This window comes from Salvelinus alpinus, chromosome 18 (assembly GCF_045679555.1).
Source record: "Salvelinus alpinus chromosome 18, SLU_Salpinus.1, whole genome shotgun sequence".
Lineage (NCBI taxonomy): Eukaryota > Metazoa > Chordata > Actinopteri > Salmoniformes > Salmonidae > Salvelinus > Salvelinus alpinus.
This window is the reverse complement of record NC_092103.1, coordinates 16,107,784-16,244,427: the sequence shown is the minus strand read 5'-3', so window position 1 is coordinate 16,244,427 and position 136,644 is coordinate 16,107,784. Positions and strand designations below refer to the sequence as shown.

Genomic DNA, 136,644 nt, shown 5'->3' with positions numbered 1-136,644 from the left:
CTCTGCAATAGTCTATGTGCCGGGGGGCTAGGGTCAGTCTGTTTTATCTGGTGTAGGTCTCCTGTCTTATCTGGTGTCCTGTGTGAATTTAAGTATGCTCCCTCTAATTCTCTCTCTCTCCCTCACCTCCCGGAGGACCTGAGCCCTAGGATCATGCTTCAGGACTACCTGGCCTGATGACTCCTGACTGTCCCCAGTCCACCTGGTCATGCTGCTGCTCTAGTTTCAACTGTTCTGCCTGTGGCTAAATTCACCGGACGTGCTACCTTGTATCGGACCGGCTGGTTTTGACTCTCTCTCTCTACCGCACCTGCTGTCTCGACCTCTGAATGCTCGGCTATGAAAAGCCAACTGGCATTTACTCCTGAGGTAGTGACCTGTTGCACCCTCTACAACCACTGATTATTATTTGACCCTGCTGGTCATCTATGACTTGAATATCTTGAAGAACAATCTGACCTTAAATGGCCATGTACTCTTAAAAATCTCCACAGGCACAGCCAGAAGAGGACTGGCCACCCCTCCGAGCCTGGTTCCTCTCTAGGTTTCTTCCTAGGTTCCTGCCTTTCTAGGGAGTTTTTCCTAGCCACCGTGCTTCTACATCTGCATTGCTTGCTGTTTTGTGTTTTAGGCTGGGTTCCTGTATAGCACTTTCCCAATATGAACCCATAATTGGTAGATAATCAATTATCTCCATACTTTATCACCATTCGGCAGTCCCTACTTTCATCTCAGGCTAAAATAACAATATATTTTCAAGGACACATCCCACAACCCCCTCTCCAGAATGGCATTGCCCAGCTTGCAAACTGCCACATTTCCCCACCGCCCAAAATATACAACAGATTTAAAATGTACAACGTTTTACAATCATTCTTCTGAAGAAATGAGAAGTGTGTGGACAGGGTGGACAGGGTGATGTTTGAGGGCCAGCGTGCAGACTGTGGGTTGATGAACGTCTGTACCCGCAAGGTGATGGCGGCCACCCCAGGGGATCACTGGAACATCTGACCCAGTGTGAGATTAGGAGGCTGCTGGCCAGGGAGAGAGAGAGGCCATCCAGACCCTGGGGGTGAGCCTGGGGGGCTGCGCTGTGCTCTGGTGAGGGACAACATGGTCACCCAAGGGGAGAGGTCCACGGAGCTACGCACCAAACAGAGGCCCAGCCGGGGTGTGGCCGTGCGCCGGACACGCTAGCTCCTTCTGGTTCTCCTCAGCAACAGAGGCATCAGCAGTGGAGTCCTCAACCAGAAAGCCTATCAGATGGCTGCATGCCTCTGCAATGTAGGACAATAACTTGCATGAATGCACTGCTTACCTGAACCCTTGCGTTTCTCCAGTGTCATCGACAGTAAAGGATCTATAACAGAGTAAAACTGAGTTGAAACTGTCCAAAACTGGCTACACTGTCTCCTAAGGTTACTGACATATTTGTTCTTCTTTAACTGCAGTGACCTGGTATGCAAGACCAGTACACACTATAGTCTGTATCATTTTCATCACGTCAGCCACAGAGAGTGAACTAGTATGCAGTGAGTGACCTAGTATGTAAATACACAGTAGTCTGTATGGTCAGGTCCCACATTGTTATTACATTATTATGTCAGCCACAGAGAGACCAGTATAAACACGCAATGTAACACTAACTGACAGTTTAAGGGTTAAGAGTCAGACACTCAGTTTAATTAAAACCTCTACAGGATGTAGAGTCTCCCCCCCGCGGGACGTCCCTCCCCAGTTGAGCTAACGTAGGCTAATGTGATTAGCATGAGGTTGTAAGTAACAAGAACATTTCCCAGGACATAAACATATCTGATATGGGCAGAAAGCTTACATTCTTGTTAATCTAACTGCACTGTCCAATTTACAGTAGCTTTTACAGTGAAATAATACCATGCTATTGTTTGAGGAAAGTGCACCGTTATGAACTTGAAAATGAATTAATAAACCATTTAGGCACATTTGGGCAGTCTTGATACATTTTAAACAGAAATACAATGGTTCATTGGATCAGTCTAAAACTTTGCACATACACTGCTGGCCAAAGTCTAAATTGCACCTAGATTCCTAAGTCATGTATTGGCCTTTTTCTTGCATTTTAAAGATGAAAAAAATTACAAAAACGTATGTTTTGTTCCAATGTGTTATATTCTCCTATATTAATTTCACATTTCCACAAACTTCAAAGTGTTTCCTTTCAAGTGGTATCAACAATATGCATATCCTTGCTTCAGGTCCTGAGCTACAGGCAGTTAGAGTTGGGCGTCATTTTAGACGAAAATTTAAAATAGGGTTCGATCCTTAATTAACAAGTAGTAGGCTAATTATTATTGATGTTTGGAACACTAAACACCAATAACAGTGTAAATACGTACCCTGTCAAGCGTCTTGGAGAAATGGTTGCATGTTGTGTTCATAACCTGCATAATAGCATAACCTGAGTCTAAGGTAGATACACCTTCAGAACAGAGTGTATTAGAGCCATGAACAATTAAGGTAGTATGACTCATGCATGCTGTGCTTAAGGTAGTAGAAATAAAAAAGAGCATATGCTCAAAGTATGAAATCAACCCATAGTGTTTGACAAGGTGTTTGTCTACAGTGGAGTGAACTTAAAGGCCCATTGCAGTCAAAAGTATGTTTTTCCTGTGTTTTATATCATATTGTACAACAGCTGATGAAACTAACACTGAAAAAGTGTGAAAAAATTTAATCAGTGTTATTCCTGATTGTTGCTTGTTGAAAATACAATCTACACAGGACCTTCTAATCTGCAGGTTTGCATGGGCAGGAGTTCCGGCTTTCGATCGTGACATCACCATGCGGTAAATTGATTAAGAGTTTCAGACCTCTGTCAATAATAGCTAGTTTTCTGTTTCCCCTCCCCACTCAGACCACTCCCAACAAACATTCCTAGCTAAATTCTTGCTTGAGAAATAGTTTTAGTTGAAAAGCATTTTTTCCCTTTTTCTATTACAGTAAGTTACTTACAGTATAAATGGCTGCATTGGGCCTTTAATAGAATGTAGCTAGCGCAGGCTGACACTGTACTGGTACTATAAATTAACATAATTGCTTGAACTAGACTAATAACGTCATACACTTCTATTGGAAACTTAAATGATGGAAAACCTGTTTGCTAGAGGGCAATCCAGACTTAAAACTTCATATTTGTCCAGGAACAGTGATGGCTGGTTTCTCTACAATCTCATTGTGCAGGAGTTGGCTGTAGCTGCATTCTCCAGGAAGTTACCCAGCCCTGTTATCTTGCCATTGTCCTAGCCCTGTCAATAACCATTTGCAGTAATTGGTGTTTTGATCGTTTTTTTTCAACCATTTTGTTTTTCCAGCCAGCTAAAGAGAAAATAGGGCACATCTGTTTTGACTCACAATTTGCACAATGTAGGCCTAAACACACACACACACACACACACACACACACACACACACACACACACACACACACACACACACACACACACACACACACACACACACACACACACACACACACACACACACACACACACACACACACACACACAACCCCAGATACACACCCACACACACACCGCCCTAACTTCTGACGTCAGAGGGGGAGTTTAGAAGGGGGCACAAAAATCACCCCTGCCTTTTTGGGATGGAACAAGAGACAGAGGCCGCCTCCTCACCAGCCCCTTCCTTTCCCACAGTAAACAGGAAGACTGAGCCAAGTCAGACCGGAGACCAGAAAGAGGAGCCAAACACTCAGGAGAAGGAGGACGTCTAAACAGCTGCAAATCCAGCATAAACAAAAGAGAAGTTTGATAAAAGGAATGAACATATGGAGTAAGAATCACTGAGAGGTGGAGAAACTCCAGTTAACGTCTCAATACAACGTTGAGGTGGAGAAATCCGCTAAGAAAAGTTTTAAATACAGAGAGGGGGAGCTTTCAAAGCAAACTACAAAGGAAAAGCCTAGGCAGTCTACTATGGCTGGGAAAGTATCCAAGAGCTCAGCACAGCGACTCAGCCGAGACCTGACCTGTTCTATCTGCCTGGACCTCTTCAAGCAGCCTGTCTTCCTGCCCTGCGACCATACCTTCTGCCAGGCATGCATCGCTGGCTACTGGGCGGGCCCCAGAGGCCAGGTCCAGGGGGGATCTGGATCCTGTCCACAGTGCAGGAAGGTGTTCCCTGGCCAGAGCTACCGGCCCAACCGCATCGTGGCCAACATAGTGGAGAGCTACTGCCAGGGCCTGGAGGAGAGCGGGGGGCTGCTGGGGGACGTGGGGGTACCAGAGAGGAACTCTGCCCCTGCTCCTGCCCCACGCTGTGGCCGGCACCGAGAGGAGCTGAAGCTCTACTGTGAGGAGGACCAGGAGCTGGTGTGTCTGGTGTGTGGACTCTCTCAGGAGCACAGGAACCACACCATGGTGTGTGTCCAGGAGGCACAGCAGAGATACAGGGTAAATCCAAATTCTAATTGATTTCTGTTGCCTTTTTACACTGCTAAATTTCACAAAGAATGCTTGTAAAAGGCTTAGCATAGGGCAAAATATGTACAATAAGCCAAAGGAATTGAGGACAGGAAAAATCAATTTTTGGGCCATGGATGGAGTATTATGCATGGGAGGAATTGAAGCAAAACCTTTTTTGGGATCAAATATAGCACAGAAAAAACTTGAAGTGACTTGGCATCAACAACTAAAATGTCAATGATTTGTCATACCACTTCAGGTGTCACTTTATTTTTGTACGACAAACTGCTCATTATCCTCCGCTGTTCGTCTGCTTTCAAGTTGCATCCGGCTCTTTTCCCGTAACATTGTTTTTTGCCAGCCTCACTCCCAGGGCAGATTACTGTATTTACCGTGGATGAGCTCTGGTGAACTGTAGAGAATAGAAGGCTGATGACGACTTACAGTAATGCTGCTGCTTTGTTCTGGCTATGCAGGCTTCTCTCAACAGCTCCATGGACTCTCTGAAAGGGGAGCTGAACACGGCCCTGCAGTGTGAGAGAGAGACTGAGGAAGAGGTCAAGAAGCTCAAGGTAAGAAAAACTATAGTATCTCATACCTAGACCTGATAACAATCTATATATTGCGCTTAAACCTTGATCTTCTCAAACTAGGAGCACACGGCGGACCTGAAGCAGCGCATCGAGGCCCAGTTCAGCGACCTGCACCAGTTCCTTTACCAGGAGGAGAAGCTGCTGCAGGTGAAGCTGAAGACAGTGGAGCGCATGGAGCTGATCAGACTGGACGAACACAAGGCCCTGCTCTGTGTGGAGGTCTGCCGTCTGCAGAAGGCCCTGAACGAGATCGAGGACAATCTGAGGGTGCAGGATCCCTTTACACTGCTGCGGGTGAGACAGGACAGGGCTACTGTTTACCTACTGGAGTTATTCTTGAACGAATGACTACACTGAACGATTTCTAGGTTAGATTTTGTTTATTTGCATGTGCTGTTTGAACAAAAATATGGATGTGAGGACAAACCTAGCTTGCACACTTCTAGGCATTTATATCTGCTATAATAATGTAGTAAGTATCTATTCTAGACATTCTACAGAAGGACCCCAGAGTGAGGGAGGAACACTTTAGGCAGAATGTGGGCCCATGACCTCACTCCTGGTCAATGGTGAGGATAAGGAGATTATAGGAACAGGCTCAGACCCAGGGACTTTCCCCCAACTACGGGGAGAACCCAGAGGGTGGGATAGCATTAGCTCAGACACTGATGTCATATGGAACACTGCTTTTCCTCTTGTTAACCACTGCCAAAGCTAATTATCCCTCTCTCCCCTCTGTGTTTCCTGTCTCGTCCCAGAATATCAAGACCCTGCTCCAGAGGTGAGAGCATGGCGGGACGTGGGCCGTTTTAGCTTTCACCATGTTATTCCATAATGGGGTTTTCCTGTTTCTGATATGTATTGTCTAAAGCTTGTGTTGTCTTTGGCAGGCCGTCTCCGAAGTTTGAGAAGCCTACCCTCACGGCTCCTAGTCTGTGTGAGGGGCGGTTCGCAGGGCCCCTGCAGTACCGAGTGTGGAAATCACTGAAAGGAAGCATCTACCCAGGTACTGTAATTTAAATAACTCATCTTGAATAGAGTGAATGTCAATTACAGCAGGAGTTCAGGAGCTTTCAGCTACTATTCTTGCTCTGCAACGTCGGTGATTTGCAGTGTTGTAGTACGGTCTCCAGATGTGGTCTCGGTCTTGTCTCTGTGTTGTAGTACGGTCTCCAGATGTGGTCTCGGTCTTGTCTCTGTGTTGTCTCTGTGTCGGATACATTTGTACTAGGTCTTGACTCTGTTTCGGACAGCGAGGACTAACAAATTTCTTCTTGAGACCAGTGGAGTAAAAAAATCTCAATTATCAGCTTCCATTCAGTCAGCGCATAAAACCTATTTTCCAGGCCAAATATATACACTCCTTTTTTGAAACAATATCTTAACAGCCTTTATATCTATTATAGACAGGTTAGTACAGTGGCGAACCTATAGGCCTTCAGTGTGTGACAGGTTAGTACAGTGGCGAACCTATAGGCCTTCAGTGTGTGACAGGTTAGTACAGTGGTGAACCTATAGGCCTTCAGTGTCTGACAGGTTAGTACAGTGGTGAACCTATAGGCCTTCAGTGTGTGACAGGTTAGTACAGTGGTGAACCTATAGGCCTTCAGTGTGTGACAGGTTAGTACAGTGGTGAACCTATAGGCCTTCAGTGTGTGACAGGTTAGTACAGTGGTGAACCTATAGGTCTTCAGTGTGTGACAGGTTAGTACAGTGGTGAACCTATAGGCCTTCAGTGTGTGACAGGTTAGTACAGTGGTGAACCTATAGGCCTTCAGTGTGTGACAGGTTAGTACAGTGGTGAACCTATAGGCCTTCAGTGTGTGACAGGTTAGTACAGTGGTGAACCTATAGGCCTTCAGTGTGTGACAGGTTAGTACAGTGGTGAACCTATAGGCCTTCAGTGTGTGACAGGTTAGTACAGTGGTGAACCTATAGGCCTTCAGTGTGTGACAGGTTAGTACAGTGGTGAACCTATAGGCCTTCAGTGTGTGACAGGTTAGTACAGTGGTGAACCTATAGGCCTTCAGTATGTGACAGGTTAGTACAGTGGTGAACCTATAGGTCTTCAGTGTGTGACAGGTTAGTACAGTGGTGAACCTATAGGCCTTCAGTGTGTGACAGGTTAGTACAGTGGTGAACCTATAGGCCTTCAGTGTGTGACAGGTTAGTACAGTGGTGAACCTATAGGCCTTCAGTATGTGACAGGTTAGTACAGTGGTGAACCTATAGGCCTTCAGTGTGTGACAGGTTAGTACAGTGGTGAACCTATAGGCCTTCAGTGTGTGACAGGTTAGTACAGTGGTGAACCTATAGGTCTTCAGTGTGTGACAGGTTAGTACAGTGGTGAACCTATAGGCCTTCAGTGTGTGACAGGTTAGTACAGTGGTGAACCTATAGGCCTTCAGTGTGTGACAGGTAAGTACAGTGGTGAACCTATAGGCCTTCAGTGTGTGACAGGTTCATGATTCTAAAAGGACAGCAACCATAATACCAGCGTACTCATGTAGGAGAGAGCACTTTTGGTAAAACACAAATGGCCAGTGGTGTAGTGGAGGGTATATGCCATTTTTTCCCTAGTGGGCATTGCTTATACTCACTTTTTAATCCCTACTGATGCATATCAAAGTAGTGTAGTTATCAATTATGTAGTATAATAGAGAAATCATGCACAAAGTAGCCTACACAATCGCAAATGTCATGACGTTGGCCTGGGGGTAGGTTTATGACAGTCATAAATACCCCCCCCCCCCCTTTCCTCTCCCTACTCTACTGATGTGACATTAGAAAGCCCCTTTGGTTAACATAGAGATTCTGGGAACATCAGAAGTTGGGGGGAAATGAACTATATTCTGGTAATCCGATCAAGTGAACATATGCGGTGGTACTTAAGGTATATTATGTCAGTTCGGTTGTCATCTGGCACATTCTCATCAATGATAGAATGACATAAACTCTACTGTGGAAAGTCTGCACATCAGAGGTATCGGATTCACATGGAATTGTTGTTTAATTCAAATGTTTGAATATGCAATTATTTGTGAAGAGATTAAATGTAATTTTAGCTTCCAAATGAGAGATTTGGGTTTTCATAAGTTTAGGGCTCTGCTCAACCAGTGGCCCGTCCCTGTGAAGAGACATGGGTTATAAACTTTTCAGACACACCCTTCTCCCTCCACTATATAAGCCATTGACGAAAATGTAACTTCCTGTTTCGAGGATGTGAGGACGACGGTCCAATGTCAGAATGGTTCAGATAACATGTCAACTACAGAACTAAGCCAACCTCAGCATGAGCTTTGGTTGCGAATGGTATGAACTTTGAACTCTTATTCACTTTAGAAGTGATACCTCCTAGACGTTGAGTTGGCAACAGCAGCTGCAAACGTAAATTAGGACAGACAGTGTATCCCGTCTACCACCCAACGACGTTACTACAACGTATTCAATTTACCAGCAGCAGCAGAGACATTCTTCAAAGGACAAAGGACCCTGTTTGGCAACATGGCCTTCCATCTACCACCAACCTACTGAAGCGCAGCTCAGAGTAAATATTTATTGCATTTTACTTTTCCAAATGGGCGGTAATTTAGAATGCATAAGATATTGTATTTACGATAGCACAGCTTCGCCCTTTGTTCCTCAGTCTTCCCGCTCTTTCACTCAAACCCAGCCCTTTTTCTTTTGTGTAACAAGCTGTCATATCTGTTCCGCCCGCTAGGGACGTTTTCCTTTATGACGTAATTTGTAATCAAGGTATGATTTATTCTGTGTATATGTAATTCTGTGTGATTTAGTTAGGTATTTAGTAAATAAATAATTAAACCCAATTTTGTATTGCTGATTCAACTTGTTAGCCATTATTCGTGAAGATAACCAAGAATTTACAACTTTCAGATGAGACTGAAATAAGGTGACGATTAATATTGACTGCTATTGATGTAAAATATTACTAGGTCTTTAAGAGTTTATTCGGAAGATAACAGCTCTATAAATATTATTTTGTGGTGCCCCTCCTCTCTAGTTAATTACATTTACATGATTAGCTCAATCAGGTAATATTAATTACGGAGAAAGTATTTTATAGAATAGCATGTCATCACACTTAATCCGGCATAGCCAAAGACACGACACAAAGCACATGAAATATATTCACATGCTCGCCGCACACATAGCCCAGTTTCAGAGGAATATCATCTGCAGGCAGCAAGAGTGTTGCAGCTGTCATCTGGTTTTGGAATGGAGCAGCTCACAGAAGAATGACATCGGTACCCTGTAGGGTAGGAAAGACATTTCAACTCATGATATCTACCAGTAAATGCTTAACTAAAGCAACAATGGGTATGCAAACCAGGTATTGAAAATGTTTAGTCCGAAGTGTTGGTTAGTAGGCTATTTGTGATACGCAATTGTCATCATGCACTATTTGCATCAGGGGTGTAGACATGGATAAGTCTGAGTGGACAGAGGCCCACCCACTGGGGAGGCCTGCCCTGACAGATTGATGTGGTCAGAGCCGGGCGGGCCTGCAAATTACGCAAGGGCACCGCCTCCCCCTCGTGTCAAAGCAGGTGTCAATGTTTACAACTTGGATGAGAGGATGAAGCGAAACTATCCTTCTGGTTATGAAAAGAGAAAGAAAAAAAACATAATGAGAGTGAATTGTGGGAACAGCAATGAGGTAAACTTGTGTTCTCTCCTCTCCAAGTTTGATCTCAGCAAATAACAGTAACGTTAAGTTGATCTGCTAGCTCGCAGTGCATCTCTCTCTAGTCTGTCTGTCTTGCTAACCTAGCTGGGCAGTGCATCTCTCTCTAGTCTGTCTGTCTTGCTAACCTAGCTGGGCAGTGCATCTCTCTCTAGTCTGTCTGTCTTGCTAACCTAGCTGGGCAGTGCATCTTTCTCTAGTCTGTCTGTCTTGCTAACCTAGCTGGGCAGTGCATCTCTCTCTAGTCTGTCTGTCTTGCTATCCTAGCTGGGCAGTGCATTTCTTTGTCTGTTTGTGTCTTGCTTGCTTGCCAGCCACTTCCAGGGCTGTGTTCTGTGACTTTGTGCCTGACAAAAGTGAGACTGAAATAAAACTATTTATTACGTTTGATAAACACCAACGGTGTTAATAAACTGTTGCTCGGAAAAGACAACTAACACAGACCCAGTACTGGCAGCTTCAGCAAGTACTAACACAGACCCAGTACTGGCAGCTTCAGCAAGTACTAACACAGACCCAGTACAGCAAGTACTAACACAGAACCAGTACAGCTGGCTTCAGCAAGTACTAACACAGACCCAATTCAGCCATCTTCAGCAAGTACTAACACAGACCCAGTACAGCCGTCTTCAGCAAGTACTAACACAGACCCAGGTGAAGTACAGGCAGCCTCAGCCAGTACTAGTACAACCAGAGGTGTACAGACAGCATCAGATACATTGCCAAACAAGGTGAACAAGCTCCTCCAATCCGCCTCAATGCAGTTGGATATCGCAGTGAATTTAATCTCAAATGCAAAGGCCTCCATCACTACATACCGGGAAACTGGATTCTCTGAGGCGCAGAAAACATCCAAAAGCATTTGTGAAGAAATTAATGTGGAGGCTGTTCTGAAAGAGAAGAAACTGAGAAACAGCAAAGGGCATTTCAGCTATGAGGCTCGTGATGAACCAGTGACTGATGCAATGAAAAACCTTGAAGTCAACTACTTCAACATTGTGGTCGACTCTGCTGTGACATCCATGGATGAGAGATTTGAAACACTCAACCAGGTGAAAACCAAATATGGAATGCTGCTGAACTTCAGCACTGCCTCTCAGATGCTCACTGCATGGAAGTTGAAAACACTCTAACTTTCAGAGATGACTGTGACATCAGTGGAATGAATCTGGCACACGAGAATCAGAATTTACCTCATCTGCCATCAGATAAGATGACTGCCTTTGAGCTGCTTTCCTTTCTCTGTGAGAAAAAAACCCCTGGAGAAACTCTATATCCTCACCTTTGGATGGCCCTACGAATTGCAGTCACTCTACCAGTAACAGTAGCATCGGCAGAGAGGAGCTTTTCAAAATGAAAGCTCATCAAAAGCTACCTGAGGTCTTCCATGTCACAGGAACGTTTGAGAATCTGGCCCTCATGAGCATAAATCATGACGTGGGGAAACACATGTCCTATGATGACATCATTGATGATTTTGCCTCAAGAAAGTGCAGAAGAGGAATATTTTGACGGTAAGACTTTAATTCAAACATTCAAATGTTACACACTTAGGAACATTTAAGATTGTATGGCAGAAGTGCATTTGTGTAAATGACTGCTTAACTATGTGACATACTTTCTCAATTTCTTCCAGACAGTCCAGATAGACTGGTGCCCATGCGGATGCTGAAAATGCCCAGGCTGTAGAGGGAGCCAAAGTTAATCACACAGCTGTATAGGTTTTATTTGACTATTTTGAGACATATAGCTGCAGCCATAGCCTATAGGCTTATGTTTACATTGTATAGACAAAGCTAATTGTATAATATTGTGAGGACTGGACTAATTACCAGGCAGAAGAGCCAAAGCTCAGTGTTATATTTTATTATTTTCTACATTTTATTACAATTTCTTATTTATGTTAATGTTAATATTCACTTATCTTAAGATTCTATAGAAAATATTATATTCAATAAATATAGTTTGTTTATACCTCATTCTGTCCTGTATCAGTCTACTTATTCTTAGACTGACTGATGGAGCAAACTTATTTAAAGGAGGGAGGATTGTAGTGGGAACGCTGGTGGGTTAGGTGAGACTGTGGCAATGGCAAATGGTTTACATGGCTCACGGGTCAGGTAGGAGGGCCCCTTGGCAGAATTTTGCTTAGGGCCCCAGGGAAGTCAGGACCAGCTCTGGATGTGGTTTAAGCATTTTTGTGGACTTAGACCATCACATTTTTTTATTTTTTCTGTGATTTTGAGTGTAAAAATCTGACAGATCTATTGGAAAACTCATTAAAAAAACGAAGGAAAACATGATTTTTCAAACAGGGTGCCTTTCCTTCTCTGGGCGGGTCATTTAGGAACTTTTTGGCAAAATTAGAGTAAACCCACTTCTCAGGCACAACTACACCACTGCATAGGGCCGATGGAAAGACAGCAGTCACACACAGAATGATATTAAAGGATAAGCAGTCCATAAACTCGGACACAGTAAGCCAGTAAGTCCCAATTATAAAAATACAAAAACACAACCATTAAGCATTTCCCAATCGATACTATTACTTCCCATTGCATGTTTAACACACCAAGTAACCGGTAACTTAAAGTTTGAATTGGAACTGACAGTGTTTTAACTACTTTGCAGATATGAAACAAAGAGACAATCACAATCATTGCCAAAAGGCACCTAAAGACTCTCAGACCATGAGAAACAAGATTCTTTGGTCTGATGAAACCAAGATTGAACTCTTTGGCCTGAAGGCCAAGCATCACGTCTGGAGGAAACCTGGCACCATCCCCACGGTGAAGCATGGTGGTGGCAGCATCATGCTGTGGGGATGTTTTTCAGTGGCAGGGACTGGAAGACTAGTCAGGATCACAGGAAAGATGAATGGAGCAAAGTACAGAGAGATCCTTGATGAAAACCTGCTCCAGAGCGCTTAGGACCTCAGACTGGGGCGAAGGTTCATCTTCCAACAGGACAATGACCCTAAACACACAGCTAAGACAACGCAGGAGTGGCTTCTGGACAAGTCTCTGAATGTCCTTGAGAGGCCCAGCCAGAGCCCGGACTTGAACCCAATCAAACATCTCTGGAGAGACCTGAAAATAGCTATGCAGCGACACTCCCCATCCAACCTGATATAGAGCATGAGAGGATCTGCAGATCCTGGGAGAAACTCCCCAAATACAGGTGTGCTGAGCTTGTAGTGTCATACCCAAGAAGACTTGAGGCTGTAATCGCTTTCAAAGGTGCTTCAACAAAGTACTGAGTAAAGCGTCTGAATGTAAAATGGGATATTTCATTTTTTTTATACAAAACCTGTTTTGTGTGTAGATTGATGAAGGAAAAAATATATTTAATAAATTTTAGAATAAGGCTGTAACTTAACAAAATGTGGAAAAAGTCAAGGGGTCTGAATACTTTCCGTATGCACTGTACACAGCTAGAGATGCTGGTGTCATTTTGTTAGCTAGCAAGAACTTGAGCAACTGTTATAAAATGAACATATCCCTTGCATTCACAAATTCATTCTGACTATCTACTCTGAATCCAGAGCACTCTCGTCTGTGTAACAGAGTGCAAAACAACTGATGAATTTACAAACGCGCAACACCTGCTGAATAAACATAGGCAAAACAAGTAATATAGTAGTTAAGAATGCTCTAGATAACATGTAAACAGCCTAACCAGCTCTGCTACGGTGAGTAAAATGGTCAGAGTGAGATACATTTATGTCTGGAAGTAGTTAGCTAGAAAGCTAGCCAACAAGCATGAATTGGCAGGCAAGCTGCAGAAGGAAGAGGAGGCTACAAATTCTCCATTGTTTATGAGTGCAACTTTGACAGCCAACTTGCTGAAAAAGTATGAGAGGGTTTACAGTATCTAGTGTACTTTCCTTACATTTTAGCTAATTTTGCTCTGGCTAGCAATAGTTGTTGATGTTGTTGTTGTTGATGCGCATAACTGAGGGAGAGAGAGCCTACCTTGTCATGGTTGTTTGATCAACAGTTCCCAAATCCAGAAATCCATTCGGGTGTATTTTGTGGCTTTTGGCGAATGTGCTCTAATGATCTAAAGTCGGGCTGTTGCAACTGCCTGTAAATACACAGTCCAGTTCAACGTGAATGATGGCGGCCGGTGTGGCAAATGGCTTGTTTGTATGAAGGTCTACCTTAGCTCTGATTGGCTATGTCGCATTGGTCTGTGTAGACTCCGGTCCTGGACAAAACAGATGTTTTTATATACTGCAGTGTCTATGATTTTATTTTATTTTAGTACCTTGATTTAACTAGGTAAGCCAGTTAAGAAGAAATTCTTATTTACAATGACGACCTACTCCAGCCAAACCCGGACGACGCTGGGCCAAATTGTGTGCTGTCCCTATGGGACTCCCAATCACAGCCAGATGTGATGCAGCCTGGATTGTCTTAGACCACTGCGCCACTCAGGAGCCCAAATTACCCAAACGCACGGATACTTTCCCGCTCTGTATTTCCCAAACATTCTAAGAATTTATGAAAACATGAACATGACCATATCTAAGTGGTCGCTTGTCAGAATGTTTATTTGTAATTCTTTTTTTTAATAAGATTTCATGTTTCTAAAATGCTGTCAGTTCCACTTTAAGTACAACAATGTTTCACACACATAAATTATTTTCAAAGAGGTGGCTAACAACAGTTCCACTCACCAGATGATGATCATTTAAAACTTAACTTCTTGTTAAAAGTTATTTTTGAAAAGGGAGAAGCTAACGAATGATCAACAACATCTTCTTTGATAACACCTGCTGCAACCGCTGCAAACTAGCCGACAACAAAACCTAGTTAGCTAGACTGTGGGGAAACTACTGCTCGCTATTACGCAGTGACCTGTTGGACTTTAATGAGTGGGACCGTTGTAAAAACGGTCCCACTCATTAAGTCAAAATGTGATTGGTTTATTCCACTGTCACTCCAACATTTTTCCCTAATACAGTTAAATGGCAGATGCCTTTATCTAGCTTCTGATGGCCTAGCCAATGGCTGAATTAGCTAGCTAGATTTATCTCCCCAGAGACCAGCAAAAACATCTGGAATTCTCTTCAGTGTTAACTCTTTCCTTTACAAAAACTGAAGAGATTAAATCAGAAATATCTTTGAAAAACATAATATAATAATAATAATTATTATAATAATTATTTTATAAATCCTTAAACCTTCTCTGAAGGCGTAGAAGGCCCATTGTTCCCACTGTGTTTGGGTTAGTAATCATTGGTTGAGTGGCTCTATTTCCCCTCAGCATGCATTATTTACTATTCTGAATGTCTTAAGAATCCATATGTTGTCCTGTAATATGAAGACAGAAATACTGAACATTTTGAACTGTTATTATTGTGGTGATATGAAAAAATCATGGTCTTTAATTGGACTCGCATTTTGCTAGTCTCGGTCTTGACTCCGTCTCGGACCCCTTCTCCCCCTCCCGGTCTCGGTCTCACCCTCCCCCCTCTGGTCTTGGTCTTGACTCGGACTCGATTTGCTCCGATCTTGTTCTTGAATCGGTCTCGCTTTAGCTGGTCTCCAACACAACACTGGTGATTTTCACAGAATGCACTACTTTACTACACAGAATTGACAATTTAATTGTTGTTTTCTTATTTTAGATAGAAGGTTAAACTGTTTCATTCAGAAGGACACTGCTGTACCACTTTTGTCTGTATTATGGAATGTTATACTTGGTTTCCTTGCTCTCAGTTCCAGCTGCCATCACCTTAAACTCGAGCACGGCCAACCCGTGGCTCAGCCTGACCTCATCCCTCACCTGTGTCCGCTACCAGACCTTCAACCACTCTGTCCAGGACAACCCTCACCGCTTCAACGCTGCCCTGTCCCTACTGGGCAGTCAGGGCTTCACCCACGGCCGTCACTACTGGGAGATAGAGGTGTACAGCAGCACTGTGTGGACCGTGGGGGTAGCCAGAGAGTCTGTATCCAGGAAGGGGGTCATCAAAGCCCTGCCATCCAACGGCTTCTGGACCCTGTCCTTGTCCTATGGAATACAGTACATGGCCTGTACATCGCCCCCTACTGTCCTGTCACTTGAGGAGCCTATGGCTAGGATAGGGGTGTATCTGGATTATAAGAGGGGTCTGGTGTCTTTCTACAATGCAGAGAGCATGACTCATCTCTATACCTTCCGTGAAACCTTCACAGAGACGTTGTACCCCTACTTCAATCTGGGATTCCTGGATAAAGTGCATGAGAATGAGCCCCTCAAAGTTTTCCTTCCCAAAATCTGACAGCCGCGGCACGCATCTACACATCGCAAAGCCTGAGGCGAGCCTTATACTGGTGCTAAACCTCCCTCAGAGTATAACTGTCAGATAATATGCAACATTTTAATAAATGACACAAAATACTACCATATTGTTTTGAGATGTTAACGAGTAAGTAGGCCAACTGTACAAATTCAGAAATGTCTCAATATCTTACTGAAGTCATCTTGATGGGGGTCAGTGAGCTTCAGCATCAAGGTTTGTTTAATGTTTTTATCATCATTATTATTAATGCACAATAACCTTTTGCAATATTACAGCGTAAATTGTATGGGCCTGGTGTTAACTGAATGATGAATACAAAATTGCCTTATTGTCTACAATGTACGGCAGTTCAGTATTTTGAGACAAAGGTGCGCCAATTATTTGGATAAGACATTTTCAATGCATGATTATACTTTTCATATAAATGTTGGATATCATCAGTACACTGCAAGATATCGTTCAAAATAAACACTCATTTGTTTTGTGTCTCTGTGTTAAAATATAACCCTTTTTTGATATGAACAGTCTTAGCAAAAAACAGCAACAAGCATGAACACACTTCTGTTTGTGAATATCAGAGCACAGGAAAGAAAAAACTAATTAAGAGGTCATTTGAATAGCGTTTTCTGTGTGATTGTGTCCTTTTCTTACTGAGCTGAGTAATGGTCCAAATTATTGGAGTACAATTTAAGATGCGGACCATTTCCTAAAAATCCCTGATAGTGCAAGTCAGAGAAGTGCTTATCCACAATGGAGCTGTCACTGTCTCATCAACAATTGTTTTTGTCCGTGTGAGTCATTTTGAAAATGAACATAGTACATAGAGCTACTATAGATAAAGTGAAAAGCAATGATAAAGTCTCTACCAGCATTCAGGAGCAGAAATGGAGATGGATTGGCCACACGGTCTGCAGAACATCATACAACATTCATTGAATGAAAGTCTGCAAAGCAGAAGTGGTTAAAACACAACAACTGAATAACAGTTTTGTTTCTTTAGGATAGCACCATACTAGCATAGCACCACTAGCACCATACTAGCATAGCACCACTAGCACCATACCAGATACCTCAGAAGTACATGTGGATACAGTACAGTACAGTACCATAACATTAAGTGCTACCCACGTTTTGCCCAGGATTAGCAGATCAGACTTAGAAGTTACATGTCTGTACAATCTCCACAAGAGTACATTTCATACGCTTTTTCTTCCCTCCCATTCCCCTTGCCTTTATCTCATTTAAAAAAAACTGTATTATTCAAAAGTTATTTTTGGAAGGAAACTGCACTCAACGTAATGGCATAGGCCTAAGCTATTATCAGTGGAGCGAGAGAGAGCGAGCGAGAGAGCGAGACAGAGAGAGAGAGACAGAGAGAGAGAGAGAGAGAGAGAGACAGAGAGACAGAGAGACAGAGAGACAGAGAGACAGAGAGACAGAGAGAGACAGAGAGAGAGAGAGAGAGATAGAGAGAGAGACAGAGAGAGACAGAGAGAGAGAGAGCAGTTCAAAGAAGCACATTGAAATGTTGTATACAATTTAGGGGGGGATGTTGTATACCATTAGTAGCACTTTAAGGAAAGGTTTGTCATTCCACCATGCAGGCTGATGCAAAAACATAAATCAGTAATTGTTTCATGGATTTAATGGATTAATAAAGATCGAGAGAGAGAGAGAGAGAGAGAGAGAGAGAGAGAGAGAGAGAGAGAGAGAGAGAGAGAGAGAGAGAGAGAGAGAGAGAGAGAGAGAGAGAGAGAGAGAGAGACAGAGACAGAGACAGAGACAGAGACAGAGACAGAGACAGAGACAGAGACAGAGACAGAGACAGAGACAGAGACAGAGACAGAGACAGAGACAGAGACAGAGAGAGAGAGAGAGAGAGAGAGAGAGAGAGAGAGAGAGAGAGAGAGAGAGAACACTGGGTTAAAAACTGAACAGTGAAACAAACATTAGGAACACTTATTGAGGACAGCATGGGACTTCTGAATATGTTGGTCCTTCTGTGAAGTATATATTTGGGCCAAATCATCGAAACAAATGGAAAAGAACAGACCACCACCTTACACTATATTTATTAACTTAGCCCTTGAAAAGAATGACAACAGTGTCACGTTCCTGACCTATTTATGTTAGTTTGTTGTATGTGTTAGTTGGTCAGGACGTGAGTTTGGGTGGGCATTCTATGTTGTCTGTTTCTATGTTGGTTTAAGGGTTGCCTGGTATGGCTCTCAATTAGAGGCAGGTGTTTGGCGTTCCTCTAATTGAGAGTCATATTTAGGTAGGTTGTTTCACAGTGTTCGTTGTGGGTGGTTGTCTCCTGTGTCAGTGTCTGTATGTTACGCCACACGGGACTGTTCCGGTTTTTGTTAGTTCGTTCGTTTTATGTAGTCTGTTTTCCTGGTTCATGCGTTCTTCACGTTGTATGTAAGTTCGTGTCCAGGTCTGTCTACATTCGTTTATTTGTTTTGTAATTATTCAAGTGTTTGTCGTGTTTTTCCGTTTTGTCTATTAAATCAATATGTATTCACAACCCGCTGCATTTTGGTCAAATCCCTGCTACTCCTCTTCGGATGAGGAGAAGGAGGAAGCCCGTTACAAACAGATGTTTGTTTTTCTTGTCCGGCTAACATTAGGGGGGGGGGGGGGGGATCATCCCTGTTCTGCATTGGAGTACCATACAAATTACAACTGTGTGCTCAAAACACATTTGCCTGGTTCTCTCTGTCTTTCCTTATCATTCATGTGCACCCGTAATGATATACAGTAGTTTCAGTGGCAAGAATTAAAGTCAAGAGTAAATTGTCATATTTAGGATTCAAGCTTTTATCAAAGCCACGTTGGAAGGCTAGCTTCCCAAGAAGATCAGGCTCAGCTGAGCTTCAAGTTAGGAGGTGGCCGGGGAACTAGGGATTAGTCCCTATAACATGTTACATTTAAGTCATTTAGCAGACACCCTTATCCAGAGCGACTTACAGTATTGAGTGGATCCATTTTTTTACCCATACTGGTCCCCTGTGGGAGTGGAACCCACAACCTTGGTGTTTAACATTGCCATGCTCTACCAACTGAGACAGATATGTACCCTGACCATTGTGTATCCTGTATAGTAATACCACCACACCACTGTTCCTTACAGGCCTGTGGGATCTTTTTAGTTGAGAAAATGAAAATCTTTGGGGGGAATTAAATGAAAGTCTCCCCCACATATCCACCCTCTCATTCACCCTCCCTAATCTAAATGATACAAACTTGAAAACACTGTCTATTGCTGCATGGCTTCACTCCTTACAGTTGTGATTGGAGGGTAAGGGGGGTGGCTTTGGGCGGTGGGTGGAGTGTGGGGGGACAGCTATCCAAGCCCCTTCTGCTCTTAGGGAACTGGGAATATCAAAGCATTGGGGTGCACATTCTCCTCTTAAGTCTGGGGAAGAGGGGTTCATGAGCAAAGGGTCTTTGAACCTTGCGCTGGTGTCCCGTACCTGGAAGCCCTTCTTATTGCTGGTGACATCAGAACTACATAACAATGGCATCCCCAGCAGAGTAGGATGTCCTCAGGGGGATGAAAGTGAGCGAGTCAGAGAGAGAGAGGAGAGAGAGAGTCAGAGAGAGAGGAGAGAGAGAGAGAGAGAGAGAGAGAGAGAAGAGAGAGTCAGAGAGAGAAGAGAGAGAGGAGAGAGAGAGGAGAAAGAGAGAGTCAGAGAGAGAGAGAGGAGAGAGGGAGAGGAGAAAGAGAGAGTCCAGAGAGAGAGAGAGGAGAAAGAGAGAGTCCGAGAGAGAAAGAGAGAGAAGAGAGAGAGAGTCAGAGAGAGAGAGGAGAGAGAGTCAGAGAGAGAGAGGAGAGAGAGAAATAATCTTACACTTCTAAATTTTAAAAGTATGCAAACACCCCTGGCATTTTGTGAAACGCTACATACAGTAATAATGTGTACAGTAGCTGTTACAGTCTAGTAGGTGTACTGAAACCTTTGGTCGTCCTTACCCCAGATCCACAGTAACAGCTAAGCCTTGGGGCCTTGATATCAGCACCATCAAATAGCTCCACGTAGTCGTAGCTGCAGTCTGCCTTTTCCTCAATCTCAAAGGTTTGGAAGATGAGCTCTACTCTGTAGCCCTTCTCAGCAGAGACCACCCATTGGCAGTAAGACACCCCTGGGTAGTTGTTATCCCCAAACTGGGCGTGGGAGTTTGGTCTTGACCTCAGCTTTAATGCTTCCTCCACACTCTGAGAACGCACAGCCACAAAATGAGAGACCGAGGCTCAGAGAAGGAACTCATTCAGATATGGAATGTGCAATTTAGCAACACATAATTCTCTGAGAGCCAGTTATTTCCCCCCAAAAAAATTCCACTACATTCCCTGTGGTATTGTGTAACTTTATACGCGTGAGTTGAAAGAGACCACTAATCACAGACCCAGATGGCAACATGGCCATTGTAACCCTCAATTTATGCAGGATTAATTCCTTGAGATGAATCCTCTCATTATTCAGGGGTCCTGACAAAACCACATATGTTGTTCACGCATTACTAACATAATGTACTGTACTTTAGTGATAATATAATTACAAACAAAACAAAAACCAGAAATATTGCCATCAGCATACAAGAAGAAATTTGCATCAGTGGACACAAAGCTGTCATTAACGATGAAGGAGGTTAACAATGGTCCCCGGATCAAATCCTTGTGGCCCATCCTTTTCAACCTCCTGTAATTGGAGTTGTCTTTGGGATAACGCAAGCCTTTTTGATTGATTTGAGAGACAAAATGAGCCCAACTGGATCAAAGGCCTTGCTAAGATCAATGAATACCTCTTAACTGGTCGGCTGAGATTGATGGATTATTTATTCTAATTATCAATATTTTAAATAGGCTATGGCAGTGGATTGACCAGACCTAAATGAAAAAGGTTGAATAATTGATTAAAAAACCATGATAGAAGTTCGCACATCTCCCTGTGCACAAATAAGAATGATCCATTTCAGTCCTTTCCTTTCTGGTGTCACAAAATCCAAATGCCAGTGTACGTGTCACCTGCACTGTCTCAAAGCCTCTCTTCTGGACTAAGTTGTCAGAGAAGAAGCTCAGGAACATCTTGTTGCCGCTGGAGATGACTGGCGAGGGTTTCTTGGTGCCACGGAAGCATCCTAGACTGGGGGCCCAGCCCATTGTAGATCTCCAGGTGGTCGTAGGCACACTCCGAATGAGCCTCCATGTCGATCTCTTTGAAAACCTGAAAATTGTATGAAGATTCAGCGAGGTAGGTGGTAAGAATCTACATGAACCTTATTCTGATAATGTCTACGTACTGTTACAATGTAAATTACAAGCATGACATAACAGGTGCTATTAAAACAATGCCAATCTTGTCATGACACTAGCAGTAAACATAGAAGTTTGATGATGTGGCCTGGGGTGGTAGAGAGGGCCCAGGTACAGGCCTTCTTGCTGGGGTACTTTTCAGGCCAGTTGGGGCTGGTGGAGATGCCTGACACACTGCTTACCACATGATCACAGCCGGCTGGAAAAGAAACATCGCCGAACAGCTCAGTAATCCAAGAGATCCAAGACAGATCATATCCCCAGCTCTTTGATTTCATGAGCCATGTAAAATAGGATGTCAAGGGCTTTATGTAATTCCTGGATGGATGGATACAGCCTTTCTGGGTGATACGGCCTTTCAATATCAAGCCTGATATTGGGCGCTGTGAGCAGCGCTGTGTGAATACCCTGGGCAGCTACCAATGTGCCTCTGACCCTAGTTCTCCTAAAACACCATCAATGTAGTATGAATCACACAACTTCACCATCCCACTCACAGGACAGTCTCAAGGTTTTTAATTGAATAATGAGCTTCTCAGGAAATAAGTATCCCAATATTGAGACCATTGTATTTAAAAAGCTGTCATCAATCATTGTCTTCTAACTAAATGTTGATATTCTTTACTACTCTGAGAGAGCTCACTAGGTTGCAAACTGCTACAGTAAGTGAGGCTAATGAGAACGTCAGGTCCCACCTACAGTACCAGTCAAAAATTTGGACACACTTATTCATTCAAGGTTTTTTTTTCTTTCTACGTTGTAGAATAATAGTGAAGACATCAAAACTATGAAATAACACATGGAATCAGGTAGTAAGCAAAATAGTGTTAAACACATTTTTGATTTTTGATTCTTCAAAGTAGCCACCCTTTGCCTTGATAACATCTTTGCACACTCTAGACGTTCTCTCAACCAACTTCACCTGGAATGCTTTTCCAACAGTCTTGAAGGAGTTCTCACATATGCTGAGCACTTGTTGGCTGCTTTTCCTTCACTCTGCGGTCCAACTCATCCCAAACCATCTCAATTGGGTTGAGGTCGGGTGATTGTGGAGGCCAGGTCATCTGATGCAGCACTCCATCACTCTCCTTGTTGGTCAAATAGCCCTTACACAACCTAGTGGTGTGTTGGGTCATTGTCCCGTTGAAAAACAAATGATAGTTCCACTAAGCGCAAACCAGATAGGATGGCGTATCTCTGAAGAATGCTGTGGTAGCCATGCTGGTTAAGTGTGCATTGAATCCTAAATAAATCACAGACAGTGTCACCAGCAAAGCACCCCCACACCATCACACCTCCTCCTCCTCCATACTTCACAGTGGGAACCAGACATGTGGAGATCATCCGTTCACCTACTCTGCGTCTCACAAAGACAAGGTGGTTGGAACCAAAAATCTCAAATTTGGACACGTCAAACCAAAGGACAGATCTCCACCGGTTTAATGTCCATAGCTCGTGTTTCTTGGCCCAAGCAAGTCTTCTTATTATTGGTGTCCTTTAGTAGTGACTGACCTTCATGTCTTAAAAGTAATGATGGACTGTCATTTCTCTTTACTTATTTGAGCTGTTCTTGGCCATAATATGGACTTGGTCTTTTACCAAATAGGGCAATCTTCTGTATACCACCTCTACCTTGACACAACACAACTGATTGGCTCAACCACATTAAGAAGGAAAGAAATTCCACAAATGAACTTTTAACAAGGCACACCTGTTAATGGAAATGCATTCCAGGTGACTACATCATGAAGCCGGTTGAGAGAATGCCAAGAGTGTGCAAAGCTGTCATCAAGGCAAATGGTGGCTACTTTGAAGAATCTCAAATATAAAATGTATTTTGATTTGTTTAACACTTTTTTGGTTAAATGATTACAATTGTGTTATTTCATAGTTTTGATGTCTTCACTATTATTCTACAATGTAGAACATTTTAAAAATAAAGAAAAACCCTTGAATGAGTAGGTGTTCTAAAACTTTTGACTGGAACTGTATGTTGTTCAGTTATTCAATATGCACTAGGGTGTAGACTACAGCTCTACAAAATGAAATAAGCATCCATTATCATTAAGTAGAGTAATTTTGAATACCATATTTCGAGTGGCATTAGGAAAGAAAAATAACTTTAGCGCTAGCAGGGGAAAATGTATACTACACAAAGTGCAATCATGTCCTTTTGATGCAAAATTAAGTTAAAAAAATAAAAAACGAATGTATCCTCAGATGCCAATCAAAGCTTGATGGAATACTTTTCATAATTTACTTTGAATAAGGTCTTGTTGCTCTGGAATATGTGAAAAGGCTCTTTGCATGTATCCTAGCTTTTTCAAAATCCATTTAGTGCCTCGTTGATAATACAACTGTGATGAAGTGGTATGACTCATAAAAACACACTCTTTCCTCGAATAAAGGATGATTGTTGAGGTGGCAGACACTGAGTTTATAAATAAGTATGTGTCCAATTGATGTCCAAGTGATAAAGAATATCAACATTTAGTTAGAAGACAGGGACTGATTAGTGTTTTTTTTTAACTACAATGATGTCACTATTGGGATACTTATCTCCTGAGAAGCTCATTATTTCATTATGACAATTGCTCAGATGGTTATTTGGTGATGTTAGACTGTGGCTTGAGTTGTTTAACACCTTGAGACCGTCCAGTGATGGTGAAGTTGTGGGATTCATACTACATTGGCGGTGTTTTTAGGAGATGGATAAGTAAGCACCCCTTGCACTCACCCTCACAGCTGTGCCTGTCTGAGGCGAGCTCAAAGACAGGGCCAGAGGCACATCGGTAGCTGCCCAGGGTATTCACACAGCGCTGCTCAGCTCTACCACCCACGGAAGCTGTGATGATATGCCATTAAGAAGAAAGGAACCAGAGGAAGCCATCACTTCTGCTGCACATTGTATTAATACTTTCACTTCCTTCACATAGTATTTACAGTCGACAGAAATAAAGAGTTCATAATATACTCCATCTCTTTCACCCAGAAAGGCCGTAGTGAAATCCCATGAAGGAAAAAGAGAAAATGGAGTAAAACATTTCTAAGAAACCCTCAGACTTCCCTCCCATTGAAGCAGCGTACACTAACCACAACATCATAATGCAAATGGCCAAAGTAAAACTATTCAAACTTTTATTGTGTACACACAGGTGGACATCCTGCCTTCCATCTAAAGCCCACAAATACTAAGTATATCAAATGAACTGATATGCGGAGGAAGACGTAACGTAACTCTTTTATTCCATAAGTCAGCCATGTTAGAAGATGGTTCCACAGATGTTAATGTGAATTAATATATTATGACAAATTAATAGTAAATGTTATAGTAAATGTTGTAAAGGATTTTTGTGCAAAATTACCCAATCCTGTGGCATCTCATCATCATCACTAACACTAGTCACAGATGGACATTATTCTTGATCTCCGATCTTTGAAGTAGTTTGCAGCAAATCCAGCCTTGTTCACTGACCCATCAGACACAAACTTCATCCAGAGCTGGTCGTGATGTCATCTGGTTTGTCTTAGCCACAGATTCGGCGCAGCAGTGGAATGCTCTCTGACTTCCCGTTTCTCACCTCCAGGTAGTCATAGGCACAGCGGTCATGCCTCTCAATCTGTGGTAGAGACAGGCAAGGCACATTGGAGCATGTTGACACAGGATGCTCAACTGTCCTACAAATTCGCATCTACTCTGCTATGTCGGTTATAAATATGATTATTTCAAACTGACATAGAAGTCTCCATCACAAATCAAATTGTATTGTATTTGTCACATGCGCCGAATACAACAGGTGTACACCTTATCGTGAAATGCTTACTTACAAGCCCTTAACCAACAATGCAGTTCAATAAATAGAGTTAAGAAAAGATTTACTAATATAAACTAAAGTTTAAAAAATCCTAAATTATAATAATAAAAAAGCAACACAAGAAAATTACATAATAACGAGACTATATACAGGGGGTACCGGTACCAATGCGGAGTCAATGTGCGTGGGTACAGTTTAGTCGACGTAATTTGTAAAGTTAATATGCATAGATAATAAACCGTGAGTAGCAGTGAGTAGCACCAGGGAAAAGTACACTGTGCATTCAGCAACATGGACAGAACTCTTGTTAACGGGTATGCACAAAAACACAAGAGAGAGAGATCAACATTACATTTAAACTATTCAATCAGTGTGAGGAGTGAAGTCTCTGATGGGCATTGACTAGAGCAGTGAAGTCAGGTATAGTTTCTGACGTCGCTATTCGCAGGATTGCTGAGAGGCGAGTAAGAGATCATCTGTGCCTTGACTTGGTATATTTCATCACTGAACATGTCTGTTCACATACACAGGTTGACCCAAACATGTACAAACATCTTTTGAGCATGACTCCTAATCTTTGGAAATTTTGTTCATCGAGAGATGCATAGAACCTCGTCAGTGACATTGTTTTGAATAGTTCTCCAATCACTGCATCAGACTGTACATCAATAAGCACAAGTTGCAGGTCAGTGGGAGCGTTATATACATTGAAGGTGAAAGGAGAGGAAACCAACAGCATGTCATTTTCCAACACTTTGAAATCCTCAAAACGACGAGGAAACTCACCATTCAAAGCACGCAGCAGCGATGTATACTTCTCCCGCTGGTCATCTGATAGGGAACAGACTAGTAGTGTGGGAAGGTGGGTGAGATTGTTGGCTTCTACTTGGCAAGTCAGGAGGAGTAATTTTCCCTTGAACGCTTTGACAAGGCTGTACATCTGATGTGCAAAAAGGCCCTTCCCTTGTAGTTTGGAATTCAGTTCATTCATGAGGGCCATGATGTCCATGGTGAAGGCAAAATCAGCCAACCATTCTTTGTCTTGCAGTTGAGGGAAATCCATATATTTTCCTTTCATTTGCAAAAACTCAGCACTCTCTGACTTCATGTCCCACACCCTTTCAAGCACCTTTCCCAAACACAGCCATCTCACGTTTGTGTGGTAGGGGAGATCTGCATGACCTGACTGTCTCCAACAGTGAGACAAACTGCCTGTGGTTTAAAGATTTTGCTCTTATGAAGTTGACCACTTGAGACTGTATCCACAACATGACTCATTTTCAGAACACATTTACAGAGCACCTCCTGATGAATAATGCAATGCAGGAAAAAAAACTATTCTGATCTGGATTCAGCTCAGCTACATGATCTTGTATCCTTTTCAAAAGGCCAATGTTTTTTCCTGTCAAGTTTGGGCACTCTTCATTGACTGCACTGAAGCAAGCTCCTCTGTAATTTCAAAGTCTGGGGTCATGCCTCGTAAGAATATCAACAACTGCACCGTGTCATGTGCATCACTGCTCTCATCCAGGGCCAAGGAGAAAAAGGTGAAATCCTTTACCTTGTATTTCAACTGTTGTTCTATATTCTCTGCAATGTCCTCAACACGCCGTGTCACTGTTTGTCTTGACATGGAAACATTTTCAAACAGCTCTTTCTTGTCGGGGCAAAGTATTGCTGCAGAGTCAATTAAACATTCTTAAATGAATTCGCCCTCAGCGAATGGCTTGCTATGTTTAGCAATTTTGTGGGACAGTACATAGCTAGCTCTCGCAATTTCGTCGTTTGCTGAATGCAGTTTTGTGAAAAGTTCTTGCTGCTTTTGCAACTGAGAAAGCAATTATTTCGATGCACTTGCCCTCTGCTCAGAAGACATATTCCTATATTTCTCTGCATGCTTCATCTGGAAGTGTCGGGACAAGTTGTAGTCTTTCAAGACAGCGATGCTCTCTTTGCACACTAAGCACACAGCTTTCCCTGATACCTCAATAAATAAATATTTTGATGTCCACTATTGAACACCAAATATTCATTGTCTACTTTCCTTTTCTTTGAAATCTTTGAAAAACTAATTTTGGCACAATTTCTAGCTAGCTACTATTTGTAACTGTGACGTGTGTGTCAGCCTGTCAGTCTGTCCTCGCGCAGTTATTTATACGTTCCTTGAAAAAAAATGTCCCACAAGCTGTGGGAGTTAAATCATTACACATAGACGAGTATTCATTGGGCTTTTAATTTGAATAACAAATATGTTTTTCAAAACTTTACTATCACAAATTCTTTACGTGATCTGAGCTTGATTCCGCGGGCCGCATACGGCATTTGCCCAGGCCTGGTCTAGTATATACACTACCATTCAAAAGTTTGAGGTCACCTCGAAATGTCCTTGTTTTGAAAGAAAAGCAAAAAAAATTGTCCATTAAAATAACATCAAATTGACCAGAAATGCAGTGTAGACATTGTTAATGTTGTAAATGACTATTGTAGCTGGAAACGGCTGCTTTTTTATGGAAAATCTACATAGGCGTACAGAGGCCAATTATCAGCAACCATCACTCCTGTGTTCCAATGGCACGTTGTGTTAGCTAATCTAAGTTTATCATTTTAAAAGGCTAATTTATCATTAGAAAACCCTTTTGCAATGATGTTAGCACAGCTGAAAACTGTTGTTCTGATTAAAGAAGCAATAAAACTAGCCTTCTTTAGACTAGTTGAGTATCTGGAGCATCAGCATCTCGATTACAGGCTAAAATTGGCCAGAAACAAAGAACTCATCAGTCTATTCTTGTTCTGAGAAATGAAGGCTATTCCATGCGAGAAATTGCCAAGAAACTGAAGATCTGGTGCAATGCTGTGTACTACTCCCTTCACAGAACAGAGCAAACTGGCTCTAACCAGAATAGAAAGAGAAGTGGGAGGTCCCGGTGCACAACTGAGCAAGAGGACAAGTACATTAGAGTGTCTAGTTTGAGAAACAGATGCCTCACAAGTCCTCAACCGGCAGTTTCATTAAATAGTACCTGCAAAACACCAGTCTAAACGTCAACAGCGAAGAGGCGACTCTGGGAGGCTGGCCTTCTAGGCAGAGTTCCTCTGTCCAGTGTCTGTGTTCTTTTGTCCATCTTAATCTTTTATTTTTATTGGCCAGTCTGAGATATGGCTTTTTCTTTGCAACTCTGGCTAGAAGGCCAGCATCCCGGAGTCGCATCTTCACTGTTGATATTATGTAGAAGTTAGATAAAGATCCCAACGTGTGTCCCCTACATGAAGTTGAAACAGCGGACCTTGGAGGTGAGGCAGTTGTTTTGTAGCATCAGCAGCATAACTAGTGTCGTGGTAATTTCCTGTATTACTCAATGATGAGAGAGCCAACCACACACAAGTCAGAGTTATATTATAAAGTCCATCTTTAATAATATATGAGCTTCACCATAGCCCTTTTTGACTCTCAGATCAATTCAGTGTCTATAAATGAATTCTCTGAGAGTCTCTACAAAACAATTCTTAGTATCATTTATAGCCAAAATACACCCCTCTCAACTTACAAATAACCTTTTACTTGAAAGAGGAGTATCCCATAGCTAGATAGCATTAGCTATAAATTATCGTTCAGTTTGGTCTCCTAAGACGAGGTTTCAATCTCATGCTTGGTACCAAAACATTACCTCATCCAATGGCATATATCAATTGTCAATTCTAGATACCCCCATCTAAAATACACCCCCTCCTGGATAAGCTCAGAAAAGACAGTGCGCCTCTTAGGTCATATACTAGGTCAAGATAAGGGCAACCTCAGAGGGGACATAAAATGGTTCCAGACACTGCCATACTCCTTCCCCCAATGAGAAAAGTAGGGAGTGACTGGCGTACAAACATTGTATGAGATAACTAACTGGTTCCCCATTCCCCATCTCAGGTAAACATTAAATTAGGCACAGATGTTTTCTGAATGACTTATTGGCAGATGTAGACAGCAGGCCTCTCTGAAGAGTTCCCTGTGGATGGGTTCCACTCTAAATCTTCGTCCATGTAAAGACCTTTCAGAGGGGTTTTTCTCCAGAACCCATCTCCGTCCTCCACATGGTCGTACAAGTGAGTCCTGTAGAGGTCCATGGAGGTAAGGTTCAAAATGATCTGTGAGAGACAGGCAGACAGACAGGCACACAGACAGGCGCACAGACAGACAGGCCAACAGGCAGACAGACAGACCGGCACACAGACAGACCGACAGACCGACAGACCGACAGACCGACAGACAGACAGACAGACAGACCGGCACACAGACAGACAGACAGACAGACAGACAGACAGACAGACAGACAGACAGACAGACAGACAGACAGACAGACAGACAGACAGACAGACAGACAGACAGACAGACAGACAGACAGACAGACAGACAGACAGTGAGAGAGAGAGAAAAGAAAGGAAGGAGTCAAGTTTGTTAAGGGCAGCACACTACATTTGAGTCATTTAGCAGACACTCAAATCAAATCAAAGTTTATTTGTCACGTGCGTCGAATATAACAGGTGTAGACCTTACAGTGAAATGCTTACTTACAGGCTCTAACCAATAGTGCAAAAAAGGTATTAAGTGAACAATAGGTAAGTAAAGAAATAAAACAACAGTAAAAAGACAGGCTATATACAGTAGCGAGGCTATAAAAGTAGCAAGGCTACATACAGACACCGGTTAGTCAGGCTGATTGAGGTAGTATGAACATGTAGATATGGTTAAAGTGACTATGCATATATGATGAACAGAGAGTAGCAGTAGCGTAAAAGAGGGATTGGCGGGTGGTGGGTGGCGGGACGCAATGCAGATAGCCCATTAGCCAATGTGCGGGAGCACTGGTTGGTCGGCCCAATTGAGGTAGTATGTACATGAATGTATAGTTAAAGTGACAATGCATATATAATAAACAGAGAGTAGCAGCAGTGTAAAAAGAGGGGTTGGGGGAGGGCACACAATGCAAATAGTCCGGGTAGCCATTTGATTACCTGTTCAGGAGTCTTATGGCTTGAGGGTAAAAACTGTTGAGAAGCCTTTTTGTCCTAGACTTGGCACTCCGATACCGCTTGCCATGCGGTAGTAGAGAGAACAGTCTATAACTGGGGTGGCTGGGGTCTGTGACAATTTTTAGGGCCTTCCTCAGACACCGCCTGGTGTAGAGGTCCTGGATGGCAGGCAGCTTAGACCCAGTGATGTACTGGGCCGTACGCACTACCCTCTATAGTGCCTTGCGTTCAGAGGCCGAGCAATTGCCGTACCAGGTAGTGATGCAACCAGTCAGGATGCTCTTATCCAGAGCGACTTACAGGAGCAATTAGGGTTAAGTGCCTTGCTAAAGGGCACATTGACAGATTTCTCACCAATTCGGCTAGTCGGGAATCAAACAAGCGACCTTTCGGTTACTGGCCCAATGCTCTTAACCGCTAGGATACCTGCTGCTCCCAAGAAATACACACAAAACTGGTGATTTAAACCTACAACCCATTGGCTGCAAGGCAGGGATTCAACTCCAGAGCCACAGACTCCTGAGGCTATTAAGAGGCTATTTCTGAACAATTCTAAACAGGGAAGACTGAAGCCAATGCACTTCAATTAAATTCAACTAGAACTATCATCTCCTTTGGTTATAGGATACGGTATGTTTGTTGTCATGTGAACTGACTGAACTCACTGAGAAACTCACTGCATAGATGTGAACTGAGTTTGACGGCTAGCCCTTGGCTGTTTTCAACCTACTTTCTCTTCAGGTGTGACAGAGATCCTCCAGTTACAGTGGACGTAGGCTGCATATCCATTGGGATAACCAGGAGAGGAGAAGTTTCCACTACTGTCCTGTAGGCGGTCCCCACACCCTGCCCACAAAACACAACACAGCACACAGTGAAAAAGAAACACACTCTAAACATACCACAGAAATGGATACAGTAAGCTACCATAGAGAGACGTTGCTGGGATACAAAATACAAGTTTTCATTTCAGCTGTCTCAACTAAGATTTCCCTTAGCCTTATAAAGGAGGCACAATACCAAGCACTTGATCGTTGCTGATTGATTGGTTGTTGAATTGTAACAACTGTGGCCCGTTCCTGGGGCTTGAGTTCTCCAGATTACAACAATAAACTGAATTCCAATTTTTGGAAACTAAAGAATCAATCAATCTCCTTTGAATGGGCGGGGGTGGTAGTAGTCAGATCTTGTGCAGGGTTTATTCTCATGTTCTCTCTGACATTTCAAGTGGTGAAAAGCCTACATGAGTCAGGGGGTCTGTGAAGTTGGATATGTCTTGTACACTTGTAGAGTTTGCGAGCTTGTGCGATGTCCCCTTTGCTCAGCCTTGTCCTCTGCCCAATGGGTGGCCTGACTCCATTGACATCATAACAGGCAGAATGGTGTCTAAGAAGATGCCTCTGAAGTTGAAATCCACATAAAGGGAAACAGCGCCACTCTTCGACCCCAGTGCATTTATCCTGGTGTTTGTTTTGTTGCTGAAAGGTAGAGTAGCATCCAGCATCGTGGTAAAAAAAGCAAATGATAGTAGTCTGCTGTTCTATCACACATGCAAAAATGAGGGGGAAAAAGTGTATGTGAAGTGTATGTTGTGTATGAAGTGTATGTTGTTCGAAGTAACTTCTTTGTTGTTGTAACATGGCAAATGGACGTGGCAGTTTCACCAGTACGGATCCAGCTTTAAGAGAGACCTCTCCCTATTCTCTCTTTGCAAAACAAAATGTTTCATTTGTATTCAGCTGACTTTTAAGCCTTTTTTGTACTGTCAAAACTCAACCATTCATCCTAGAGATCACCATCATCAACAACAGTTCCAGCACTGGAAAAGCAGTCATGACTTGGCACTGCTGAGGAGCAGGACATAATAAGAAATGTTCACATGGGGTTCCGGTTTGACACTTTTCTCCTTTATCGACCTCCCTTTCTGTCCCCCCAGCAGCCAGTTGTCACCCAGTTCCCATGGTGATGCACCCTTGAATGGCAGCCATGTGAAAATGGAGCAGTCTGAACGAGGGCTTTATGCTGTGCCAACGGGCTCAGTGGAGCCCAGACCTGAAAGCATAGATTGTCCCAAACAAAGACCCAACTGACAGCCCTATATTTACCCTGGCCTGCCACCATGACCCTGGCCTGCAAAGTGTTGGTGGAGGTAAACAATCTTAACACCAACAGGGTAACAACATGCACGAGACAGAAATGAAAAGGCATCGGTCTTCTGTGAAGTCATTCTAATCACAATCAGGACCCAATCCTCATGGCATCCCAGGGTTCTTTGAAGTCAGATCTAGGTGCAAAGTGTTTGTTTTGTTGGATGATAACCAGTTCCTGACAATGACATTGTTATTCTAATATGTATACTATGTAGAAGATTTAATGTTATCATGCACACGCAACCTGACTAGAACATGTCAGGTGAAAAACAAAGTACTTGAGTGAATAATACTCAACTGAAGGTTAGACTAAATCAAATGTACACTGAATAAAAATATAAGCGCAACATGCAACAATTTCAACGATTTTACTGAGTTACAGTTCATATAAGGATATCAGTCCATTGAAATAAATTCAATAGGTCCTAATCTATGGATTTCACATGACAGGGCAGGGGCGCAGGCAGCCATGGGTGGCCTGGGAGGGCACCCACTAGGAAGCCAGGCCCACCCACTAGGGAGCCAGGCCCAGCCAATCAGACTTGAGTTTTTTCCCACAAAAGGGCTTTATTACAGACAGAAATGCAAATCAGTTTTATCAGCTGTCCAGGTGGCTGGTCTCAGACGATCCGTAGGTGAAGAAGCCGGATGTGGAGGTCCTGGGGTGTCGTGGTTACACGTGGTCTGCAGTTGTGAGGCTGGTTGGACGTACTTACAAATTCTCTAAAATGACGTTGGAGGCAGCTTATGGTAGAGCAATGAACATTCAAGTCAATTACACGCTCCTTCAAAACTTGAGACATCTGTGGCATTGTGTTGTGTGACAAAACTGCACATTTTAGAGTGGCCTTTTATTGTCCACAGCAGAAGGTGCACCTGTGTAATGATCATGCTGTTTAATCAGCTTCTTGATATACCACACCTGTCAGGTCGATGGATTATCTTGGCAAAGGAGGAATGCACACCAACAGGGATGTAAACAAATTTGTGCACAGAATTTAAGAGAAATATGTCAGAATGTGTGCGTACTGGTAGCGAAGTCAGGTGCAGGAGAGCAGAGATTTGTGAACAGGCGCACACTTTATTTAGGCAAAAGTGCAAAATGCGCAAAACAGTCACAAGAAGTATGTTTAACAATAACAGACTTACCTGGATGGATGTTGTCTCTGATAATACTGACATAATACTAATGTTCATCACGGTCGGGACACGTATGCTGGTGCCAGAAGCCGATCACATGGCCCAGCTCATGCAAAACGATCCCAAACTTGTCACAGTTCTTTCTTATTGAGATGGCCTGGGGACCCCCTCCCCTCCAGCCCACATAGGAGCAACACCTGTAGAGGGAGACACGATCTTTCAGGGGGATATGCACTTAGGAGACAGTGGGGTTTTTCCCACTTGTAGGATTGTGGTTGATTCACATTTATTTCAGTCAATTCAGCACACAGAATAACTTATTACATTATTGATATCAAATGAATTGAAAAACTACCCATTGTCACTAAATTCTACTCATTTTTTGTTGTTGTTGTTTATAAGTTTACTTTAATTTGTCCCCTGAATTGACAGAATGATAATGGAATTGACCGTTTACTGCACACACTTCAATAACCCAGCATGGTCAAACTCTGTAACTGGAGAAATACAACACAGCTCTAGCTCTGTGGTCAGTCACACATGAAAGCCCAGATTTAGAAAATGAAGAAAGACTTTGCTCTGAGGCAATGTTCCCGGTTTCATTTTTTGCCATGAATTCTGACAATAACACAGACACATCCAGGCAAACACACACTTACAGTACACTGTTCACAATCAAATCCCTTTATACAATAACTACCTCACAGCTTTGTTCCCAGTCTTTTCTTACTATATTTTTTAAAGAAGAATTAAAGAATTTCAAACTCCTTTCATATTTGTATTTATTTGTGAAATGACAGAAGAGAAACAGAGACAGAAGGATAAGAAATGCATAGGGTGGATGCAGGGATCGATCCGGCTTCCGTATGTGGTTCCGAGGACAAGAGCGTTACTGCTCGACCAGACAGACTCCGAGCCCATTTGTTCCCAGTCTTTATCAAAATCTTATACAAAGAATATGAGAGAATAAAGATCACTTGGTCCTGCAATGTGCAGCATGAACCCTGTCTGAATAGCAGATATTGTGAAAAATTTTAAGAGCAATGGAGAGGCATGTAGAGCTGCTGCTCATGGAGAGAATCATTAGGTTTGAAACCACAGGAGCCAAAGACAAAATGCTAAAATGACAGTGAAGCGTTCCTGCCTGAAGTGCAGTACCATCTTTTTTTGTGTCAAGGACAACTTAAGAGGGTCACAGCTCTGAAGCAACTGGCAATGTTCTGCTGTAATGAAAATCAGTAGGGAGCCCTGGGCCTGACTGTCTGGAGAAGTGTCATTCTTACTGCTCTCACAAACCATTCACTGGAAAAGACACATGCAAACAGATATGTGGCCCATGCAGGTTTGAGGTCATTCAATACATTTTAATGTAACCTTGCATCTCAAATTCACGCATGAATTTGCAAAGGAGATGGCAGTCATGTGAAAACACCCTAAATGGACCCCAGTCTTGGATCCTCCAGGTCCAGCGCAGCTCCCACACTGGACCTGCATCTGTATTGTTGAAGGTCTGGATGGTCCTATGACATCCAGAATGCGGTCCACCTTAAACATACGCAGGTCCTCCTCATCCAAGGTAATGTTTCCCAGGAAGGTAGCTGGAACAGTAACACACAGGCAGAAGTGATGCTGCAGCTGAAACATGGTTTGTTTTTGATGTGATTATTTTAATTGTTGCTTTAAAAACACTATATCCACAGTTTGCTAAACAGTTTGCAAAACTAAAGAGATACTTACACAAGCAATCACGAAGACAGATAGAGAAAATGAAAGGGAGAGACCTACTGTCTTCACTAAAGCCTGACTTTATTTATTTGTACTGAAATATAGCTACTGTATTTAGTAGTTGGGAGAAACTGAAGCAATATGGGGATCTGGTATATTGAAACCATAAATGTATCTACAGCCACTCAGTATGGCATGCACCACTCAGTATGGCATGCACCACTCAGTATGGCATGCACCACTCAGTATGGCATGCACCACTCAGTATGGCATGCACCACTCAGTATGGCATGCACCACTCAGTATGGCATGCACCACTCAGTATGGCAGCACTTGAGGTCAGCTGACAGCACGTAAATATGCTGCAGTGCTTTTGTAGTATGTTTTGCTCAGGTCCCTCATTTTTTACACGTGCTGTGTTTTGCTGGAGAGTCACATGTGTGAAGCGACCCTGCCTGCTGGCTATGATACGTGAGCTGATGTGTGATTGGTGCTTCCCTCTCCCCAACGGGAGACCCTCACATGGCTCTGGCAGTCTGACCTACTGTTTGAGCAGCCAACACACCTCATGCATACTGTACGCACTGCAAAAGAACACTAACATACACACTAGATCTCATGTGTGTGCGCACATATATATGATGTTATGCTGATGAATGAGGACCCAAAAGCGACGTAATAGTAACAGAGTCTTTATTCCAGTATCAAACAAACAATGATTCTCCTGGATATATCAAAGGTAAATCCAAAACAGGAAACTGAAATCCTCTCGTCAGTAGAGAGGAACGACAGGAGACGCGACCACAGACTGCAGGTCGCTTCAGGAAGGCACAGGCCGTAGCTGACATAGACACCTGCTCACACGCAGCATCTGAAGAAGGCAAAAACACGACAGGGCGGAACAAGGACACAGGAACAGCAAACATCAAACAAGAATCCGACCAGGACAGAAGCGGAAAACAGAGGGAGAAATAGGGACTCTAATCAGAGGGCAAAATAGGGGACAGGTGTGAAAGAGTAAATGAGGTCGTTAGGAGAATGAGAAACAGCTGGGAGCAGGAACGGAACGATAGAGAGAGAGAGCGGGAGAGGGAGAGAGGGAGGAGGAGAGAGAGAGAGAGAAAGAGGGAAAGAACCTAATAAGACCAGCAGAGGGAAGCACAGGGACAAGACATGAAGATCAAAGACAAAACATGACAGTACCCCCCCACTCACCGAGCGCCTCCTGGCGCACTCGAGGAGGAACCCTGGCGGCAACGAAGGAAATCATCAATCAACGAACGGTCCAGCACGTCCCGAGATGGAACCCAACTCCTCTCCTCAGGACCGTAACCCTCCCAATCCACTAAGTACTGGTGACCACGTCCCCGAGAACGCATGTCCATGATCTTTCGTACCTTGTAAATAGGAGCGCCCTCGACAAGGACGGGGGGGGGGGGAGGGAAGACGAACGGGGGCGCGAAGAAAAGGCTTGACACAAGAGACATGGAAGACAGGGTGGACGCGACGAAGATGTCGCGGAAGAAGCAGTCGCACAGCGACAGGATTGACGACCTGAGAGACACGGAACGGACCAATGAACCGCGGAGTCAACTTGCGAGAAGCTGTCGTAAGGGGAAGGTTACGAGTGGAAAGCCACACTCTCTGACCGCGACAATACCTAGGACTCCTAATCCTACGTTTATTGGCGGCTCTCACAGTCTGCGCCCTGTAACGGCAAAGTGCAGACCTGACCCTCCTCCAGGTGCGCTCACAACGTTGGACAAAAGCCTGAGCGGAGGGAACGCTGGACTCGGCGAGCTGGGACGAGAACAGAGGAGGCTGGTACCCAAGACTACTCTGAAACGGAGATAGCCCGGTAGCAGACGAAGGAAGCGAGTTGTGAGCGTACTCAGCCCAGGGGAGCTGTTCTGCCCAAGACGCAGGGTTTCGAAACGAAAGGCTGCGTAATATGCGACCAATCGACTGATTGGCCCTTTCTGCTTGACCGTTAGACTGGGGATGAAACCCGGAAGAGAGACTGACGGAAGCACCAATCAAACGACAGAACTCCCTCCAAAACTGTGACGTGAATTGCGGACCTCTGTCTGAAACGGCGTCTAACGGGAGGCCATGAATTCTGAACACATTCTCAATGATGATTTGTGCCGTCTCCTTAGCGGAAGGAAGCTTAGCGAGGGGAATGAAATGTGCCGCCTTAGAGAACCTATCGATAACCGTAAGAATCACAGTCTTCCCCGCAGACGAAGGCAGACCGGTAATAAAGTCTAAGGCGATGTGAGACCATGGTCGAGAAGGAATGGGAAGCGGTCTGAGACGACCGGCAGGAGGAGAGTTACCTGACTTAGTCTGCGCGCAGTCCGAACAAGCAGCCACGAAACGGCGCGTGTCCCGCTCCTGAGTAGGCCACCAAAACCGCTGGCGAATAGAAGCAAGCGTACCCCGAACGCCGGGATGGCCAGCTAACTTGGCAGAGTGAGCCCACTGAAGAACAGCCAGACGAGTAGAGACAGGAACGAACAGAAGGTTACTAGGACAAGCGCGCGGCGACGCAGTGTGAGTGAGTGCTTGCTTTACCTGTCTCTCAATTCCCCAGACAGTCAACCCGACAACACGCCCTTCAGGGAGAATCCCCTCGGGGTCGGTAGAAGCCACAGAAGAACTAAAGAGACGGGATAAGGCATCAGGCTTGGTGTTCTTATTTCCCGGACGATAGGAAATCACGAACTCGAAACGAGCGAAAAACAACGCCCAACGAGCCTGACGTGCATTAAGTCGTTTGGCAGAACGGATGTACTCAAGGTTCTTATGGTCAGTCCAAACGACAAAAGGAACGGTCGCCCCCTCCAACCACTGTCGCCATTCGCCTATGGCTAAGCGGATGGCGAGCAGTTCGCGGTTACCCACATCATAGTTGCGTTCCGATGGCGACAGGCGATGAGAAAAGTAAGCGCAAGGATGGACCTTATCGTCAGACTGGAAGCGCTGAGACAGAATGGCTCCCACGCCCACCTCTGAAGCGTCAACCTCGACAATGAATTGTTTAGTGACGTCAGGAGTAACAAGGATAGGGGCGGATGTAAAACGCTTCTTGAGGAGATCAAAAGCTCCCTGGGCGGAACCGGACCACTTAAAGCAAGTCTTGACAGAAGTCAGAGCTGTGAGAGGGGCAGCCACTTGACCGAAATTACGAATGAAACGCCGATAGAAATTAGCGAAACCGAGAAAGCGCTGCAACTCGACACGTGACTTAGGAACGGGCCAATCGCTGACAGCCTGGACCTTAGCGGGATCCATCTGAATGCCTTCAGCGGAAATAACAGAACCGAGAAATGTGACAGAGGAGACATGAAAGGCGCACTTCTCAGCCTTCACGTAGAGACAATTCTCTAAAAGGCGCTGGAGTACACGTCGAACGTGCTGAACATGAATCTCGAGTGACGGTGAAAAAATCAGGATATCGTCAAGGTAAACGAAAACAAAAATGTTCAGCATGTCTCTCAGTACATCATTAACTAATGCCTGAAAGACAGCTGGAGCATTAGCGAGACCGAACGGCAGAACCCGGTATTCAAAATGCCCTAACGGAGTGTTAAACGCCGTTTTCCACTCGTCCCCCTCTCTGATGCGTACGAGATGGTAAGCGTTACGAAGGTCCAACTTAGTAAAGAACCTGGCTCCCTGCAAAATCTCGAAGGCTGACGACATAAGGGGAAGCGGATAACGATTCTTAACCGTTATGTCATTCAACCCTCGATAATCCACGCAGGGGCGCAGAGTACCGTCCTTCTTCTTAACAAAGAAAAATCCCGCTCCGGCGGGAGAGGAAGAAGGCACCACGGTACCGGCGTCGAGAGAAACAGACAGATAATCCTCGAGAGCCTTACGTTCGGGAGCCGACAGAGAGTAAAGTCTACCCCGAGGGGGAGTGGTCCCCGGAAGGAGATCAATACAACAATCATACGACCGGTGAGGAGGAAGGGAGCTGGCTCTGGACCGACTGAAGACCGTGCGCAGATCATGATATTCCTCCGGCACTCCTGTCAAATCACCAGGTTCCTCCTGAGTAGAGGGGACAGAAGACACAGGAGGGATAGCAGACATTAAACACTTCACATGACAAGAAACGTTCCAGGATAGGATAGAATTACTAGACCAATTAATAGAAGGATTATGACATACTAGCCAGGGATGACCCAAAACAACAGGTGTAAAAGGTGAACGAAAAATCAAAAAGGAAATGGTCTCACTGTGGTTACCAGATACTGTGAGGGTTAAAGGTAGTGTCTCACATCTGATACTGGGGAGAAGACTACCATCTAAGGCGAACATGGGCGTGGGCTTCCCTAACTGTCTGAGAGGAATGTCATGTTTCCGAGCCCATGCTTCGTCCATAAAACAACCCTCAGCCCCAGAGTCTATCAAGGCACTGCAGGAAGCAGCCGAACCGGTCCAGCGTAGATGGACCGACAAGGTAGTACAGGATCTTGATGGAGAGACCTGAGTAGTAGCGCTCACCAGTAGCCCTCCGCTTACTGATGAGCTCTGGCTTTTACTGGACATGACATGACAAAATGTCCAGCAGAACCGCAATAGAGGCAAAGGCGGTTGGTGATTCTCCGTTCCCTCTCCTTAGTCGAGATGCGAATACCTCCCAGCTGCATGGGCTCAGTCTCTGAGCCGGTGGGAGGAGATGGTTGAGATGCGGAGAGGGGAAACACCGTTAACGCGAGCTCTCTTCCACGAGCTCGGTGACGAAGATCTACCCGTCGTTCTATGCGGATGGCGAGTGCAATCAAAGAGTCCACGCTGGAAGGAACCTCCCGGGAGAGAATCTCATCCTTAACCTCAGCGTGAAGTCCCTCCAGAAAACGAGCGAGCAACGCCGGCTCGTTCCGGTCACTGGAGGCAGCAAGAGTGCGAAACTCTATAGAGTAATCCGTTATGGATCGATCACCTTGACATAGGGAAGCCAGGGCCCTGGAAGCCTCCTTCCCAAAAACTGAACGATCAAAAACCCGTATCATCTCCTCTTTAAAGTTCTGATAATCGTTAGAACACTCAGCCCTTGCCTCCCAGATAGCTGTGCCCCACTCCCGAGCCCGACCAGTAAGGAGTGATATGACGTAAGCGATCCGAGCTCTCTCTCTTGAGTACGTGTTGGGCTGGAGAGAGAACACAATATCACACTGGGTGAGAAAAGAGCGACACTCAGTGGGCTGCCCAGAGTAACATGGTGGGTTATTAACCCTAGGTTCCGGAGACTCGGAAGACCAGGAAGTAGCTGGTGGCACGAGATGAAGACTCTGAAACTGTCCAGAGAGATCGGAGACCTGAGCGGCCAGGGTCTCAACGGCATGACGAGCAGCAAACAATTCCTGCTCGTGTCTGCCGAGCATTGCTCCCTGGAACTCGACGGCAGTGTTGAGAGAATCCATAGTCGCTGGGTCCATCTTGGTCGGATTCTTCTGTTATGCTGATGAATGAGGACCCAAAAGCGACGTAATAGTAACAGAGTCTTTATTCCAGTATCAAACAAACAATGATTCTCCTGGATATATCAAAGGTAAATCCAAAACAGGAAACTGAAATCCTCTCGTCAGTAGAGAGGAACGACAGGAGACGCGACCACAGACTGCAGGTCGCTTCAGGAAGGCACAGGCCGTAGCTGACATAGACACCTGCTCACACGCAGCATCTGAAGAAGGCAAAAACACGACAGGGCGGAACAAGGACACAGGAACAGCAAACATCAAACAAGAATCCGACCAGGACAGAAGCGGAAAACAGAGGGAGAAATAGGGACTCTAATCAGAGGGCAAAATAGGGGACAGGTGTGAAAGAGTAAATGAGGTCGTTAGGAGAATGAGAAACAGCTGGGAGCAGGAACGGAACGATAGAGAGAGAGAGCGGGAGAGGGAGAGAGGGAGGAGGAGAGAGAGAGAGAGAAAGAGGGAAAGAACCTAATAAGACCAGCAGAGGGAAGCACAGGGACAAGACATGAAGATCAAAGACAAAACATGACATATGAGGTCTCCAATCCAACACAATTACATAAAATGGTTGAAAAAGATGTGCTTTCTATTCTGGGCTCATTTTCCCCGATGAAATAATCATATCAATACTTTTACCCCAAATAAAGTTATACATTTTTTTTGTGTGCTTTCAAATGAAGGAGGATCATGTATACAACCGACCCCACACAAACTCTACGGCCATGTTCCAATACCCACACCACAACATAAATGGGCATGATTATGTTCAGCAGATGTAGAGTTGAGCTGAAGACATACTCTTTAATATCCAGACAGGCTACTACTTGTCAGTTAGCATCACTTGTCAAAGCATAACAATCAGAAGGGTTAATTAGTACAGTGGGTTAGGAGAAATTGCTCCGGTAACAGGTTAATTCCAACCTGCCATGTCACGCTGAGCTTGAGTAGCAACAAAGTGTCATATAGACTGGCAAATATCAGACGTGATACTCAAAATTCATTAAAAGATAGTCAAAGCAATATGGTAAAGTAGATGCCTTCTGGGAATTTGCTGACACCTGTCCATAGGGAATGAGGCTAGTGGGATTGTTTGAAACATTCAATATTTAATGAGCCTTTTGTAAATGGTCTCTTGGTGTGGGAGTAAAATATATGGTGAGATTGCCAGGCAATATAGAACTGAGAGGACAGGGTTGCAGAACAGTATACAGAAAGCAGTGGTACAATCTCCAGTCTACAGGGGCCAGTGGCTGTGAGTGTTTGCTCCATTTGTGTTTTACAGTGCCTAGTGAAAGTCTGCACACCCCTTGCACAGTCTTCACATTTGAGGCCTTAAAATCAAATCTTAATTAGGGATTAGGTTGGATTTACTTTCGTACAGATCTGGGTGATTTTTCAACTACGGGCACATTTGGCATTTCTTTTTTTTTTAAATATAGTTTCTTGAAAAAAAACTTTTATCAATAGAAATACTTTTCTCATTTTGTCAGGAACCATAAACTGGTATTGATTACGACCATTTTATTCGACAGTACATGGATTTTACTCCAGAATGTCCTCCCATGTCCATTCCTCCTTTTTTCCACGCTGCTTGGTCCGTTGGTGGTGGGTAGTTCTGTAACGGCTGTTGTCGTTTTAATAAATACGAATACTAGAACAAAAAAACAACAAACGAACAGTTCTGCAAGGTGCAATACACAAAACAGAAAACAACTACCCACAAACACAGGTGGGAACAGGCTACCTAAGTATGGTTCTCAATCAGAGACAACGATTGACAGCTGCCTCTGATTGGGAACCATACCAGGCTAAACACATAGAAATACAACACACAGAACCAAACATAGAATGCCCACCCCAACTCACGCCCTGACCAACCAAAATAGAGACATAAAAAGGATCTCTACATGGTTTATTAACTGATAAGCAAAACAACATCAGATTCAAAACTTAGAATTTTTCAATTTAAATTACTATACAAAATTCTTTCAACAAATATAATGTTATATATACAGTATGGGGGATACAACCATCCCAGCTCTGCAGATTTTGCTGTGATGAAATCCAATCATTAGATAATATATTTTGGTACTGTCCAGCTTTGCCAAGAGTGTGCAAAGCTGTCATCAAGGCAAAGGATGGCTACTTTGAAGAATCTAAAATCTATTTTGATATGTTTAACACTTTTTGGTTACTACGTCATTCCATATGTGTTATTTCATAGTTTTGATGTTTTCACTATTATTCTACAATGTAGAAAATAGTAAAAATAAAGAAAAACCCTTGAATGAGAAGGTGTGTCCAAACTTTTGACTGGTACTGTATATATTAGCCAAAGTTCAAGTAATCTTCAGCTGTCCCTCAGGGAATCAATTGACATTGTAATTACACGCTTAGGAGCCATTCATAAACATTTACTGCCACAGAAAAATAAAACATTTTGGGGAAAATTATATAAAATCCTATTGAAAAATATCATGCAATTTACAGATGAACGGGGCAAAGTACAGAGAGATCCTTGATGAAAACCTGCTCCAGAGCACTCATATTGTTTCATTTGTTTTAATTTTATTACGATCCCCATTAGCCATGACGCCATGATGACAGCTAGTCTTCCTTGGGGCTGACACATAATGAACAATACATTACAAACAAAAACACTTTACAATTTACATTTACAATTAAAAACAATGAACAAGTAGACATTACAGACAGTTAAAATACCTGAAAGGTAACTTTTAACATTCAATTAGCATATTCAGGGATCGGTATCTGTCAAGTGATATGGTCGATCAGATTTTTTCTTGAATGTGATTTTACTTTTTGCTTGGGAAATCTGAGTTGGTAAGGAGTCCCATTCAGTGATGACTTGAGGAGATTTGTCCTTGGTATGGTTTGGTGATTATATCTATTACTGGTATACACTAATTGGACTGAGAAATTATGGGGTTTCTTGAACTGGATTACATTTCTGAGAAAAATCTAAAGACCGGAGAGTAATTTACTTTTAACACAAAGCCATGGCCATGGCAATGAATAGTTAGTCTGGCAGCTCTGTTTTGAGCTAGCTGGAGATTTTGTAAGATTTTGTCTTGCTGCAGGTGACTACAGTATATGAATGGACAGTACTCTAGGTGTGACAGGACCAAAGATTTAATCACCTTACAAATGTTAGATATTTGTATATTTTTCGGGGGTTCACATCTATACATTTTCCCATCTTAATAACAATGTGGTCAATATGATCAGATCAGGATAGCAATGCTTCCAATGTGTCACCCCATCTATTGACAAGTTTAATTGCGAGTCACCAGCAAGCATATTTATAGGGCCAAACACAATTTTTTATTTTACTTAACTAGGCAAGTCCATTAAGAACAAATACTTATTTACAATGATGGCCTATCCTGGCCAAACCCTAACCGCACGACACTGTGCCAATTTTGCGGCACCCTATGGGACTCCCAATCACAGCCGGTTGTGATACAGCCCAGGATAGAACCAGGGCCTGTAGTGATGCCTCTAGTGCTGAGATGCAGTGCCTTAGACCGCTGCGCCACTCAGGAGCCCCAAATGTGGTGTTCTTAATTCATTGCTCAGTTCTTAATTCATTGCTCAGTATGTGAGGTAGCTCATTATATGCCGATGCAGCACTATACATTGCAGAGTAATCAGTATACATAATCACACTTGCTTTTTCAATTATTGAAGGTAAATCATTCATTTAGTAGAGGAGTGGGCCTAGGAAGCTGCATTGGGGAACACCACATATACTGTCTGAGAAACATCCATTAAATAAAACTTTTTGCCTTCTCCTGGATAGGCACAGTAGCTTTCCATCCAGGATAGAGCAGTGGATGTGAATCCATAACACTTGAGTTTACCTACAAATAGTTCATGATCAATTACAACAGAAGCAGCACTAAAGTCTAAACACTGGCCCCACTAAGATTCTGTCATCCATGCTCTTTAGCCAATTGTCTGTAATTTGTACTAACCGTAAGTCACTCTTGATAAGAGTGTCTGCTAAATGACTAAACTGTAAATGTAAAATGTAATTTGCTCTAAGGCCATTCATGTAGAATTACCTTCTCTGTATGCATGCTGAAAACCCTTATCAGAACTTTACATGAGAAATAATCCTTTGCACAAATACAATTTTCTCCATTATTTTACTCAATACAGGCAGTAATCTTATATAGGACTGCTATTAGGAACAGTGAAGGTCAATTTCTGGTCTTCAGGTAGAGGAATGACATTTGACTCTATCCAAATTCTGGCCACACCTCACACGTCAAGCACTTGACAAATTGGGGTGGATATGTGGTTGGCTGTGACTCTAAGCGATTTGCCGACAAGATTATCTGTACTTGGTGACGTGTCATCAGAAAGAGACAACATCATCTTTTCAACATCAAATTGTTCTGCTTGGTGAAATTCAAACATGCATTGCCTCTCCATCATGATACAATATTGTATAAGGGTATATGACAGTGAGCCATCAGTTGAACTCAACTTTTTCCAAATTGGGGCCGGTACAACATCTGTGGACATTGAAATCACGACTTCTGTGGACATTGAAATCACGACCTCTGTGGGCGTTGAAATCAAGGCCAGGTCAGTGGGACCAAATTTCAACGTCTTTTCAACATACATGAATGTCTGCGCCGGACGATGCTCGCTGGGTAAAAGCAGTTGTACCTAAGTCTTGGTTGACAGATGGAATTCCAACGTGGGAGTTTCTGCAAAAGGACTACTACAAAATGAAACATTTTGACCTACATGATGTCAGAGAGGGCCAGTCTACCTTCCGATAGAGTGATTAGTGCAAAGTCTGCCACAAATAAAACTTGGTGATTAACAGCATTCATACATGGAAAAACATAGTAAAAAAAATGCATGAAAGGGTATTTTGTTTTAAAGTGTCTATCCTATATCTGAGAGATGGAAAAAATATCAGGAAATTATTATACTGTATATATATTTTTCCACTAAACTATTTCCATATATACTTCCATAAAATGTTTTAACTGGTACCTGGCTACCTTCAGACAAGTCTTGTGAGACTGTTGGGCATCCTAGAGTAAAATATGTACAGTTGAAGTCGGAGGTTTACATACACTTAGGTTGGAGTCAATAAAACTTGTTTTTCATCCAAATTTCTTGTTAACAAACTATAGTTTTGGCAAGTCGGTTAGGACATCTACTTCGTGCATGACATAAGTACTTTGTCCAACAATTGTTTACAGACAGATTATTTCACTTATAACTCACTGTATCACAATTCCAGTGGGTCAGACACTAAGTTGACTGTGCCTTTAAACAGCTTGGAAAATTCCAGAAATGGCTTTAGAAGCTTCTGATAGGCTAATTAACATCATTTGAGTCAATTGGACCTGTGGATGTATTTCAAGGCCTACCTTCAAAACTCAGTACCTCTTTGCTTGACATCATGGGAAAATCCAAAGAAATCAGCCAAGACCTCAGAAAATAAATTGTAGACCTCCACAAGTCTGGTTCATCCTTGGGAGTAATTTCCAAACACCTGAAGGTACCACGTTCATCTGTACAAACAATAGTACGCAAGTATAAACACCATGGGACTACGCAGCCGTCATACCGCTCAGGAAGGAGACGCATTCTGTCAACTTGAGATGAACGTATTTTGGTGAAAAAAGTGCAAATCAATCCCAGAATAACAGCAAAGGACCTTGTGAAGATGCTGGAGGAAACAGGTACAAAAGTATCTACATCCACAGTAAAACGAGTCCTATATCGACATAACCTGAAAGACTGCTCAGCAAGGAAGAAGCCACTGCTCCAAAACCGCCATAAAAAAGCCAGACTTCGGTTTGCAACTGCACATGGGGACAAAGATCGTACTTTGTGGAGAAATGTCCTCTGGTCTGATGAAACAATAATAGAACTGTTTGGCCATAATGACCATCGTTAAGTTTGGAGGAATAAGGGGGAGGCTTGCAAGCCGAAGAACACCATCCCAACCGTGAAGCATGGGGGTTGCGGAGGTGCTTTGCTGCAGGAGGGACTGGTGCACTTCACAAAATAGATGGCATCATGAGGAGGGAAAAGTATGTGGATATATTGAAGCAACATCTCAAGACATCAGTAAGGTTGCAAATGGGTCTTCCAAATGGACCAAATGGACAATGAAGTTGCAGCAAAATGGCTTAAGGACAACAAAGTCAAGGTATTGGAGTGGCCATCGCAAAGCCCTGACCTCAATCCTATGGAACATTTGTGGGCAGAACTGAAAAAGCGCATGCGAGCAACGAGGGCTACAAACCTGACTCAGTTACACCAGCTCTGTCAGGAGGAATGGGTCAAAATTCACCCAACTTATTGTGGGAAGCTTGTGGAAGGCTACCCGAAACGTTTGACCCAAGTTAAACAATTTAAAGGTAATGCTACCAAATACTAATTGGGTGTATGTAAACTTCTGACCCACTGGGAATGTGATGAAAGAAATAAAAGCTGAAATAAATTATTCTTTCTACTGTTATTCTGACATTTCACATTCTTAAAATAAAGTAGTGATCTTAACTGACCTAAGACAGGGAATTTTTACTAGGATTAAATGTCAGGAATTGTGAAAAACTGAGTTTAACTGTATTTGGCTAAGGTGTATGTAAACTTCCCGACTTCAACTGTATGTGTTCATGAGATACATGTACGTGCTCGTGAGAGTCTCCCCATTCTAAAGACGGGTCATGTTAGTGTGTAGCCCAAACTGTTCAGACTCATGGTCTGACAAACATCACTGTAGCTTGGCCACCTTCCATTGGATTGAGACGCAGCCCATGCAAAAAATGTATCTCTACTTTAAGCAGATGGATTTTGATAGGGATTGTTTTTATTATGGTAATAATATTTCCGCAAATTTGAATTCTGCGGGTGCGGGGACATCAACTCAAGGGGGTTTAATGGATAGTGTGAAATTTTGGCAACTAAGCCCTTTTTTCTACTTACTCAGAGTTAGATGCCAGCTGCAAGACTTCAAGTCATTGCGCATGTTGGCAATGACTCCACGAACCTCCTTAAATTTCTTTCAAACTGCAAGGAGCGACATCAAAAATGTATCCATTAGTTCATCTGGCTCTGGGTAAGTAGAAAAAGGGGCTTAATTGCCACAATGTCGAAACAGCCCTATTAAAAGGAAGTTTGATTTAGATTTTTTTAATCAATTATAGTACAGTTGCCTGAAATATTGCCAATCACCTTGTTTGCCTTGCTTTGGACCAGGCCTGATTTCTAAGCTGAATAAATTCAGATTGCTTTGGTGTGTATCAAGGATTTTATCTTGACTATGAGTCCTTTAAAAATAGCAAGTTTATCTGCCAGGGGTATAAAAATAAATAAGAAATGTTCCAGAGCTAACTCAGGGTCAGGCGTACAGGAAACACTGGATAAATAAACAACATTTTTAAATATCAGACGAGGATACGATTTTTGTAGATGAGTATCTCTAATACACACTATGGAGAGATGATTGTTAAGATCATAGGTAAAGACTCCACGTGACATGTTTTTATGTTGGTTCTTTGTAAGAATTACATCAATTAGAGAAGAGTTTTCACATTAAGACGATTAGGTTTGGAAACTGTCTTGAGTTAAATGCAGCTTTGATTTAACTTTATTAAACGAGTACCATTCGCCAGCATAGCTGTTGTCTGGGCAGCCGAATGAGTAGAGCAGAGACTGTCTGTAAAGTAGAGAGTTCTGCACATTCTGACCTTTAGCTGTCGGGAAGAAGGGTTCAGAAAAGTCGGGTCTGCAGCCACTCCTGAGTTAAAATCAACACAGATACTCTTTAAATGATCAAAGGCTGGGGATAGCCAGTCAAGATTTTAATTCCCCAAACTGTCTATGAGGACAGAAAAGGGGTTATCAACTCAGATAAAGCACTAACTGCACCCAAATGGGAACCATTCAATGACTGACGTCTCATCATGTGTCTTCCTGTGAACCAGAAATACTCTCATCTGTTGTAATGTCATTTCACAGGCCCAGAGGACCAACTCACACAACCATATTTACATATAATGGCTTTGGGGGCTGTTTGATGTGTGTGTGTGTGTGTGTGTGTGTGTGTGTGTGTGTGTGTGTGTGTGTGTGTGTGTGTGTGTGTGTGTGTGTGTGTGTGTGTGTGTGTGTGTGTGTGTGTGTGTGTGTGTGTGTGTGTGTGTGTGTGTGTGTGTGAGAGAGAATGAGTGTTTGCGTGTGTTTGTGTGATCCTATTGATATTGATGGTATAAGGTTTTGATTGTATCTTATCGTCCTAAAGTCAATCAACAGGAGGTGTTACTCCAAAAGGGAAACCTCTAGCCAAGGGAGAGATCATGATATAAATGCAAACTGAGTGTGATGGAATCTGATGGTGTGCACTTGTCCATGTTGCATCTCCAGGGTAATCAGGACATGCTGGGAATGAATCTGATATCCAGCATGGACATCTCATCAGCATCCAAATTCCTCTGTGTAACCAGTGCAAAATGAATAGATTTGGCGCCCTCTAGCAGCATTTTCTGTACACCGTCAAATTAAAACTTCCTCCTTTCCCATATTTTCACTAGATGGCCATGGCATGCTGCACAGTCTTATGAATAAGGAATTAGCTATTTGGTCTTGAATGAGAGTTAGCGTTCGGCCTATGGTTAGGGGTGAGGTTAAAGTTATGGTAAAGATGTTGTGATGAATACATCCCAAAAGTGTTTTTTTACATGAAGTGGGTAATGTTGTTAATCATTTTAATGCAGAATGGCACATGACAAAAGATTTTATAATTATTTTTGTTCCTGATGCTTTTGTTTCTCTCAGATGTATTTCAGACATCAAATCAGACTTCCTTCCTTTTGATTTATTTTTGGAACATGTTTTGCCATGTATGAATGTGGTATTCAATGTGTTTCTACAGGCTACTAGCAGTAAAGCCAAATTCAATTTCATAAAAAAAAATGTCATATATTTTTTATACATACAGGGGTCCTACAATTCAAAATCAAATAGCTAAATTATCCATGGTATGACATCTTAAAACAATTCTATGCGTTAGCTTCGTAGAACCCCGCCCATAACTGTTATGACAAAAAAAACATGACAATTTGCATGACAATCGTTGCCCAAAATTCCATAATCGTCATAGCCCTAATTACAGTCACTCCACCCAGGCACCAATCACCCTGTTGGGTGCAACATTCCTGTCATCCAGGACGATTCCATGGGCTCCATGTGGGATAATCTTGGGAGTGCCCTTGGAGCAGTGGCCTTTCTTCCCACCAGATGACTCAGGGTTTTCATTGAATACTCTGTTAGGAGGCGGGAAGTTAAAGCGTGTATTAACCACAACTGTTGTTATTGTTTGTGAACAGGACCTGCAGGCAACTGCAGCCTGGAACCCCCTGCGGAAGTTCTCATTGAAGAAGCCATAGATGATGGGGTTAATCCCACTGTTAAAGAAGGCCAGCCAGTGGGCCACTGGGAATAGGTAGCTGCTGAGGAAGTCAATCTGCTTCGTGTCCAGATCCCTGTAGTCAGTCAGCAGCATTAACGTCCACAGAGGCAGCCATGACACCATGAAGAGCACAGCCACCATGGTCAGCATCTTGATCACTTTAACCCGGCGTTGGGAGCGGGCCCTTCGCACTTTTGCCAGCCTCACCTGCCTCAGGTTGATAGAGAGCTTGGCAGCGATGCAGCCATACATGATACTGATGATACCCAGGGGGGCCAGGTACACGTGCACGAAGATGACCATGGTGTAGACCCGACGCATCTCAGGTCGGGGCCAGTTCTCGAAGCAGACAAAGACAGGGTAGGTCTGGTTGTTCTGGAGCATGTAGGTGTCCTCCAGCTGGATGACAGTCAGGTTGGCGGCCGAGGGGCAGATGACAGCAAACGCCAGCACCCATATGAAAAGGATGGTGAGGAGAGCAGTCACAGGCCTTATCCGATGTCTAAAGGGGTACACAATACCTGTGAACCTGAGAAAGGGGGGAGAGGTAGAGAAAGAAAGAGAGACATCACCCTTCCGATGGCACCAACGGCATTGTGAATATTACTCATTGATTATTTGTGCAAAATTATTATCACAAAATGCAATATAGTCCCTGTATTAGTAAAGCAATTAAACATTTCTCTGTCAGCCATTACTTGATTCCCTCTTCTTTTCCAGTCCTTTGCCATTCTTTACCATCATTGAGATGGTAATAGACCATTATTTTGGTCATCCATTCTTTACCATCACTAAGGCTACCCAATAACAAAACGCTGAATATGATGAAAGAGGAACCTTTACAAATGTGTGGCTTGACATTTAAAGCAATGACATTCACAAGAGCACAACCAGATGTGGGACAAGGCTAGTGTGGTGGTCTATCAGACTAGCCCACTGGGGGTGTATTACCTGTCAACAGCTATGGCCACCAGAGTGAAGACTGATGCTGACACTGACATCCCCTGGACCAGGTTGCTCATGGTGCATGTAATCTGGCCAAATGGCCATCCTGAAAAGACAAACTCCATTACACACAAGCAGTAGCCTGGTTGCCAGTCTGTTTCTGCTCTCCCTCGCCAACTCATTAAAGAAGTGTCATGCCAAACATGTTTGGCTTAAGACAGCAACGGAGTCAGCACGAGCAGATCTGGGACCAGGCTACATATACATAGCTGGCAGGGATTAAGAAGGACACTATTGACCTTTCACTGTGTATTTTTAGGTTTTCTTAATGTTTTGTATACTCAGTGTAAATATATGTGAAGGGAGCAAAGGGGTGAAAAGGTGGGAAAACGCATACATGTAATAGATATTCACTTTTTAAATCATATCAACACCAAGTTGATTGAAATTCAGCGTTTTCACTCCACTCCACAGGGAAACCTTTGATAAATACAAAGAAAGTCCCACTTGAATCAAATTACAAGCACTATTACAATATTATGCTAAGTTCCCAAGAGGTTAAGAAAATGTTAAATCAAAGCAGACTGGGAATTTAGCTGGCTGGATTTAATGATGCAGACAAAAGGACTGCAGAACAGTTCTGAACACTCATTCCCAAAGCAACAAATGTATGCACCAGTAGTATTATAATTTGTCATGACAAGCGTCCCAATAATGAGTCCAGGCTATAACAAGCAAAACTCCCCACCTGATATCAGGCTGTCAATCAAAGTCGTTGGAACACAGAACACTCCAATGAGCAGGTCACTGATGGCCAAGTTGAGGATGAAGAGGTTGGTGACAGAGCGCATGTTGCGATTCCGGAGGACCACCAGGGAGACCAGCACGTTCCCCCCGACACAGAGCAGGAGAACCACCACATAGCATAGGATGTAGCTGATGGCCATGCCGGTGGAATGCAGGTAATAAGGCATATAGGTGCGGTTGGCGCTGTCCATAGCGGCGCTGTGCATAGTGCCGCCGTGCATGTTGCTGTTCACAGCAGTTTCATTCAGTGACGCAATCTCCATTTTCACAAGTCCCCTTCCAAGTGGAATCACATTAGAAAAATTAGGTATAGTGTACATTTTGCCATTAAAAACTTTGCAGATACGGACAGATTTTTTTTAAAGAAAAGGAAAAAATAGAAAAGGAAAACGATCAGACCTGTGTTCAAATACTATTGAAGGTATTGGAAAGACATTTGGGAGTAAGTATTTAGATATTTTTTATTTGTAAAGACATAGTTGAATATTGGAATGTATTTGGAAATACTCAAATACACTGACTCAAATACACTCCCATGCATTTAACCCAGGTATTTGAAAATAGTATTTAAAATAAGTATTTGGTAGTAGGCTATTTCTAGGAAATTATTTGAAAATCCTCAAAATCCTAACAAATAATCAAACACAGATGTATTTGAACACAGTTCGAAAACGATAAAGCCATACACAACAACCCCCCCCCCCCCCCCCCCCCCAAATGTCATCATAGCCATACTCATTCAGGAAAGGTTGACATTTGGACAAATCCCCTCCATCATGATTTATTGTTATTATATTTTACTATAACTTTATCAAATGGCACTTATGTTCTTGCTGAAACAATTGCTTTACTGTAAGAATTTACAGTATAAGCTCAGCGAGAATGGTGAGTGAAACTCACATGACTGAGAAGACCAAAGTTCCCATTTCATAGAAATCTGCAGGATGACTATTGTCAGAGAGGGACTTACCTTTGGAAGAGCTCCACAACAGTTATTTTGTCCGGTCTTGTCTGTGCAGCAGGTACGCTCTACTGTGCCTCGTAATGACTCTAGTCTGTCTCTAGACCCGCATCAGCATCCCTCATACTTTACAATGATTAGGCTACTGTACCACATGATAGTGCAACCAATAAATGCAGCCTATACTACAGGATGAAAAAAATGATATTTATGTAAATTCGTGCTTTCCATTTGGATTTATAGTAAGCCTACAGAACAATTTAAATGAAATTCGAGGATCAGACTATAGTTCCTTGAAATAGCCTAATCTATTTTCCCCACCACTATAAGACTGTTGCCTATTCATTATCCTGAATAATGACACAACAACAAGTGAATTAGACAATTCCAGATCTGTCTAGAAACATGTAAATGTAAGCTACTGTATGTATGATCATCTACAAGGAGAGTTATAAGGAAAGTCCCAAGACACTTGAAATCAACAAGTAACATAGTAGTTAGCAGATGTGACTGTACAGTATAGATACCAGCAGTGGTGTAAAGTACTTAAGTAAAAAAACAACTTTTAAGTATTACTTAAGTCGTTTTTTGGGGTATCTGTACTTTACTATTTCTATTTTTGACAACTTTTACTTTTACTGTCTACCAGTGGACATCTAAGAGGGTGGCAAAGTCCTGTTCTATTTCAATTACTTGTTAGGTCACTTATGGGTAGTGTCTCCTTTTATGGGCAGAGTCAAGGAAGGTCCAATCACAAAACGTCTGTCATAGACAGTCAGGAGCAATGGACAATAGTGGACCACTCCACTTCCTATATAGGCCCGTAGTTCACTCATATCTTCACTTCTTTTATCTCTCTTACGGATTTCATCAACTTGGACATCTGCTTTCCTGTTAAACTGTTCACAGGTGGACCGTCAAGGACACCGAACATAAGAAAGCAACTTCTCTTTGAGCTCACAATGAAAAAAACTTTTCAGTCTGTAGTTCATGGCTAGCTCTTGCCCACTTACCTACCTATTTTGTGGTGCTTATTCCCACCTAGGTGGAAAAACAACATTTTTACGAAGAACGCACATTCTCTTCCGCTAACAACATGCTTGCTATAGCTAGGCTACCAAAGTGAACACGAGCTAGCTAACAACATGTTTGCTATAGCTAGGCTACCAAAGTGAACACTAGCTAGCTAACATGTTTGCTATAGCTAGGCTACCAAAGTGAACACTAGCTAGCTAACAACATGTTTGCTATAGCTAGGCTACCAAAGTGAACACTAGCTAGCTAACGACATGTTTGTTATAGCTAGGCTACCAAAGTTAAAACTAGCTAGCTAACAACATGTTTGCTATAGCTAAGCTACCAAAGTGAACACTAGCTAGCTAACAACATGTATGCTAGAGCTAGGATACCAAAGTTAAAACTAGCTAGCTAACAACATGTTTGCTATAGCTAGGCTACCAAAGTGAACACTAGCTGGCTAACAACATGTTTGCTATAGCTAGGCTACCAAAGTGAACACTAGCTAGCTAACAACAGTCTACTAGCTACACGGTTACAGAGTCGAAAAGTCAATGCTCGAGCTATGGCAAATTCTAGCCTCAAACGTCGGGTACGATAGGCTGCCGCTCCACGCTCATCGTCCTCCCAGCTTTCGGGTGAACAGACAACTCAACAACCCATTCTTGCCCATACTGAGCACAACTGGGCTGAGGTTATGGACATTCTCCCCTGTATATGCGGTTTGACAACCTAGCATTAGGGGAAGATGACTTGGTCATAGACGAGAATGAAGATGATATACTGCGTCTCTTCCATAGAGAAGAGGAGGAACTCAAAATTGACTGGCCTGCTCTGTTGGGAGGCCAGGACGCTGAGAGGGACAGGTTCGAGGGAAAGTGGCTTCTGTCCCGTACCACCCCGGGAAAACAACATATCCCAGCCATACCAGCCTGCTTGTTGTGGGCCAAATGCAACCGGGACAAGCCCATATCTGGCAAAGCCCTAGCCAGGGACACCACTGCCATGGTATTGCACGATATGGAGGATCTGGGGTTCTTCCAGCCTCCAGTCGTAGAATGCTCTCTGGACAGCCACCTCAACCCAGAACGCCGTGCCTCTGCTCTCTCTGTCCTGACTCTCCCTGAGAAGTTGGAACGGTTTTCTGCCTCCATCGACCACAAGGTGGCATATCAGGTTGAGCTACTGGAAGAGATGGGCAACCTCCTTGACAAGAGCGAGCCAAACTCACTACTCTGGGAAGAGATCTGTGTAGTCTCAAACCTCAACCTCTGCGCCTCCAGGAGAGCTATCCAAGGCTGTGGGTGCATTGTGAGTGGTGGGTGAGAGAGCTCTGTGGCTGAACCTGTCCAGCCTCACAGAGAAGGAGAAGGCAGACTTCCTAGATGCTCCCATCGAGCCAAAGGAACTGGCCCCACTGTCTCTACTATGCGGCAGAGTGTGGAACTGCGCAGAGCAAAAGGAGAGGCTTTCCACCCGGATCCTGTCCCTGCACAACTTCCACAATCACAATTGTGGTGGACATTATAAAATAAGGATTTGCTGGAGTCCAAGTCAAACTAAGATTCTTTATTTTCTGAGCTCAGAGAGAATAACAGTTACACAGTGCAGTGTAGACACACTGAATTCCGAAGCATTGGGTGATAAGCACATATCTTTATAGTTTCCTGTTCTTGGGCGGGACTTTCAGTTCTCCTTTTATCCATACAAGGACACAGGAGCAAGCTGGTTTGCAACACAGGATGATACTCCCAAGAACAGGAGATTATAATAGGACAGTTTTACAAGGTTAGTCACATACTCAGTTATATGGACACATACAATACAAATTTCCCCATTACACGAGCCAGTGTGCCTACTCGGCAGGAAGAGGTCAGTACCAGCGGCCCAGCATACTGCTAATCCACAAGTAGGCGCTCAAAACAGAAACTGGGGCAGACGGTCCTACACCACAGCCACCCCAACGATATTAATATATGAGTCAAATGAACAGTGGCCACCTCGCCCCACAGGCAGTCCATGGGTCCTGGGTCCTGACCACGGTTACGAGAGGCTACAGGCTTCAGTTCGTCAGAAAACTCTCCTCATTAAACGGAGTGGTGGTTTCGGTGGCGAATGGCGACTTAGCTCGAATACTAGAGAAGGAGAACTCCTTTCTGTTGAGCAAAAGGGCTTCTACTCTCCTTACTTCCTGATTTTCACTAACATGCAACAATGCGCCAATAGGGGTAAACGCGTTGGCACACCAATGGACCAACAGCTTTAAGTGTTCCCCCCTCTCAGTTTAATTCTCGCCACCCTCTTCAGGGTGAGAGAACAACAGGACCTATTGTACAAGGGGAAAGCCAGAGGGCCTGAGGGCTCACTTCACCAGAGGTATGGCTACAACATGGGCATTGTTCAAAGGCATCTCTGTTCAAGAGATCTGAAATGTGGCATGTTGGCGTATTCCCCATACCTTTATGAGGTTCTACCGACTGGACATCACTGTGCCCTCAATAGCGCATACGGTGCTTGGTGTTGCTTCTGTTGACCTTGTATTTTTCACAACAGCATATTTGCACTTCTCATCATATAGTAACCTACTTGCATATATTCCTTATGTATATACAGTTGAAGTTGAAAGTTTACATACACTTAGGTTGGAGTCATTAAAACTCCTTTTTCAACCACTCCACAAATTTCTTGGAAACAAACTATAGTTTTGGCAAGTCAGTTAGGACATCTACTTTGTGCATGACACAAGTAATTTTCCCAAAAATTGTTTACAGACAGATTATTTCACTTATAATTCACTGTATCACAGTTCCAGTGGCTCAGAAGTGTACATACACTAAGTTGACTGTGCCTTTAAACAGCTTGGAAAATTCCAGAAAATTATGTCATGGCTGTAGAAGCTTCAGACAGGCTAATTAACATCATTTGGAGGTGGAGGTGTACCTGTGGATGTATTTCAAGGCCTACCTTCAAACTCAGTGCCTCTTTGCTTGACATCATGGGAAAATCTAAAAAAAATCAGCCAAGACCTCAGAAAAAATATTGTAGACCTCCACAAGTCTGGTTCATCCTTGGGAGTAATTTCCAAACACCTGAAGGTACCACGTTCATCTGTACAAACAATAGTACGCAAGTATAAACACCATGTGACCACGCAGCCGTCATACCGCTCAGGAAGGAGACGCGTTCTGTCTCCTAGAGATGAACGTACTTTGGTGCAAAAAGTGCAATCTCAATCCCAGAACAACAGCAAAGGACCTTGTGAAGATGCTGGAGGAAACAGGTACAAACGTATCTATATCCACAGTAAAATTAGTCTTATATCAACATAACCTGAAATGCTGCTCAGCAAGGAAGAAGCCACTGCTCCAAAACCGACATATAAAAGCCAGACTACGGTTTGCAACTGCACATGGGGACAAAGATCGTACTTTGTGGAGAAATGTCCTCTGGTCTGATGAAACAAAAATAGAACTGCTTGGCCATATTGCCCATCGTTATGTTTGGAGGAAAAAGGGGGATGCTTGCAAGCCGAAGAACACCATCCCAACCGTGAAGCATGGGGGTGGCAGCATCATGTTGTGGGGGTGTTTGCTGCAGCAGGGACTGGTGCACTTCACAAAATAGATGGCATCATGAGGCAGGACAATTATGTGGATATATTGAAGCAACATCTCAAGACATCAGTCAGGAAGTTAAAGCTTGGTCGCAAATGGGTCTTCCAAATGGACAATGACCCCAAGCATACTTACAAAGTTGTGGCAAAATGGCTTAAGGACAACAAAGTCAAGGTATTGGAGTGGCCATCACAAAGCCCTGACCTCAATCCTATAGAATATTTGTGGGCAGAACTGAAAAAGCGTGTGCGAGCAAGGAGGCCTACAAACCTGACTCAGTTACACCAGCTCTGTCAGGAGGAATGGGCCAAAATTCACCCAACTTATTGTGGGAAGCTTGTGGAAGGCTACCCAAAACTGTTGACCCAAGTTAAACAATTTAAATACAATGCTACCAAATACTAATTGAGTGTATGTAAACTTCTGACCCACTGGGAATGTGATGAAAGAAATAAAAGCTGAAATAAATCATTCTCTCTACTATTATTCTGACATTTCACATTCTTCAAATTAAGTGGTGATCCTAACTGACCTTAAACAGGGAATTTTTACTAGGATTAAATGTCAGGAATTGTGAAAACTGAGTTTAAATGTATTTGGCTAAGGTGTATGTAAACTTCCGACTTCAACTGTATGTTGGATTATATGGTTTTATTTTATGTTGTGTATTTTTATATGTTTGTTTGCTGCACTCAAATTTTTTGGGGGGACAATAAAGATATACAGAACTGGAAAAAAAAGACAATGGTCAGTATGACTCATGATGTGACTTGGAATGCTGGTATTCATCAACCTCTGAAGACATAGAGGAGATTTATTGGTCATCATGTTAAAACTGCTAAGCAAACTGCTAAGCATTCTGGTCCCAGATCTGTTTGTGCTCTTGCCAACTACTGTACATTGCTGTCTATGGAAGCTCGTTCCCACCATGCAATACATGTAATCTGACCACGAGTTATGAGATAGTAAGTCATAATTATGAAATAGTAAGTCATTATTATGAAATATGTAAGTCATAATCATGAGATACTAAGTCCTAATTATGAGATAGTAAGTCATTATTATGAGATATGTTTAGGCGATTTGTATCACATGAATTCAATGTGCACTTTGCATCAGGCCCTCCTCAACTTTTAAGGATAAACCTCATCGTGATCTCCAAAAGTATTGGGACAGTGACACAATTTGTTCTTATTTTTGTTCTTTATTTTCCAGCATTTGGGATTTGAAATTATATAATGACTATGAGGTTAAAGTGCAGATTGTCAGCTTTTCATCCATATCGGGTGAACCGTTTAGAGATTACTGCACTTTATGTACATAGTCTTCCCATTTTAGGGGACCAAAAGAATTGGGACAATTTCACTTATATATATGTATAAAAGTAGTAAAAGGTGAAGTATTTGGTCCCATATTTATCGCACACAATGACTACATCAAGTTTGTGACTCTAAAATGTTGTTGGATGCATTCGCTCTTTATTTTGGATGTGTTTCAGATTATTTTGTGCCCAATAGAAGTTAGTGCTGTTTTATTCAATAGAAATGAATGGTAAATAATGTATTGTATCATTTTGCAGTCACTTTAATTGTAAATAAGAATAGAATATGTTTCTAAACACTTCTGTATTCATGTGGATGCTATCATGATTACGTATATTCCTAAATGAATCATGCATTAAAAAAATGATAACCTCCTTTGTTATTGTAATGGTAAGAGGTTAGCATGTCTTGGGGGTATGATATAAAATGCTAACCTCCTTTGTTATTGTAATGGTGAGAGGTTAGCATGTCTTGGGGGTATGATATAAAATGCTAACCTCCTTTGTTATTGTAATGGTGAGAGGTTAGCATGTCTTGGGGGTATGATATAAAATGCTAACCTCCTTTGTTATTGTAAGGGTAAGAGGTTAGCATGTCTTGGGGGTATGATGTGCTTCTGTAACTTTCTCACTGATCATTATTCACGACTCATCAGGATTATCCGTAATCATGGTAGCATCCATATTAATGTAGAAGGGTTTAGAAACATATTCTATAAATATACAACATAATTAGCACCCTTAGGTTAGTCAATGCATATGATTAAAATAACATTTATGTGGAAAATAAGATTCTGTTCTTATTAATGATTTGTGTCTTTGACTGTGTAACAAGTTAAACCTGTAATCACTACAACCTATTGGAAAACAATGACTTTTACCAATTTAGCCAGACTTTGATTGATTGTGACAGGTTTAAATTAAACTGCTGCTACTGACTAGTTCTAGTGTATGATAGATGTGTTGTTTCAAAACATGTGAAGCAACAAATATGAAAGACTTATCCACTAAAACATTTGCATAATTTAACATATTGTACACCAGACAGGATTTGTTACAAGTTTTTGCTGTTATAAACTTTACATAAAGTTTTTTGAAAAGTGTGCTAATGTGTGCTAAAATGAAAACGAACAAGACTGCAAAAGACTCAAGGGGAATCATGATCAATGTAGTCCTATCACACCTTCCACTAAGTGGCGCTATTGCTGATGTAGGGAACATTCCCCCAATTTTTTTTTAAAGAAAGACAAAAGAACGAGAGAAAGGAAAAAGTATTGAGGGACAAAAGTGTATCCCCTCTGCCAGTGAGTGTGTGTATGTGTGTGTGTGTGTGTGTGTTTGAGAGAGGGAGTGTGTTTGTCCTGGAACAGCTCTTCCTGATTCAGGCCAAGCAGCTCCACTTCCCGTCTCCCAGCACAGGACTGCTGCTGTGGAGATGGGACGCTGATCCAGACTGGGAATATTTCATGCCTGGAATCTTACATTTTAGAGCATTGTGAGGTACTGGGGAACACAGGAACTACTTGAAACAATCTGAAAGGAGATAATTTGGACTTGTTCTGACTTTTTTTTTTTATGTGTTCATTTTGTCGTTGCAGCCTTCTCCTGAAGCTGGAATAATGTCTCTGTGCAGTTGCAGGCAGGCCATGCTTGCAGCAGAGATCTGCACACTGATGGCCATTCTGGTGGCAGGCACTGCAGGACAAAGCCTTGACAGGAGGGAGGCAGGGTCCTCCTGCTATGGGGGGTTTGACCTTTACTTCGTTTTGGACAAGTGAGTGTGCTCCTCTGTCTTCTTGCAAGCTCCCAGTCTCACCTTACTGTAGAAGCATCCATAGCGGCTCTGTAAGATTCTGCTTCCATTTAGTCCCAGCAAGTCACCTACCACGTTGGCCGTTTCTCTGCATTCTTATCATTATTACCCAGATAAATACACTGAGCAATTACAATTTTCTTTACAAACTTCTTTAAACAAAATGTAGTCTAATATTAATGTATTGATAGCCAGATTAGCCATACTGTATCGCTCCAGGGCTAATTGGAAATGTGTTAGTGTGTTAGGGGGGGACTAAATCTGAGGAAGTAAATTAAGTTCCTCAGCTTCCCCACCTGCTCTATCACGAGGCTCCATTCATTTCTGCAGGAAAATGGAAAGTCGAAATGGAAAAAACTGCCAACTAAACATATCTATAAACTTGTCGTGCTCTTACAGACCTTAGAATAAGTTAGTTCTGTCTTATTCAATAGTCATCCTCTTGTGAGCAGTCACACTATTCAGGATATATCAAAGTTGCTTCGCAAACAAGATGATTTTAGAACAAAATAGCCTCACGAAACCATTAGTTCATTTATTTTTTACAAGTTATTTGGATGCATATGGTACTTACCATAAAGAGAACAATAAAATAAAATAAAGTTAAAGTCAGCTCTTGAAACTGCAAAAGCAAACACATCAGTTAGGAAGTGGCAAAACAATGCATTGGTACGTTAGATTTGTTTTACTACTTTACCTTTCATCTCTCAGAGCAATTCAAATCATTCAGATGAATTGTTCTATAGATCACACACAGTATTTCACACACTTTAATCATAATACAGTATGCATGTGTGTGACTGTTCATAGAGCATGCAGGACAATGAATGGTAGGCTCCTTCACTTCCCTTTCATAGTGTAATGTGGAGTGAGTGGGGAGAGCTCCTGTCTTTCTCTAGACCCCAACCCCCTCTCCATGTCTGTCTGGTCTGCAGAACCCTTTCACCATTAGGCCCAGATGTTCCAAAGCTCCAGAGTTTCTGGCAGCTGTGTCAGGACTGGGACTCATATCACAGTACAGAGGATGGAAAAGTGGGAGGGAAGCAACGAGAAGAAGAGAAAGAGAGTTGGGAGAGAGATGGGTGGAGAGAGAGAAAAAGAGATCTTTTGATTCATCCTTTCCAATCAATGTATTCAGACTTTCAAGAATCAACATCTTTCAAGTATTTAATTAAACGGATCCAGAAAATATGTGAGACATTCTATAAGTATTCATAACTGCGGTATTGCTATTGTGTCAGTCGGAATCGGCCAATCACTCAAAACCTCTGGCACATCTGTGGGCTTATAGAAAAAGGCACGTTGCGATCCATCCATCCATGCATTGCTCTTTGTGCCATACTTTTCAAGTCTAAAGTGTTCACATCTCAAAGTTGCAGTGACATTATCCTATTTGACTGGTGTTTTGGAAAATGCTGTGCTCACTTTGTGCTGCACCAGTGAATAATCATCTGAATAATATTTTTCCTTAATGCTGTCCAAACTATTCCCCATTTCAAAAGGTTCCTGCTTTTATGACTGCACTAAAAAACATATTTCTATAAATACATATTACATTAGTGCACACTTTTTCTCATTCTCTTACTCTCTCTTTCTCTCCCACACACACACACACACACACACACACACACACACACACACACACACACACACACACACACAGATCCTCTTTCTGCTGGTTCTGCAGGGCAAAGATCATCTCTTCACTCAGACTGCCTTTGATGTTATTCTGAAAAGATGCCTGATAGAAGTAAATCATAATGAAATTTGTATAACATGCATTCAAAGTAAAACCCCAAAGAGGATAAAGGATTATTGCACCACGTCTCTTGTCGAAATGAAAAAAGCAAAGGAAGTACACAGTATTCTCAGAGGTGTCAGTAAAAGTGGGGGAAAAAACAATATTGATTTGCTCTATGGTTTTATCCGTAACATTGTCATTACAGAGTTTCTCTGATGGTTTATTTCTCTCTCTATCACCCCGGATATGGTATATAATTCTATATAGTTCTCTTTTTTATTTTAATGCATCTGTTTCTGCTCTCTGGCCAACTCCTTATGACATTAAGATGTTCTATCAACAAATATGGCTGAATAAGCAGTAAGCAGGCCCAGGTAGACTTGAAGCTAAAATTATCCATGGCAAGTGTATCAACATGCTTACATGCTTAGATGCTTGTGACTACTGCATGAGTTGAAATGGCATTCATCTCAGAACGCAGAATATTGTATGAACTGGCTTCTGGCCTGCTTAAAGGCCCAGAGCAGTCAAAAACTAAATTGTCCTGTGTTTTATATATATTTCCAACCTATGAGGTTGGAATAACACTGTGAAAATTATGATAATGTCCTTTTAGTGTAAGAGCTGTTTGAAAATACGGCCTTTACTCAAGTAAGAGTTTACTGGGTGACTTTCACTTTTACTTGAGTAATTTTCTATTAAGGTATCTTTACTTTTACTCAAGTATGGGAGTTGCGTACTTTTTCCACCACTGGCCCCATTTATTGTAAAGTTTTACCCAGCAAACATACATTTTATGTGATTGAACTATGTGATATTTGCCTATTCTGTTTTCATACATAATCTGAGTGAAATCCATGTGAGTATTCAAAATTATCTAAATTCTCAAGTTCTTTAGCATGTCACTTTAATAATTCAATGTTAAATGTAGGTCTATTGTGGTGGAAATTCTAACCAAGTGAGAGATGCTTCAAACAATCCTACTTTAATATTGTTTAATTGTTGCAGTAATGGAGCTGGTCAACAATCACTCGAAGTTGATTGCTGAGAACCCAACGAGTAGAACTGAGCCACAGCATTTTATAGTTAAGACACATCCTCCTGAATACATGACAAACAACAGATGTGTGGAATTAGTCAATTGTATAGAAATCAGCGTTTGGCCCCTAAGGCAAGGTTCTTCTTATCCGCTATCCATACCAAAGCCATCTTCTCCCTGATACCTCAGTACACAAACACCAATTCAATCTAGGTTCTATCACCAAGCCATCATAAATCAATTGCCAGCGCCAAGCCCCAGAGGCCCAACTCAGTCCACACAGACACAGATGACAGAGTACTCATCAAAGCTATTCGATGCATAAACAGTATTAAAACAATCTTGTAATTTTCCACCATTATATCCAAATAAAAAATAGTCCTTCAACTTGTAGAAATTGCAATTTAAGCTATCATTTTGGGGGCTGGTATCTTGCGGAATAATTTAGAACTCTTTGTGTTTTACAACTGTTTTTATCACAGGCCTATAAATATAGCTTCTAAATAAATGTATATTTGAATTATTTTTTTTTGAATATTTGAAAAAATATAAATATTTGAAGAAGCACGTGCAGTGGCTGATAGGGAAAACAGATCTGGCAAGAAGAATAGGCTACAGATAGTCTTGACCATTTGGAACCCCTTGGATATTTCGCTCAGAACAGGTTATAGCCAAGATTTTATCAATATTTTGTTTTGTCTCATTTATTGATATGGATACAGCCTCTGTGTGATGGGATTGTGCAGTGCAAATGGTACAAGCCAACATACAGAGTGGAATTTACTAATACAACAGTCAAAATGCCTAATATAAGTCCTACAGTCTGTGCTCCCAAATACTGGAAAAAGTGTGATTCATTAGGTTACATGATCACCACAGTAGCCACACGCAGCTATAAAAATAAACAATGCAATTGTATGGCCATTAAGTAACACAACAGCATGACATATTTAGAGATCGGAATAGGCCAAGCCTAAGTCATAAATACTTTCTATTTTGCAGCGCAAGCGGTTATTCTAGACAAGGCTCTTCTGTGTCGTTTATCATTCTCACAGAAGTCATTTGCTGAAGGCCCAAGCCTATACTCCGCTATCTACTGGTATCATGTCATTATTGAATGCAGTTCTAAAACGACCTCTAGACTTTTATTTTGGAAATAAAACCAGAAGATGCAAAGCAACTCTAACGTCTGGGCTAGAGTTGCTTGATTGATGAGCTAACTTCGACTAGATACATTCGGTTCATGATGCCACATTACTGACAAAAGTTTGTACATATAAAAATAGATCTGTAACCGAGTTAACTTCTCTAGGATAGGGGGCAGCATTTTCACGTTTGGATGAAAAGCATACCCAAATTCAACTGCCATCATCCCCAGAAGATAAGATATGCATATTGTTAGTAGATTTGGATAGAAAACACTCTGAAGTTTCTAAAACTGTTTGAATCATGTCTGTGAGTATAACATAACTTATTTAGCAGGCGAAACCCCGAGGACAAACCATTCAGATTTCTTTTTTTTGAGGTCACTCACCGCTTCCACTGGATGTCAACAGTCTTTAGAAATTAGTTGAGTGTTTTTCCTTTGTGTAATGAAGACGTACGGCCATTTTGAATCAGGGTCACTTGTTGTGTACTGTTAGATAGAGGCGCGTGACCAGAAAGCATGCTACAGATTGTTTTAATCCTGTATTGAACACAGATCATCCCGTCTTCAATTTTATTGATTATTTACGTTAAAAAATACCTAAAGTTGTATTACAAAAGTATTTTGAAATGTTTTGGCAAAGTTTACAGGTGAGATGTTTTGTAATCATGTTTCACGAGTTGGAACCGGTGTTTTTCTGGATCAAACGCGCCAAATAAATGGACATTTTGGATATATATTGACGGAATTAATCGAACAAAAAAGGACCAGTTGTGATGTTTATGGGACATATTGGAGTACCAACAACAGAAGCTCGTCAAAGGTAAGGCATGAATTATATTTTTATTTCTGCATTTTGTGTCACGCCTGCAGGGTTGAAATATGCTTATCTCTCTTTGCTTACAATGGTGCTAACTCAGATAATAGCACCGTTTGCTTTCGCCGAAAAGCCTATTTGAATTCTGACATGTTGGCTGGATTCACAACCAGTGTAGCTTTAATTTGGTATCTTTCATGTGTGATTTAATGAAAGTTTGATTTTTATAGTAATTTATTTGAATATGGCGCTCTGCATTTTCTCTGGCTTTTGGCCAAGTGAGACAGTAGCGTCCCGCCTAAACTCAGATTTTTGGATATAAATATGAACTTTACCGAACAAAACATACATGTATTGTGTAACATGAAGTCCTATGAGTGTCATCTGATGAAGATCATCAAAGGTTAGTGATTAATTTTATCTCTATTTCTGCTTTTTGTTACTCCTCTCTTTGGATGGAAAAATGGCTGTGTTTTTCTGTGGCTATGTACTGACCTAACATAATCGTTTGGTGTGCTTTCGCCATAAATCCTTTTTGAAATCAGACATGTTGGCTGGATTCACAACAAGTGTAGCTTTAATTTGGTGTCTTTCATGTGTGATTTCATGAAAGTTGGATTTTTATAGTAATTTATTTTAATTTAGCGCTCTGCATTTTTACTGGCTTTTGGCCAAGTGGGACGTTAGCGTCCCACATATCCCAGAGAAGTTAAAGGAGACGTCAAGTAAGAATTGAACGTGTAAATATTCAATCATAGTTGTAAAATAGGGTTTGTACATTTACAGATCTAATTTCAAGTTTATGTTTCATGTTTCACGCATGGCTTTTCTTACGTTCCTAACAATTTAGGTATGTATTTTCTTACAATCCTAATGATACTTATGTTCAACCTTTTGGCAACTATCTCACTCCATAACCATGTCTCTTTGCAGCAGACCAGGCGCCAGAATGAATCAGTTGGACGGGCCTTTGATTTCCATATTTCCGTTTATGTGTGCAGGTGCTTGCACTTTCCAATTTGTTTTATATGGCTGTAATAGTAAAGCCCTTAGGCAGCTCGTGAGTCTCAAAATTGGCAGAAACTTACAATTGCATCCAACCATTTCTACCGATCTGCATGACAGTTTCATTTCAATAATAACATTTTCGTTTCTCTAAATCATTGTCTCGTGGTTAACAATCTAAAGTGAAATTATACAAATCTAAAAGTTAAAATTGAACTATGGCAAGAGCACTAACCTCTGCATATGGACACATTGATACACTGTGATCATTTGGCAGATAAAGAAATGAGAGCATAGAACTCAGAGAGAGCCTATAGTCAATGCAGCAGTAGGCCAATAACTTCCATCGCCAACTAAGTAAAATACATAGGCCTAAAGCCGACAAATAAAAACAGTAGAAAATATCTTGATGAAAATGTTGGTTCTTTCAATCATATTCATCTCTCTCTCTGCCTCCCTTTCTATCTGTCTCGAGTTGAGCTATTGCTAGTGTATCAAATCATCACCGGGTCCGGCCTGAAGCAGTGGCTAGCAAACTTGCAACATTGTATCAACCAGCCTATCCCGGGCCCTCAGTTTCCTTCACCAGTGAGCTCAAGACAGAAAGCAGTTTTTTATTAAATTTACACGGGATATGTACAGTGCATTCGGAAAGTATTCAGGCCCTTTGACTTTTTCCACATTTTGTTAGGTAACAGCCTTATTATAAAATTGATTGAATTGTTTTTTCTCCTCATCAATCTACAGTCGTGGCCAAAAGTTTGTGAAAATTAATATTTGTGTAATTCTCAAAAGTCTGCTGCCTCAATGTCTTTAGATATTTTTGTCAGATGTTACTATGGAATACTGAAGTATAATTACAAGCATTTCATAAGTGTCAAAGGCTTTTATTGACAAGTACATGAAGTTGATGCAAAGAGTCAATATTTGCAGTGTTGACCCTTCTTTTTCGAGACCTCTGCAATCTGCCCTGGCATGCTGTCAATTAACTTCTCGGCCACATCCTGACTGATGGCAGCCCATTCTTGCATAATCAATGCTTGGAGTTTGTCAGAATTTGTGGGGTTTTGCTTGTCCACCAGCCTCTTGAGGATTGACCACAAGTTCTCAATGGGATTAAGGTCTGGGGAGTTTCCTGGCCATTGACCCAAAATATCGATGTTTTGTTCCCCGACCCACTTAGTTGTCACTTTTGCCTTATGGCAAGGTGCTCCATCATGCTGGAAAAGGCATTGTTCGTCACCAAACTGTTCCTGGATGGTTGGGAGAAGTTGCTCTCGGAGGATGTGTTGGTACCATTCTTTATTCATGGCTGTGTTCTTAGGCAAAATTGTGAGTGAGCCCACTCCCTTGGCTGAGAAGCAACCCCACACATGAATGGTCTCAGGATGCTTTATTGTTGGCATGACACAGGAGTGATGTTAGCGCTCACCTTGTCTTCTCCAGACAAGCTTTTTTCCGGATGCCCCAAACAATCGGAAAGGGGATTCATCAGAGAAAATGACTTTACCTTAGTCCTCAGCAGTCCAATCCCTGTACCTTTTGCAGAATATTAGTCTGCACCTGATATTTTTCCTGGAGAGAAGTGGCTTCTTTGCTGCCCTTCTTGACACCAGGCCATCCTCCAAAAGTCTTCGCCTCACTGTGCGTGCAGATGCACTCACACCTGCCTGCTGCCATTCCTGAGCAAGCTCTGTACTGGTGGTGCCCCGATCCCGCAGCTGAATCAACTTTAGGAGACGGTCCTGGTGCTTGCTGGACTTTTTTGGGCGCCCTGAAGCCTTCTTCACAACAATTGAACTGCTCTCCTTGAAGTTCTTGATGATCTGATAAATGGTTGATTTAGGTACAATCTTACTGGCAGCAATATCCTTGCCTGTGAAGCCCTTTTTGTGCAAAGCAATGATGACGGCACGTGTTTCCTTGCAGGTAACCATGGTTGACATAGGAAGAATAATGATTACAAGCACCACCCTCCTTTTGAAGCTTCCAGTCTGTTATTCAAACTCAATCAGCATGACAGAGTGATTTCCAGCCTTGCCCTCATCAACACTCACACCTGTGTTAACGAGAGAATCACTGACATGATGTCAGCTGGTCCTTTTGTCGCAGGGCTGAAATGCAGTGGAAATGTTTTTGGGGGATTCAGTTCATTTGCATGGCAAAGAGGGACTTTGCAATTCATTGCAATTCATCTGATCACTCTTCATAACATTCTGGAGTATATGCAAATTGCCATCATACAAACTGAGGCAGCAGACCTTGTGAAAATGTATATTTGTGTGATTCTTTTGGCCACGACTGTACACACAATACCCCATAATGACAAAGCAAAAGCAGGTTTTTAGAACATTTTGCAAATGTATACAAAAAATAAACTGAAATCACACATTTACATAAGTATGGCACACCTGTATTTAGGGAGTTTCTCCCATTATTTTCTGCAGATCCTCTCAAGCTCTGTCAGGTTGGATGGGGAGTGTTGCTGCACAGTTATTTTCAGGTCTCTCCAGAGATGTTAGATCGGGTGCAAGTCTGGGCTCTGGCTGGGTCACCGAAAGGACATTGAGACTTGTCCCAAAGCCACTCCTGCGTTGTCTTGGCTGTGTGCTTAGGGTCATTGTCCGAAGGTGAACCTTTGCTCCAGTATGAGGTCCTGAGTGCTTTGGAGCAGCTTTTCATCTAGGATCACTCTGTACTTTGCTCCCTTCATCTTTCAATTGATCCTGATTAGTCTCCCAGTCCCTGCCGCTGAGAAACATCCCCACATTATGATGCTGCCCCACCATGTTTCACCATAGAGAGGGTGCCAGGTTTCCTCCAGACCTGAAGTTTGGCATTCAGGCCAAAGAGTTCAATCTTGGTTTCTTCAGACTAGAGAATCTAGTTTATCATGGTCTGAGAGTCTTTAGGTGCCTTTTGGCAAACTCCAAGTGGGCTGGCATGTGACTTTTACTGATGAGTGGCTTCCGTCTGGCCACTCTACCATAAAGGCCTGACTGGTGGAGTGCTGCAGAGATGGTTGTCCTTCTGGAAGGTTCTCCCATCTCCACAGAGGAACTCTAGAGCTCTGTCAGAGTGACCATCAGGTTCTTGGTCACCTCCCTGATCAAGGCCATTCTCCCCAAATTGCACAGAAGCTTACAATAAGTGTATTTACTGTTGCTGTAATTAAGCATGATCCCGGAGAATGATCCAATACCACTATGTCATGGATTTTTTTAACCTAGTTAATTGTAGAGCATTTTTTTTAAATAAAAATGAAATAAATTCTTGAATAGTAATCTCCAGGTGTCCTATAAATTATTTGTAGAGATTACATTTTTCAGCCTCCTTGGAGGTTCCTTGGATTTGCCTTTTTATTGCTACGTCTGCCGATTTTATCGACTGTATGATTTTGGTGCCATGTCATCGACTGTACCGTCGTGCACCAGATTGCTATAACATATGATGTGGTTAGCTGATACCTAAAATACCTATCCAGGCTTTGTAAAATCTGGCATGCATCAAAAACGTCTGAGCAGGGGAACACAACCTTTATCAAATTAGGTAATGCCCTGTAGGTGGGGCACCAGTGAGCTGATTGGAAGACACACGGGAGCAGTGATTGGTTTGTGGACAGGTCAATCATGGTAGCTTTACAGCTCCACAATAACAGACATCTTCCAACCTTTCTTTCAGGTCAGGGAGTGTACAGCACCACTGGAATGAGATATATTACTTTGTTGATCATCTGGCTCATAAATTCATAAGGTATAGTATAGTGTTACCTAGATACACCACTACATGTCCCAGAGAGCTCAATTAATATACACTGGTCAAGTCCAGTAAGGATGTAAACAGACATGTTATTGAACAAAGTATTTGGACAACACAGCAACACACAAAGAGATTATGTCAGTCAACTGTGGAAATAACCCTCCATCCCCATCCCTCTCTCTCGCTAGTCCTCAGCTGCGGATGTCCTTCATTGTGTTTTCTACAGAGGGACGGATCCTGATGAAACTAACAGAAGACAGGCAAGACATAATCCCTCAAACCGTTGTGTTTATGCTTTAACTACTCACAATTAACATAGGCAGGATTTACACAATACACCACCTTTAGTGACCTGCTCATTTTCTTCATTGGACAATCTTTTTGTGGAAGGTACTGTGTGCCAATCTTTCTATTGTGGGGTACAGCCCACATGATACACTGACAGTACAAATGGCCTCTATTTATTGTGTGTGTGTGTGAGCAGGGAGCAGATTCGGGCAGGCCTGGAGGAGCTCCGTATGGTGCACCCTGGGGGAGACACTTTCATGCACAAAGGGTTCCAAAGGGTGAGTAGTGGATTGGAAGCCAGTAGCTGAAGGTAACTAGGCAACAGCTTGACTTCCTACTGCAAAAATTAGAACAAGATATTTTTCTGTTCCAATAACCATTCTTGTCTCTCTATATGGGTAAAAGCAGAAGACAAAATGCTGTCTCAATGAAGTATTCTTCTAAAAATCCTTCTATCTGCTCCTCCAGGCCAGTGAACAAATCTACTATGCTGGAGACAGTGAGTAAATTATTCTTGTTATTTGCACTTGGAATTTTTTTTGGGGTAGAACTCTCATTATGCTCCCAGTCATAAGCAGACACAGATGAAAAGCTACCAGTACAATTCAAACGTATTGATCCTTGTTGAACCCTTTACCAAGAAACTATGGTATCAGAAGTGTTAGAATTGAAGAGGTGTCAGATTGAATTATCCTATTATTTTCTTCCCCTTCAGTGACAGTACAGTCTGTCCTTTGAGAAGTCTTCTGTTCTGCTCTGTTGTCTTGTTCTAACTGTTGTCTTGTCCTGGTCCATCAGGTTTCCGTACAGCCAGCGTCATCATTGCCTTGACAGATGGCGAACTGAGGGAGAATCAGTTCGATCTGGCAGAGAGAGAGGTGAGAGAAATGTTTGTTTTAGACCTGTAGTAATGGATGATCTGTTGGCAATATCTTATCTCTACACTCAGAGTGGGCAGAGTGAAAATAGTCAGCCACATTCCACAGGATATTCCAGTCCTGGAAGAGCAGAATTTCATACTCTACTCCCTGTCATCATATGTAATTATTATTGTTAGAGTTGCCGTTTCCGTTTATCTCTACAGCTGGTTACATCAGTAATTTCAGCTGGTCATTTCAGCCTTTTAATTACTGGATGTTTCAATCTTGTTTATACATTGGCCGGTGGCCAGTGGTGCAGAACTTCTTAGACTTGATTAAATGTCACCAAGACCCAAGAAGTCATCATTGGCTGTGGAAGAACACTCAAAGCACTACATGTAACCATCAACAATCGATAGAGTGGACTGCTACAAAAACGCCTGCACCATTATAGACAGCAAACGCCTGTGTCTCCAAACGTCAGTCACGACTTAAGACTAAGTACCTGCACAAACCTGCAGTAAGCAAGCCTTGGACAAATACGCCTTGTCCGAGCCAGAAACGGCCCATACGGCCAAGAGCCTATCTTTCTGTAGCGTAAGGCAGCTCAATGTACATGTATACAGCCCCTGGACAGGACGTTAGTCTGCCACAGGGCCTTACCCCAAATCGATCTCCTTAATGTTGAGTGCCAATCTAACCACCAGGCCACTGAGTTGGTTGCACAAACTGAGAAGGCTAGACAGAAACCCATCTGTCTTGCAAGCCTTCCATAGATGCTTCATAAAATCCATCCTCATCCTTTACGGATACACCTTTATACATTATATTATATATATAATATATATTATACATGCATTGTATTGGTTTTCAAAGTATCTGACACCACAAATTAAGTTCTCTCTACGTTGGTCAATATAGAGTTATAAAAGAGCTTTCATGTCTATTTGCGTGTCACTAGGCCGGCCGATCGCGTCAACTGGGTGCCTCTGTCTACTGCGTGGGAGTAAAAGACTTCAATGAGACCCAGGTGAGCCACATGTTTCTGTTGTGAGCAGGGGATTTAGCAGTTGGCTAGTCTCACATTATTGTTGTTACACTGTTATTAAATAAAGCGTCTTCTCCCTCCCCAGCTTTGGACAATAGCCGACAGTAAGGACCATGTCTTCCCTGTAAATGATGGCTTTGAGGCACTGCAAGGAGTCATTGATTCAGTAAGTAGGGCAACGATGTTAGGGGCTGGTAGAATGATGTAAACATCTGTTCACTATTGTAAGGTATAGTTTCAACATGGTTGAAAGTATACCAAGGCATACATACTTTCAACAAATCTAACTCTAACAGATTTACAGTTTGTGCTGTTCACCGCTGTCTCCATTATCCACATTCGTCTCTCTCTCTCTCTCTCTCTCCTAAGATCCTGAAGAGATCATGCATTGAGATATTGGCAGCAGAGCCCTCTAGTATCTGTGCAGGAGGTGAGTGGTGTATTGGAGTGGGTTTCATAATGGGCTCCAGCTGCATGACACTATCACTTGTTTATTGATAAGCTGACGACACGGATCAATCCACTATGTGTTTCTACTGTGTCTAATGACACAGCAAGGGGGAAACGGATTGACTTAAATATGTGTTTGACTCTGTGTAAATGAAAAGTGCCAGCTGAAGATAAATAGGCACGGTTAAAACGTTACATCCTCTCTGGATCAGCCTAGCCTGCATTTGGCCTGAATATTGTCCGATTTCAGTTAATCACAGATCATTATGGATAATTGGGGAGCTTTTGGCCTCAGAAAATAAGGACTTGAAAATATTATTATCAACTGTAATTCCTCTTTACCAATGTTATCAAGGTGATCAAATGCCATTGATGATTCTCCCTGTTTTCTCCCATTCATCCTGTCTTAGAGTCCTTCCAGGTGGTAGTGAAAGGAAATGGTTTCTCACATGCCCGTGAGGTGGGGAAGGTCCTTTGTAGCTTCCGCATCAATGACACTCTCACTTTGAGTAAGTGGAAGTTACGGTACCTACAATTTCCGACCATTAACCCTAATGAATCCCATCAGCAACACCCCTGTTTTTAATGAGCAGGAAACAATCTCTTTAACTTTCACACAGGATTCTAGGTGCAGGGTAATGAGGCTTAGAAAGACATCTATTTCAGCAATGCCACAGTGAGTTAGTTGGCTGTTATTGACTGTGTCCTCAGGCTGTGTGAGAAAAGGGCAAAGAGAAAGGATTTCAACCATCCTGAATGAAAGAGCTTAAAGGAATGAGCCTGAAAGAATACTCATTAGTTCAAGCAGGCACCAGTTGGCCTAGCTTGCAAATAACATTCTGAGAACCATATTTTTCTTGGAGCTTGGTGAGAGCATGGTTGTCCTATGGTTATTTTGCATACAACCTTCCCACAACTTTCTGGGAATGATGCAGGATAGTGGCTTGGCGTTGGAACATTCTCACCACATTTAGTAATTAAGGAATTTTGTTATTTTCTTGGTAATTCATTACTTTACCAGAATGTTTACTTGGGAGTTGAAACATGGTTACATGTCATTTCAATTTTGGTAATGTTCTAGGAACGGTTTCCAACTGGTTTGACATTGGGAATGTTCTCAAATAGTTTAGAGAATGTTAAGAAACAACATTCTTCTGTGGGAATTTCAGTACTTCAGCATAACGTTTCCTACAGGTTTTCTCATGGTTCAAATTAAGACGTTCTCAAAATGTTTCGAGAACGTTAAAACGTTCTATAAATACACAAGATACCTTGAGTAAAGTTCAGAGAATGTTCTAAGAATGTTATGCAGTCCATTCTCAGCATCAACAAAACTCTCTATCCTCTATCTTGTTAAGTGAGTTCAGGTGTGTTGGCCGCACCCACTAATTGGCCACACCTGATCTTAATGAGTTCTTGTTTCCTATGAAATTAGGTCTGTTTGAATAGACTAAAATGAACAGCTTTGTATGTGTCAAAGAATGGCATGCTAGCTCCATCCTGGTTCCGCAGTGGACTAATTCTATAGCTAGAGAACAGAAGATTATAGGGTTGAATCTCACTGATGCTGTGTCACAATAAATAAATAAAATGTTTTTGCATGATTAATACCTAAGGAAATGTATTTCTATGTGTCTATTTCTATGTGTTCTATCTGTGCTTAGTTTAAAAAGTTAACCCAAAATAAGGTAGCAGTATTATTAAAAGTAAGAGCGTTAATTAAACCTCCCATGAAAACTTTAAAGGAACCAGAGTAAAACATTCTCTGAACCTTGGGCCAATGTAGAGCAGCCGAATCCCACAAGGTGGCCTACACATGACAAAAAAATTGACTTTCGGCCAAGAAAGGACTTCTTTGCAACTGTGGTACAAACCTTTTGATGCAAGACCCTCACTGGCAGCAAATTACAACTAATGGAGTCTGCAGCAGTGCACAAACAGATCTGAGTTAGCGATGTAATGTCGTTTCTTTGTTCCTTTGCATTCATCCACAACTAATATAGCACATCTGCTGTAGGCTGGGTGCCTCTGGGGATCATTGGGGATCAAGCCAGGTAAAAGGCTCTCCGAAGCTTCAAGAGCCAGGGTTTATTTCCTGTAGAATTTTCTAATTTCCAATAGATCAAGGTCTTGCAATCACATCCTTTGATAAGCAATCTTAAGTGTAGAGAGCAGTCCAATTCTTAAACTGAAGTCTAATTTCTGCATTCTTCCCTCAGGCAGTAGGGGAAATTGGGCTATGTTTGCCTTGGCCACAAGCAAGAGCAGCCTGGTCTTATATTATTCTGTATGTAAATCCGAGACACCCATTTAGTATGATACTGTATGTTACATTTCCTATGGTATCTAGTAATTTGTGGATGTCCATCATCCATTTAGTATGATATGTTACGAATTACAATTCATACATGTAACGAATTTGCAAAAAGTACAATATGTTATGAATTTACAAAACGTTAAATAATGTTACGAATTTGCAAAATGTATGATATGTTACGAATTCTACTTTGGTTTGCTAACGTTAGCTAGCTGTCTAACATTAGCTAGGCTAGGGATTAGGGTTAATGTTAGGAGCTAGGGGAAGGGTTAGCTAAAAGGGTTAAGGTTAGGGTTAGCTAACATGCTTAGTAGTTGCAAAGTAGCTAAAAAGTAGTAAGTAGTTGAAAAGTTACTAATTGGCTAAAATGCTAAAGTTGTCTGTGATGAGATTTGAACATGCAAACTTTGGGTTGCTAGACCCATGGTTGCTAGACCCACCCAACCAACCACCCTCATTTTTGCCTTAAGCAACCTTCTGCCTTATGTACTGTAACCAGACCAAACGTAACATATCATACTCATTTCAGTCCCGGATTTACATTTACTATGTACACCTAGTCTATGAGACCAGGCTGTCAAGAGGGGGTTAGCATGCCTACTGTTCTTACAAATCCTAATGATTTTTGGTCTGTCCTCACCCTCCACACACACACACACACACACACACACACACACACACACACACACACACACACACACACACACACACACACACACACACACACACACACACACACACACACACACACACACACACACACACACACACACACACACACACACACACACACCTCACTTTCCTTCAGCTGGTTTAATACTTAAGGCTTCTCAGAGGTACAGAGGGAATGTGGATCTCCTGACATTCTGTCAGCCAGGCTAAATAAACCACACTCACGCTGAAGGATTTCAGTTGATTCAAGGTCTAGAAAGACAATAACAAAGCAAGAAATTTTCACAATTTGTCTCAATGTATTTCTATTTGAACTATATTCTTTGAAACACTCTTTGAACTACAACTCGTTGAAATTATGCTAATTTAACTATGCTAATTACGTTAATACTACAGTTTGTAAATGAACTAGCTCCAGTACTCTATTTTGCTTGTTTAAATTTTTATTTCCATGCACCTCTTGCTGGATGCATAGCTATAGGATTTCTAGTCTGGGGGATTATCTATACACAGGTGACTTGTCTACTGTATACAGTATTAGGTATTCATATACACACATAATCCAAAGTGTTCTCTTCTATAATCCCATAGTGAAAAGGCCATTGGTAGTGAGAGACACCTACCTTCTGTGCCCAGCTCCCGTATTGGAAGAAGAAGGGACGTAAGTGACTCTTTAACTCTCACATCCCCACTGCTTTAATTGAGGCACGTCAAACCCAACTCATGAAATGCAACCCATCTCTCTTGCTCTCAAGTCAATACAGTATTTTCTCAGAAAAGCAGCTATCCTTGGTCTCTGGAATGAAAAGAGGGATGTGTTGATTAGAGGAAAACAAATAAACAGTGTAGGTAATTATACCCTCCCTCACCTCTCACTTCCTCTCACCTCCTCCATCCCCTCTCACCTCCCCATCCCCTCTCTCCCTCCTTCTCATCTCCCTATCCCCTCTCTCTCACCTATCCCTCTCTCTCTCACCTCTCCCCCCCCCCCTCCCTCCCTCCCCATACCCTCTCTCACCTCTCCCCCTCCCTCCCTCCCCATACCCTCTCTCACCTCTCCCTCCTCATCTCCCCATCCCCTCCATCTCCCTCCCTCCCTCTCACCTCCCCATCCCCTCTCTCTCACCTCTCCCCTCACTCTCACCTCCCCATCCTCTCTTTCACCTCTCCCTCCCTCCCTCCCGCTCACCTCCCCTATCCCCTCTCCCCTCCCTCCCTCCCTCCCCCCCTCCTTCCTCCTCCTCTCCATACCCTCTCTCACCTCCCCATCCCCTCTCATCTCCCCCATCCCTTCTCTCTCACCTCCCCATCCTCTCTTTCACCTCTCCCTGCTTCCCGCTCACCTCCCCTATCCCCTCTCACCTCTCCCCTCCCCTCTCACCTCCCTCAGGGAAGCTACCCTCCACGTCAGTATGAACAATGGCCTGAGTTTCATATCTAGCTCCGTCACCATCACCACAGTCAGCTGTGTAAGTACCAACCCTTCTCCAACTCTCTACACAGGAAAATCTCTCAACCATGGCTACATGTAGTATTGTGCTTCTAATAGAATGGTTTATTTGAGTACTTTACTCTTCTGTATCTATTCCTAGGAGGTGACAGAGCTTGTGTTCAAGCAGAGTAAGTACACCCGGTTCTAACCTTATTTCCTCTCTCTGCCTCCCCTAGTCTGATGGGACGTTCTTGGCCATAGCTCTGCTCATCCTGCTGCTCCTGCTGACGCTGGCTCTGCTCTGGTGGTTCTGGCCTCTCTGCTGCACAGTGGTAACATCTCTCTCATTATCAACCTCTCACATTCAAAACCATTTCCTGTACCCAAGCAGAGACTCTGCCATGTATGCATGTGTCAATAGGATAATCATTAACTCCTGTGGAACAGAATATTAGGATTCCGTGTCTTTTCCATCTTTGCAGATCATCCATGAGCCTCCACCTCCAGTAATGGAGGACAGCTCAGTGAGTAAAGCTTTTTTTTCTTATTTACTCTATCTAGGCCCGTGCCTCCTGTAGAGTTGAAACTAGAGGGCGACCGATTAATCGGAATGGCCGATTTAATTAGGGCCAATTTCAAGTTTTCATAACAATCGGAAATCAGTAATTTTGGATGCCGATTTTGCCGAATATTATTATATATTTCTTTTACACCTTTATTTAACTAGGCAAGTCAGTTAAGAACACATTCTTATTTTCAATGACGGCCTAGGAACGGTGGGTTAACTGCCTTGTTCAGAGGCAGAACGACAGATTTTTACCTTGTCAGCTCAGGGATTCAATCTTGCAACCTTACGGTTAACTAGTCCAACGCTCTAACCACCTGCCTCACGAGGAGCCCGCCCGAATGCAGTAAGAAGCCAAGGTAAGTTGCTAGCTAGCATTAAACCGATCTTATAAAAAACAATCAATCAATCAATCATAATCACTAGTTATAACTACACATGGTTGATGATATTATTAGTTTATCTAGCGTGTCCTGCGTTGCATATAATCGATGCAGTGCGCATTCGCGAAAAAGGACTGTCGTTGCTCCAACGTGTACCTAACCATAAACATCAATGCCTTTCTTAAAATCAATACACAGAAGTATATATTTTTAAACCTGCATATTTAGCTAAAAGAAATCCAGGTTAGCAGGCAATATTAACCAGGTGAAATTGTGTCACTTCTCTTGCGTTCATTGCACGCAGAGTCAGGGTAAATGCAACAGTTTGGGCCGCCTGGCTCATTGCGAACTAATTTGCCAGAATTTTACGTAATTATGACATGACATTGAAGGTTGTGCAATGTAACAGGAATATTTAGACTGATGGATGCCACCAGTTAGATAAAATACGGAACGGTTCTGTATTTCACTGAAAGAAAAAAAAAAATGTTTTCGAGATGATAGTTTCCGGATTCGACCATATTAATGACCTAAGGCTCATATTTCTGTGTGTTATTATGTTATAATTAAGTCTATGATTTGATAGAGCAGTCTGACTGAGCGATGGTGGGCACCAGCAGGCTCGTAAGCATTCATTCAAACAGCACTTTCGTGCGTTTTGCCAGCAGCTCTGCTGTTTATGAATTCAAGCCTATCAACTCCCGAGATTAGGCTGGTGTAACCGATGTGAAATGGCTAGCTAGTTAGCGGGGTGCGCGCTAATAGCGTTTCAAACGTCACTCGCTCTGAGACTTGGAGTAGTTGTTCCCCTTGCTCTGCATGGGTAACGCTGCTTCGAGGGTGGCTGTTTTCGATGTGTTCCTGGTTCGAGCCCAGGTAGCGGCGAGGAGAGGGATGGAAGCTACACTGTTACACTGGCAATACTAAAGTGCCTATAAGAACATCCAATAGTCAAAGGTATATGAAATACAAATCGTATAGAGAGAAATAGTCCTATAATTCCTATAATAACTACAACCTAAAACTTCTTACCTGGGAATATTGAAGACTCATGTTAAAAGGAACCACCAGCTTTCATATGATCTCATGTTCTGAGCAAGGAACTTAAACGTTAGCTTTCTTACATGGCACATATTGCACTTTTACTTTCTTCTCCAACACTTTGTTTTTGCATTATTTAAACCAAATTGAACATGTTTCATTATTTATTTGAGGCTAAATTGATTTTATTGATGTATTATATTAAGTTAAAATAAGTGTTCATTCAGTATTGTTGTAATTTTCATTATTACAAATCCTTTTTTTCCTTCTTTTTTTTAATAAATCGGCCGATTAATCGGTATCGGCGTTGAAAAATCATAATCGGTATCGGCGTTGAAAAATCATAATCGGTCGACCTCTAGTTGAAACACCACTATCGTACCATAAAATCAGACTCTCTGTGTCTCTCTCTGTCTCCTGTTATCTGATCTGAAAACAGCCGGCAGCCTCTGCCTCAAAGAGCTCTGAGAACCTGTAGAAGCATAATAGGGATTAGACTGAGTTATTGACTCACAGCTGAAATTTTCCATTTTGACCCGACACAAGTTCCACTCAATGGTGCTGGATGCAGCCAGGACCAGACTGGGCAAATTGTCTGATCTTGTGTTTTTTAATGTTTTTTTCTGTCCGGTAAACTGGATAGCAGCCCAGCTCTTTAGGTAGAGAGGAGTTTAGTTATGCTACAAGTTGAGTTACAACTATTGTCAGGCTCTCAGACGTGGTTGGAGCTTCTAACAGGGTGACTCCCTGGCCACACCACACAGGGATGCCATGCTACCTATTTCTTTGTGAGACTTGGTTGAACTTGATCAGGACATCAAGTTTAGCATGATGCCTGCCTTACTTGTTTGGAACAATACCACTGGTATTGTTGACTTGAACTGGCTGAAGGGAGTGGTAGGCATCTGATATTATGAACATTTTAGGGCAAAGCTACCATCTGAGGGATCTATTTTCCCCCTTGTTAGGATGAGGATGAGGACGGGTGTCCCAAGAAGAGGTGGCCCACTGTGGATGCCTCATACTACGGTGGCCGAGGTGTGGGTGGCATCAAGAGAATGGAGGTGAGAAAGACATTCACTGACTGTTGTACTCGGCCTGGTGTGCCCTTTATCCAACTACGGCTCAGACCTGGTCATTATATTACCCTTCCCCTGACACTGACTGTCTGCTGTTGCTTGTCCTTGCTCAGGTCCGCTGGGGTGACAAGGGCTCCACTGAGGAGGGGGCCAAACTGGAGAAAGCCAAGAATGCCCGTGTCAGGATGCCAGAGCAGGAGTTTGACATGCCACCAACACACACTTTCAACAATGGCATTCACAAACCTATCAGTCCCCAGAAATGGTACTCTCCTATAAAGGTATTGTATCCAGCTAGGATATTTGGTTCCTTGGAAGTTGTGTGAAGCTATGTTAATTATATGTTATTTGAAGGTAATAAAAGAATGTTCTGAGAACATGTTTCAATAAGACTTCTAATAACACTGCTAGCTTAGGTTAACTGTTTTGAACTCCAAGCACAGATCGGACACATGGACATGTATTTGCTTAGGCATTAATTATGCAAACACAACCCTTTTTTTAAATTGTGGCACGGCCTCAGTGAGATTCAAACCCATGATCTTCTGTTCTCTATCCATGAAATTAGTCCACTGCACCACCGGGATGGAGCTAACATCTCATGTTTTTTTACACATACAAAGCTTTTCATTTTAGTCTATTCAAACAGACCCCATTTCAAAGGAAACAACTCATTAAGATCTGGTGTGGCCAATTAGTGGGTGCGGCCAACACACCTGAACACGCTTAACAAAAGAAATAGGTTAGTGAGAGTTTTGTTGACGCTGAGGACGGAATGTATATGTTTTAAAATAACATTCTTAGAATGTTCTTTGAATGTTGTTTCTTAATGTTCTTGAAACAATTTGAGAACATTACTTTAAATAGAACCATGAGGAAACCTGTAGGAAATTCCCACCTAAGAAACGTATAGTTCTCAGAACATTATGCATCAGCTGGGTATCCTGCACAATTCCCAGAACTTTGTGGGAAGGTTGCATGCGAAATAATCATAGGACAACCACACTCTCACCAAGCTTGAAGAAACATATAGTTCTTAGAATGTTGTGTGCTAGCTGGGTAGTCCTGTACTTAGGTGTTCAACATTTCCTTGGTACACCATAAAAGGTACACTTTATAGTTGAGTACGGGAATAACAACAAAGTTGCAGTATCTTTCAATTGAAATAAAAGTCAATCATATGCACTTCATCTTTTCTTGCAACTATAGGGGGTGCTGTTCCGCATTAGCATTTTTTGGTCTCCAAATTAAACTGCCTCGTGCTCAATTCTTGATCGTACAATATGCATATTATTGTTATTATTGGATAGAAAACACTTTCTAGTTTCTATAGCCGTTGGAATTTTGTCTCTGAGTGGTACAGAACTACTTCTACAGCACTTTTCCTGACAGGGAGTCAGATTTCAGAAATTTTGACCCCTGATCTGGGGTCGGTTTTAAGGTGCCTGTAAATGCTATGGAGAAACCGACACTGCCTACGTCTTCCTCTGGGTGTCAGTACGTCATGACGTTTTGAATGGAGTCGATTGCGCAATCAGAGCCACTATAAAACAACAAAACGTGGAAGTACCGTTCTTTTCCTTCGCGCGTCTTACGCAAGATGGACATCGGACTTGCCTCCTTCCAAATGGTTGTTTAGCCAGTAATATTTCTCCGGTCATGTTTTTACTCGTTATAGTTGTTAAAAACATCATAATGTAGTTCATTTGAACCGTTTTATAGCAATTTATATCCGTTTAGTGCGATTTTGAGGAATTTCTTTGTCGTGCACTTTGAAGCTTTGGGCACGTTTCGGGGTCTCGGTCGATGTTAGTGGACATTTCGAAGGACAGAGGACATCTATCGACCAAAAGAAGATTAGACCCAAGAAAGGATACATTGCCCAAGAATCTGATGGAAAATCACCTCATAGTAAGAAATATTTAATATGATAAATCGTTGTTCTGTCGAAATATTTTAAACGCATAATCCGCCATTTTGTTTGTTATCGCTTCACTTGGCGAACCCTGTATTGCACAGTAAGGATAATTTTAGAAATGTAAATCAGCGGTTGCATTAAGAACTAATTTGTCTTTCGATTCCTGTCAACCCTGTATTTTTTAGTCAAGTATATGATTAGCTTTCGATTAAACTAGATCACTCTGAAAGATGACGTCCGACATTTTGAGGCTTGATTTGCTACTATTTTCATTGTATAACCACGGTTTTGTATGGCTAAATATGCACATTTTCGAACAAACTCTATATGTATGTTGTAAAATGATGTTACAGGAGTGTCATCGGAAGAATTCTGAGAAGGTTAGTGAAAAAATTAATATATTTTGGCGATGATTACGTTATAGCTCTCTTTGGCTTGAATCGATGCTCTGGTAACGTTTGCACATGTGGTATGCTAACTTATCGATTTATTGTGTTTTCGCTGTAAAACGCTTAGAAAATCTGAAATATTGTCTGAAATCACAAGATCTGGGTCTTTCCATTGCTATGCTTTGTCTATTTTTATGAAATGTTTTATGATGAGTAAATTGGTCATACACGTTGCTCTCTGTAGTAATTCTAGTCGAGTTGTGATGGTCGGTGCAATTGTAAACTGTGATTTCTACCTGAAATATGCACTTTTTTCTAACAAAACCTATCCTATACCATAAATATGTTATCAGACTGTCATCTGATGAGGTTTTTTCTTGGTTAGTGGCTATTTATATCTTTATTTGGCCGAATTTGTGATAGCTACTGATGGAGTAAAAAACTGGTGGAGTAAAAAAAAGTGGTGTCTTTTGCTAACGTGGTTAGCTAATAGATTTACATATTGTGTCTTCCCTGTAAAACATTTTAAAAAACAGAAATGATGGGTTTATTCACAAGATCTGTATCTTTCATCTGGTGTCTTGGACTTGTGATTTAATGATATTTAGATGCTACTATCTACTTGTGAAGCTATGCTAGCTATGCTAATCAGTGTGTGGGGGGGTGGGGGGTGATCCCGGACCCGGGGTAGAGGCTCGTGAAAGGTTAAACATTACATGGTTTACCATACAAGGTAGAGTTTTGGGGAATTGAGTGAGACAAAAGCAAGAACACAATTGCTGTACCTTCCACTCACATACAATCATATGCACTCTAAATTGAATGGAAAACATTGTTAGTAAACTTCTACCATTGTGGTCCTCTGTAGCTCAGTTGGTAGAGCATGGCATTTGCAGCACCAGGATTGTGGGTTGGATTTCCCACTCCCAAATAAATGTATGCACGCATGACTAAGTCTCTTTGGATAAAAGCATCTGCTAAATGGCATTTATTCTTATTATACAGTGCCTTCGGTAAGCATTCAGACCTCTTCCCTTTTTCCATATTTTGTTACGTTACAGCCTTATTCTAAAATGGATTAAACTTTTTTTGTTGTTGCAATCTACACACAATACCCCATAATGACAAAGCGAAACAGGCTTTTAGACATTTTTACACAGGTGGACCCAATCAAGTTTCTACAACTTGATTGGAGTCCACCTGTGGTAAATTCAATTGATTGGGCATGATTTGGAAAGGCACACACCTGCCTATATAAGGTCCCACAGTTGACAGTGCATGTCAGAGCAAAAACCAAGCCATGAGATCGAAGGAATTGTCCATAGAGCTTCGAGACAGTGTCCAGGCACAGATATGGGGAAGGGTACCAAAACATTTCTGCAGCATTGAAGGTCCCCAAGAACACAGTGGCCTCCATCATTCTTAAATGGAAGAAGTTTGGAACCACCAAGACTCTTTCTAGAGCTAGCCGCCTGGCCAAACTGAGCAATCGGGGGAGAAGGGCCTTGGTCAGGGAGGTGACCAAGAACCCGATGGTCACTCTGACAGAGCTCTAGAGTTCATCTGTGGAGATGGGAGAACTTTCGAGAAGGATAACCATCTCTGCAGCACTCCACCAATCAGGCCTTTATGGTAGAGTGGCCAGACGGAAGCCACTCCTCAGTAAAAGCACATGACAGCCCTCTTGGAGTTTGCCAAAAGGCACCTAAAGACTCTCAGACCATGAGAAACAAGATTCTCTAGTCTGATGAAACCAAAATTGAACTCTTTGGCCTGAATGCCAAGCATCACGTCTGGAGGAAACCTGACACCATCCCTACGGTGAAGCATGGTGCTGGCAGCATCATGCTGTAGGGATGTTTTTCAGCAGCATGGACTAGTATACTAGTCAGGATCGAGGCCACACCCCACAGGAAGCAGAATTTGAAATTAAATGAAATACAATTGAATTCAAAGCAATTCAACTGAGACGTGATTCCTTTGACAAATCTTTTATCAAAAGGATATGCCACCTACAGTATTAATTCAAAGAATACACATACCATTTCAAATATTGGTTTGATTATAACTCAAAGACATCAAACAGTATTTTTCTTTGTCATGAGATGTTGGGGCTCCCAAGTGGCGCAGCGGTGTAAGGCACTGCATCTGAGTGCTTGAGGCAACACTACAGACACCCTGGTTCGATTCCAGGCTGGATCACAATCGGCCGCCATAGGGCGGCGCACAACTGGCCCAGCGTCATCCGGTGTAGGCCAACATTGTAAATATTATAGACAATTCACAACAGAATCTTATAATATTTCCAGACGTCTGTAATTGTTTCTAATTGTTTTAGGAGAATTAGAATGTTTCAACCTTATGCTACCTGGTATAAATATTTTCATGGTGATGTGTAGTATAAATAAGCCATTTAAATGTAATTTAAGTACTTTCTACTTCCTCTAATTCAAATTATGCTTCCTGTGGGGTGTGGCCAATTCAAATTCAATTAAGATTTAAGAATTTAAATTAAAGAGAAATTCACAAACTCAATTCAGAATTGACTCCAACCCCCACCAAAGCCCAATCTATGATCAAAACACTTCTTAATTAGTTGCAGCCTTCCTGTAGTGTCATTGTTTCCAGGAAGTTTGCTTCAAAACATCTCAGTCAGCTGGATGAGTGGTTATATGAACCAGACATGAACTGAGCTGACCTCAGGAAGATGAGATCTGCAGAGCAGAGGGAAGCTGGTGCTAGTCCCAACACAATACATTCCTTGCCCTTTATCGCTACTTACTCTCCTCACTGACTATTATGTCATGGAGCATAGCTTTCGATAGTCAAACAGCACCAGACAGTCAGCCAGCCAGACACACACAGATAGTTGTTAGACTGACCTGTATACTGGCATATACAGAATAGAAACAAACCAGAGCGGAGTAAAGCATCTGACAGGCATACAGGCAGGCAATATTGTTATTACCATATTGTCATCTACTATGTAACATTCTTCTCTTTCATTTATTGTGCCCATCTCTGTTCAGGGCAAGCTGGATGCTCTGTGGGTGTTTCTGAGGAAAGGCTATGATAGGGTGTCTCTGATGAGACCCTATCCTGGAGACAAGGTAAGACACAAAAAACAAACGGCATAGAGAAAGACACGTCCCACACTTGCTACCAGCTGTCACTGCACTGTACGGGATGATACGAGGATATGCAGAGTCATGGAAGCCACTTTTAGCAACTCAATAAGAAAGCCAGTGTGTGACTGAGGCTTACATGTAGGTCAGAGAAGGATAGCTTCCAGGGGCTTTTCCTTCAGAGCTCTTCTAAGGGATGGCAAGGCCCACTGGCCCAGCACTTCATTATTCTGTTATGTAAGAAAAGTATAAAAAAATGCAATCAGATGAAACAGTTTAGGAGGCAGAGACCACACCATGTAATGCCTAGGCCCCCTCCATTGCAAATCCTCAACAGAAAGAACTCAAACCCCTGGAAAATTGTGGGAAAGAAGGAGGTCTGGAGCCAAGACCACAGTCAGAGGAGCAAAGCAGACAGAATGGAAAATAGAGAGGGGGAGGCTTTAGTACCATCTTTATTTTTTATTCTCTTTTTGCACTTTACATTTTTTTTTGCAATGGTTCTTCCAGCAGTTTCTTCGAACTTTTTTTCTCCATCAAAACTATTCCACCAGGCAGCTGAGGAGAGTGGGAATTTTGATGAACTCCTTACAAACTCATCACGTTGGCAGTTTTGGAAGCCAATTAAAGATTTTAAATGCCTTCAATGCCCATTTCTTCATTAAATCATCTGCCCTGGACAAATGCTTTTAAAACACTTCCAGCCAGGCAGTAAATAACCCACTAGAAAGGTTGCAGCTGATTGTAATAATAACGGTGTACAGACAGAGCGGCTGTGAGGAAGGCATAACGTATCCTGGCATATACAGGCTGAAGAAGCTGAGGTGCTAATATTGCGCCAACCTGAAGGAATGTGTTTAAATCTGCTGAAGCCATTAAGAACAGATGACTATTCACTACCCACATCCCCACCTTCCCGTAACTCAAGCCTAGCTGGGAGTTTTGTTTTTATATGGCCTCAATGACAGCTGTGGATAGGAGGATAGGGCGAACCATCCACACAATTCCCTCTCTTCCCATCTTTCATAAGCTGTTGCTACCTCAGTAAATCTCCTTGTTTTTTTTGACTGAACTGGACATTTACAGCCAAACAAAAGACAAGATGGAGTCAGCATAATATTCAGAAAGGAAAACAATGAAGAAGATAATGAGAGATTGGTCATACTAATTAGAATATGTTCAAAGATTCATCCACCCAGGACACATACATTAACATTGAGGAATATACATTGTCAGTAACAGGCCTCATTAGGATATGTGTTGATGATAATGTATCCACGATAACAATCCGGACATACCCCAACCAAATGGAGATATCCGTACCAGGCTAGAGCCCGTACTGCAGCATTCAATGTCAGCAGAATGAACCCCGATGACTCCATGGTGCGTGACATGTACAAGGCAAGCATGTACGAGCTCCGCAAATCCATTAGGGACGCAAAAAGTTAATACAGACTCAAACTTCAATTGATGTTTGGACAACTCAGACTCTCAACGCATCTGGCAAGGACTACAGACCATCGCGGACTACAAAGGCAAATCCAGCTGTGTGGTATCCACCGAAGCCTCCCTCCCAGACGAGCTCAACACATTCTATGCTCGCTTCGAGGCAGACAATACCGAGCCATCCAGGAGGACTCTCGCTGCTCCGGACGACCAGGTGCTTTCGCTCTCCGAGGCTGATGTGAGGGAAAACTCTCAAAAGAGTGAACACCTAGATGGCATCCCTGGCTGCTTCTTCAGAGTGTGTGCTGACCAGCTGGCGTACGTCTTCTCTGACATCTTCAACCTGTCCCTCTTCCAGGCTGTAGTCTCCACCTGCTTCAAGGAGACCATCATCATCCCAGTGCCCAAGAAAAACGAAGTGACATGCCCAAATGACTATCGCCCCCATCGCACTCACTCCATCATGAAGTGCTTCGAGAGGCTGGTCGTGGCCCACATCAATGCCAGCATGCCAGGCACACTGGACCCACTCCAATTTGCCTACTGCTCCAACAGATCCCCGGAAGATGCCATTTCCATCTCTACTCACACGGATGTTACACATCTGGACAAGAGGAACCCTTATGTGAGAATGCTGTTCATTGACTACAATTCAGCATTCAACACTATTGTTCCCTCCAAGCTCAGAGCCCTGGGTCTTGACACCACCCTCTGCAACTGGATCCTGGACTTCCTGATAGGTAGACCAGACCACAGGTTGTGAGGATTGGCAACAACACCTTCTCCACACTGACTCTTAACACAGGGGCCCCCCAGTGGTGTGTCCTCAGCCCTCTACTGTACTCCCTGTTAGAGGTTTTCATTGATCCACCTGTACCCGAATACCCGAGACACGACCCGGGACCTGAGTGGGTTCGGATCCAGAATTCTAAATAATGTCACAGGTCTGGGTCGGATCTGATATGATTGTCACAGGTCTTGGGGTAGGTGTAATTTTAACTGACTTGTTCAAAAGTTTGGGGTCACTTAGAAATGTCCTTGTTTTTGAAGGAAAAGCAACATTTTTTGTCCATCAAAATAACATCAAATTGATCAGAAATACCGTGTAGACGTTGTTAATGTTGTAAATGACTATTGCAGCTGGAAACAGCATAATAAGACACGGCCCCATGTCACAAGGACCTGTACACAATTCCTGGAAGCTGAAAATGTCCCAGTTCTTCCATGGCCTGCATACTCACCAGACATGTCACCCATTGAGCATGTTTGGGATGCTCTGGATCGATGTGTACAATCAACAACCTGATCAACTCTATGCGAAGGAGATATGTCGCGCTGCATGAGGAAAATGGTGGTTACACCAGATACTGACTGGTTTTCTGATCCATGGCCCTACTTATTTTTTTTAAAGGTATCTGTGACTAACAGTTGCATATCTGTATTCCAAGCCATGTGAAATCCATAGATTAGTGCTTAATGAATTTATTTCAATTGACTAATTTCCTTATATGAACTGTAGCTCAGTAAAATTGTTGCATGTTGCATTTATATTTTTGTTCAGCTCATCTCCGTTCCACTATGACAGTGTAGAAGTAATACCATAACCTGTCCAATAGATGGCAAGGTGTAGGCCTGTTCAAAGCACAAACAAATCTGGATTATGTGATCTTAATATTGTGGTATCTGGATCAGAATGATCTTATCGGATCCTTTTCTGAAAAACTTGGTCAAAATCAATCAGATTGTATGGCAAAAAAAGGGGATTACAGAATCTAGGTCATTCTGATACAGATTAAATGTTTTTAAAAATTGGGCCCAAGTTGCACACGTTATGTTTCTGCATTTATTTGACACTACTCAATATAACAACTGACTGGATACATTTACCCTACATGACCAAAAGCATGTGGACTCCTGCTCGTCGAACATTTCATTCCAAAATTATGAGCATTAATATAAAGTTGGTCCCCCCATTGCTGCTATAACAGCCTCCACTCTTCTGTCAAGGCTTTCCACTAGATGTTGGAACATTGCTGCGGGGACTTGCTTCCATTCAGCCACGAGAGCATTAGTGAGTTCGGGCACTGATGTTGAGCAATAAGGCTTGGCTCTCAGACAGCGTTCCAATTCATCCCAAAGGTGTTCGATGGGGTTGAGGTCAGGGCTCTGTGCAGGCCAGTCAAGTTCTTCCACACCAATCTTGACAAACCATTTCTGTATGGATCTCGATTTGTGCACCATGAAAAAAAAGCCCCAGACCATTATTCCTCCTCCACCAAACTTTACAGTTGGCACTATGCATTGGGTCAGGTAGCTTCCTGGAATCTGCCAAACCTAGATTCGTCCATTGGACTGCCAGATGGTGACGTGTGATTCATCACTACACTGCTCTAGAGTCCAATGGCGACGAGCTTTACACCACTCCAGCCGATGCTTGGCATTGCGTATGGTGAGGTTAGGCTTGTGTGCGGCTGCTCGGCCATGGAAACCCATTTCATGAAGCTCCCGTTTAACAGTTCTTGTGCTGAAGTTGCTGCCAGAGGCAGTTTGGAATTCAGTAGTGAGTGTTGCAACCGAGGACAGACGGTTTTTATGTGCTAAGCGCTTTAGCACTCGGTGGTTTCGTTCTGTGAGCTTGTGTGGCCTACCACTTCCCGGCAGAGCCGTTGTTGCTCCTAGACGTTTCCACTTCACAATAACAGCACTCATAGTTGTCCGGGGCAGCTCTAGCAGGGCAGAAATTTGATGAACTGACTTGCTGGAAAGGTGGCATCCTATGACGGTGCCATGTTGAAAGTCACTGAGCTCTTCAGTAAGGCTATTGTACTGCCAATGTTTGTCTATTGAGATTGCATGGCTGTGTTCTCGATTTTATACACTTTTCAGCAACGGGTGTGGCTGAAATAGTCGAGTCCACTAAGGGGTAGACAGTATACTGCAGTAAATTTAACGTAATTTGCTGCTTTAATTATCAGAATAAAGAACGTTTTTTAAGCCTCCCCATTTTAGTTACATTTGAAATATCTCGGTTGTAGTGCCTTTCACCTTTCTAAATCCACCCTTTCTGTGGGTTCAATATTGTCCTGATTTTCTGCATCAAAGCTATATTAATCACTGCCTTTAGAATTTTGAAAAATGCAAAAACAACATTTAATCCTGATTCAAGGTCAGATAGGATTACTGAATCATTATATGGAAGTTCAGAATGTCATTTTTAGTTTTGAAAGACCACATTTTTCCCAAAATGTTAAAAAGTTATTTTTTAAAACTGGGCCCTGATGACTGCCTCTTATTGCTCTCTTCCCTGTTTTATTCCTCTCTCCTAATTTTACAGGGCAGGTGCATTAGCTTCACCCGGGTGAAATCCTACCCTGCACCTCGTTATCCAATCTACCACCAGCCCTCCACGCCAATCTACAGTCTGCCTCACACCTACAGTCACGCTTCCTCACATGACACCCTCTCCCACATGCCCCCCTCTCCCACCTCCACTCTTCCACCCCTGCCATCCACTCCCCCTCCGTCCTGCATCACCCCCCCTCCAAACCAAGCTCTGCCCCCAACTTCTGTAAGTCCTCCCCTACCTGTTGCTCCACCCAACCCTCCACCTGTTTTTTCTCCGACCCCTCAGGCCCCACCCTTATGCAGAGCCCCTCCCCCTTCCCGCCCTCCCCCACACCCATCTGACCAATTTCTCTGAGGAAAAAGGAAGGAAGGCCAATGCATCTGTTAAAGAACTGAGCAGCAAGGACCCTGAGGGCCCCTGAAAATGTCCCGAATACTGTGCCTTTCTCTTCTCCACCAATCCAAACCACTATCAACAGATTGACAGGCAGGACAGCAAGCCCAGCTCTACTTCACGCAACGGTTCAGAGAGAAGCTGAGCAATTGATCTGTAAAACAAAGTTCCATTAGATTTTCCATGTTCTCTATTCTAACTGATCAGGAAGTTGTATCATTTTTTTTACTGTAAGACTCACGAGACTACAGTGAAGTTAATGCCAACTCTTTACTGCTTTGCTTAAATCAATGGAAGCAGAATATTTACATCTTTAGCAGAAGGGATAAACAAAGTATTTCATAAGTTAAAAGATCAATGGCTCAGCTTTTAACTCTGTCTTTTATGTGTTATATAGGTACATCTTACATGCTGATTGATACAAACCTATGTGTATTATGGATGAATCACTGAATGAATGAATGCATTTTTTAAATAAATCAATCAATAAGTATATTGCAAGGAATGACAAACATGTCAGACACATTAGCAATGAGGAAAACCTCTGACTGGGGAAGAACGGATTACTTTGTTTGTTTGTTTACACAGAAATCATGTGACGAGTTTATAAAGCCAAAGGAATGAAAAGCATGTCCTGTGGACTGTTAAATGCACAATATGTGATTTCAACAGCTGGATCCTGCTACTTGAGCTGATGGATGGAGCTGATTGATATTTTGAACCTTTTACATTGTTACAAAAAACACTAACAACCTTAGATATTGGGTTATGGCAGTTGTACGGAGCTCATAAGGCACTATTGTAATATATGTCATTAATTCAAATTACCATTGTAAATCACCAAATCTGACAGATTATGCCTTTAAAATCAGCATGGCTGACCTACCATTGGCCAAATCAGGGACCAGCCAGAGCACACTCACCTTTTGACGTGACCTTTGGCTGTTGTTAAATGGGGAATTTTGTTGTGTAACCATTCCTACAGCAGTACTAGGAATGAGGATCTCTGTGAATCCACTAGGGTCTAATTCCATTTCCAATCCAGATAAGTGTGTATTGAATATGTGCTTACTGAGTACCTCCAATTAATGTATAGAATGTGCAGAATGTATCCAAAACCAGCCAGTCCTTTTTCAGAATGTAATAAAATATTGAATTTCAGAACAAAGATGGCCTGTTATGTCATTCATTATCACTTTTGCTGATAAGCTTCACCTATATTCTAGAACTAATCAAAATGACATACTGTATTAGAGCAGAGTAGACAGATAAAGTTCAGGAAAAGTAAGGACGCTGTAGGCTATTTCACGCGGAGTACTTAACGTCAAACAGAATGCGTCTCAGAGGAAATAGCTAGACATGAATAATGCATTGAGAAGTCCGTACTGGGTTTGAGGTGAGACTGATAAATCAGTAAATAGCCCCTGTACAATGAGCTTTGTGTGTTTGTAATATCATTTTAGATGAACTCTCATGTTATCTCCCACTGCTCTCCCAGTTCATCTTCCCTGGCCCAGATAGACACACATGAGGTGCGTTCAATACAACAAAACAGAAATGGTACTGTACTGAGCGACCAGTTGAAAAACTGTGTGATTGTGGTGGCTTAGAGGGATAATGTGTATGGTGTGTGCTGCACAAGTTTTGAAATTTCAAATGGTCACATCCATACTGATCAGGCCATACCCACCAAACAGAAGCAAGCATACTTTAAAAAGGCTGTTGAAGAATGGTGAGCACCGTTTGAAAGTGATTTTCCTTTAACTTTCTACCTGGGCTTTACCCCTTTCATATTTATTTTGATCCTGACAAACTCCCCAGTCCCTGCCGATGACAAGCATATCCATAACATGATGCTGCCACCATAATATTTTAAAATAGAGAGGGCTTCACTTTGTGTTTTGTTGCATTTGATTTGACCCAAACCTGTAGTGTTTAATTTAGAATGGATAACAGAATGGATCATTTGGAGTGGAATTTTTAACACAGGCTCCTTCTTTTCACTTTATCATACAGGTCAGTAATGTGGAGTGAATGCAATGTTTTTGATCCCTTTGTATTTATGTATTGTGGTGGCAGCATCATGTTATGGGTATGCTTGTCACTGGCAGAGGAAAGCCTTCCTCCTCTGAAAATCGAACCCTGGGATAGTTTTATTTTTGAGCGTGGCAATTACATAAATTTGAATGCCAAAGATACACTAGAATGGCTTTCCAAGGGGTGTTGAGTGTTCGTGAATGGTCCAGTCTCAGTCCTGACTTAAATCAGCTTAAAAATCAGAAACAAGGTTTGAATATTGTTGTCCATCAATGATTCCCATCCAAATTTACTGAGCTTCAGCAATTTTGACCCCAAAAAATGTATATACCGTATGTTGTACACGGTTGGTAGAATCTTATTCAAAATGATTCACTGCTGTAATGGCTTCCAAAGGTGCTTCCACCAAATTATTAACTACCGGGTGTGAAGACATATGCAATCGATACATCCTCATTTTGTATTATGTTAGTCTTTTTTTTATCTAGATTTTTTTTCATTCGTTTATGTTGATCGATAGGAATAAAAATGTAATATAATCCATTTTATGATCACATTTTGAGGCAGCAACATGTGAAGACTGTGCAAGGGGTGTGTAGACTTTCATTAGCGACTGTACTGTATATCTTTAATACCTCTGGATATATCCACCATCTGCCAAGACCCGGTGCAGTGTTCCTGCCAGCACAGAGACGATACACCTGCTCTATAAGATTCATGCCCCAAGCTACCTATGCTTAGAACACTTCCTGGATGCTGACCAAGTCATTTGCTTGAGTTAGCCACTGTTAACTCCTTAAGGCTAAATAGAAAATGCTTATCCAAATTTTTTCCAGATGCAAATCTTATTAGTAACCCTAACATGTAATCCATATTGCTTTAGTCCTCAACTGGCAGCTTCATTAAATAGTACCCGCAAAACACCAGTCTCAATGTCAACAGTGAAGAGGCGACTCCGGGATGATGGCCTTCTAGGCAGAGTTGCAAAGAAATAGCCATTTCTCAGACTGGCCAATAAAAAGAAAAGATTAAGTTTGGCAAAAGAACACAGACACTGGACAGAGGAACTCTGCCTAGAAGGCCAGCATCCCGGAGTCGCCTCGTCATTCACTGTTGACGTTGAGACTGGTGTTTTGCGGGTACTATTTAATGAAGCTGCCAGTTGAGGACTTGTGAGGCGTCTGTTTCTCAAACTAGACAATCTAATGTATTTGTCCTCTTGCTCAGTTGTGCACCAGGGCCTCCACTCTTTCTATTCTGGTTAGAGACAGTTTGCGCTGTTCTGTGAAGGGAGAAGTACAAAGCGTTGTACGAGATCTTCAGTTTGTTGGCAATTTCTTGCATGGAATAGCCTTCATTTCTCAGAACAACATTTTTAGCCTGTAAATCGAACCCACAAATGCTGATGCTCCAGATACTCAACTAGTCTAAAGAAGGCGAGTTTTATTGCTTCTTTAATCAGAACAACAGTTTTCAGCTGTGCTAACATAATTGCAAAAGGGTTTTCTAATGATCAATTAGCCTTTTAAAATTATAAACTTGGATTAGCTAACACAACGTGCGATTGGAACACAGGAGTGATGGTTGCTGATAATGGGCCTCTGTACGCCTATATAGATATTCCAATAAAAAAAGCAGCCGTTTCCAGCTACAGTAGTCATTTACAACATTAACAATGTCTACACTGTATTTCTGATCAATTTGATGTTATTTTAATGGACAGAAAATGTGTGTGTGTATGTGTGTGTATATACATACAGTTAAGGTCGGAAGTTCACGTACACTTAGGTTGGAGTCATTAAAACTAGTCTTTCAACCATTCCACAAATGTCTTGTTAACAAACTATAGTCTTGGCAAATCGGTTAGGACATCTACTAAGTCATTTTTCCAACAATTGTTAACAGACAGATTATTTCACTTATAATTCACTGTATCACAATTCCAGTGGGTCAGAAGTATACATACAAGTTGACTGTGCCTTTAAACAGCTTGGAAAATTCCAGAACATGATGTCATGGCTTTAGAAGCTTCTGATAGGCAAATTTACATAATTTGAGTCAATTGGACCTGTGGATGTTTTTCAAGGTCTACCTTCAAACTCAGTACCTCTTTGCTTGACATCATGGGAAAATCAAAAGAAATCAGCCAGGACCTCAGAAAAAAATTGTAGACCTCCACAAGTCTGGTTCATCCTTGGGGGCAATTTCCAAACGCCTGAAGGTACCACGTTCATCTGTACAAACAATAGTACGCAAGTATAAACACCATGGGACCACGCAGCTGTCATACCGCTCAGGAAGGAAACGCGTTCTGTCTCCTAGAGATGAACGTACCTTGGTGCGAAAAGTGCAAATCAATCCCAGAACAACAGCAAAGGACCTTGAAGATGCTGGAGGAAACAGGTACAAACGTATCTATATCCACAGTAAAACGAGTCCTATATCGACATAACCTGAAAGGCTGCTCAGCAAGGAAGAAGACACTGTTCCAAAACCACCATAAAAAAGCCAGACTACGGTTTGCAACTGCACATGGGGACAAAGATTGTACATTTTAGAGAAATGTCCGCTGGTCTGATGAAACAAAAATAGAACTGTTTGGCCATAATGACCATCGTTATGTTTGGAGGAAAAAGGGGGAGTCTTGCAAGCCGAAGAACACCATCCCAAACGTGAAGCACGTGGGGTGGCAGCATCATGTTGTGGGGGTGCTTTGCTGCAGGAGAGACTGGTGCACTTCACAAAATAGATGGCATCATGAGGCAGGACAATTATGTGGATATATTGAAGCAACATCTCAAGACATCAGTCAGGAAGTTAAAGCTTGGTCGCAAATGGGTCTTCCAAATGGACAATGACCCCAAGCATACTTCCAAAGTTGTGGCAAAATGGCTTAAGGACAACAAAGTCAAGGTATTGGAGTGGCCATCACAAAGCATTGACCTCAATCCCATAGACAATTTGTGGGCAGAACTGAAAAAGCATGTGCGAGCAAGGAGGCCTACAAACCTGACTCAGTTACACCAGCTCTGTCAGGAGGAATGGGCCAAAATTCACCAAACTTATTGTGGGAAGCTTGTGGAAGGCTACCCGAAACATTTGACCGAAGTTAAACAATTTAAAGGCAATGCTACCAAATACTAATTGAGTGTATGTAAACTTCTGACCCACAGGGAAAAGTGATGAAAGAAATAAAAGCTGGAATAAATCCTTCTCTGTACTATTATTCTGATATTTGACATTCTTAAAATAAAGTGGTGACCCTAACTGACCTAAGACAGGGAATTTTTACTAGATTTAATTCAGTAAATTGTGAAAAACTGAGTTTAAATGTATTTGGCTAAGGTGTATGTAAACTTCCGACTTCAACTGTACAACTGGTCTACTGCTACATGTGAGCCCCAATTGTCATAAAAATGTGTAATTCCACATGTCAGACCCAATTTATACACAGGTGTACACCTGTACTTCAGGTCCAAATTACACACGGTACCTAAAGTCTGCACCTGTGCTTGAACCCAATTAGTCAACTAAGCCTGGCCTAAGCCTGAATACTCAAACTGTAAACCAAGTCTACCCCTGCACCTCAAGTACAAACCAGGTCTACACCGTTGACTGAGTCCCAATACTAATATAACCCAGATCTACACCTGCATATCTCAGCCCAAATACCCATAAAAACCAGGTGTACACCTGTGGCTACGTCCCAGTACTCTGATAAACCAGGTCTACCCTTGTGAGAGACACTAAACAAATCTATTGACATTACATATTTAAGTTATATTACAATAATTGAGTGTATGGGTCTACACATGGCCAATTCTCCCTGAAATAACAAAATATGACATTTACAATTAAAATCATTGATTTAAACATGTGTAAAGGCTAATGGATAATGGTAAAGTCATCTTGATCATGTATATCCATTACCCAACTCAACTTCATTTTTTGAAAAATAAATAATCTGCTATGAATTTTGAGCCACTATATTTTCCCATTGGTCACAAATGTGACCGCTAAGATATTTTCATATACCACGAGCATCAGGGATGCAATGTATCAAAAATGAAGGCACACATGTAAACTAGACGCTTTAAAAATGACAGGTACAAAGACAATATTTGAACATTTCAACAATGTATTTGTTTTTTTAAGCAGTTGAATACAGACTTCTAGTACCAAATGTTTCTGTAAAAGTACACCTTGGAGATGAATGCTTGTGGTCTTGTGACCATTTTGAGAAATCGTATGGAACATCTCTGAATCACACTAGACACATTCATAATATAATACTTATTTTTGATAAGTACAACTTTAACTTCTCTAGAGCCTGTAAAGTACAAACGTTTTCCCCCCCACTATTGTGACTGATGGGATTAAAATGGGTTAAATGAGATATTATAGAAGGACACAGAGACACAATCCTGTCGAGAGTGACCTCATATAGGCATGCCTGTGGCAAATCACTGCGCCAACGGCAACGAGCTAAACTAGGTGGCAGAGGGGTTGGAGGCAGTAAAAGCAAAGGCCAACTATGATGCCATAGAGCCCTGGCAGAGAAGGTTAGGCACTAGACTCACACACCCAAGGGAGCGCTGAGCCTCTGTGGCCTGCCCCTGGATCAACTCCTTCTGTGTGACAGACAGGTAGATCACTCTACTACCGCTATTTCTGTTGCAATTTCCTACATGGTGAGGGTGATGCTGAGAACATGCTCGCACACACTGAAGCAATCAGAGATATAAAGACTCTTCACTTCCATGTTGTATAAGGACTACATTTGGTAAAATACCCTTCTGACCGATCACTCTGGACCATTAGTGGTAAGAATGCCACTTGACAGTGAGTACAATTACAAATGTGTAAATAAGCATATTGTTAACATGAATGTTTAATCAGATTGGTAGACATGTAAAGTGACTGAATAAAAAGAAACAACCAGCCTACTACAGAATTTCATGAAAAATCCTTCATTCTGTTTACAGCACAGTGTGGTTGTTAACAAAGCATTGACCAGTAATCACAGGTGAGAGCATCAGACTGCTGTGCTGTCCTCAACACCTCCCTAGAAAGGCCAGAACCTAGGAAGAAATCTAGAGCGGAACCAAGCTCTGAGGGGTGGCCAGTCCTCTTCTGGCTGTGCCGGGTGGAGCTATAACTTGTCATCGAGACAAGGAGGTGACTGAAAATGTTGTGTTGTTTGATGCAAGAAACCACTTTACAAAATAAAATTCATCATTATTCCCATACCATTATTAGAGAGAATCAGACAAATTATGCTACCCTCTGCCTATTGGCTACTTAGTTTACTTAAGCCTGTTTCAAAGTACAACACTGCCCCTTTAAAACAAAAACAAAAAGCTCTTTACCCAACTTGTTTTTCAAAGATGTCTAGAAATGTACATGTTTTGTGCTCTTGTAGAGAACAATCACTCCCCCGCTGCTGACTACAAATGATCTATAACTGGGCTAATAACTCACTAACTAGCAAAGGATATGAACAAATGTGCACACGTGGCTACATGCAGCTCTCGCTTTGATCTCAAAACAAGTGTATCTACCCATGACCGCTGATGCTGTAAACACAGTCCAGTTCAAAGGAATGGCACAGATCCATATATGGCAATGGTCTATTTGCATATAGGCCTACTGCAGCTCTGATTGGTTATGCCGCACCGGTCTGTGTAGAGTATGTGCCCGAGGCGTGCCTGTCAATGTAATAGAATCCTGCTCTGATGCGTTCTGCCGACAAACAAAATCTCTTGTAAAGTTAGTTTTGCATACTAAGTCTTGCATAGTTTGTTTTGTTTCGGGATGTTGCATTGAAAGTTGCTAATATTGCGTTGATTCGATCACAATTCCCACAGTAAAGGGAAACGGTGATAGTGTTAACAGGGAAAACTAGTAAGTTGCGTGAAGTTTAATCTCGTGCTTCTCTGCACGCGCTGATATTTGTTATAGCAGTCCCAGGGAGCTGCGTGCCCGAGCGCAGGGGGGGGGGGCGGCGCAACTCAATATTAGGAAGGTGTTCCTAATGTGTGTTAGAGTGCATTTTGATCCATAGTAACTTACCAAGACATTCAAATACAGCATAGAGACAGACTCCTGCTATGGTTATGGACCAAAGCTAAGTATCCTTCACGATAAGCCTTTCCTCTTGCTGTTGACAACAGGTCTTTTTATAAAATATTTAAAGACCTATGTTGACCTGTGAAGAAGGAAACTACGTAAAACAACGGTTAAAAAGTATGGAGTAATAGAAGGAGAATACACGTTTGACAGAGGTCAAATGTCACCAGCTCATCAGGCAAATACTCAACTGATGTAATTTAGTACTACCCTAGTATAGTCGAACCATATAAACCAAATGTCATTTACACAACATTTAGTATATTATTAACATGGTGTTGAAAACAATGTAAAAAAAATTATATACAGTAAGTATACAAACACAAACCATTAACAAATATAACAATATCCTTTGTTCTTCTTTTCCTTTTACTTGGGAGATTTCTCAAATTCAGAAAATGTAGATTGCCATTAGTACTTTTAAAGTGAAACGATCCTGGACAATCTTTATTTTCAATATAGTTTTAGCAGTTTGATGTGTCCTGGAAATCCTCATGAAATGCAAATGAAGTCCCGCAATCTACCAGTGTTTCATCTGAAGGCGAATCAGAAAGCTGAGGTAGAACGAGCGTGTAAAAAAACAAGTTGAATATGGGCAAGATGGAGCAAGTCATGATTAATACTGCAATTGCACAGAAAAAGTCAGTCTACCTATTACATCCTCAACAGAGGGAGCCAGAGTAATCTAGATTGCACACTTACAAGAGGGCTGCTAGGACTGGGTTATGCCCTCCACAGGGGGAAAGAGCAGGGCTGGCTTGGGACAGACTTCCACTGATAACCTCCCTCCTTACATGTAGGCACTAGATGGAGGCCAGCTTTGGCATTTGGTGTGGGGCAAGATTTTGAATTTGGGGAGAGGGGTCCAGATATCAAGGCTTTCCCTGTTGGCATCTGGGGTGGAAGGGAGCCCTGAGGAATGGATCCACTATAGCTCTGCCTCCAATGGTCCAGGAGTGCAGGGGGCCCACAGCCACCGAGCCCACAGCAGCCTGCTGCCCCACACTGGAGACCACGCGGTGGGCTGCGACAGGCTGCTGGGGCAGGGGGACCTCTGAGCACCGGGAGTACCTGGGCTGGGCCTGCCGGATGATGGGCCTAGGGGCAGCAACAGGTGTGAACAGGGCCTTCCCCTGGACACTGGGATGTAAAAGACTATGGGGATGGTGGGTGTTTGGCTGGACCTGGCAGAGGGGCTGTTTGTTGGGCTGTGGAGGGTGAGAGACAGTGACAGCAGCCCCAGCTATCTCATTCCTCTTCCCAAAGGGGGCCTGGAGGAAAGGATCAGATGGCAGAGCAGGCTTGTGGGCCAGAGGGTAAGGGGAGTTGGTAAACACATCTCTCCCTTCTTTCCCTGCAATCCTGAAAGGGGCCTGCAGGAAGATATCAGGGGAGGGGACTGGGTGCTGCTGTGTAGGAGGTGAGAGACACTGGGACTGTTTCTGGCCGGGCTTGATTGGCTGGTCAGAGGACTTAGAAGGCAACAGGTGGGAGTTTGTCTCATCTGGATACAGTGAGGGGGGAATGATGCTGCTGTCGGCAAAGGGAAGTCTCTGTCTGTGCTCCTCTTCAACAGCTGGTCCAGAGCTGTCGGTCCTGGAGGAACCTGGTAGTGTCTCACAGCTGCTAGGTTCCCTCTGCAGGTCTGTAGGGTACAGAGGACAACAGTCAGACTGACATGCCGTTTAAACCAGGATAGTCAACTAACATTCAAGTTCATTACACATTGTAATGACTAGTTTTGTTATGGTGTGCACAGAATGTGACGGGAAATGATATAAAATCTAAACATGATTTGACATACCATTCACATACACTAGTTACTTCTGTAATCGGCACTGAAAATCAAAATGTGTGAATTGAATTTCTGAATGGTAAGTCAAACAAGACCAGACAGGGGAGCAATCTGAAGCTGCCATTGCACCTCAGAAAGTAGTGTGAGAACAGGGGAGTGGGGCAATCCTTTTCTGAGAACTAGCAAGCTCTAACAGATAAGATATTGATATTTAGAAATAAAACACAATAATACTTTAAAAGGTGTAAAACCAAACCGAAACAGTGTCAATTTGATAATGGACATACAGTGCCTTCAGAAAGTATTCACAACACTTGACTTTTTCCACATTTTGTTGTGTTACAGCCTGAATTTAACATTGATTACATTTTGATTTTGTGTCACTGATCTACACACATTGTCTTGAGTCAATAAGTATTCAACACTTTTGTTATAGCAAGCCTAAATAATTCAGGAGTAAAGATGTTGTGCAATAATAGTGGTTAACATGATCTTTGAATGACTACTTCATCTTTGTACCCCACAGATACAGTTAACTACTCAACTGAGGGACCTTACAGTTCATTTCAAGCACAGATTCAACAACAAAGACCAGGGAGGTTTTCCAATTTCTCGCAAAGAAGGGCACCTATTGGTAGATGGGTAAAATTAAAGAAGATACTGAATATCCATTGGAGCATGGTGAAGTTATTAATTACACTTTGGATGGTGTATCAATACACCCAGTCACCACAAAGATACAGGCGTCCTTCCTAACTCAGTTGCCGGAGAGGAAGGAAATTACTCAGGGATTTCACCATGTGGCCAACGGTGATTTTAAAACAGTTACAGAGTTTAATGGTTGTGAAAGGAGAAAACTAAGGATGGATCAACAACATTGTAGTTACTCCACAATACTAACCTAAATGACAGAATGATATAAGGAAGCCTGTACGGAAGAAAAAATATTCCAAAACATGCATCCTGTTTGGCACCAAAGTAATACTGCAAAATATGTGGCAAAGAAATCTTTTTTTCCCCCTGAATACAAAGCGTTACGTTTGTGTCAAATCCAACACATCACTGAATACCAGTCTTCATATTTTCAAGCATGGTGGTGGCTACATCATGTTATGGGTATGCTTGTCATCGGAAAGGACTAGGGAGATTTCTTTTTGAGAACAAAAACTTAGAGCTAAGCACACGCAAAATCCTAGGGGAAAACTTGTTTCACTCTGCTTTCCAACAGACACAGGAGCATACCAACCTGCATCACACTGCGTGCTGCTTCTGAAGCTAAGCAGGGTTGGTTCTGGTCAGTCCCTGGATGGGAGACCAGATGCTGCTGGAAGGGGTGTTGGAGGGCCAGTAGGAGGCACCCTTTCCTCTGGTCTAAAGAAATATCTCAATGCCCCAGGGCAGTGATTGGGGACGTTGCCCTGTGTAGGGTGCTGTCTTTTGGCTGGGACATTAAACGGGTGTCCTGACTCTCTGTGGTCACAAAAGATCCCATGGCACTTATCGTAGGGGTGTTAACCCTGGTGTCCTGGTTAAATTCCCAATCTGGCCTTCATACCATCTTGGCCACCTAATCATCCCCTGTAACTATTCCCCAGGCTGTTACTGTAAATTAGAATGTGTTCTCAGTCAACTTATCGCGTGAAATAACAATTTAAAAAAATGTACCTTTCAGCAAGACTAGAACGAGGCCAAATATACACTTGAGTTGCTTACCAAGACAACACTATAACAATTACAGTTTTGCCTTGAAAATGGCTGTCAAGCAATGATCAAACCAAAAGATTCTTCCACTTTGACAATACAGATTGTGTGTAGATTGATTACAAATCCATTTTAATCCCACTTTGTAAGACAAAATATGGAAAAAGTCAAGGAGTGTGACTTGACTGTGTCCACCTCACTAATAATCACCAACATGAAAGCTTGACAGTCAGGAATCATAGAACATTTTTTTTTATTTTTTATATGGAGATGACTATTTTCTGCAGCAAGAAAATCTAACACATTTTCAGTGCGGCCCTCCAGACCTCATTGAAGACTGAATGCAGGCCTGGGGAAAAATGAGTTTGACAACCCTGGGCTAGAGTATGATATTTACAACAAAACCTACTTGAAATGTATTTATATGGAATTAAAATAAATAAAAAAACAAGACATGATAAACAAGAGTTATAGAATCAGATAAAAATATGAACAGGATGGGGAAAAAAAAAAAGTTGCATTGAACTCAGTGACATTTGATCAAAACATGTTTTGCAAAAGGAACAAAATGAAAACAGATGGAAGGAAGAATTCAATCATCCAAAGGTTCTGTATGCAATTTTCCATGACAATAGTTATATTGATTGTGCCTCTCTTTAATAGTAGGATATAAAAGAAAACCCATTGGTCCACAGTAAGGAAGAGACAGGGGGGCAAGCAGGCATGCATGCATTTCCACAGAGGCAGTCTTACCTGTGCAGACAGGGAGCAGACAGAGCAGCGTTAGCTTGCAGTTCCAGAAGGGGAGGGTTAATGGGGTTAATCCCAATTTAAAAAAGAGTTAATATGACATGAGGGCCCTCATGGGAATAAGTATGTGTGAGAGTTCTTGTATACGAGTTATCCCTATAAACATTCTAAGTGTGTTAATGTATTAAAAGCAAGGATTAGGAATATTTTCCATCATATTTTCTCAAGAAACTATGAAATCTACTCTGAATGTCATCTCCCAAACATGAGTAATTAAACCTCTGTGCATGTGTAAATAAGGTAAAAATAACTAGTGATTAATTTGCAGTACATGATTGAATTGATTGTACCTTAGTAGATACGTTTTTTTTTAAAGACAACAGCTAGTTAAAATGTCGCCCCTCTCCCTCTGAATCAATCTTTCTGCCAATCCATTACGTTAACCACATGACTGCCACTGTGAGGGCGTCAAATTCTCAAACAAACCCCCCCTCAGTCACTCAATCAATACTCCACACAACAGTACATTCACATGAATATGTTTATTCGACATCCCTCTCTTTGTAATTCTTTAGTTATCTCACAAAAATAGATTTGTGCACACAGAAATCACAGCTCTGACGCATGATTGGGTGTCATAGAAACGGACAGGGATCCAGAACAACAGCTTTTTCACTTTTTGCAAAAACAACAGGGTAACATGAAGGTTCTCTGTTTTTCACAACAACAAATGTAACTACCTGGAGGGCAAGACCTTTACAACAGCACAGTGGTGTCTACAGGAAGAAGCAAGGATTGCATAGGTCAATAGCCACATGAGTATCTATCTATCTATCTATCTGCAGATGGTGTGAGGGGGGCTAAGATGTGAACTTCAGCCTTCCATTGGTTGCACATGTCTACAAAAGCCTGAGATAGATGGGACACAACATTGGATTTCAGAATACTGTCAATAAGTGTTGTCGCTTGGCATGCCTTGTTTTCGAATACTGCAGTAGAGCAATTATCTGTAATTCCTTAAATGCCCAACAGCATAGCAAGCAGTCCTATCAGTATGTGGTGGTCGTGGAGTCCTGTGTAGTGCTTGCCCCTCTGTCTGATACACAACCACTTCATTACACACTTTACAGTAGTGACAACATGATATGACGAGTCATTATTTCTTTCCGTTCACCATATTCAAATCAGATCACTGACTCCAGTGGTCCACTCAAAAAGACAGATGCTCTACTCTCAGATACAGTGGCTTGCTTCCTCTATAGGCAACAGAGTGACTCGGCGCAATTCAAGACGGCCTGTGCTTTTCAATATGACGAACACCAACACCACTGTCGATGTCACTGTTTTTGCAGCGAGTTCAAACAACACCACAACCGCATCACATCCAACAACTCAGACTGGCTAGGAGTTACATTACTGTATGTCCACACATACACCCACATACACACACACCAATGACAACACTGTCTACCAACAAACCAGAACATTCAACAACACGGTCATGCTTCGATATGCATCTTTTTGATCATGTAAAATCTGTGCGGAGAAAGCATGGAGTCACGGCACTATTTCAGTGAAGACTGTAGTTCTGCCTTTGTACAGCGTGAGTAAGTATGGTACAGTATAAGACATGGTAAAGTTCCCTGTGTAGTGGTCCCATTGCACAACAAACTAGTTTGTTTATAATACAATCCTCCTTAGGTGAAGGCAAGTAAACAGATGCTACTTGGAGAAATCCTACCCAACCCTCAACAGATCAAAGCTAAGATTGTCATAACTGTATGTTTTTACTAATGTCACAATAGTAATCCGGGGAGAAATATGGCGGGAAACACATTCTCAAACACAGCTGCACAAACAGGAAAAACATATCATGTATTTCTTCTAGAATAGTCATCTTAAGAATTATATTTATATATATTATCCATCTTTATTTATAGACTAATATTCAGTTCATACATTCATTCTCTAACACTATTCATACTCACATTTAATATTAGTTACATATGAAATTAATTTTTCTCTATATATTTTTTTTCTTCACAATGTAACGCTATGATGACAGATGAGGAACAGAGCACATTTGACCAATTACTTTTTGAGGAACCAAAACGTAAAGACCACTGGATCAGAGTCCGTGGGTATTGCAGGTAAACATACATTTACAGTATGTAGAGCCGGAAAATGACTATGATATAGGACCTATGTACATGTAGGAATGGACGTTTTGTGGGAATGCACATGTGAAGGGAATGATTGCGTGGGCACATACAGCCTGAAATGAAAGGGATGATATGGACTGTCTGTATACATGTAGTCAGACTAAAGAGGTCAAGAAAAGAAAAAGGAGCAAATAAATGCTTTCGAAAAGCATCAACGTTGTCAACGTGCAGCCGACTCCCTAGCCAAGCTTGTGTTTTCACATCTTAGCTTCTTCCTTTGGGAATGTTAACTCCACATTTCTGTTATTGTAGGGTTAAAGCCTTATGTTGGTGCGAACATATTCGCTTTTTGAAGAACTTATTCGCTAATTTCCACAGATAAGGAAGGCTCAACCTCTGGAACAGCTGGTGGATCTGACATCCCATCCATTACACCTGCAGGCTATGATACCTCATGCTAAGTGCTAAAACACAAGCCCTGAAAACACGACCACTGAAAGGTAGATAATTAAATTGGCAGATATACCCTTGATTTTTTTTGTTTGTCTACAATATACAATAAATCAAATGGTGTGATATTGGTGTTACCAAATGTGCGCAAACAAATAATAATCCAAGTGAAATATAACAGTGGAGAAAGGAGACATCTACTTGTGCACCATAACAACTAGCCAACAACTACAAGAGTGGAGTTCTCTGGTTCCCTATAGGACACAATGCCGTGTGACTGGACACTGATCCTAGACATACCAGAGACGGGAATAAAACATGGTGAAACATTCTACAGAAAGAAGAACTCTTGAATGAAGTTAGTGTGTCATGAACGCAAAAGGTAGAAGCAGCATGCTGTGACCTTGTTTGCCATGATGACCCCAGAAGGGCAAGAAAATATAAATGCTGTGAAAGCATGAAATGAGAGGGCAGAAGAAGAAAAGTGGTGGGCATGATGGGAATCAATATCAGAGGCATGACGGGAATCAATACCAGAGGCATGACGGGAATCAATACCAGAGGCATGACGGGAATCAATACCAGAGGCATGACGGGAATCAATACCAGAGGCATGACGGGAATCAATACCAGAGGCATGACGGGAATCAATACCAGAGGCATGACGGGAATCAATACCAGAGGCATGACGGGAATCAATACCAGAGGCATGATGGGAATAAATACAAGAGGCATGATGGGAATAAATACCAGAGGTATGGGACAAACACGAACAGGACAATGGCCCAGTGTGTTTGGAATCACAGGTGGAGTTCACATGGAACAAGCGTTAGTCACGGGAACGAATAGTGGAACGGGGGTGTAACGATTAATGTTGGGGTCTACTCTCCTCTCGAGCGTCACTACTTCTACCTCATCCCTCCACCCCCCCCACTCTCTCTCTATTTAGTGTCCCGGCTCCCCAGCGCCCTCTACAGGTCGATGAGCTGGTCCACCATGAGCAGGGAGCGGGCCAGGCTGGGCAGGCTGGACTCAGAGCTGCCACTGTTACTGCGAGAGTGGCCTCCTGAAACTGGCCGGACAGAGACGAGGGGGGCAGGGGGGTGGGCCAGGGCGAAGCAGGGGGGAGGAAGGACAGGGGGAGAAAGCAGGGGAGGGAATAAAGAACAGAGAAGCCAGGGAAAAGAGGAAGAGAAGATGCAGTTACAGAAGACAAAGACAGGAAGTAAGCGGAATTGCTCTCCACATACAATCTATGAGCGTCGTTAGAAGAAGGAATAACTACACACAGGGAGAATGGCTACTCAGATTAATCTAAGAGGGGAAGAGGAGCAGGGTTCAATTACACTACTGAGGACACTGACTGGAATCAATCCCAGAATTCATCTGACCATGGCTGAGGAACAGTAGGACATCATCATCTCAGAGTGTGGGACAAGGCCCACCAACCCATTCTCTGCCCTTCCTCCTGGCCCTGCATGAAGGCTGGCTTGAACACCACCCTGTCCTTACCTTGAGAGGAGTTTTTGGAGCCCGTGACAGGGATGGGGTCAAACACATCCTCGTTGCCCGTCTCTGCACTTGGCGCAGGCTCAAAGCCTGAGATCAGGAGATCAGAGGAGTCTGCAGAGGAGGAAGCCAGAGAAAGGAGGAAGGGGAGGTTAAGGTGTTTGGGAGAGGAATAAGAAATGGCCGAAATAGAGAGAGATAAAGGAGGAATAGGAGGTGGTGTGTCACGCAGCTACAGAGGTTCAGAGTTAGAATGCAAGTCAGTAGAGCCTGCTAGCGTAGTTGTGACTAGAGCTAGCCTCTTAACAGGGATAACCTAATCAGTTGTTCCTACAAGATACATCAAGTTTAAACAGAAGCACACTCGCCTCTCCAATTGTAGGCCTAAGTGGCACAGTTCGGGCTTGTGGGTGTGCCTTACCTGCCAGCAGCTGGGTGCAACCCGCAGATACCAGGTCAAACTCATCCAGAACAGACCCAGTGCCAGTGGAAGCGAGAGCAGAGGAGAAAGAGTAGGCTCCAGAGGGGGGAGAGATGAGAGAGCAGCCCAGCAGAGTGTCTTCCACAAGCAGGGGGTCTGGGGGAGGGAGGACAGAGGAGGCGAGAGTTAGACGAGGTAACAGGAATTGTTAGTTCAGGATAAATGAATCACTGTTTAGTAAAACATTTTAAAGCACCAAGGACAAAGTATGAAAAAAACTCCACATGTTCCTAGTAGCACTTATTAAAGGCTCAGCGCAGTCAAAATTCTGCTTTCCCTGTGTTTTGTATCATATTGTACAACAGCTGATGAAACTAACACTGTAAAAGTGTGAGCAAATTTGATCAGTGTTATTCCGGAGGGTTGCTGGTTGAATACAATCTACCTAGGACCTTCAAACCAGCAGGTTTGCATGGGCGGGAGTTTTGGCTTTCCATGGTGACGTCACCATGTGATAAATTGGTTAATAGACTGATAACAAAGAACGTTCTAAACCTCTGCGCCAATAACAGCTAGTTTTCAGTTTTCCCTTCCCCACCCACACCATTCCCAGACAGTCCTAACAAAATTCTTGCTTGAGATTTTTGGGGGCAAAAAAGCTATTTTTGCCCATTTTAATGGAAATCTATTACAGTGAGTTAATTGTTACCCAGAAATTATTTGCTATTGATATAAAAACAGCTACATCGGGCCTTTAAATGTCATGCTATAGAATGTATGATAAGAGGCACTACACATCAAAGTATCCAACCGTAAGTGAGTCATTGTACTATGCCCTGTCCAGTAATGAGCCTACACAGATGTGATGTATTTTTGCTTGCATCATCAAATCATTCAACAAAGCCCCGGGTGATGCAATTACAGAGCCCTGCATGAAATACACAGCATAATAAACGTCCCAATTCTCAAAAAAACAGCCTCGTCCTGTGAATAATAGTTGTACAAGGACACCGTCATCTGTTTTTCACAGAGTTGAAGTGGGCCTATGCTTTTTCATTTCTCCATTTCAAATTAGCCATTTTGTTTCATGTCAGTTTTGAATCAGAACATTGGTTGTGAATGACACGTTAATAACTGGACTAACCAGGCTAATAATAGACAAACACTCCAAATATCAATCAACTGTGGTCATTGTACTCAATGGCTTCATTCCATCCTCTGAAAACCTTACACAATGACCCAATACCATCGTGGAGCTGGTATTACCAGTAAAAACGTCAACCTAAACCTTTTTGTTTCCTCGGATCTAAATCATCTTCCACTGTTGCATTGTATTCTGGGAACATCTAGATTGCGTGTCGTCTTGCCTGTGAGACAGAAACTAACCAGGAAGCAGTGCAGAGTCTGTCTCAGACTGGGACACAGGAGCTTCCAGACCAGGGATCAGAAAGTCCAGACTCACCAGAAACTCCTCTGTTGGACCCACTACTGTACACGTAGAGAGAGAGAGAGGGAAGAGAAGGCGAGCGGGAAGCAAAGAGGAAGGCGGAGAACAAGGAAGGGAGGCGGAGACAGGGAGAAAGTGAGGGAGTAAGAGGACACCCACAAGAGAACAAAATAAGATAAACATAGGGCAGATAGAGGACATTGCCATGGAGCATTCAATGGAAAACCTTGACTTTTGGAGAGCAATGTAAAAGTGGGTACAGTTGTGAAATCTCCAGGAGAGGCTGAAAGACAAAGTACTTTTACCATTGACAGCCTCCTCCATAGTTCCACTAAAAGGATCAGCCATGGACAGGAGGTCAGGGAGCAGGAGGTGTGTATCTGGGGACTTCAGTCCCTCAATAAGCTTCTCTATAGGCCCAGAGAGAAAAGAAGAGCAAGGAGGAGAAAATCGAGAGAGAGAGAGAGAACAGTAAGAAAAAGTGAGAGTGGCAGCATTACTCCACCTAGCGAGTATAGCATTTCACATAGTCATGGCCAGAACAGAAAACACCATCGAATTGAGCAGTGCAAGTGAGGATGGAGAAAAGGGGTGAAGAAAGAGAGAGAGATGAGAAGAGGGTGAAGGAGAAGTGATGAATAGAAAGGAAGAAAAGCAAAGGGAGCTATGCTATAGGGAATGTGGGAGGATGGGTGTTCAATGAGGGCAAATGATGACACAGCTCCAGCACATCATGTGATGGAAGTATAGAGACCACAATATCGTATTTACATTTTCAGAAATATAGGCCTATATAGATAGGCTCATGTACACTTTCTGGAACTAATCTACTCCAAAGATGCACTCCGTGGATCCTCCAAGCCTGCCCATTATTTGCAGAGAATGCACAGAACAACATAATTTATCGCTTACGTATAGGCCTATACAACTTTGACCACACTCAACACACGCATATCGTTAAGGGCCATTTCCTGGTATAGTGTAAACGGTAGCACCGCAGTTCATTGGGAGCCAACGAGGGAACATTGCTGATCAATTCATATTTACATTTGGGTAATTTAGGAGATGCTCAAATCCAGAGCGATTTACAGTAGTGAGGGCATACTTTAAAAAAACATTTTCATACTGGTCACCCGTGGGAATCAAACCCCCAACCCTGGCGTGACATGTTTGGGGCAAAAGATAGCCTAGCGTTTAGGGCGTTCGGCCAGAAACCGAAAGGTTGCTTGATCGAATCCCCGAGCTGACAAGGTAAAAATCTGTCATTCTGCCCCTGAACAAGGCAGTTAACCCACTGTTCCTAGGCCGTTATTGTAAATAAGACGTTGATCTTCAGTGACTTGCCTAGTTAAATAAAGGTTAAATAAATAAAAAATGTGCCATGCTCTACCAACTGGGCCACACGGGTGGCCACTAGTGTCCCCTAGCTCCAAATAGCCAGATATGGCTGAGACGTAATGATATGACAATCTATTCCAGTCAGTAGTAATTGAGAGCCCTCATGGAGATCGTCTGCCATGGTATTTACTGTACATTATCAACATTGATAGTGTTTTAATCAATAGAAGCCTTAAAAAAAACTAGAAAACTTTTCAATTGTTTAATTAAGCTATTGACTTTTACATTAGCTTTCAAGGGTTTTGTAATCGATTATGTTGAGAAATAAACGCAACAAAAATTGTAGAAAATGTTTTTTTACGTACCAGTGACTTAAACAAAAATAAGATAAAGGAGAAAATGGAAAAAATAGGTTGGGTATAAATTCATTGATTACAGATGGATAAGACAAAGGTGATAACAGAATGACATATTAGGACAAATAAGCTGGAGACAGACATTACAACAGAGCTAAATAGAGGAAAGAATCTCTCCCTACAGAAGAGCAAGAGGATCTTCTAGGGCAAAGAAACTATTTGCTGAGGAACCGCTCACGTTGAAGAAACCTTTTTATAAGCTTTCTTTCCACCACATTCCAACAGGCCAGTTAAAATGCATTTAGAATTAGTACTCTCAAAGTAAAAGAATGAGATGTTTGTTCACACAGCCACAAAACCCTAAATGTTACTTTCACACCAGATGAATAAAACGGTCACACAGAGAGCGCTAGCTAGTAGCTACGTCCACTAGCTGGGGTTATCCCTAAAGACCACTCTGCACACCAGGTTCTCACAACACAACACAACCCACACCTGCCTCTCCACTATGTACTTACAGCTGAGCCAGTGGACTGCCAAAACAAGTTCACTACAGCCCCTTAAACTGGGGGGAGAGAGAGCACTGTACATCATTGCTAGCAACGTGACTAGCAGTACTTTGGCTTCCTTAGAGCAAAATGCCACGTTACAATCTGAAGTGCTGCATTATTTTGGGCTTTATTTTAGGCTGAATCAACAAAAGAGGAGGCGTTGAAAGGTTTTTGAGAACCACTAAGTGGAACAGTCCAGGGTTGCCATGACCACTAAGGAACACTAATTGTGTGTGGATACCAAGGGTGCCTTCGTAAATTAGCTCTGGGCCATTTGTAAATTCAGAGCGTTTCGCTCTCGGAGTGATCAGAGCGCATACTGGAGACACTGGCCGAGGAGTAGGGTTCATCAGAGTGTTCTGACCTCACAACAGCGGTCAAGCACCGAAACTAACTAGCGAACATTGGCTAGATTGCTAGCTACTTTTAGACACACAGAGCGAGATCACTCCAACCATTTTACTCACCATAGCGAGTAGACTGTTTATGTAATTATTATTATAGATTTTTTTTAAATGTAACCTTTATTTAACTAGGCAAGTCCATAAAGAACAAATTATTATTTACAATGACGGCCTACCGGGGAACAGTGCCTTGGTCAGGGGCAGAACGACAGATTTTTACTTTGTCAGCTCGGGGATTCGATCCAGCAACCTTTCGGTTATTGGCCCAACGCTCTAACCACTAGGCTACCTGCCGACCCTAGAGGGTTATTCCTTGTAACGGTGTTACTGGCAACAATTGAATTCAGTTTAGTGTCAATGTTTACTGGCACCTATCCTAACAACAGACACACGTTGTTCGTAAATTCATTAACTATTCTGTGCTCTGGCACTCTCAAACCAGAGAGCTCTGAACTTAAGGTAGATTCCCAGATTGAATTTACGAAAGCACCCTAATTCTGGTCTTAACGTTGGCAATAGATTGCCAGCATCACAGTATGTCATGTTGATACGCGAGTTAAGTGATTTGGAGTGTGCTTTTACACAATAGAAAAGGACACTTCCTTACCTGGAGTGTCTGAGAGTGCTAGGATGCTGAACGGGACAGGAACAGTCAACAAAGACTCTCCTGTATCCAGGCCAAGGAGGTCTTCAGATTGCTCTACTTCTACAGTAAGTAGCAAGGCGGGGGAAAACAACAGACACACTAATGAACACTTCAGAGATACAAAGTACACCATCTCCGTCTGATTAGAAGTAGAGATGATTGAGCATGGAGAGCTCAAGGCAAAGAGACAGGGTTTTCTTGGTAAGTTATTCAGTGAAGAGGTCCCATTAAATGGCTAGCTAGAGATTTGAGCATACAGAGTTAATGAAAGCTTTCAGATAGAAATGTCTTAGAGCTCAGAGGGCCATTGATGAGGTCACAGAGTGGACCATTCACTCAGCAGGAATATAAAATCACTTTTATCAACTTCTACTGTCCTCCAAGAGCTGCTGAATTTTCTCTTCAGTTTGCTCCTCATTTCATGCACCTTGTCTGGAGAGTTGGGTAGCAACAGCGTTCCCTTCCCTTAATGCCATAGAAAGGCATAGAACAGCGTTTCATAGGATTTCTATGGGTATGTCACTGTAGCTGTTTAATGGATGGAGGACGTGATTGCTATAGGAAGAACAAAGGAGCTATGGGAATATCTGAAAGATATACAGTAGGGAGATATGAGTGATGGAGATGAGAAGGGTCTCACCAGCAGGTTGGGGGGCTGTTTCCCGAGGGGAGGAGACCTCCAGCAGGCCAGGTATCAGGTCCTCTGTGGGGACCGTCTCCACCTCTGCAGACACGTCTAACAGCGAAAAAGACAAAGTAACTTATACTGCAGCTTTATCTGGTTGGAAATACTATTATTGCAGAGGATATATTACAAATTAGGTAGAAGATTGTACTTTTAGCGCCCATCTCTTAGAATTATGAACACATTATTTCACACACGCGCACAGCCTTACCATCAGCCTGTTCGTCAACCAAGTCTTTGTTAATCAGATGCTCCGCACTGAGATTGGAGAAGTCATCATCACCAAAAGGGTTCCAGGCGGGCTGACTGAGGGAGCCGATGGGAGGGCCAGGGGCAGAGGCAGGGGAAGGGGCAAAGGCAGCAAAGTTGCCATCCTGGGCAGGTTCACACATACTCTGCTGAAGGGACTGGGTAGAATTGGGTGGAATTGTACCAACAGATCTGGAAAAACACACAAAGGCCGGAACAGGTCAACTTGTTGTTACACATTCAAAACGAAATATATTTAATTAAGGGTGATATTTCAGGTGATGAGGTCGTTTCTCCATATCTTACATTAACTGGTCGAGGCCATCTTCTGCTGTGGCCTCCTGCAGTGGCTGGGTGGAGTCACTTTCAGGTAGCCCACCGACCGAATTCTGGGTAAAGTCACTCGGGGTGCGCTCTGCAGCCTTTGGAGAGTGGGGCGGGGTCTTGGACAGAGCAGGAAGAGAAGTCTGGAGTGACAGAGAGAGGAAACAGATCATCTAAACAACACAAATAGGGGGAAGAAGAGGAGTCTCATTTTAAAGAACTAAACCCACTCACTAATGAATAACTGTCAATGCCAAATACATACAACACAAAAGAAAATGAGGCGAACAAAGTAAAATAATACAAATTAAAGTGAAAAGAAATTGACAGGCAAAAGGGTAAAACAAGAGTCTATCACACCGGAATGAGGATAATTCAAAAGTTCACAAGGATCACAATGGATTTCGCAGGGGGTTTTAAGGAACTAAGAGAACAACACTCAAATGAACAAAACCAAAAGACAAGAAAACGATGAAGGCTGATGGCATTGCCATTGACGATGGATGGCTGGGTGAAACAACGGATGGCCTGATGTCACTTTCAAGCAGGCTTTGAGTGTGTGACAGCTCAGGGAGCAGAGTCGTTTTAGGCTGCAGGTATGTTACCGTTTCTGTCTCAGCTGTGTTCTGACTGGTTTTAGCAGGGATGGACTGGGCCTGGACAGGTGGCTGTTGTGCCGCTTCTAGCTGGGCCACTGGTTGCTGGGCAACTGGTTGTAGAGGAACTGGTTGCTGCTGAGCTGTAGGCTGCTGTGCAGTCAGAGGTTGGGCTGGAGTGGGCTGAATGGTTGGCTGCTGCTGGGCTTGGCTCTGGCCGGCCTGCTTACGACGTGCTGGGGCTTTGGGTGGGGCTGGACTAGACGGGACCTGGGCCTTCTGGGGGGTGGGACTAGCCAGCGAGGGAGGCACGGTCTGTAGTGGGGCGCTCGGGGCCTCCGTCTTGGCCTGCACAGGTGGGACTCCTCCCCCTGCTGCGGTGACTGCTGCTCCTGCTGCCGCGATTGGCTGCTGCTGCAGTTGCCCTAGCTACCACACAAAGACGGACGACAGCACACAGCGTCAACAAACCATGACAACAAAGACAAAGCTGCTTTACACACAGACAACACAGCGTGCCACTAAGAATGCATGTGGCTGTTATCGTGGGTTCAGAACGATACATATAATACCGGAGAACTGCCTTCCCTACCTAAAAACTAAGGACACATTACTCCATCACTTGTGTCTTTGTTATAAATCGGAGACTGTAAAACATGTCATCTCATGAAAAATGTAAAGGGGAGCCATTGTGTGGTACCGTCTTTGGTCCATTTTCCTCTTTAATGCTCGCTTCTTCTCTGTTTGGTGAAAAGTTTCCTGCACTTAACTTATCTCCTTATCTAAGCTTGTTCCATGACACAGTCTATACAAGGGGCGACTAAACAATAACCCAACCCTGAGCAGCAACTCGTCTTACAGAAGGTATTTTACAGCTGGTATAAGTGTCCTGAATTCACTAAGCAACAAAATCCTACACATTTTCTACATTTCTTTGAAATACATTTTTCCTGACCCCTTAGAGTGTAAAGAGGAACATTTTCATTCAAATCGTTTTTTAGCAATTATATTAACACATTTGTGTAAAAAAAAAAAAAAGACTGGTCGGTACTGTAATTCTTTAATAACTTCCAGATCCTCAGAGCACTATGGGGGAAACTCACCTGGTGACGCCACCACCAACATGGAAGCACCCACCTGGTGGTTATTATTGCACCAGAAAGCTTACAACTATCACAATGCACATTAGAAATCTTCAGTATCTGTGGTCGCTTCTCAGAGCAGGAATGCTGATTTGAGATCAGTTTTTCCTTTTAAATAAGAATAAATAAGATTACGTCATGGACAGGGGTGACCTGATCCTAGATAAGCACTCATTTGGAGACATTGTATCCCTGAGAACAGTCAACATCCACTTTCTGCCAACGCTGCTAAGAGTGGGATCGACCAGACCCAACCCTGCTTGACTTCAGAGACAGGCCAGCAGTGGGATGCAGGGTGGTATGGCTGTGGGCTTGGGTGGCTGCCTGGCTGTACCTGCTTCTGCTGAGCACCAGCTTGGGGCTTTCCACCCAGCTGAAGTGTGGCCTGACTAGGAGGGTTCTGTGAACGGCCGGTCACTGGCTGAGGCGGAGCTGTGGTCTGTGCCTTCTGTGATTGGAGGGCTGCCGCTTGCTGGGCAAGGTTTAAGTTGACTCCTGCAAGGAGTACAGAATCTGGTTACTATACAAGCCATGAAACAATTCAAATATATTTTTCATGCTATATTAATACAAAAAATGTTGTCGTCACACATTACGTTAAAGGTTACGTTAAATGTATTTACATTTGTTTATTTAAATGGTACACAGACAAGACAACAGTTAGGACAAAAGACTAGACTAAACCCCCACCCATCCCCACAGGACCCCGTTTACTGCAGATATTATAGCAGTCATCTTATTTGTTCAATAACAGTAGTCCACAGCTCAACATTTGTCTCTTTAGCACCAAGCATACGGGACAGAGAAAGTTCCATGTAAGCAATTTCCAAAGCACCCCCATTGATGCCATGGCAGAGTGAGACTCTCGCCAATGTAACGCAGCCATCTTTTCGGCTGCCATATAGCTTTCCCGCAAACCATAAGGTTGATGGAAGAGTTGTCATTGAGAAGAAGTGGAATTGGTGAAAGGGAATATTTTTTTGCAACAATGACAGTTCATGTCCTATAGGATTTATAGGGAATTAGCTTAGCCTATGGTCAATCTGCAGAATGCTGCTGCCATGGTAATGTGGTCTAATAGATACGGAAATGAATTGGCTGCTAAGTGTTATTTTGTTTGTTAACTGCATTACCTCCCTGTTGAGAAATACAGTAACATAATTAGACATGGCAGGTGTCATAAGCAGTGAGTGCCTTGGCTCTGCTTGGTTAAATAATTGAGTTAAGGTAATTCCCCATCAAAATGCAAACAAGTACACAACTCTCCAGTGTCCTGTCTATCACTGGCGGAAAAGCAGCACAAAAACAAAGTGATGTCATTCTGCTCTAGAGCAGTGAGTCTTGTTAGAGGCGGGAAAAATAAATCAGAGCACGGCAACTCTCTGGCAAGACCTCATTAGATGAGAGTGTTGAGAGACAGACTAAACAGACCAGCCAAGTGTTCTCTCCATTGGTTTCTAATGAGAGACCGATCATTTTCTACTAAATATAACTTGGATCTAATTTGAGAAATAATTCAACCAAATTTGGCAGAATGTTCTGAGCAGTTTGAGCCTTAAGAGAATATTGTTGATTTATCAAAACTGGGGGAGAAAGGTCAGTTCAGGTTCAGATCTATGTGAGCTACCTAGCTTCTTCTGGTACATGCCCACTTATGCAGACATTTATTTATCGTGGCTAGTACTCAATGTCCTCCAGCTACTTAAATGTTGTCCAACTTAGCATGCTGCCATTAGGGTAGAGCAGGGTTCTGAGCAAAAACAAAAAGGGTGAGGAGGATTTTCCTTGTTGGACATAAGTGTAAAAACACCAGGAAAATCAGCTCCAAGTGATTTGAATTTGGGATTTTTTCTTCCACACTCATAGTGTTTTTTACTAATAGAAACATCAACATGAAGATATTTGTAAATATGTATGCATCAATATACAGTATTATAGGTACCTAGTTTTATTAGTTGTATAAGTAGTTATATCTGTATTTTTTATTTGTTTTCGGCCTAGTAGTTGTATAACTTTATGCTGTTTATGTAAGTTTTACATTATTAATTTATTGTTATTATACAGTAGCTGCCATATTATTCTTGTTACCAAGTATTTGTTTTTTTTCTTCATTTGGACACTCTTGAAAACAAGATGGTGCATCTAAAGAGATTTCTTCCTGCAAAATGTAAAATAAATAGAGGTATACGTGATCGTATGCTGGTGTAAGGAAGGTTTTAAATGATTATGTCTGAGTCAAATATTGTATCTGTTTGGGCTTCTTGCGGTCAATTTGCAGTCTACAAATGATTAGTAAGTAAGTTCCGGCCTGGGGTAGAGAATCTACCTCAGTCGCTTCTGTGCATGTATTGAGTACCTAACATGCCTCCAAATGAACCAATGTTAGCCTAATTGCAGTACAACAGCAGAGTGGCCGGTTGGTACAGACCTAGAGGAAGGGCAGGGAGATTGGCCCGTTTGCGAGGGGTGAGGGCAGCCGGTTGAATGGGTAGGATGCCAGCGCTGGGCTGGGCATGGCCAGCTTTGGGCCTCTGCCGCGGCGTGATGGAGGTCTCAGTGGTGGGGACAGGATCTGTCAACCTGGGGGACAAAGGTGAGAGTTGGTGGTCAACTTGTCAATGGTACGAAATTACCTTATGAATGATGTCAAAACAGAACAGAGAACACACAACTGACAAAAAATAAGGATACTAGCCTTAATACTGGTGTGTATAACGACAACAACCAGAAGATTACTCAGGCAGCCCCCCTGTATGACAAACACCAGCACACAGACTTACCTAGCCTTACTCTGTGTCTGGCTCTGGCTCTTCTTCGCTGCAGCTGCCTCACTGGCTTTGATTGGCTCAGGGAGTTGAGCAGGAATTGGAGAGTTCTATATGGGGGTAGATTAGAGATGAAAGTATTGTACATTTATATTTAGGAGGGAATGGAACCACATGACAACAGATGACAAGCACATTCAATAGCATCAGGACATGGATAGAACATTGGTAGGTCTGGCTCAGAGCCCGTTAGAGACCAATCCACAGACTATTCCCCGAGCAGAGAGAGACAGACATACAGACTAGAAAAAGTCACCCCCTACAGAGGTCACCCTGACCACAGAGCAGAGAGACTGACCTTCACATTCTGAACAGGGCAGTCCCGACGAGCCAATTTAAAAGCAAAGTAGGACACCTGGTAGATGTCAGGCCTTTTGTCAGGGTCGGGCTCCAGCATGTACCCTGACAAACACCAACAGAGTGAGAAGGAGAGGTGGAAATGTGAGAGAAAAAGTGAGACCAATTGAACCACACCAGAAGAGAGAAAAGCAACACACTGACTAACCCACAACCTATAGATTAAGCATGGTTAGATAAGGAGATAACATGTAGTACAGGACTCATAAAATACGTAATGGCGTTGTAGAATCTACACTAATTTCCATAGCAGATACAGTGAGTGGTGGAATACTGACGGATGAGGCAGTGCAGGTTGTAGGAGTAGCGGGAATTATCAGGAATGGTGAAGCTGGCATCACAGATGGCCACCTGACTCTCCCCGAAGGGTAGAGTGAAGTAGCACAGCTTATACAGCAAACAGCCCATCGCCTGGAGAGAACACACACAATAATAAAGTTACATACCATTTAGAGCCAACACCCAAATGCCTCGAGAAACCTGAAGGGAAAAGGCTTCTCCACACAAATATGGCTCTTCTAACTTCCTACTGTACTAACTAAACCAAATATTAGCTTGAAGTTTTCATTTAGTTTCATGAGCATTCTGTGACAGATATGCTACAAAGTGGACTGTAAAAAAGCCCCATACAAATCAGAAGCTGGCACTGATACCATGACTAAAGCCTAGATCTAAAATACAACATCCACTCACCCATATGTCAGCTTTAGTAGTGATAATCTTGCTATTGTAGAGGTTTACCATCTCAGGGGCACGATATGACAGAGTGGTGTACCTGAGAGAGAATAGGACAAGGCCACAAAAAGGAGGATAAAGAACACCATGATGCTTATTGAACGAACAAGGCTAACCTCTGACGAGGCTCGGCTGAAAAGGCCTATATTCCTCGGAACTGTATTTTTCTACAGCTGTAAAAAAATATATATGTTCAAATCAAAGGAAATAAAATGGCAGCATATGGTATGTATTAAGCTACGCAAGTTCACAAACTTTTTTATTTCATCATCGACTATTGGCACTCCTTCAATCTGTGGGTTCTGGAACTTATTGGTAGCACTGCCAAAGTCACACAGCACATAGTGGCCTTTATCATGTAACAGGATGTTCTCCACCTGCAGAGATACAAAAGAGAAGAAAAGTCAAGCAAAGCCAGAGAAGGATAAAATATGAGTCACAATGTAAATTGGATGAAAGTGTCTGCTGAACGGTATACAGTGCATTTGGAAAGTATTCAGAACAATTAACTTTTCCACATTTTATTATGATACAGCCTTATTCTAAAATTGATTAAATTGTTTTTTTCCCCCTCATCAATATACACACAATACCCCATAATGTGAAAGCAAAAACAGGTTTAGATATTTTTGCAAATGTATGAAATAAAAAATACAAAAATATCACATATACATAAGTATTCAGAAGAAGTTTGGAACCACCAAGACTCATCCTAGAGCTGGCCGCCCGGCCAAATTGAGCAATCGAGGGAGAAGGGCCTCGGTCAGGGAGGTGACCAAGAACCCGATGGTCACGCTGACAGAGCTCTAGAGTTCCTTTGTGGAGATGGGAGAATCTTCCAGAAGGACAACCATCTCTGTAACACTCCACCAATCAGTAAAGAGGCACATGACAGCATGCTTGGAGTTTGCCAAAATACAAACGAGATTCTCTGGTCTGATGAAACCAAGATTGAACTCTTTGGCCTGAATGCCAAGCGTCACGTCTGGAGGAAACCTGGCACCATCCCTACAGTGAAGCATGGTGGTGGCAGCATCACGCTGTGGGGATATTAATCAGAGGCAGGGACTGGGAGACTAATAAAGATCGAAGGAAAGATGAACGGAGCAAAGTACAGAGAGATCCTTGATGAAAACCTGCTCCAGAGCGCTCAGGACCTCAGACTGGGGCGAAGGTTTACCTTCCAACAGATCAACGACCCTAAGCAGAGGCAACACAACGCAGGAGTGGCTTCAGGACAAGTCTCTGAACATCCTTGAGTGGCCCAGCCAGAACCCGATCAAACATCTCTGGAGAAACCTGAAAATAGCTGTGCAGCAACGCTCCCCATCCAACCTGACAGAGCTTGAGAGGATCTGCAGAGAATAATGGGAAAAACTCCCCAAATACAGGTGTGCCAGGCTTGTAGCGTCATACCCAAGAAGACTCGATGCTGTAATCGCTGCCAAAGGTGCTTCAACAAAGTACCAAGTAAAGGGTCTGAATTGTTATGTAAATGTGATATTTTTCCGTTTTGCATTTTTTTTATAAATTTGCAAACATTTCTAAAAACCTGTTTTTGCTTTGTCATTATTGGGTATTGTGTATAGATTGATGGAAAAAACTAACAATTTAATCAATTTTAGAATAAGGCTGTAACCTAACAAAATGTAGAAAAAAATCAAGGGATCTGAATACTTTCCAGAAGACACTGTGTGTATGTATATGTATATATTATTTATATGACAGGAAGACTAAACCAAGAACGAGATGAGACAGAGGGAGTGGGAGCAGAGTAAGGAGGTGGGAGAAAACACAGGAGAAGGATTCTATTCCTCCGCACCTTGAGGTCCCTGTGAATGATGGGTGTCTTGCCCTGGTGCAGTCGAGACACGGCGTCACACGTGTCACAGAAGATCTGCAGCACCTCTGCCTCTGTGAAGCCTGTCTGCAGACGCTGGTTCATCAGGTTCACCACCTGGCCCCCTGCAGAGATACATCGCTCAGTCTCATTACTGAACACACACACTGGGTATGGAGCTAGCAAGGTTCCTCAGTACACCCATCTTTCACTCAGACACTCAGTCTCTTGATCATCTAAAACAGTGTTGTTCAAACTTTTTCAGCGGGGACGCCATTTTCTTTCCACAAGAGTTTCTCGTGACCAAACCTCACCCCAAATCTAAATGACAAGCATACAATCGGTAAATTAATATTTTTACATCAACAAATAACCTTCAATTCATTACATTTTCAAGAACCCCTCCCCAAAATACTCAATAAAATGTTATTTTTCAAATGCATCTTTTGTATATTGTCGTATAAAAGAACATGTTTCTTGATGTTTTTTGGGGGTGACCCCACTGCAGTTCCCCCGCCCGCACTAGTGTTCACGACCCCAACTTTGAATACCACTGATCGAAAATGACCACTTCGCAATAGGGGCCTTTACAAAAAATTAGGAACACCTTCCTAATATTGAGTTGCACCCACTTTTGCCTTCAGAACAGCCTCAATTCAACGGGGCATGGACTCTACAAGGTGTCAAAAGCGTTCTACAGGGATGCTGGCCTATGTTGACTCAAATGCTTCCCACAGTTGTGTCAAGTTGGCTTGATATCCTTTGGGTGGTAGACCATTCTTGATACACACGGGAAACAGTTGAACGTGAAAAATCGAGCACGTTGCAGTTCTTGACAGACTCAAACCGGTGCGCCTGGCACCTACTACCATACCCCGTTCAAAGGCACTTCAATCTTTTGTCTTGCCCATTCTCCCTCTGAATGGCACATATACACAATACATGTGTCAATTGTCTCAAGGCTTAAAACTCCATCTTTAACCTGTATCCTCCCCTTCATCTACACTGATTGAAGTCAATTTAACAAGTGACATCAATAAGGGATCATAGCTTTCACCTGGATTCACCTGGACAGTCTGTGCCATGGAACGAGCAGGAGTCCCTAATGTTTTCTACACTTTCTGTACATGTACTATGCCTATAACATACATTCACATGATGGAAAAAAACCTGGTGCAGCGCAGAGCTCAAATGATATGCAAAGACAAGTACAACAACAAAGTCCCCACACCAGTGGTAGGCCCAGATCACGTGTCAAACTCATTCCATGGAGAGTCGAGTGTCTGTGGGTTTTCGCTCCTCTCTTGTACTTGATTGAGGAATTAAGGCCACTAATTAGTAAAGAACTCCCCTCACCTGGTTGTCTAGGTCTTAATTGAAAGAAAGAAAAAACTAAACACGCAGACACTAGGTTCTCCATGGAATGAGTTTGACACCCGTGGCCTAGATGGAAGTTAGACTAATAGTTAGACAGAGAGCGCCCTCATGTGGAGTGACAGTTGCCTGGCTTTATTCTTGTCTTTCAACTACACTTGATTGAACGCAGACCCTTCAGTAAGCACTCACCTTTACAGTAGTCCATGAGGATGAGCACTTCCCACACATCTCCTCCTCCACAAGTGGTGATACTAGAGTCCAGATAGCCAACGATGTTCTTATGGCCGACCAGGTCCTTCTGCAAGAGCACATGCACAACCGGATTACATTGACAGAGTGAACATCATCATGCCAGTTAAGTTCAAGTTCAACTTGATTGTCCCCAGAGGGGAAATGTAACTGATAAATAATGTAGTGCAGAGTTCACGGGCCTTCCTGTGTTTTCATGTAAGCAGAGGAGAATAATAAACAGAGCAACTCCCCTTCAAGCATGCTGTGGGAGTGGGGTAATCTCACAGCTACTCACCATGATCTGGATCTCTCGCTTGCACACCTGCAGGTCGTGCTCATTATTGACATACATCCTCTTGAGGGCACAGCGGAGTCCTTGGCTGGTTCGTACCAGGAACACGATGGCAAACCCCCCTGTGAGAAAGCGAGAGAGTGAATGAGACTGAATTAAGGTGCAGTGTTTGGAGGCAAGCAACCATTGGAAGTCTGACGTGTTGGTAACACCACTCTGTGCTAGGGCTGGCACAATTACACAAAATAAACTGTCATTTTTAAATAACAGCTGATTAAAGACAGTACAGCAGCATTGGTGCGGTTGAGTCTGTTTGTGTGGTAACAAAAATGGACTCTTTACAACATGATGAAACTTTGTTGCTCCTTGCTGAAATAAACAGGGTGTTGTAGCAAACAAGTCTTCGGTTGCCTAGGCAACACCCCCCTCCAGGGCAATATGACTGGTAAACTCGCAATGGCTGCCTGGTATAGAATGTTCATTCAGATTATGTTAACTGATGTGGCTCATGCAATGGAATGTCTTTTTTTGTAATGTCAGTTGAGTTGAATCAACAAATCACAGCACATATTGATGGGTACACTTCCTGCTTTTACTTCCTGCTTTGCTCCTATGGGTACACTCACAATGGCCACCAGTCCACCCATATTTTTTTTTTTTTTTTTTTTTTACCATTATTTTACCAGGTAAGTTGACTGAGAACACGTTCTCATTTGCAGCAACGACCTGGGGAATAGTTACAGGGGAGAGGAGGGGGATGAATGAGCCAATTGTAAACTGGGGATTATTAGGTGACCATGATGGTTTGAGGGCCAGATTGGGAATTTAGCCAGGACACCGGGGTTAACACCCCTACTCTTACGATAAGTGCCATGGGATCTTTAATGACCTCAGAGAGTCAGGACACCCGTTTAACGTCCCATCCGAAAGACGGCACCCTACACAGGGCAGTGTCCCCAATCACTGCCCTGGGGCATTGGGATATTTTTTAGACCAGAGGAAAGAGTGCCTCCTACTGGCCCTCCAACACCACTTCCAGCAGCATCTGGTCTCCCATCCAGGGACTGACCAGGACCAACCCTGCTTAGCTTCAGAAGCAAGCCAGCAGTGGTATGCAGGGTGGTATGCTGCTGGCCGAGTTCAACTTAATATCCCATCATTGATTTAAATGGTCATGACACTTGAGTAACCTCTGGTGGTAGAGCATTCCATGACGGCTCTGTTTTGGTTTGGGTACCGTGAAGAAACCCATAGTGGCGTGTCTGGTGGGGTATTTATGTCTGTTTGATGTGTATGCAAACAGATTATACAAGTGGTTAGGCATTTAAACACATCTTTTTCTTAAAAAGACTAGAAGAGAATTAGTCAATTTCTCCTCAACCATGAAAGACTATCGTGCATATTGTTGATGTTAGTTCTGTGTGTACAGTTAAGGGCAAGGCGTGCTGCTTTGTTTTGAGCCAGCTGCAGCGTTTCTAGGTCTTTCTTTGCTGCACCTGACCATATTACCAGACAGTAATCAAGATGGAACAAGACCAACGCCTGAACAACTTGTACAGTTGATCTGTGTGTAAAAAAACACAGAATATATATTTTTAACAGACATACCTCTCCCCATCTTCACAACAACTTTGTCAATATGACTTGACCATGATAACTGACCATCCAATGTTGCCGATGACATGCATGTCGATTAAGGCAGCCTCCCGCACCCCTCTGAATCAGAGGGGTTGGGTTAAATGCGGAAGACACATTTCATTTGAATGCATTCAGTTGTACAATTGACAAGGTATCCCCCTTTCCCTTTACTCCTAGGAGTTCACCTGCTTTTAAATGATATCAAACTAGAGGGTTAATATTTTCCAGTGATGAAGACATGTCTCATGGTATGGTATGCTAGATGTGTCAACATTCCTGAATGTTTTGGCTTTCAGGTCCAAAAAGTTACTTTCTGACCACTTCTACCATGGACCAATATTTATGGGAATGTTGTTCAAATCCAAAGGGGTGTGGTCAAAATGTGATTGAAATCAAATAGAACAACCCAGTAGTGGTAGTGACGGCGGTAGTAATGGTGGTAGTTGTAGTAATGGTATTGTAGCAATAGGGTTTTCATAGGCTCTGGTTTAGTTATAGTGACCTATTTTTGGGTGGTTTGTAGGTGTGGAGTTATTACAGCGGATTATAGTGGGTTAGCATAGTAGGCTAGATTGAGTTGTACAGCATCATAATCCATGTGTTTTTATACTCTCTAAATGTTTTAGTTTGAACATTCTGAAAGTTTTGTGCCAGTGATTTCAGTGTAGTATGTTGAAGCCTGTATTCCACCATTGAAATGAATGAGGATACAAGAGTGAAAGGTTGAGAATGTGACTGCTGATGCAAGTCACACCAAATATTAAATAAATACTCTTATAAATGGTGATTCGCATCCCATTACGAAACAATATGATTAGAAGACAATGCAAGATATTTGAGTAAAGAAATCGAATAGGTCTAACCATTCGATAAAATGCAGCATCCATAATATAGTGTGCGTAGCACATAGAATTACATAAAGAAACCCTGGAGTAGCATCCATAACAGCATCATTAGTCATCTTTTGCCAACTGCCTTAGTGGCATCATGTTTAATTCCTGACTTTCAGTGCAACTCAAGCCTCCATGATGGCATTGCCCCAGGGAAACTGAAGGCCTATCTAGCCTAACTGTCTTAGCAAGGAATCCACTGTCTTTAGCTAATGTTGATAACCTATCTAGGCTATATGTTATACCATACTGGTGTTCAATTTCAGTGTGTTGAAACTGCAGTGTACTGTGTAGATCTATACAGTATTGCTGTGCTAGTTGGTGAAATAAGACTGGGGCAGGGATAGGCTACTTCAACAATATGCAAGACACTGACTCGCTCTCTATTCAGCATGTTTTAGACTCAATTCCTGAACAGTGTACACTGCAAAGCAGCGCTTCAGAAGGATGGACAGAATAGGCAGAAATCATGAGATGCAATTTGCCTTCGTAACCAACAAAAGCGTTGAATGTGAAAAAGTGATAGGACCATTATTGTCATGATGAACCGAGGTTGTTAGAGCAAAATTGCAGTCTTTAAGAAGAAGGTTGTGCAAAGTAAACTACTTTTGCAAGATGTCAGGGCTACATCATTACCCTACCAGTGAAAACAATCCATACAAATGACTCTACTGAGCAGGATAATGCAGGCACTGCAATTTCCCAGCATGCAGCACTCATATCTCTACACACTCACATTAACATGCACATACACACATACTCACCTGGGGATATAGAGTAGCAGGTTAAGAGAATAAGGTTGTATGGTAACAGGGGTTGGGATAAATTTGAGAATTGAGATGTGCAATTATTGTAATGTATATTGTGTTTATTTAGGCTATGCATTTGGCGTTTTTAAAGGCTATTTCATTTTTCTATTCTTGAATTATTTCATTTCAAGAACTGATTGAATTTACATAAACTTGAACAAGATGGCTGCTTAAGGTTAAAAATATACTGTTATGAGAGGTGATTTTACCATTTGCACAGGGAGTCAGGGATTAGCCTAATATTACATCACTTCCTCACATCAAGGCATTATCTGCAGGTTCTTTGGACTACCAAGTGATATCCAAATGATCAGCAACTTGATCTGTATGGTCTTGGGTTGTCAAAAGGACAAAGAAACCAGGTTTAATGTCCCCAATGAACTTTAGTTTAAGAATAGGCCTACAGATACATCCACACCCCAGACATCTCTCAGTGCTCTTCAGTACCTGAAAATGAGCCTCTTCTCATGTCCATGGTCACACATTTTAATAAATCATACAACACCCAAAAGAGACTGTCCCTGAGTACATTTAATCAGCGCCTCAGATGTAAGGGGATTTCCTGCCAACGGATTTACCAAATTAAGCTGCTGCTCAAACAACGACAGAGCTGTCAGTCACGCGACAGATTAATCACTGTCAGGCAGCAGCCCTTACACTTGATCATCAAAACTGGAAAACTACAAACAGCATGGAACCTTTGAATTGCTTATCCACCTACATTGAAATGGTAATTGGGCTGGGTGTGTCCGATATTCAAGTGTCAGGAATAGGATTACATCATGGCTTTGAGTGAAAAATTGACAAATATGTGTGTCTGCCAACGACATAGCCAACTGTAGCCATATCATTCTGAAACCTAGGCCTGCCTCTGGCTTAAGCAGTACTGAATGTCATCATGCCACAGTTCGTGTAGCAGCTACCTGACTGGTAATGACTGATCACGGTTCAAACATTGTGGCAGTTTGCGGTCTGACTGAAATGTCACATTTCATGTTCTCAGTCAGCATGGGCATCAAAACATTTCCAAAAGACAAGCCTCAATTACTACATCTCACTCACCTTCGGCCACTGTTTCTTCAATAGTGACTTGGTGCCGCCCTATAGTACATGAACGTCCAATTAAATTGCCACCTACATGGCTGGATCCACTGCTACCTCCTCCAGAACCAGGTCCTGAACTGACCAACTCCCGACGAGATGAATCAAAGAACTTCCTCATGATAACTATCAGTCAGATGATGAGGAAATATTATCCTCACTTCAATCAAAACGACGCGGAATGCTCAAATGACGATGCAGAAAGCTCAAATGTCCTTATTTCCAGCGATGTCAGTTTCACAAATTAACTTTGTTTTCTGGACAAGGCCTAAGGTTTGTCTGACAAAGCCAGTCTTGTTGTTTGCAGATGCCAAAAACTGCAGTGATTTATTCACCAGCAGCTAACGTTAGCTGTCAATTATGAGCTAACTCCGAATAACCAGTCTCCCATTTGCTTGACAGACTAATATAGCTATAGAGATAAGATAGACGCTAATATAATTCCGCTAAACCTTGTGCAGTATTTGACTTGCTCATCTTGGAGGAGGACATTTCTCCATCAGTGCAGCTATTCAGGGGGTTGTGGGTCCCTCCATCTCCGCGGCTAGCTTAACGTTATGACATTTCATGTAGCTAAGGTTATCCTGTAAAAATTATGTCCGTTGTAATATATCCCCGGTAAAACGTGCCAATATTACACGATCCTTCCATATTCAATGTCGTCCAGCAAAGAATGATTATTTCCAAGTCTTCTACAATTTATCATCTAGCTAGCTAGGCTACCAATTAGCCAACGTCAGCTAGCTTACTGCCACGAACCGCTACCTAGCTATTTCGCAACAGGAAATGCCTATCAAAATGACAGGAAATGGTAATTCCGAAAATGTACCAATTGTAGCTACTTTCGATCTCAGTTTGGTTTGATAACTCCCTTAGAAAATATAGATAAGATATAGCTAGCTAGTCAGTTAGTATATGTTAGATATTCGCAAACAAGCTTCGGCTACTACGACAACACCAACATATCAGCAGCTGCCTGCTACATCCCTTAGCCTACTGCAGTGGAGTCATGGGATCTGTAGTCATGAGGTCTGTAGTGAGGGGGGCACACTGGTGGCATTGACTGGTGGGGGCGCGGGTGAGCAGCCACTAGGGAGCATATCTAAAATGAATTCATTGAATTAACTTTTTTCATTAGTATACTAGAATATGAGAATGGGATAACAGGCAATTTTCCTCTTGAAGCATAATAATACAATCAATAAGATTGTGGCAGAGAGAGAGAGAGAACAAACAATAAGGTACAAGTATCTGCAATCACAATTAACAATTGTAAAAATAAAATAAAAATCAACAAAGTGAGAGAGAGAGCTGTAAAATATAATGTAGCCTGCCCTAGTGTAACCACAAAGGGGTGGGACCGAAAACTCCTCTTTGTGCCATCCACTGTGTTGCGTTTTTAACGGCCGACGTTCGAAGAAGAGAGCTTCCTTTCGGTCTTCCTCATTTGAAAAGATAGGTCGTTTCTACTGTCTATACGGTAAGTAAATATTTTTATGTAATTTTATAGGATGAGGTTAAACTAGAAATATAGGCTCGATGTGTATCGTGTTGTTTTTAGCTAGAAGCTTTAGAATACCTACTATCTGACACATTCAAGGGTGTGTCTCGAACAGAAAATGAACCTCAAAAGTTATTATTCCGTTGCTGGCCGCCAGCAGACAGACATGCATCGCGTCCTGCAAACTATATACTTATTCAATTGGGCCATAAGTTACAATCACAAGAGGGGCAACTTGGAAACTAACAATTAACTATAAGAACTGTGTTGCGTAACAATGTCTCCATATTTACCAAAGGTTTGTAGAGTCTGCGCAGTTGTTACTTTGAAAACTGCATTTCATTGATTGCATTTACTCCAGTGGGCTAATGTAGGTTACTAATATAGGCCTATTGATGTAAAAAGGGATTCAGAAAGGTGTGACTTTAGATCTAGTAATGTTTTGATATGGGAGTGTGACAGAGGCAGGGGTCAAAAGGGTTCTTCTTGTGCCAGGTATTTCCACCCCAAACTGAGCAGATGTAGACAGTTTCTGAATGAGTTGTCATCCTTGGCTAATGAAGAGGCACAATATGGACAACACCCCTGGACTAAAAGGGACAACACCCCGGACTATAAAGATGTTGTCTCCTATTAATATAATAATTAACAACATAAACTATATTGAGTGACACCATGAAGTAAATCAGCTCTGACCAGAGATGTATTTTGTCTGATTTGGATTGAAGAAGTGTTGTCGGCTAATCGTTTCAGTTGGTAGAGTTGATTTTTAGAGTAGGAAAAAAGCTAAAGACTGTGTGTGTGTGTGTGTGTGTGTGTGTGTGTGTGTGTGTGTGTGTGTGTGTGTGTGTGTGTGTGTGGTAATGAAACATTAATGAGGGTAATGAGTATTTAACCCAGTCTTTCCTACTGTGAAGGCCCACCACATTGTTATTCTCTACAGAGCTGATTAGGTATTGTAGCAACAGGACCATTTGCTTTTGATCAACTGACCAAAGTGGGAATTAAAACATGTATGTAGATGGCGTATATGTGTTTATTTACCATCCTGAGAAATAATATAGCTGTTTTTCTTTTGATAGCTTTTCCCATCTCTCTTGCTCACGTTTGGAAACTCTATCTCACTGGCATAATGGCAGCGGTAAGTCTCAGCACCCAAACGTGTCTACTGTAGTGTGAGTGAACTATGAATGATTGTAGTGTTCAACATTTTCATACATTTGCATGATCAGATTTACATTTGTTTGTTTTCGTTGCTTAGTATTGGAAGTGATTTACTTATCAACAGTATGTTCATTGTAGCTTGCATAAAACATGTATGATGTACTATACCAATGAAATTGTCCAATTAAATTTTTACTGCTGTAATCCTACTGACAGCACAGACAAGACAGCTTTTTGAAAGTAGCAGCCACAGTATACTACAGAGACAGTCTGACATATAGGCTACACCTATACTGTACATAATAAATACGTGTTGCTGTTACTGAACAAACACACACAGATCTGTTGAGATGTGCATGTGTGTACCTATAGCCCAGGGGTACTCAACTCTTACCCTACGAGGTCCAGAGCCTGCTGGTTTTCTGTTATTACACACACCTGTCAAAATCAGTCATTGATTAGAGGTGAACAATGAAAAAAATACAGTGGGACTTACTTCAAGGTCCAGAGTTGAGTTTGAGGGCAATAGCCTATAACTCAAAGTACAATATCCAAATAGTGTTGATAGTGACTGGATAAATGCCAGCTGCTGAATTCATAGGGAGTTATATGTATGCCATTTTAATATTTGCCACTGCAGATTGGCAACCGTGGAACTGTGACTGAAGCCGCTGGCTTCAAGGTAGAGGAGGATGTAAACCGACTGAGAGGAGCCATGAAGGGGGCTGGTGAGTGATCCCAACATTCTAAGCGATGACTAGCTGTTTGTTTCTAAGAACAATTCCGACATTCCGAAAAAAAATGCGGATGAGTATGGTAGGATCCCCTTCTGATAAATAGGTCTTAATTCTAAAATAGTTGTATGTCTTTCCTTTCAATGAAAGCTTCAAAAATACCTTCCTGTTGAACAGTATGCTACCAGTACTTTCACATCAGTTGTAATGATTCTAGAACTCTCTACAGGCCCTCTACACAGGACTGTAGTTACTTTCCATTTCTAAGACCTCATTCATTCCTCTGAGTGTGGCCTGGGAGTCATTTCTTTCCTTCTCCAGTATACTTGACTCATCTTTTTTTCCTTCTTTTTTTTCCATTTTCATAATTATTTGAGCCTTTCTCCTGTTCTAGTCAAAAGTTACAGTAGGATTGCATTATCTTTGCACCTGTGTTATATTTGTGTCTATGCTTTTTACACGTCTATGCTGTAGGGATACAATGCAGAAAATACAATGAGCCTGGTAAGAAAACAAGTTACGCGCTGTTAAACACAAGCCTACAAGATAGTATACAGCCTGTGCAATTTGTTTCTGAATGGGTGAATCTTAGCTCAACGTTCGGAATGCTGATGCTGTTAGCTAGACGTAATAGGTTTCACCTGACTCTAGTGAGATATGCATTAGAAACAGATGGCACATACACTGAGAACCAACTGTGCCTGTGGGACCAGGGTTTTTACAGGGTGAGAGAGGAGCTTGCAAGCCGGAAGTGTGTCTGTTCAACATTCAGGTTGAAATCTGGCTGAGTTCTTTGTAACTGTGATATTGGGGAGATATTTAGGATATTTCAATGGTGATTTGATGCTGTTTTATCAACAGCAAGTTATTTTACCTAATGGATCAGTATAATGTGAAGGTATACAGTAATGTAACCCTGTGATATTTTCTTATAGGCACGGATGAGGCAGCTGTCATTGAGGTCCTGGCACGTCGTACCATTGCTCAGAGGCAACGCATCAAGGAGGCTTACAAGCAGACTGTGGGGAAGGTAAGTGTTCTACTGACTTATGCCTCTCTTATTACATTTCTCATATCACCGTTTGAATTATCAGACTATTCTCAAAACGTTCCAAAAGCTAAACACCACCAGCTCCAGTAATGGGGGATATTTAATAGTTTATAGTGACAGGAGAGTGCAGGGGTTGTGTAAAGGGTTATATTTATCATGTGATCAGTCATGGAAGGATGTACTACAAAGCAGGATCATGGAGTTAGCCAGCTAACTGGCCTAAATATTATAAAATAACTTTATTTCTTTAGAAAGATTAGCTTGAAATGGGCATTCTCTAATTGACTCAGTTTAGGTTTCTTAATGAAGTGGAAAATCAACAAATATTTCTGGCTATTTATCAAATTTTAGCTGGTTAACTTATTGATGTGTTATAGTATACCCTTCTGGTGTGTGGCTTTGTGTGTGTGTTTTTATGGGTGTGGTGGTGTCTGGTGTTAATGGTAACATTGTGCTGACAGTTGGTGCCTCAGGTTGATCATTAACTCTTACACAAAGATGGTTATGTGTTTCAGAGAATAGAGAGAAGCTTGTCTACCATCACAGGTTAGGTGGAAAGACCTCTCTCATGAGGGTTGAGGTTAACCTGATTTTAAATGAAGTCCAATGTCAGTCAGGACACTGCACTTTGTGTTTAAGTGAAGTAGGGAGATTATAGAGTGACAGGCCCCATGTTAAACGATAGCTAAACTCGACATTTAAAACTAAAAGGGAAGTCTGATCAATGTCTACTCTATTGACACTGTTAGATAGTAGCTGGCACAGTCTGGCATATGATAAATCATTGATAAAGTTATCTAAATGGTCCCATGAATGAGGAAGCTTGCCACAGGGAAGGACAAAGATTGCTAGTGGAATCCTCCTGGTCAGAAACAGTGAGTCATACAGTGCACGGGGACGCCCACAGGCAGGCTCATGAAGAAGCTAAATGTGTCTACTACAAACCTTCTGTGTACAGCTCTTTCGCAGCCACGCCCTTCTGGAAGCAGACTTGTATCTGGAATGTCTGAAGCATTTAGTCTGACAGATTAAACATTTTGAAGGTCTTGTTTATCACCTCTGAGATATGAGTGTATGAGAGAAGTAGTGTATGCTTACTTGAGCACTAGGCAGGAGATTGTGTCAATCGGGACCCATTTAAATGTCTGTGTCTGTCCCTGTAGGACCTGACAGATGATCTGCAGGGAGAGCTGACGGGGAACTTTGAGAACGTGGTGCTGGGCCTCCTGATGACCGCTCCTGTGTATGATGCCTACGAGCTGAGGAACGCTATGAAGGTCAGAGGTTATTACTGCTAGGGACACCATCACAATGGGGATTGATGTAACGCTTTTCAATACTGTACGTCTTCGAGCTATTGACATTGTATTGGGCTATTCACCTCATCCACAACCCATAAATGTGTTGCATCACACTACTCTTTGAGGTACTTACATAGCTCTCCACATCTCTATTTTACTGAATGCTAGGGTGCTGGAACAGAGGAGGCTGCTCTCATTGATATCCTGGCCTCAAGGACGAACGCTGAAATTAGAGCTATCACAGCGGTGTACATCAAAGGTAGTAGCTACACAGTACACAGCCTTTCTGTGCCATGCATTGAATCTCCATCCGTAGAAGAGTTATCACATACGGTGTATGGTACAAGTCGATACTTTAGAATTGATCACTGTATATGAAGAGGAAATCTGATCTAGGATATCAGTGTCTCGCCCTCTTGAGAGTGTACGGACAAACAATGAATCACATAACATGAACACAATGCATGATATGAATGATTTATTAGTGTCTTCTATAGAGCAATATTCAACTTTTGTTGCCTGCCATAGCTTTTGACAGGGTGTTCACAAACCGTTTCAAGTGTTGTGTGTTATAATTGCAGAGTCCGATCACTGGGTCTAAGGTCATTCTTAACTCCTACTTTTTGCTTAAACGTGTGTGATGGCAGATTATGAAAATAAGCTGGAGGACGATATCGATGGTGATACTTCTGGAATGTTCCAGAGAGTTCTGGTCTCTTTGCTCACGGTGAGAATAGACCGTTACAATATTGACCTCTCTGAATACACACCTGGTTGACCTTCATATTCCAACAATCAAAGGAAAGCCAACCGAACTACAGTACATGAATTGTTGTAAAGGAAATAGTCACTCCCCTTTCACTTCATCACTTGGGTACAATTTAACACATAATGGATGTTTGTAGTTTTTAGAGGCATCTTATGGCCAGGTAATGGTCATGTCATTGTCTGACTCTTTGCTAACATGGCCTCTGTGTCTGTCCTGTGACTGACAGGCGGGGCGAGATGAGAGCAACACTGTGGATGAGGCCCAGGCTGTGAAGGATGCTAAGGTGAGAATATGGATCCAGAGAGGAGGTGACCTGGCTCTTTCTATCTCGCATAGTAGCACATGCTGGGGTATCAGGATCACCCCACGGTTAGGAAGATGAACAGTAAGATCAACTCTAGACATAGTTTTTTAAACCTAATCTCACATCAAATATGTCCCAAAACAGTCAGTGTTGGGAGATTTTCTGTTTGGGTTTGTGAAGTACTTTTGCTGTGGGTTCTCAGGATATCTACGAGGCTGGGGAGGCTCGTTGGGGAACAGATGAGGTCAAGTTCCTCACTGTGCTCTGTGTGAGGAACAGAAATCACCTACTCCAAGGTATTGTCCCCACAAAAATATTTCAGTGTATATTCATTTAGCAGTGGTACACCAACGCTGTACACCACCATCGCCGCAGCGGTACACTCCCAAAATATTTTATTATAATAAAAGAGATATTTTTAAATTTCTGCCTAGACTCACGTTTAAGATCAGAGTGACAAGTTACAACAAGTTACATATCACCAGAAGTGACCTTCTCACAGTCTACTTGTTTATTGTTTGTTTATTACGCTTTACACTTCTCTTCGGTTAAGATACTTACTTCCACACTGACTTTGGCACAAAATGTAATGCACAGACACTGTTCTGCTGACCTGTTCTGGTTATTTGAGGAATCAACATTTTGTCATGTGCTTCTTACTCACTACAACAGTATGATTGATTCCATATCTCTCTCTTTCACCTCATTGTCTCAGTGTTTAAGGAGTATCAGAAGATCTCTGGGAGGGACATCGAGGACAGCATTAAGAGGGAGATGTCTGGCTCTCTGGAGAATGTCTTTCTGGCAATAGGTCAGACGGATCCAATTTGTTTCAGTGCCTCTTGTAATAATGTACCGAAGACAGAGTCCGATCAGTTCTGATGAAAATAAGCAAAACTAAAGCTTGTTGAGCTATCATGCCTGATGTATCGATCTGATTTATTTTTTGCAGTGAAATGCCTTAAAAACAAGCCAGCATTCTTTGCAGAGAGGTTATATAAATCCATGAAGGTAAAGATTTTGAAATTGACTTTTTTAACACACCTATGGAGGGTGCATATCTGCTTACACTTGTGGGTTATCAGACTGAATTCATCAGAATGTTGACAGCTCCTTCCCTCCTGTCTTTTCAGGGTCTGGGAACTACAGACAGCATACTGATTAGAATCATGGTGGCTCGGGCCGAGATTGACATGTTGGACATCAAGACCGAGTTCTTGAAAGCGTACGGCAAGACTCTCCATTCCTTCATCAAGGTGAGACCCTGATCACAAGAGATGAAGTAATGATTTGTCTCATTAAAAGTTAGATTTGTGCCCATTTCTTTCTGTTATTTTGATGTAATCTGAGTGTTTCTGTATTGTTTAGGGAGACACATCTGGAGATTACCGCAAAATCCTGCTGGAGTTATGTGGAGAGTAGGACGTTGAACATGTAGGACATCATCCAGCGATGACTTCACTCTGCAACAACACCATTGGTGCCTCTACTATCTGCTGTTTCCATTGCTTACAGCTCTCTCGATATCCTCTGCTCTTCTGTAGCCAGAGCATTTTAGACTGACCATGATGCCTTTTTTCACAGTTTGTAATACTGATTAAACCAAAGACAAGTGACATTTTACACCTGCTTGCATCTCTTTATTGATCCCCTGCTGCAGCTTTAATTAGTGTTGTTGGTTAGAGAGAGCTGTTGCCACATCTCAGGAAGCATAAAAGATGGCCCTTTTGAACCTCTGCCTCCCAACCCCGTCTCAGCAGAAGGCCATTTTCATCTCTTACTGTTTGAAGTCCATTTAATGAATTAGTTTGGATGGCTTGTTTGTTGAGTCAGCTCTGAGTCATTTGATTCAATTACCTTTAATTGGATGTTAGTCTGATTTGGAAGGCAAAGTATGTAGTCATCTTTGTGCCTAGACCCTGTCCTCGCATTTCAAGGCTGTGCTGAGACTTATCAACACTCCAAATTTCACTCAGGTAATCCCAACCATAAATTATCAGCATTATCATTCTACCGCAGGCCCGCAACAGGTGACCCTCATTGACTTGTTTTAATCCACCTCCTCTCTCAAAGCATAGGCCCAATGATACAGATCTAGACAATTTTGTA

At 42.4% G+C, this 136,644-nt stretch overlaps 5 protein-coding genes and 1 pseudogene across 10 annotated transcripts; 3 read left to right on the top strand and 3 right to left on the bottom strand.

The window, feature by feature from the left end:
• Positions 1-3,682: 3,682 nt before the first annotated feature.
• LOC139543876 (zinc-binding protein A33-like) lies at positions 3,683-16,539 on the top strand. Its single transcript, XM_071350380.1, has 6 exons — positions 3,683-4,448; positions 4,937-5,032; positions 5,114-5,347; positions 5,812-5,834; positions 5,944-6,059; positions 15,488-16,539. The coding sequence occupies exons 1-6, from the start codon at positions 3,972-3,974 to the stop codon at positions 16,030-16,032; spliced, it is 1,491 nt and encodes a 496-aa protein (XP_071206481.1). The 5' UTR covers positions 3,683-3,971; the 3' UTR covers positions 16,033-16,539.
• Positions 16,540-19,331: 2,792 nt separating this feature from the next.
• Positions 19,332-35,141, bottom strand: LOC139544655 (bone morphogenetic protein 1-like; annotated as a pseudogene).
• A 14,402-nt stretch (positions 35,142-49,543) lies between these two features.
• On the bottom strand, positions 49,544-52,201 carry LOC139544661 (neuropeptide FF receptor 1-like). Its single transcript, XM_071351968.1, has 3 exons — positions 51,880-52,201; positions 51,138-51,237; positions 49,544-50,715 (listed from the first exon to the last, which is right to left on the bottom strand). Exons 1-3 carry the CDS (start codon positions 52,199-52,201, stop codon positions 49,890-49,892), a joined length of 1,248 nt encoding a protein of 415 aa, XP_071208069.1. The 3' UTR covers positions 49,544-49,889.
• Positions 52,202-60,189: 7,988 nt separating this feature from the next.
• On the top strand, positions 60,190-92,092 carry LOC139543874 (anthrax toxin receptor 1-like). Its single transcript, XM_071350377.1, has 19 exons — positions 60,190-60,351; positions 60,450-60,625; positions 70,095-70,166; positions 70,361-70,432; positions 70,657-70,738; positions 70,929-70,959; positions 71,259-71,338; positions 72,282-72,350; positions 72,454-72,534; positions 72,738-72,798; positions 73,229-73,327; positions 76,399-76,468; positions 77,198-77,276; positions 77,476-77,571; positions 77,722-77,763; positions 80,197-80,292; positions 80,421-80,588; positions 85,644-85,724; positions 90,520-92,092. Exons 2-19 carry the CDS (start codon positions 60,471-60,473, stop codon positions 90,883-90,885), a joined length of 1,800 nt encoding a protein of 599 aa, XP_071206478.1. The 5' UTR covers positions 60,190-60,351; positions 60,450-60,470; the 3' UTR covers positions 90,886-92,092.
• A 4,949-nt stretch (positions 92,093-97,041) lies between these two features.
• Positions 97,042-128,402, bottom strand: LOC139544515 (AP2-associated protein kinase 1-like). Of its 6 annotated transcripts, none has more exons than XM_071351688.1 (21): positions 127,673-128,402; positions 123,277-123,395; positions 122,940-123,048; positions 121,356-121,498; positions 119,789-119,910; positions 119,492-119,573; positions 119,077-119,209; positions 118,740-118,843; positions 118,397-118,491; positions 118,045-118,196; positions 115,951-116,111; positions 114,484-114,903; positions 113,861-114,021; positions 113,517-113,746; positions 113,261-113,356; positions 112,582-112,680; positions 109,631-109,735; positions 109,265-109,366; positions 107,879-108,034; positions 107,461-107,571; positions 97,042-100,735 (listed from the first exon to the last, which is right to left on the bottom strand). In XM_071351688.1, the coding sequence occupies exons 1-21, from the start codon at positions 127,830-127,832 to the stop codon at positions 99,963-99,965; spliced, it is 3,633 nt and encodes a 1,210-aa protein (XP_071207789.1). In that variant the 5' UTR covers positions 127,833-128,402; the 3' UTR covers positions 97,042-99,962. The 6 variants fall into 6 exon arrangements, with proteins under 6 accessions (XP_071207789.1, XP_071207790.1, XP_071207791.1 ...); XM_071351689.1 differs by having other exon boundaries at positions 109,265-109,363; XM_071351693.1 differs by lacking the exon at positions 97,042-100,735 and adding an exon at positions 103,860-107,020.
• Positions 128,403-128,994: 592 nt separating this feature from the next.
• On the top strand, positions 128,995-136,158 carry anxa4 (annexin A4). Its single transcript, XM_071351695.1, has 13 exons — positions 128,995-129,191; positions 130,295-130,353; positions 131,017-131,104; positions 132,046-132,140; positions 133,325-133,438; positions 133,631-133,721; positions 134,110-134,189; positions 134,458-134,514; positions 134,738-134,831; positions 135,251-135,346; positions 135,488-135,546; positions 135,669-135,791; positions 135,904-136,158. The coding sequence occupies exons 2-13, from the start codon at positions 130,345-130,347 to the stop codon at positions 135,955-135,957; spliced, it is 960 nt and encodes a 319-aa protein (XP_071207796.1). The 5' UTR covers positions 128,995-129,191; positions 130,295-130,344; the 3' UTR covers positions 135,958-136,158.
• Positions 136,159-136,644: the final 486 nt, after the last annotated feature.

Excerpts from the sequence above, each read along its gene's own strand:
- LOC139543876 (XM_071350380.1), top strand. The coding sequence starts at position 3,972 with ATGGCTGGGAAAGTATCCAAGAGCTCAGCACAGCGACTCAGCCGAGAC. Across the intron at positions 4,449-4,936 it reads AGGCACAGCAGAGATACAGG|GCTTCTCTCAACAGCTCCAT; the intron begins GTAAATCCAAAT and ends CTGGCTATGCAG. Across the intron at positions 5,835-5,943 it reads ATCAAGACCCTGCTCCAGAG|GCCGTCTCCGAAGTTTGAGA; the intron begins GTGAGAGCATGG and ends TGTCTTTGGCAG.
- LOC139544661 (XM_071351968.1), bottom strand. The coding sequence starts at position 52,201 with ATGGAGATTGCGTCACTGAATGAAACTGCTGTGAACAGCAACATGCAC. Across the intron at positions 51,238-51,879 it reads GATTGACAGCCTGATATCAG|GATGGCCATTTGGCCAGATT; the intron begins GTGGGGAGTTTT and ends TTGTCTTTTCAG. Across the intron at positions 50,716-51,137 it reads GTGGCCATAGCTGTTGACAG|GTTCACAGGTATTGTGTACC; the intron begins GTAATACACCCC and ends CCCCTTTCTCAG.
- LOC139543874 (XM_071350377.1), top strand. The coding sequence starts at position 60,471 with ATGTCTCTGTGCAGTTGCAGGCAGGCCATGCTTGCAGCAGAGATCTGC. Across the intron at positions 77,572-77,721 it reads GGCCTCTCTGCTGCACAGTG|ATCATCCATGAGCCTCCACC; the intron begins GTAACATCTCTC and ends CCATCTTTGCAG. Across the intron at positions 80,589-85,643 it reads AATGGTACTCTCCTATAAAG|GGCAAGCTGGATGCTCTGTG; the intron begins GTATTGTATCCA and ends ATCTCTGTTCAG.
- LOC139544515 (XM_071351688.1), bottom strand. The coding sequence starts at position 127,832 with ATGAGGAAGTTCTTTGATTCATCTCGTCGGGAGTTGGTCAGTTCAGGA. Across the intron at positions 119,911-121,355 it reads TCATTCACAGGGACCTCAAG|GTGGAGAACATCCTGTTACA; the intron begins GTGCGGAGGAAT and ends GTATCTCTGCAG. Across the intron at positions 108,035-109,264 it reads AGACTCTGCACTGCTTCCTG|ACCCCCTGCTTGTGGAAGAC; the intron begins GTTAGTTTCTGT and ends TCCCTCCCCCAG.
- anxa4 (XM_071351695.1), top strand. Across the intron at positions 133,722-134,109 it reads CACAGCGGTGTACATCAAAG|ATTATGAAAATAAGCTGGAG; the intron begins GTAGTAGCTACA and ends GTGTGATGGCAG. Across the intron at positions 135,792-135,903 it reads CTCTCCATTCCTTCATCAAG|GGAGACACATCTGGAGATTA; the intron begins GTGAGACCCTGA and ends TGTATTGTTTAG.